A 107,742-nucleotide genomic window follows, 5' to 3' on the forward strand; every position below is an offset into this window, starting at 1 on the left:
TTAGTGACAAGCTCACATTCAGTTCCTAGAGGATGGACGTGATCTCGGGTGGCCTCGGCCTGTGGTGGTTTGAAGCAGCATCTCAGTTCCCAGACCAGAGATTGAAGCCGCGCCCTGTGGCATTGAGAGCATGGAATCCTAACCGCTAGACCACGAGGGCCAGTGGCTAGTGACAAGGCCCTGGGTCGTCTGCTTTGTAGAAATGGATTTCAGCAAAGAGATGGAAAGTAGTGAAACAAGTAAAGTGTTTATTAGGAGGAAAAAAAGTACATGTGGATAGACACACAGGGGTGGGCTCAGAGAAAGAGTAGCACCTTTGGGGTAGTTTAAATCACTTACGTGGGGCATTTCTTCTGGGTTTCCTCTGGCCCATCGTCTTGCTTTGCCTGGCTCTGAGTCCACATTTGATCTGACTCAGGGCCCCCCACTTTGGGCAGTTGTGTGTCTTTTAGCCAAAATAGATTACAGCCCTAGGGTTTCTGGAAAGAAGAACATATTATGGTCTGGCACCCCCTCCATTCTCTGACCGCTGAGGAACCTTTCTGTGCACGTGTAGTTTGGGAGGTCTCCTTGACCTCAAGAATGAGAAATATGTGTTCTCTTTATCTTTTATCCAAGCAGCACTCAGCTTCTCCTTGCTCCTGCCATTATCTTTATCTTGGAGTGTCTGTCCACAGGGGAAGGATTCCAGCTGCTCAGCCTGGGGCCCATCTATCGCCTGCCTCAGAAACCTCACTCAGGCTGGAGTCTGGCTCTTTGGCTTTTTACCAAAGATCCTGGTTAAGGGCTAAGCTGGTACCTTCAACTGGCAACACGCCAATTGGGATTCGGCAAAGCAGACCAAGTTCAATTCATAGGAAGAGCGTTTAAATTGTAATGGTAACTGAAAATTAGCTTTCACTGTTACCATGTCCTTGAGAAACCTATTTGTAAATCATGTGCCCCTTTGATATGTATGTAAATCTTTTTAAAAGCTAAGAAGTATGTTGTTTTTCTTAAAGGCCTGGCAGCCATCTCGGAAATAAACCATTAAGGAAGATATTGCCCTATCTTCCCGTCATGTGGGAATTTAGCTTCAATGCGTAGCTCAAAACTATAACTATCTCCTTGTCATAGAGTTAGAAGTTGTTTTTTTTTTCTTTCAAATAAAAATAATTAGTGTTCTCAGAGGGACAGCAGTGAGCAATGTCTTGAAGCAGGATCTTACTTCCCTGCCCAGGAATTGAACCTGAGCAGCCTGGATGGAAACCTGGAGTCCTAGCTGCTAGCCCACCAGGGGCTAGAGGCTGGAAGCAAAGTTGCCCTGGCTCTTGCCCCGTTGTAACAAGAATGTTTCAAGGAGGCAAAAACTGTAAAAACGGGTACAAGTTTATTATTAGAAGCACAGCACAGGACTTCCCTGGTGGCACAGCGGTTAAGAATCCGCCTGCCAATGCAGGGGACATGGGTTTGAGCCCTGGTCTGGGAAGATCCCACATGCCAGGGAGCAACTAAGCCTGTGCACCACACTACTGAGCCTGTGCTCTAGAGCCCTTGAGCCACAACTACTGAGCCCATGTGCCACAACTACTGAAGCTCACGCACCTATAGCCCACGCACCGTGACGAAGAGTAGCCCCCGCTCATCACAACTAGAGAAAGCCCGCATGAAGCAACGAAGACCCAACACAGCCAAAAATAAATAAATAAATAAATTTATTTTTAAAAAAAGCACAACACATGGGAGAGCTCACAGGAAACAGTTTATTTATTTAAGACAGAAGCAAGGCAGAAATACACACCTGAAGAGAAAGGGTGTGGGCACCCTCCCTAATGAGGAGGAGTGCAGTAAAGAGGTGGTTAAATCATTTATACAGGGCAGTTCTTCTGGGTCTTTGTTTTCCTCTGGCCAATTATCTTGCTTCTTTTCCCACATCTGACCTGCCCTAAGACCTTCCCCAAATATGTGTGTGCCTCCTTTTGCCAAGATGGATTCCAGCACAAAGGCTAGTAGGAGGTCTGACAACACCTATTATGTGATGACACCCCCTCCATTTTTGACCTTCCTGCACATGTACAGTTGGTGAGGTTTCCTTGACCTCAGAGTGGTTGTCTTATCTCTTTACTCTAGCAGAGCTCAGCTCCTGCCACTAACTTTGTCCTTGGAGTGTCTACGGAAAACAAAACTCCAATTTACTCCACTTGACAAATTCCAGCTGCTCAGCCCAGGGACCCATCTATCTCCTACCTCATCGGCACAGGTGGCTACCCCCAATTACCAGGTGAATTTAGTATGAACTGTGAAAAAAAATGTACAGTAAACAAAGTTGTCAAATCCTCTTATAAGAGGACAAATTACCATTAACCTTGAGAACATGTTTGTAATGGGTTGTATCCACTCAACTATATAAAAATTGGGATTTCTCTCTTTGCAGTCTCAGAAGATTGCCTATGATGCATTTCACAGTCTGGTTTAACACTTATTCAATAATAAAACTGTTTTCTTTCTTTTCTACATTTGCGGAGAGAACTATCTGGGTTGGCAGGCAATTTTATTCTTAATTTTCTCCAACACCATCTCTTCTTCCACCCTCTCATTTCTCTTCACTTTCCAGACATTATTACTAAACTCAGGGCCAGGGCTTACCACTCGAAAATCAATACCCTAGAGGCAAGTGTTTGTAGAAACAGAAAACGTTGCTTTTAATTAGAAAGCTGGCAATGTGGGGAGAAGGTGGACTCATCCCAAAACCACCTCCAAAGATTCTGCTTGGCCGTGAAAGTTTTCAAAGGGAAAAGGGGAAATAATCTCAGTTAATCATTGAGATAGGGGATCAAACTGTCACCATCTCCCACTGCATGCAGACTTGTCAACTCCTCCTGATCTTTCTTTAGATGTTATCTTGTTCAAACAGTTTGTTTGCAAGATTGCTAAAGGGGAAGCTAGGGAAGAGATCTGGTCATCTGTTAATTACTTATTCTTCATTTCTACTTCTTTGATCTATGGAAAGAACCAACAGTTTAGGCAAGGCATTTTGTGATCAAAAGATTTGAAAGGTGTGCTTGGGCCAGAGGTGAGTAGAGCATGCGGTGCCTGGTTTAAGGTTACTTACAATATAACTTTGCTAAAGTGACAAGACAAAAAGGGCCTCCTGCAAAGAGCTCTTTCCTGTAAACATCTCCTTCCTGCCAAAAGCTGCTTACAGTATCAGCCTTGTAAGACTTATAAGGCTTAGTTCCAGATGAAAGGTAAGGGCACAAAGCAGAAGTCCAATGTCCAAGTCTAAGTTCAGATATTAAATCCTGCATAAACCAGGCTACCAGGCTGAATGAAGCTTGATTTCATTTGTACTTTCAACTAACTGTGCTCTAACTCACCCTAATCAGATACCATTGAGAAGAATACATCTGAACTTGCATAGTCCTAACGATAAATAGGAAGCTTCATTTGTAATGTACGAGTGGTATTGAACTTGACTTCACATAAAATGTCTTGATTTGCTCTCCCCATAAAAAGTTAGCTTTGGGAAGTGTGGTAGTTAATTTTATGTGTCAACTTGGAGGGTGTTTTTGGATGAGATTAACATTTAAATTAGTGAACTTTGAGTAAGCAGATTGCCTTCCATAATGTGGGTGGGCCTCATCCAATCAGTGGAAGGCCCGGCCTCCCAGAGCAAGAGGAAAATCTCCAGCAGACTGCCTTCAGACTGGAACTGCACCATTGGCTCTTCTGGGTCTCTAGCCAGCCCGCCCACACTGCAGGTTTTGGACTTGCCAGCCTCCATAATTGTGTGAGCCTATTTCTTACAATAAACCTCCATCTATACAAATACATACACACACAAGCACATACACATACACATACACACACACTATTGGTTCTATTTCTCTGGAGAACTCAGACTAATACAGGAAGAATGATAGATTCTGAGCTTGTTTGACATAAAGAGCTTAGTTTCATCTAAACATGCTCTAACTCATAGTGAGATATTTCATTTCAAATGTTCCTGAACGTGAACCTTAGTTGAAGGTTTTTCTGCCTGTTTTCAACGAACTACTTAGTTTCAGACAGATTTTTATCTAAATCACCATAGGAACTTATCTTAGATATGAATGTATGATTCTGACATTGTTGTCACTTAAGCTGCTTACATTCATCCTAATTTGTTGTAAGTCACAAAAACAAGGAAATTAAGAGAACAACATGTAACTGTGAGCTTATTTTCTCTAAAGCTTGCTTAGATTCATGTAATTTGGCTGTAAATCATTTATATTTGCACTATCTCACCATTTCACACTTCAGAAGAGAGGAATATCTGGTTCTTTGCTTGTATACAAATATACTGCTTGGTTGCACAGTTTCATCTATATTTCCACTAACTTAACATTATAAGTTAAGTGCTTTTGAGGACTAAGTCTGCCTCTGAACTAGGTTTCACTAATACTGCTTAGATGCACATTACTCTAATGTAATTTGAGATTGTGTGTTTGTGTCATATCATATATGTATTTCTGAGCTAGTTTATATATATATATATATAATTTATATATCACTTATGAAGCTTATAAATTTCATTTATAATGGATGAGTGATTTTGAGCTTGATTCCACATGCACTAGCTAATTTATTTTTTTAATTTTAAAAAAAATATTTATTTATTCATTTATTTTAGTTGTGCCAGGTCTTAGTTGTGGCATGTGGGATCTTAGTTGCGGCATGCAGACTTCTTAGTTGCAGCATACGTGCAGGATCTAGTTCCCCAACCTGGGATCGAACCTAGGCCCCCTGCATTGTGAGCACAGAGCCTTACCCACCAGGGAAGTCCCTACACTGGCTAATTTAGACCAGCTACACTCTAACTCCTTAAGAAGTTACCGTTTCTCTTGAGAACAATGTCTGAGTCTCAGCTTGTTTTTATTAATATGCTGCTTAATTTTGACTAAATACACTCTAACTCACTTTAAGGAGAAGGGGACTCAGCAGGAGACCCAGCTGGGAAGATTGCGGGTTGGCTCTGGTTAGGGGGACATACGTAGCCTCTGAAGCAAAATATAGGGGAATCACTGGCAGCACAAGTTGGCACTTAGACTCTGGATCTGAAATGGAGACTCAGCCTCTGGAAGAGGGATTGGGACTTAGGCTCTGGAGCCAGCAGTGGGTTCTCATCCTCTGGAAAGAAAGCAGGGGCACGGCCTCTCATGTGAGAGGTAGGTACTGCCTATGGAGCCAAAATCCAGACTCAGCCTCTAGAGAGGGGAGTGTGGACCTAACCTTTGAGGAGAGCTCTGAAGACTTACCTTTTGGATCGAGAAGCAGAGACTTAGACTCCAGTGAGGGAAGCAGGATGTAGTCTCTGTGGCACCAGGTGACTGCTGCAGCCAAAACTGGGACCCATCAGCCTCTGTAAGGGGTCATGTGGACCTAGCCAATGGGGTGTGTGGTGGAAACTTAGCCTCTGGTTGGAGAAGTGGGGTCTTTAGCTTCTGGTGTGAGGAGTGGGGTCTTAGCCTCTGAAATGGGAGATTAGGACTTAGTTTCTGGAGCCGAAATATGGACTCAGCCTCTGGAGGGGGAAGTAGGGACATAGTCACTGGTGGTCTCAGTCAAATCAGCTTCGGTCTGTCATGAGGAAAAGAGGGGTCTTTGTGCCAGGCCTGAGGAGCTCCCCCTAGCGATTGAGGAAACTGGGAAATTTTGAGATGAATGTGTTTTCTGAGCTTGTTTGCATATGTAAAATTTACAAAGTACTTCTGAAGCTGTTTGAAATGAATGAATGATTTCGAGATTGATTTCACATAAACTCTTAAATACACTCTAAGTTACCCTAAGAAGGTCCTTTTGGGAACACTTGAGTCTGTATTTGTTTTAATATCAACTGTTACATATGAATATCTCTAACGAGGAATAAGAAGTTTCATTTGAAATGAAAGAGTGATTTTGAGCTTGATTTCACCTAAAATGCTTAGTATTAACTATATTTATTCTAATTCCTCACAAGTAAATTAAAGAATAATGACATATTCCCTAATACTGCTTAGATTTATCTAAATTGGTTCTAACTCATTCTTATTTGCTCTCTCTAACCATTAGAAGTTTCCTTAGAGGGGAATGTCTGATTCTTAGCTTGTTTACAAACATACTGTTTGTTTGCAGACATACTGCTTATTTGTACACATAGTTTAGTTTCATCTTTATTTTCACTAACTCAACATAATAAGGCACTGTTGATTTACCTTACATATAAGTGTGTGATTAACACTGTTTTCACTTAACCTACTTAATTTGCTCTAATTTGCACAAAGATAGTACTTTTGAGGTGACGGTGTGTTTCTGAGCTTATTTGCACATAAAAAATTTTATATAGGACTTTAAAGATCATACATTTTATTTTAAATGAGTGCTTTTAAGTTTGACTTCACACAAACTCAATTTGTTCTAATTTCCCATGCCAGGTAAGGTTTAGGAATGCTTCTTAGATGTATCTTAATTTGCTCTAACTTGCAATAAGATCTTTTAGTTTGAAATGTTTCTGAGCTAATTTGTTAATTTGCATTTCTGAGCTAATGTGCTTCTAGCTCACTATAAGAAATCAATATAGCTTAGTTTTCATTTTAACTAAACTGCTTGGTTACATTTGTATACGCTCTAATTCACAAGAAGTTACTTTTGAGATCAAAGATCTGAGCCTCTTTTAATTATACTGCTTAGATTCATGTAAAGTTGTTCTAATTCTTACCTTGGCAAGGAGCGCGTGATTTCGAATTTGTTTTCACATATAACAAACACTGGTAGAGTCTCCCGGCGCCAACGCCCACTAAGGCTCGCCTTGCCCCCTGCAGAGGCTCTTTCTGGTTCTGGCCCCAGTCTGTCCCGGGGTTGCCGCAAAGGCCAAGTCCCGGCTTGGCCGGCAGGGGGCGTCCGACCGTCCGCCAGGACCCAGGCGCAATTTCTCCGGTCCACTGGGGTGGGAGAGCGGCCGGAACCGCAGGGGGAGCCGAGGGGCCTTTGCGGGGAATGCGAGGCCTTTCAGCCCCTCCCCGGCTTCCCCCAGGGCCGCGAACTAGAGGCCTCCCTCACCTGGTCCCTTCCTGGCCCCTGTTCTAAGGATGGAGAGCGCCAGGTCTGACCTGGGAACCTCCCGGGGAGTCCGCGGAGCTCTCAGGGCCTTTTAGCGGACATCCTGCGCACAGCTGGTCCCAGAGGCCAAGTTCCCCGGTCCCGATTTAGACACTGAGTCTCCCTCCCAAAGTCCACCTGGATCCCCGGTGACCACTCCCTATGCTTAGTCCCCGCTCTCGCTCCAGCGGCTAGGGTCCCTCTGTTCCCTCAGGACTCCCGAATTGTTCACCCCAGAACCTGAATTCGGAACTTTTGACCCAAGGTCGAAGTCCTGACCTTCGGCTCCAGAGACTAAGATCTATGCCACCCTCCCCCTACCCCACCCCCAGAGGCTGAGTGCCAATGGCCACCGACCCAGTCCCCACTTTTTGCCTTGGTGGCCTCCCTGTCCCAACTTTTACAAGCCCGACCAAACAGCCAAGAGGGGACCAGCTGTCCGTGAGCCCTCTGCAAGGTGCCAAGGGGTGAGAGTGGGCCATGTTCCTGAACAAAGGGGAGATGAAACCCCAAACAAGGTTCAACCTTTCTGCAAGCTGGCTCTGCTCCCTCTCTCCTTCTGGACTTGGGGCACACGTGGCTAACAGAACTTTCACCCGGAAAGGGTTACCACAGAGCAAGTGTAAACCATAATCACAGTCAGCACCAAATTAGAAAAACTTAATAAAGCAGTCACCTCCAAAAACCAGAGACTAATGTTGTGTGAATGTATTAAAAACCACTGAATTGTACACTTTAAACGGGTGAATTTTTTGGTAAAGCTGTTATTTTTTGATAAAGCTGATATTAAAAAACAAACAAATAAAAAGTTAGAACCTTAGACCCCAGTTCCTCTCCCGGACTCCTGAAGAAGTTTCAGCATTGACTCTCTGGAGAGGCTGACAAAATGAGAAGCTCTGTACTGAGGGCAAGATGAGGTACACAGAAGACAGGAGAATTGAGTAAAAACCCACATACTGAAGAGTGGGACTCTCAGCCTCCTCTTCCTCAGCTTCCCAAACACTGGCGGCCAAGGTTGTTTTCCTCAGGCAGGAGATGGGAAGATTTCTCTCTGGCAAAGAAAAGGCACACAAACGCTGAGTGGGTGTTTCTTATCCCTGCCTCATCAGCCTAAACAGTGACTCTCAACCCCATGGCATTTTTGCCCCCAGGGGACACTTGGCAGTATCTGGAGACCCTGTTGGTCGTCTCACGTGAGGAGGGGGCTGGGGATTAATGGGTATCTAATGGATAGGGGCCAGGGACCTGCTTAACATCTTCAAGTCACAGGACAGCTCCCACAAAAAGAATTATCTGGTCCTAAACGTCAATAATGCTCGGGTTGAGAAACCCTGTCCTAAAGTGAGGCCCCCCCATCAGCAAGGCTTGCCCATGGGCAGAAAGCTTCCACATGGCTTTTCAGTACCTCAAGGTTAAATATAAACAGATAGCCAAGAACCCCCAGACAATAAAAACAAACATCAAAAGAGTGAGGACTCATGAGAGTTCACCCAAATCACTGAGGCGGGTAAGTATTATCCCTGACAGATACATGCATCTCAACAAGTGAAGCCCCCTGCACCCTTTCCGGTCCCTTCCCATGGTCCATGCTCACCAAGCAGCATTCCAACCACACGGCTGGTAGTTTCCCAGGGATCTTAAACCATGGGGAATATACAGCTCAGTAAAGGTCTTTTTCTCCACCCCACTCTGTGCATGATCAACTTGACAGTCTAGTTTATCAGATGAGAGGCATCGTGCCAGGAGGATTGAACTCTAGAAACAACATGGCAGGTGGCATTCAAAAACTTGGGGGAGGGGGGCAGGGCACAAGCAGCCAAGGAACTTCAAGCTGTTAAGTTGTCCCTGTTTGGGATTTCCTGCCCAGGGCTCTGCCACAACCACACCTGGTTATCCGCAAGCTGCTGATGACAGGCGACTGCACACCATGTCCTGGGTTTAGTGCTGCTCTGTGGGATGCAGGAGAAGCCACCCCGCTCCCAGAGCCACATGGCCCCGAGGGAGCACAGCAGAGGCCAGAGGTGGGCAGCAGTGGAGCGAATTTGACCTCTCTGCCGCCGTGGTAAAGAGCATTGCAGCAGGTGCATCAAGGAGCAGAGGAAAGGGCCCCCAGTCTGTGCTCTGCTAAAAGTGGGGCTGTGAGTGAGGGGACCCCTCTGAACTCTTCAGGGCTTCAGGGTGTTCCTGTTATAGCCACATGACTCCCTCTATCCCCAAAGCACCCTTGTAGGACTTGTAGCAGAATTACCTCCACCAAACAGATGAAGAAATGGAGTATCCTGTTTATGTCCTATATATATATAATGGGGGCTGAAGAGGGATTTGTCACCTGTCTGATTCAGGTGACATCTGTAAATGGCTTGCTTGTGAGGAGCATTCCAGTTATTAATTGTCCTTATCCCCTATGGGCAGAAGTAACAGGGCCTCGGAGTCCTGGCTCCCAGCTCTCTGCCTGACTGACTCCTGGGGTGGAGGGGAAAGAAGCAGGCGCATAAAGCCCATGGCTCCGTACACCGCCTGGCTGCAGTATTCTTCGTGGGCCGTGGGTCATGCCCAGCCAGGTCTCTTGATCTGCTCAGCTTCCATCTGGCCAGAATCATCCTCTCCCTGGGAGTAGTGCTCCCTGAGGTCCCAAATACCTGGGTGTGGGTCTCCCTTCCTGACAAAGAGCCCAGAATGGCAGACACGACACAGCAGATCTTTGCGAACATTTTCAGGGCTCTGCGCTACCCTCAGTGCTGATCTAGGAAAGTTGAGGAACAAAGAGCCTGCCCAAAGGAGCCTTAGAATCAGCCTGTTCTTAATACATGCCTCCAAGCTTGCAGGGTACATGGCTGCCGTCCAGATCTCTATGGTCCCGCTGCTGCCCTGCACCACAAACTTCCCTGCAGGGAGCTCTTTGGTGCAGCTTAGTAGGTGGAAGGTAAGCACCCGGCCACCGGCCAGCTCACCTTATCCAGGGAGGGCGTTCCCTCCTGTCACTGGATCCTCTCCAGTACTGGTTTACAACATCCTGAGGGACACTGGATGTTTGTAAGCAGATACCCATAGCTAATTATATAGAGATATGTTTTTTTAATTGGGGATCTAAATTAACAAGGTGATCCAAGTAGTTTCCCCATTAATGAGGGGTTTTGAGACAAAAGGACCATCAGATTTGGATGCCTGTGACTTTTGTTGAAATCGCACGTCATTTTGTTGTTGTTGCATTGGATTTTAGGGTTTTATTTTCTCAGATCGAGCCACACCCATGAAAGAGAATTACTACAGAGCTTACCACCCTTAACCTTAGCAATAGAAATATTCATCATCGTGATAAAATACAACTCCAATATTATTACTCTTCAGAGCAATGTTTATTTATGTTGAGTTGAATGTCCAATAAATGTAACTCAGGTATTAATTAGCTAGATCCTGTGTTGAGCAGAATGAAAAAAAAGAAAAAGAATATTTTATGAAAAGTTAAAAGATGTGTTTTTGCACCCCCTGATTTGGTCTCACTGTCCTCAAAGTAGATTGCTTTTCTTAAAACTTGCAAATATGTGAAATCAAGAGATTTCACCTTATAGTCATGGTGAAATCACCACAAAGAAAAGACAACTCTTGAGGCAAAACTCAAGGGCAAAAGAGAGAAGGAATCCTCCCAGAGGCTAGAAGGATCTCCTCAGACACCAGCCCCCATGTGACGATTGGGGATGCAGTTCCTTCCCGTGGATGGAGTGTTGACCTCTGCCTTGCCACGTCTCCCCAAGTAAGGAGCAGAGCTTGTCTTCTTACAGGGCTTCTTGGGATGGTATCAGGTACACCACCTCCTCATCCTCTGAAGAAACCTGCCACCTAGGCCAGTGGAGTTGTGTGCCCGAGTCCTCATGTACCCACCGTCCTGGAGAAGTGGCAAAGATGCAAGGAGAATATAAGCCAGAATCAGACATCTGGCAAAATGTTGACCATCTCAAGTGGACTCGGAATCTCCACAGGAAAGGAGTATAAAGAATGTGGACACCAGTGTAACTATAATACCCAAGCCAGACACCTGGAAAGATCTTCCACAGCCATGGCTGCCCCACCTGCCCTGCAACTACCAGAGGCCACCAGGCAGGATACCTATTCTCTCCTGCTGGTGGCTGGAGTCGGATATTGTTTTCAGACACTCCATATCCAACGGCTGGATTTCCTCAAGGATGGCAAAACTTTTAGAATTCAGTGACTCGACGTCACAGAGGTCATATAACTCACCTGCTTCTAACCCTCTGTTTGTCTGAGAGTCTTGTGCCCTTGCTCAAAACCCTTCAGGGTGCTGTATCCTTGAAATATGATTGCAAGTCTCCTCCACAGTCTGCCCAGCCTGCCCATCAGCCTCACCCTCCTCCTGGCCTCATCTCACACTTACCCAGCAACACCACCAAAGGACACGTGGCAGACTTCTTGCCCTGTCCTTGCTGTTACCTCAGCCCAAGATACCCTCCTCACGTTTAAAACTCAATTCAGCACGCCACTTCCTGGGGGGGTCCCCTGATCCCTCCCCACAAACAAGACGGGGTACCTCCTTTTTTCTAGCATTGTGGAGGGTCAAGGTCTGCCTCACACTTGCGGGAACACAGGGGAGGGAGAGAGATTCAAGTCGCCAAGTGTGGCCAGTACAAAGAGTTGTGGCAAGTGGGTTGGGGGTGACACCGAGCAGGGCCTGTGGGGCTCCTGGGCACAAAGCCCTTCTGTGTCCCCCACTTCTCTGATTACAGGAAAGAGGCTTCATTCAGCCTCCATGACCTTCCCTGAGTTCCAACGAGCAGATTCAAGCAGTTGTTAATTAGGGAAGGGAGGGGATGCGAGACCAGGGAGGAACAAACAGTCAAGAGAAACAACAGTGCAGCCTTGGGACAGGGTCCTGGTGCCCCATCAGGGGAGACACACAATATCTGTGAGCTCTTTCCCAGATACTGACACCCCCACCAGGTGAGAGACGTTAACGGTTAACAAAGGTGTGCTGCCCACATCCAGACCCCAGACGGGTTGGAACCAGAAGGTTGATGATGCTGACTCTCACTTACCTCATCCCCAGCCAATCAGAATAATGTCCATGAGCTGATCACGCCCTCTTTGAACCATTACTATAAAATTTCTCACTACCCTCTCCAAGTGGGGACACGCAGTTTTGAGGGCATTAGCCCGCTGTGGCCCCCTTGGCCTGGCAAAGCAATAAAGCTATTCTTTTCTACTTCACCCAAAATTCTGTCTCCGAGATTTAATTTAGCATCAGGGTACAGAGGCTGGATTCAGCTTCAGAGACTGGTTTGGATGGATGCAAATGACCAAAACTTGTGTGTGTGGCTGACCACCTGGGAAGGAGCACTCTGGGTGCTTCTGATGGTGAGCCTTCTGTGTCTGTGAAGCTTTCAGAAATAGGCAGCAGAATGAGCTCTCCCCAAAGCCAGTGTGTATGTGAGTGAAAAGAGCAGCTTAAAGAGGGAGTGAGCTCCCCATCCCTGGAGGTATTGGACTCATGCCCACAAGAACTCCACTGTCCTCTAGCAGGAGGGAGACAAGGAGAAATCGGTATGGTGGGACATGAAGCCCATGCAGCAGGGCAGCAGGAGGGGGACTGCAGGTGACCCCGAGACTCCCTGGTGTGGCTCCACCTGCTCTAACAAGGTTCTCCCCTGGTTGGGAAGAGTGCTACCCACAGCCTAAGAAACATCACTTCGAAGTGGAGAAGCCACTCTGACTGGGCTCGGCTGCAGCTTTTTGGAAGAGCTGTTCTTGGACTTCGGCTTGGGTTGAGTCCAGGTGCTTCCCTGCTGACAGGTGAGCAGAGTTTCTTGGCTGACCTGGCACTGGCCTTGGGATCTTCCTATAACAAGGAAGAGATAAGCCCTCTTTGCACAGCTGCCAAGGGCACAGAGGGGCATGGATAGAGAACATGGAGTGAGGGGAGGTGAACAAGGCCCAGTAGGGCCCGGAGCATGAAGCAGTCACCTCCCATGTGTGGGCAGTGGGATGTGCTCTCCATCTACTGGAGTTCTCTGGCCTGTGCAGGCTCCTTTACCTGCCTTCATCCATTTATCCCTCACAAGTCCCAGAAGGGGTCCTCTTATCCCCAGTTTCCAGATGAGGAAACAGAGGCTCAGGAAGGATAAATAACATGTGTAAGTGATCTTGGAGAGACAGCAATGAGCGGTGGCTTGAAGTGAGATCTTAGTCCCCTGCCCAGGAATTGGACCTGGGCAGCCTGGATGAAAACCAGGAATCCTAGCCACTAGTCCACCAGGGGCTAGAGGCTAGAAGCAAAATTCCCCTGGCCCTTGCCCCCAGTGAAAAATGCATTTCTCAAGGAGGCAAAAACTGTAAAAACAGGTATAAAGTTTATTATTAGAGACACAGCACAAGTGGGAGAGCACACAGAGAAACAGTTTGTTTAGTTAAGACAGAAGCAAGGCAGAGATGCACCTGTAGAGAAAGGATGTGGGCATCCTCCCTCATGAGGAGCTTAGTAAAGAAGGGGTTAAGTCATTTATACAGGGCAGTTCTTCTGGGTCTTTGTTTACCTTTGGCCAATTATCTGGTTTCTGTTTCCACACCTGCCCTGCCCTAGGACCCTCCCCAACATGCATGCACAACTTTTTTCCAAGATGGATTACAGCCTAGAGGCCTATGGGACGGCCTTGGTATCACCTATTCTGGGGTGGTGTCCCCTCCTTTTTAACCCCTGAGGAGCCTTCCTGCACATGTGCAGTGTCTCCCTTGCCCCAAGGATGGGAAATATGGGACCTCTTGATCCTTTACTCAAACAGGGTTTAGCCCCTCTCTGTTCCTGCCATGACTGTTATCTTAAAGTGTCCTCAGGAGACAAAGCCTGGCTCTCTGCCCTGTTTCCCATCCAAGTACTAACCAGGCCCGACCCTGCTTAGCTTCCAAGATCAGACGAGATCGAATGCATTCAGGATGGTATGGCCGTAGACTAAAAGTTATGTTTTATGCAGCAGACATACTGAGGACTTCAAGCCCGGAGGCAGCATCTCACGTAACCCTGAGAAAACTGCTCTGAGGAGGCGAGTGGGGTGCCAGACTATATAGGAGTATTGCAACAAAGGTCAGGTAGTCTGAACATCAAAAGATTATTGTTAATTAAAGAAAACCAGATATCTCAAGTTAAGGAATTTAGTGCTTTTCTATGTAGGGGAAGATGCAACGATCTGGGCTCACTGAAATCATTCCTTTGATATGCACCTCAGCTATCTGGGGCCAGTATCCTGTGTTTTCTCATCCTGAGTTCCCTCAGGCTCACTGCTGGGAGTGGCTGCAGTCCCCATGATGGCTGCTAGATGGCAGGTATTCTTTGTTTCTTTCCTGAGTTCCCTCAGGAACTCACGAGCTCAGCGTTGGAGGGCTACAATCACTGATGACTGTGACATCCTTTGTTTATTGATATGGCAGGCAATATTTTATTTCTCAAAGTGGTGCTGGGAAAACTGGACAGCTACATGTAAAAGAATGAAATTAGAACTTTCTCTAACACCACATGCAAAAATAAACTCAAAATGGATTAAAGATCTAAATATAAGACCAGAAACCATAAAACTCCTAGGGGAAAACATAGGCAGAACACTCTGACATAAATCATAGCAATATTTTTTTAGATCTGTCTCTTAAAGCAGAGGAAATAAAAAAAAAAAAAACTAAACTAATGGGACCTAATTAAACTTAAAACCTTTTGCACTGCAAAGGAAACCATCAACAAAATGAAAAGACAAACTACAGAATGGGAGAAAATATTTCCAAATGATATGACTGATAGGGGGTTAATATCCAAAATATATAAACTGCTCATACAACTCAACAACAACAACAAAACAAATAACTCGATTAAAAAATGGACAGAAGACCTGAACAGACATGTTTCCAGAGAGGACATGCAGATGGCCAACAGGCACATGAAAAGATGCTTAGCATCGCTAATCCTCAGGGAAATGCAAATCAAATCACCATGAGATATCACTTCACACCTGTCAAAATGGGTATCATCAAAAGAATACAAACAACAAATGTTGGCAAGGATGTGGGAAAAAGGGAACCCTCATACACTGTTGGTGAGAATGTAAATTGGTGCAGCCACTGTGGAAAACAGTATGGAGGTTTCTCAAAAAACTAAAAATAAAACTACCATATGACCCAGCAATTCCACTCCTGGGTATTTATCTTAAAGAAACAAAAACACTAATTCAAAAAGATACATGTACCCCAATGTCCATCACAGCATTATTTACAACTGCCAAGATATGAAAGTAACCTAAGTGTCCAACAACAGATGAATGGACAAAGAAGATGTGGTATATATATATACAACGGAATACTACTCAACCATAAAACAAATGAAATTTTGCCATTTGCAGCAACATGGATGGACTTGGAGGGATGCTAAGTGAAATAAGTCGAACAGAAATATATATAAGTCAGATATATGATATCACTTATATGTGGAATCTAAAAAACACAACAAATGTGAATATAACAGAAAAAGAAACAGACTCACAGATATAGAGAACAAATTAGTGGTTACCAGTGTGGAGAGGGAAGCGGCGAGGGGCAATATAAGGGTAAGGGATTAAGCAGTACAAACTATTGTATATAAAATGAGCTACAAGGAAATATTGTACAACACAGGGAATACAGCCAATATTTTACAATAACTGTAAGTGGAGCATAACCTTTAAAATTGTGAATCAGTGTATTGTGCACCTGTAACATATAATATTGTACATCAACTATATTTCAATTAAAAAAAGAAAAGAAAATGTCCGTGACTCCTACTGGGGACAAAATCACACATTTTTTGAGGGAAATGCTAAATTTCAGTTAAAGGCTAGAAAAAATGAAGACGTAATGTTTTCCCCCATTCCTGTTCACAGACCCACAAAATTCCATCCATGACGCTCAGAGTGCCAGGGAAGCCAGGTTAAGAACAGGGGACGCTGAGGGCTGTGATTACCTTTCAGAGGGTTCCTCTGAAAGTCTGGTCATGGTTTTCAGTGCAGCCAAATCTGCCTTTTTCGAAACCAGGCAGCAGTGGAAAGAGCTGGTGAGTGAGCAGGTATAGTGGGAGCAGGAACAGTTCATCAAAGTGGGCTCAGGACTCCTGCATCAGGATTCAGACCAGGACTCATGTGAATGCCCAGTGGTAGCCCGGGAATCTGCATTTTAAATAGAAGCCCTGATGATAACTTTCACAAACATCCTAGGATTTCCCTGGTGCCTGTCCCAACCAGTGACTCAAGACAGAAGGAAAGAACCCTGGGATGATCCTCACACCTCCCCTGGCAGGAGTGCAAGTGGCATCATTGCCGGGAGATGAGCCAGCAGCTTCTGGCCCCTCCAGGGCCCCTCGTGTGTAAGTGATGCCTGAAACATGAGGCCACACCGCCTCTTTGCCAGGAAACCTGAGCAGAGGAGTGTGCAGCTGGATTGAAGGGCTGGAAACTCACCGCCTCCTGCCCTGCCTCTCTCCCACACTTCACCCGCCTCCACATTCAATCTCAAACAAGCCAAGGAGCACTGGCTGCCAGGAAAGGAGGCCGGCCACCATGAGGGCCTCAAAACACCCTGGGCCGAAGGTGTGCGTGGATGAGCGAGACTTGTGAGCCAGCCTGGGGACCAAGCGAGCCCTGCTGACCATGAGCTGCCAGCTAAAGGGCCTTGGGGAGGAAGGTGAGTTTATCCTCATCTCTGCCCACTCCCAGGTTTCCTGGGCAGCAGGGGATGGGGAAACAGACAGCGCCTTCGAGGCGCAGGGACACAGGTTTGAGTGCAGGGCCTGCCACTTGCTGGCTGAGCAGCTTCAGTCTGGTTATCCAAGCTCTCCCTGCCTCATCTATGAACTGAAGGCAGCCATGGCCCCGTTGCACGGCTGTTGGAGGGATTAAAAACGACCTGCCCTGTGCCTGCGTTAACACTGAGCGGCAGAAGCCATCAGAGCCCGCGGGGCTCTTTCAGCCGCCCCTGTCTTGGTTAGAGTCACCTTTCCTTAGCAATCCCTTCCACAGATTTCTCTATCTGTCTGTCCGGGGTTGTGGAGATGTTCTGACCTCATGACTTTCCAGGGTGTCAAAGAAATGTCAGGACTGGGAACTCTGGAGCTTGTTGAGTTAAATAGCTGGAGCCTGGTTCCCTCTGAGGTGTTGTAAACCCTCTGAGGGTCCCCACAGTGAGATGGGGCAGTGCAGGGAAGGGGACTTTCCAGAGGGCAGTGGATCAGCCCTGTTGCATCTCTTACAGGAGGAGGTGGCGCGCGGGGGCGGGCGAGGAGCAGCCCTCCCGGCACAGGTGAGATGGGGTAAGGTGTCCTGGGGAGCCCCAAGGCCCAGCCACCCACCCAGCCTTCTCTTCCATTCTCCTGCTTCCCTCCCTCCCTCCCTTTCACCTTAAGGAGCCCTCCCAATGCAGGTAGTTTAACTGGGGAGGAGGCTGAATGCTGCTCAGAGAGGGCCTGCCCTCAGCCACAGGAGTCAAGGGAGAGGCCCAGAGTTAGTGACACTGAGCTGAGCCTCAGGGAGCAGTGAACATTCGCCAGCCTGGGAGGTCGGGCCGTCGTTCCAGGCAGCTGGTAGGAGGTGGAGCCAGAGCTCACACTCAGGCCACCTGACTCCAGAGGGCACACCCTTACCCTCCACAAAATACCAGCAGTGGTGGGTCACCTTCCCATCGGGAATGCAGACACAGCTCCCCTGTGAGCCAGTGAAGGCTTTACCTGGAGGGGGCGACCTGCTGCACAAGGAGCTGAAGAGCCAGCGGAAGTAACGGGGGAAGACCATCCACTGCCAGGAGGGCAGGAGCCACATGAACGGTCGGGCATCCTGCACTTCAGGTCAGGAGACATGTGGTCACGGTGCCCTTCTCTCCTCCTCGCATCCCAGGCAGGGCCCTGCTTATAGGTGAGGAAGCAGAATCTCAGGAGGTGATGGACTTCTTGGTGGGCGTGGGGGTGCTGGGAGAGATCCTCTTACCTCATTCTGAGAAGGACTTGTCCTGACCCCATGCTGGCACACGGTACGTGGAGGAGCTGGCCCCAGGATCCACCCCCTCTGCCCCCTCTGCCCGGCCCTTCCTCTTGCACCTACTGCTCCCCCACTGCCAGGGTTCTGAGCCCTTGGGGAAGCAGCCCCATGATGCGGGGTGTGGGGGGGCACCCAAGAGCAAGATGTGCAGAGGAGCCAGGGCTCTTGGGCAGGCGGGAGGAGCCATGGAGGCACCACTGGCATCTCAACACTCCTTCCTATCCCAGAGCTGCCCCATGGCCACTGTCCCTCCTCCCCACCCCCCCTGCCTCTGCATCCAGTCCTCACATCTCTCCAGAGTCTTGGGAGTGAGTGTGAGAAAGTGCACGGTGCTCAGTGGGGCTGGACGAGGACCTGTCCTCGAGGAGGGTCAGCTCCCTTGGTGACACTGTGTGTAGGATGCTGGGTCTGGTCCTCCACATTCCATTTCCCTGCTGTCTTCCAGGTGCTGTCCCATCTGCACCCATCCTGACTCCCCGTCCGCCACCCCTGAAGGGGTGGGCCTTGTGGGGGTCACCTGTGGGCGAATGGTCCTTGAGCAGGACTGAAATGGAAAGTCATTTTGCCTAAAACACAAACCTTTTTCTACTGAAATATGCCACGTTACACACCCCTCCTCCCCCCCCTTGCCATCTTCCCTTCTGCATAGAAAAGAGGAAGTGAGTCAAAATTTTAACTTCAGGGACCCAAATGGTCAAGGGATGCAGTGAAGTTCAATAATGGGAATCCGCTAAATGAACTGGAGTACAATTACATAAAGATTTCCATTTTAAATCTCCTGTGGAGTCACCTCTGAGGGGCCTAAATCCTATACCTTCAGCTTATGTTCTACAAGAAGGAAAAAAATGTCTGAGAATGCAAAGTTTGTTTCTCAAAATAATTACAATTTTTTATTCCATTAGTTGAAAAGGAGGATCAGAATTCTCCCTCCTCTTGTATCATTTGGTGAACATACTTAACTGTTAAGAGTTGGAGGGTGAGCCAGACACACTGGGTCTTCCAGCTTCTCTATTTTCCTTTCAGCCTATTTTTCGCTCTGAATTTTCTGACTTGAGTCAGGTGCATAAACGTGAGGAAGCCTGTTAAGTGTAAACGAGTGCATTCGGGACTTGGAAGTCTTCCTAATGTGACAGCTGCCTTCCTAGCTCCTAAATTATGCATTACGTGGAGTCTGTTGAAAACTGACTATGAAAGAAAAACTAAAAAAGCAGCTTGCTTTCTGTGTAAAAGAGGTTGGGGAAGATTGAAAGGGAAATTCTGGCTTGCTTTCCACATTCCACATGAATTCCATTCAGTTGGGAAATGAGATTACAACAGGAATTACAGCTTGGAAAAAATATGCGAACCACCAAGTTACATCTACAGTGCTTGGAAGAATGCCTGGTACAGTTCATTACCAAAGAGAAAACTGTTTCTTAGCTGACTGAGGATACACAGTTCAAAAGAGGTTACAAATGTATATTGCCTTTCTTACTCAGTCTTGTCAAGCAATATGGAACTGGTCTTTGATGACCATGAGACCCTTCTCCTTAATCCCTTGCCCACCCTCTCTGTTCCTCTGCTCTCTCTGAGAGCCTAGCTCAGTTCTAGAGCTCTTCCCTGGGATCACGGCTGTGATGGCACACACTTTTTCACACTTGCTCCCATGGCTTTGGAGGAAGGAGATTTGTTTCTGGCCAAAGCCTTTCAGACCATGGGAAAGAGCATCTGTAGCACAAACCCATCTTTCATGGCTAATACTGAACAGCTTCCTAACTTGGATGAGTTATTATCACACTTAAATAATTTGTTGTTACATTGTCTTACCAAAACCCTCTTCCCATAGGAGGTGAGAAGGAGAAGACGTTAGGGTAGGAGTGGGTGAAGAAAACCTACCCTGCCACACATGCAATCACCTGTCTTTGAGTCTGTAACTAGCACTCAGTACTTTTCAGTGTACTTACACCAGGTGTCTCATCAGACCCTGCAGTCATCGCAGCGATTGGAAACCAAGTCCCAAAGACATGGAGATTGTTAATGGTGGAGTCAGACCCTTGCTTGATGCCTCTTCTTGCCTTCACAACAAGTGAAGCAACCACAACAAACATGCTCATATAGTCTGCCCCACAGTGACTGGGAACCACTGTCCCCACCCTCAACAGCCTCTTCAATGCTGCTAGCATCATCCTTTGATGCAGATCACATCCGGTCGATGCTCCAGTATTACACTCTCTCCCTCCAGATTTCCCCCTGCCCCCCAAGGGTATGCACTGCTCTCTGGGCAACTTCCTCTCTCCATGCTCCCTGCCCCAGCACCAACCACACCCGAGACTCGACTCTGCCCTGGTCACCCATGCCCCAGACCTCTTGGCATTTCCACTGGAGCCCTTCAAGCCCCCATTTCCTTTGCCCAGAATCCCCCCACCTCACTACCACCACTACCCCTCTCTATCTCCACCCCTTTCTTCTCTTGCCAAACTCATGTTCATCCTTTAAGACTCAGAGGAAACATCAGTTCTTTGTGAAGCATTTCCAACCATCCCAACCATAATTCATCACTCTCCCTCTGTAGTTCCAAGATCTTTTTTTCTTTAGTCCACCTTTCATTCCTTCTTTTAAAAAAAAAAAAATGTTTATCTAAGTTATTGCAAGAGCTGGCTCCCTAAGTATCACCAACACAGCCTGTTGATAAGACAAAGCCGATTTATTGCTTACAGCAAGCTAAGTCTTGACAATATCTCAGAGAGGGGAAGGTAAGTCAGAATTTATTAAGAAATGAAAGTTTGATTTAGGATAGGACTTTCAAAGTGATGGCTTGATTAGGATTGGGTAAGAATCACAATATAGCAATCCACAATAAACAGCAAGGTCAGGATTTTGAAGCAAAGCATTGAAAAAAATCTTAGGGAGCAAATTAGAGTCTGTTATGCTTTCCATTGCAGAGCTGATGGGTCTTTGGGAAAATTCTGTAATGAGCAATCATTTGCTGGTCAGGAGATTCCTGGAAAAATAAAGTCATGCTAATGAAGACAGAGGCATAGCACAACATCATCTTCATATAGACACTAAGGTGTAATTGGGCTTCTCCATGTCCAGGCTGAATGTGGGGAAATGGCTTCAGTTCTCAGTTCGTCTTTGTGGTCATTCTTCATCCTGAGCTGAAGGACTGACCATCAATATCTGAGAGTATCAATTCAGATCTTCACTGCTGTTTGAGGTGTCATAATCGCATGTCAATTGTCTGCTGAAAAGTTGTTTCTGCTGGTGGTCCTTTCAACCTGTGTATCAACCTGTGTATCAGGTTTTCCAGTTCTTTTTGATGGATGACCCTTTGCTGGATCATTTGACGCACAGCAGCTGTGTAATAGAATTCAAAACTCTGGAGATCACACATCTGAACAAGGGAATGCAGACAAATACTAAGAGGATTATGACCAGAGTTTACATAGCCCACTTTTCAGCCAGGAGCCAGGAGTGCCCAGACTGAACAAGAAAACAGATCTCATGCCCAATCTGAGGTGTCGACAGAACTACATATGGGGTCATTAGACATATTACCCAGTTTTATGATATCTTCATTTACTACCTGGATCTTTTTAGTAATGTTAAAGATCTCTGAGAGGTCTGCAGGAATGTGAGTACAACATTCTTCCCCTGAAACAACTCATATTACCCTTGAGAGGTCAATATTATATCTAAAGCAGCTCTGTTCTGAACCTCTAAGGAAATATATTCTACGGCCTTAGTGGCATTGCCTGAGTCCGACTGCTTTTTTCTCTCAATCATAAGGTTCACCCTACTATCTGGGCCTCTTGTAAAGTATGAAATGAAGAGTCCTGAGGAGAGAAGAAAGAAATCCAGAATTCCCCTAGAGTAGTTAGGGTTTCAGTTCTGGAATCAGGTCCAGTTTTTCTCCTTTTTCAATGAAACTATCTGCTGATCTCTTTTTCCTAGAGGACAAACCAATGGGCCAAAATGGAGCCTGGGTAATGTCAGAGGCAATCTTGAGAGTCGGTATTAGTATACCAACGTAATAAGTTCCTGTCCAATTTGTGGGTAGTAGCTAGCAGGCTTCTGTTCCAGATTCAATACCAGTCATTGAGGGCCACCAGTGACCTGGTTTTGGCCAACTGATTTCTTACAAGGAACTGGGACCGAGGGAAGCTGGTTGGCTCCCAAGGCTCCTTTTTGCCAGTTCATGGGTGAATTGTAGCTGTGTATTAGAGTCATACCAAGGAGTGATTAAGGATGCAAACAGCAATATTAGAAACAAGGATTATAAGTAACACAGTTAAAAGTAGCCTTAAGTGAGTGAGAGGATAGAAGATAGGTAAAAGAATAGAAAACAGAGGAATACAGATCGTAAAGTAACAATCTGTGGTCTTGTTCTGTGGATCTTGGGCTCAGCTGTATACATCCAAAGGCTGTCTGCTTCAGGGTGGCTCCTAAGAACCCTCAGCCTGAGGTCACCAGTAGGGACAACCAGTTATTTGAGGATGGTTTATGTCTCTTTAGGTGAAGGACATGAATTCAAGAATCAACCTGCTTAAGCATTTCACTGCTGTGCTAGTTGTTAACAGTACCTGACAGAGTCCTTCCAGTCAGGGTTCTGAGACAGTACTTTGCTGAAGACAAAAACTCTGGCCTACAGCTGAGGTTTCAAGGAAGCTTTGGGGTAAAACAAATAGTATCTGTAGGTAACAGGGACTTAAATTGGCTGTGGTTAACTTATTACTGATAACTGTCAAAAGTGAAATATTTCGTAACGGTAATGAAATTGACAAGGAAGTTTAGTTGTTTCTGTAGCACACAAAACAAACACAATTAAGGCGATCTAAAAGTTTTGAACAGAATGTCTATAATAATTAAGCATGTCTTTATAGACAATGAACATTATATCAGATTTATAAAGATGGTTAAACAGATAAAGATATCTTGAGGGATAAAACAATTTTAAAAAGACATATACATAATATACCAAAACATACCAAGCATGTAAGAAAAATATATCAAGACTATATCAAGTAAAGAGATTCGGTAGATCTGGAGTAGGTCCTAAGTATGCGTATGTTAATAAAACTCCATAGGTAAGTTTGATGTTCATCTCCAGTTGAACAGCACTGGCCTTAAAAATGCTAGATTCAAATTTTAAAAGATTGTTATCAAATAAACATTTTAAATGATAACTGAATTATGACTGATAATTATAGTGCTGCCTAACATGAGAAAATCATCATCAGGACTCTGATAAATAGAAACCAATCCTGGCAGCAAAGGCATTGAAAAATCTCTAGGAGCAGCCCATAGAGCATACAATTGCTGAAATATTTAACATTTGACCTATAGCAGTTTAACCTAGAAAAGGCTAAGCATCTCTTCTGATTTGACACCACTTCCCATGAAACTCCAACAGTAACATATCAAATAACCCTAATTGCTTCTGGCACCTCTCTTTTTTAAGAGGTGGAAAAACAAATCTTTGTGACTTCCCAAGGCTCTCTAGGAAATCACAAAGAAAGTTTTAGATACAAAAGATATTCTGAAAGTTATTTTACTTCATTTTACACTTACGAGTCAATCTTAGAAACAAAAATGAAATCAAAATTTTTCAGATTTGATGGGAATTCCCTGGCGATCCAGTGGTTAGGACTTGGCGCTTTCACTGCAGTGGCCTGGGTTCAATCCCTGGTTGGGGAACTGAGATCCTGCCAGCCATGCAGCATGGCCAAAAAAAAAAAAGCATTCAGATTTGAACACAAGATAGGATCATGGATGCCTCAGAAACAATATTTGGCTACTCATTTGAAAGTGACAAAAAAACTTTAAAAAATATACTTAGAGGGTAACATGATCACCTACCAAGAACTTCATAAGTGAGGAAGCTTTGTTTTCCTAAATAACCAAAGCCATAATAAAGCCAACACAAAACACAAAAAATTATTGTGGGAAGACTCAGAATCTTTGCTATATAAGCAGATAAACGATGGGGGTGCTTTATATCGTAAATGAAGGCAACTAACAGTAAACTATAAAAATAAACAGAAACAAGCCCATCAAAACTGAGCAGATTTTGTTAGGATTTTAACAGGTTTCATAGCTTCTCAGACTCATTATTTATTCATCTATAATCCAAGGCCAGTAAAATTCCCTTTCCATGAACCTTCTGCTATTTTCTATATCCTTTCAGGTTTTGTCCTTCACCATGCTCCATTCACTCTGCAACAGCCTGTCATTTCATTTTAGGACAAACCTATTCCTTTTCCCTTAACAAAAACACATTTTTTACTTTGTATACAAAGTTGTGCCTTTCTGTCAAGACTAATCATAGTAGAGTCTCACTGAATTATAACCCTTAACTAAAGGAACTTCTATCTCACAGAATAAGCTGGGAAGATGGATAATTGTCAGCTGTCACACATCAGCATTTTAGACTAGCAGAACACATGAGTACACATAACACAACTTTCTGCAAACAAACACAACCCACACATAATTTTTCAAAGGGACAGAAATGTACATGTTCATTTACAGATGCAAGGGTATTACTTCTAGGTAGCATATTTTTAAAAAAGAAGCAAAAGGATACAAACAAAATCTTGCTTAGTAATCAATGTTTCAGAATTTAATCTTACTTAGAAATGATCTAGGCATCCAATGAATACCATTAACTCAATTTAGTATCAGTCCAAAGTTTCAAGATACCTATAAATCTTGGAAATTAATCTTGCAGCTGGAATACTATAAAACATAAATATTATGGAAATCAAATGTTCAGAATGATGAATCAATTTAATTAAGCACAAATGTATGTATTTCATAATCTTAAACATTAAGTAGAAGTATCACTAGCATATTTAATCAATGAACCTATAGAAGTTTAGGATACCTAAGTAGAATAAAAGTATAATCTTGTGTTGTATTTAATGCTGAAAAATCAGAGAAGGCATGTTTCTTTTTATTAAACCAGACATAATAAACTAGTTCATTTGCCAAATTTTTACCAAATTTCTATGATTTTTTGGAATATTTAAGTTATATAAACACATTGATATCTTATAAACCAATCAAATGAGCTCCTTTAATCTTTAGAGAAACTTCTCCTTGAGATGTCCCTTGGAGCATCTCATTGATCAATGATTTCATTTTTTAATAGATTTTATCTTTTAGAATAATTTTAGATTTACAGGAAAATTGCACAGAATATACAGAGTTCCCATATATAATCTTCTTTCCTCCTCTCACCCCAGCTTTCCCTGTTATTAACATCTTGCATTAGTGTGTTATATTTGTTACAATTGATGAACCAATATTGATGCATTATTATTAACTGAAGTCTACAGTTTACATTAGGGTTCACTCCTTGTGTTGTACATTCTATGGGGTTTTTTCCTTTTTTTAAAATTGAGGTATAAAAAAATCTATGGGTTTTAACAAATCCACCATTACAGTATCATACAGAATAATGTGCCTTAAAAGTGTCCCTCTCCTTTCCCCTGCCCTCCTGGCAACCACTGATCTTTTATCGTCGCCATAGTTTTGCCTTTTCCAGAAGGTCATATGGTTGCAATCATACAGTATGTAGCCTTTTCAAACTGTCTTCTTTCAGTTAGGAATATGAATTGAAGTTTCCTCCTTGTTTTTTTGTTTTTTTTTTGGCCGTGCTGCATGGCATGCAGGACAGATCCCCCACCAGGGATCAAACCCACGCCCCCTGGAGTGGAAGCGTGGAGTCTTAACCACTGGACCGCCAGGGAGGTCTCGGTTCTGCCATGTTTTTTCATGGCTTGATAGCTCATTTCATTTTAACACTGAGTAATATTCCACTGTCTGTATGTATCACAGCTTGTTTATGCAGTCACCCATTGAAGGACATCTTGGTTGCTTCCAATTTTTGGCAAATATAAATAAAGCTGATATAAATATTTTTAGGTTTTTTTTGTGTGGACCTAAGTTTTCAATTCATTTGGGTAAACACTTAGGAGTACAATTGCTGCATCTTAGGGTAAACCTATGTTGAGCATTTTAAGAAACTGCCAAACTGTCTTTCAAAGTGGCTGTACAATTTTGTATTCCTATTAGCAATAAATGATAGTTGTGGCCGTTCTACATCCTCACCAGCAATTGGTGCTGTTAGTCTACTGAATTTTAGTCATTCTGGTAGCTGTGTAGTAGTATCTTCTTGTTTTAATTCGCAGTTCCCTGATGACATGTGATAACATCTTTTCATATGCTTATCTCCTATCTGTATATTTTCTTTGGTTAAGTATCTGTTCAGATATTTTGTCCACTTTTTTTATTGAGTTTTTCTTACTGTTGAGTTTTAATAGTTCTTTGTATGTTTGTGTACAAGTTCTTTGTTGAATATGTGTTTTACAAATATTTTCTTCCAGCATATGGCTTGTATTTTCATTTTCTTCTTAACAGTGTCTTTTGCAGAGCAAAGCTTTTAAATTTTAATAAAGTCCAACTTATCAAATTTTTCTTTCACAGATCATGCTTTAGGTGTTTTATCTAAAAAGTTTTTTCAAAACCCAAGATCACTTAGATTTTCTCTTATGTTATCTACTAAGAGTTTTATAGTTTTGCATTTTACATTTAGATCTATGATTCATTTTGAGTTTATTTTTTTGAAAGGTATAAGGTCTGTGTCTAGATTTTTTTTTTCTTGACATATGATGTGATGTCCAGTTGTTCCAGTACCATTTGCTGAATTGCCTTTCCTCCTTTGTCAAAGATCAGTTGGCTATATTTGTGTGAGTCTACTCCTGGGCTCTCTATTCTGGTCCATTGATCTATTTGTCTATTCTTTCACTGATATCACACTGCCTTGTTACTGTAGCTTTATAGTAAGTCTTGAAGTTGGGTAATGTCAGTCCTTCAACCTTGTTCTTCTCTTATGTTGGCTCTCCTGGATCTTTTGCTATTCCATATAAACTTTAGAATAAATTTATCAAAATTCACAAAATGACTCATTGAGATTTTGATTGGGACTGTGTTGAATCTACTGATGAAATTGGGAAGAGTTGACATCTCAGTAATATTGAGGTTTCTTATCCATGAACATAAAATAGCTCTCCATTTATTCAGATATTTGATTTCTTTCATCAGAGTTTTGTAGTTTTCCTCATATAGACCTTACATAGTTTGTTAGATTTATACCTAAGTATTTCATTTTTTGGTACTAATGTAAATGATGTTTTGTTTTTAATTTCAATTCCGATTTTCTCATTGCTGGTATATAGGACTTTGGCATGTTAAATTTTTTTTTAAAGCAGCAATAAATATTTATCATTGCATACAGTTTCTGTGGGTCAGAAATCTGAGGATGGTTAGCGATATGGTTCTGAATCCTGATCTCTCAAGAGGGAGTGGGTGAGATGGTGGCTGGGGCTGCAGTCTCATCTGAAGGCTTGGCTAGGGCTGGAGGATCTGCTCCAGTCACATGGCTGTTGGCAAGATGATGCTGAGGCATCAATGGCAGGAGGCCTCAGTTCCTCCCCACATCGACATCCCCCTAGGGCTGCTTGAGCTTTCTCACAACATGGTGGCCGGCTTCCCTCAGAGCAAATGAGCCGGTTGCTTGGGGGTTCCTCCCATCTTCCTGGGCATCAAGGTCCCCCACCAGCATCCGGAAGGCACCCTAGTTGTGGGGAGATGCAAACTCCACATCTTCCCACACAGCCATCTTGACTCGCCCCCCCACCGCCACCCACCGCGGCACATTAGTTTTGCATTCTGCAGCCTTGCTATAATCGCTTTTTAGTTCTAGGAGGGTTTTTTGTGGATTCGTTGAGATTTTCTACATAGATAATAATATAATCTGTAAACAAAGACAGTTTTATTTCTTCCTTTCCAATCAGTATACCTTTTATTTCTTTTTCTTGTTTTATTGCATTAGCTGGGACTTCCAGTAAAATGTTGAATAGGTAAGAGGGAACATCCACATGTTGTTCCCAGTCTGAGGGGGAAAGCATATAGTTTCTCACCATTAACTGTGATATTAGCTGTAGGTTTTTTGTAAAAATTCTTTATCAGGTTGAGGAAGTTCCCATCTACTTTTAGTTTGCCGAGAGGTTTTATTATGAATGGGTGTTGTATTTTTTCAAATGCTTTATCTGAATCTATTGATATGATCATATTATATTTTGTCATTACCATGTTGATATGATGGATTATATTAATTGATTTTCTAATATTGAATCAGTCTTGCATACCTGGAATAAATCCCACTTGGTTGTGGTATGTTTTCTTCATATATATATTTTTGTTTTGTTTTGTTTTTTCTTTTGCCATGCCATGCAGCTTGTGAAATCTCAGTTCGTTGACCATGGATTGAACCCTGGCCATGGCAGTGAAAGCCTGGAATCCTAACGACTAGGCCACCAAGGAACTCTTAATTTGCTAATGTTTTATTGAGGATGTTCATATCTATGTTCATGAGGGATATTGATCTGTAATTTTCCTTCTGTGTAATGTTTTTGTCTAGTTTTGGTATTAGGGTAATGCGAGCTTCATAAAATGAGTTGGGAAGTATTCCCTAATAGAAATTTTATGGAAGAGATTGTAAAGAAATTATATTTCTTGTTTAAACATTTGGTGGAATTCACTAGTGAAACCATCTGGGCCTGGTTTTGGGTTTGTTTGGTTGGTTTTTGGCTTGGGTTTTTTTGTTTGTTTGTTTGTTTAAGATTAATTGTTGATTCAATTTCTTAAATAGATATAGGCCTATTCAAATTACCTATTTTTTTCTTGTCTAAGTTTTGGTAAATTGTGTCTTTCTAGGAATTTGTCTATTTCATCCAAGCTGTCAGATTTATAAGCATCAAGTTTTTCATAATATTCCTTTACTACCCTTTTAAAGTCCATGGATAATAGTGATGACTACTCTTTCATTTCTGATATTAGAAATTTGTGTTTTCTCACTTTTTTTCCTTGGTTTGCCAGACTAGAGGTTTATCAATATTACTGCTCTTTAAAAAAAAAAAAAGCTTTTGGTTTCATATTTTCTCCATTGCTTTCCTGTTTTAAATTTCATTGACGTCTTGTTCTAATTTTCATTATTTCTTTTCTTCTGCTTACTTTGGATTTAATTTGCTCTTCTATTCTAGTTTCACAAGGTGGAAGCTTAGATTATAGATTTTTAAGTGTCTTCTAATGTATGTATTCAGTACTACAATTTCTCTCTAAGCACTCCTTTTGCTGCATCCACAAATTTTGATAAGTTTTATTTTCATTTAAATTTAATTCAAAGTATTTTAAAATTTCTCTTGAGACTTCTTTGTCCCATGTGTTATTTAAAAATGTTGTTCCATCTTCAAATATTTTGGTATTTTCCAGTTATTTTTCTGTTACAGATTTCTAGTTTAATTCCATTGTGATCTTACCTCATACTTTGAATAATTTCTATTCTTTTAAATTTGTTAACATGTTTATGGGCCAGAATGTTGTCTATCTTGGTGAATGTTCCACGTGAGCTCAAGAAGAATGTATGTTCTGCTGTTGTTGGATGAAGTGTTTTATAAATGTCAATTAGATCCAGTTGATTGACGGTGCTGTTCAGTTCAATTATGTCCTTACTGATTTTCTGCCTACTGTATCTTTCAATTACTGATAGAGGTATGTTGAAGTCTTCAACTATAGTAGTGGATTTGTCCATTTCTCCTTGCAGTTTTATCAGATTTTTGCCTCACATATTTTAGTGCTCTGTTGTTAGGTGCATACATATGAAAGATTATTTTGTCTTCTTGGAGAAATGACCTCTTTATCATTATGTAATGCCCTACTTTATCCCAGGTAATTTTCCTTGCTTTGAAATCTGTTTGTCTGAAATTAGTACAGTTACCCTAGCTTTCTTTTGGTTAGTGTTAGCATGATATTGTTTTCTCCATCCCTTTACTTCTAGTCTATATGTGTCTTTATATTTAAAGTAGATTTCTTTTTTTTTTTTAATTTAAATAAATTTATTTTATTTATTTATCTTTGGCTGCGTTGGGTCTTCGTTGCTGTGTGCGGGCTTTCTCTGGTTGCGTCGAGCGGGGGCTACTCTTCGTTGCGGTGGGCGGGCTTCTCATTGCGGTGGCTTCTCTTGTTGCAGAGCATGGGTTCTAGGTGTGCAGGCTTCAGTAGTTGTGGCATGCGGGCTCAGTAGTTGTGGCTTGTGGGCTGTAGAGCACAGACTCAGTAGTTGTGGCGCACGGGCTTAGTTGCTCCACGGCATGTGGGATCTTCCAGGACCAGGGCTCAAACCCGTGTCCCCTGCACTGCCAGGCGGATTCTTAACCACTGCGACGCCAGGGAAGCCCCCAGAGCTTTCTGAAGTTGTAGCCATTTTCAGAGAGCGTAGACTGCACAGCTGCCTCGAGAGAACTTGACTGAATGGAGAAATCGCCGACGCGAGACAACCGAGCGTGCCTAAAGTAGATTTCTTGTAGACAACATATAGTTGTCTTTTTTTATCCACTTTGACAATCTCTGTCTTTAATTGCTTCATTTAGACCATTGACATTTAAAGTGATTATTGATATAGTTGGATTAATATTTACCATATTTGTTGCTGTTTTCTATTCACTGCCCTTGTTTTTTGTTCCTATTCTTGTCTTCCACTCTTGTTCTGTGTTTTGTGGTTTTGATTGAGCATATTATATGATTCCAATTTCTCTCCTTTTTTAGCATATTATACTAAATACTACATTTTCACTTTTTTTAGTGGTTGCCCCAGAGTTTACAGTATACATTAACAACTAAGCCAAGTCCACTTTCAAGTAACACTATACCTCTTCATGGGTAGTGCAGGTACTTTATAACAGAGTGTTCCCAATTCCTCCTTCCCATCCCTTTAACATTGCTGTCATTCATTTCACTTATCCATTAGCTATAGTCATCTAATATATTGTTGTTATTATTATTTTAAAACTCTTATCTGTTAGATTAAGAGTTAGAAACATAAAAGATTTTATATGCCATTTGTTTGTTCCTTCTTGAATGCTCTTTCTTTATGTATATCCAAGTTTCTGACCTACATCATTTTCCTTCTCTCTGAAGAACTTATCATCTCTTTCAAGGCAAGTCTAGTCAATTTTTGTTTGTCTCAGAAAGTCTTTATTTCTCCTTTATGTTTGAAGAATAATTTTGCTGGATACAAAGTTCTAGACTATGGGGTGTGTTTTTTTTCCTTTCAGCACTTTAAAATATTCCACTTCACTCTCTTCTTGCTTGTGTGGTTTCTGAAGAGAAATCATATAATTCTTATCCTTGTTTCTCTAGAGGTAAAATGAGCTTTTTTCTTCCCCCTTCTGTCTTCCTTCAAGATTTTTTCTCTGTCTTTGATTCTCTGTAATTTTAATACAATATACTAGGTGGAGATTTTTTGACATTTGTCCTTGTTGGTGTTCTCTGAGCTTCCTGGATCTGTGGTTTGGTGGCTGTCATTGATTTTAGACAATTTTCAGCCATTATTACTTCAAATATTTCTTCTATTCCTTTCTCTCTTTCTTCTCCTTCTGGTATCCCCATTACTCTATGTTACACATTTTGTAATTGTCTCACAGTTCTTTAGATATTTTGTTCTATCTTTTTATCCTTTTTTCTATTTGCTTTTCAGTTTGGGAAGTTTCTATTGACATATCTTCCACTCTACTGATTCTTTACTTGACTATGATCAGTCTACTAATGAGCCCATCAAAGGCATTCTTCTTTTCTGTTACAGTGTTTTTGGTTTCTATCATTTCCTTTCAATTCTTCTCTAGAGTTTCAATCTCTCTGCTTACACTACCCATCTGTTTTTGTATGTTGTCCACCTTTTCCATTAGCTCTGTTAGCATATTAATCATAGTTATTTTAAATTTTTGGTCTGATAATTCCAGAACCTCTGCCAGAGGACTCAATTTCCTTTAGTGTCCTTGTTCTTGTCTCTCCTGTTGTTTTGAGTTTCCCTAGGAACTCCTTTTTTTTTTTGAGTCTGAGCCTTGCAGTTCTTTCTGTTGTCATCCCCTGTTATTATACTGGAGTCCTGTTTATGTGGTGGTGAAGTATGGGGCAGGAGAAGTGCTATAATCCTATGACTAGATTTCAGTCTTTAGTGAGCCTGTTCCTCTAGGCTGTGACCTTCACAAGAGCTTCTCAGCCTTCTCCCCCCAGCCTTTGGTGACACAAGAAGTCTAGAGGTGGCTGGAGTGGGGGTATTTCCATTCCTCCAGGTCAATAAAGCTGGTAAACTCTGGTCAGTTAGGCTCACTCTGGTAAAATAGTTTCCCTGGAGCATAGGTGTAAAGGAAAAACTCTGGTTTTTTTCTTTCCCACATAGGGAAAAACCCAGTTCTTCCCTACTGTGAGTTTCTTCCCTATGTGTCTCCTTTACTACTCACACAGAACACTTCACTTCTGATATTTCTTGTCACCAAATGTATGGAAGTTTTCCCTTACAACAATGTGACACTAGCTGGGTGTCCCACAGTATAAGTCAATTCTGACGCTACCTACTCAGACCCCACAGGCTTATTTCCCCAAGACTGCAACCTACCCCCACTTCAGATACCAATCACAAGCCCAGGTCCTTCTGACCAACCAGCTATAGATCGAAGGTTCCAAAGACCCCCTCCTTGGGTTCAATTAATTTGCTAGAGTGGCTCACAGAACTCAGAGAAATATTTATTTACATTTACCAGTTTATTAAAGGATATAATAAAAGATACAGAGTAACAGCAGATGAAGAGATACATGAGGCAAGGTCTGGGAGTTGGAGTGTGTCACCCTCGCAGTATGTGGATATGTTTACCCATCAAGAAGCTCTCCCAACCCACTGTTATTGGGATTTTATGGAGACTTCCTCACATAGGCATCATCAATTCTTAACTTCATTTCTAGCCCCTCTCTCCCATCTTGAGGATGGGGGTGGGGCAGGGCTGACAATTCCAAGCTTCTAATCATGGGTTGGTCTTTCTGGTGACCAGCCCCCATCCAGCCATTCAGGAGTCCATCAGAATCACCTCATTAGAAGAATAGATGTTCCTAGTGCTCTTAGGATTTTACAAAGAGTTTAGGACCTCTGTGCCTGGAACTGGGGACAGAGACCAGTATATATTTCTATTATCTCACAACAGGCCTTTGTTAAAGAGAGCAGGACACTCTGGGTTACTTTTCATATTTTAAAATGAGTACTTTCCCCTCCCCCTGCTGGAAGCACCATGGATTTTCCTCCAGTCTTCACAGTGAGAACCTGCTAGTGCTCCCAGGAGGTAAAATTCATGAAAGTGTGCCCCCTCCTCCAAAGACTGGGCCCCATAGTTTTTAACTCTCAAACTAGTACACAATAAGCCTCCAGCATTTCATCAATTACAGTTTGTATTCCTACCAGTAATAGCCATGCTTTTTATCTTCTATATTCTGATCCTTTGGCACCTTGAGGCTTTGTTGACCCTGGAGGGACAGCCCTCCCAGTTTTAGCTAATTCTTAGAGATAGCAAACAACTCATCTGCAAGCTTTCCTTTCGTATGCAAACCAACCAACCCAGAGTTTATAACCTCAACCTTTATCAGGCTCATACTCTGGGCCTCTATCCACCCGCCCTATTCACCCCAGGGCCTGGTACCAGACAACTAGGGAATGCCCCTATGCTCCAGGGCCCACTGAAATTATCCAAATTAGCCAATCCTAACCCTGTTTACCCTGCCTCACCTTTTCCTTCCCTTAGAAACCATAATAAAGGCTCTTGCCCACATTTTTCCTCTCTGCCTTGCTACTGACTGAACCTTGTGCTTCCTCATGTGGCCCTATGTGACATGGTGTTGCTTGGGATCTGTAAGTATAAAAACCTCTTCCTCCATGACAGTCATTTCCATGTCTGAGTATTTTACCATACCTAATTAAAATAAGTCCTGAATACTCTCCCTTTAAGCACTACAAGCCCTGGCTCCCATGGAGGGCTTCTGCTCAAGGTAAGCTATGATTCTCTGCCTCTCCAGTTTGCAGACAGTAGCTTGCCCTACAAACTCAATTCTCTGATGGATCTAAGAAGAATTGTTTTTCAGTTTGTTCAACTTTTTTCTTGTTGGTAGGATGGAGCTCTTTACACATTGGAGTGAAACCCAGAAGTCCAATCATTCCATTTTTTACCTATTTTCTCTAACATCTTAGCCAAAGCAGAACAATTCTTTTTCCAGTATCCTTTATGATTACAGTTTCTTGAAGTATCTTTTTTTTTTTAAATTTTATTTATTTATTTATTTATTTATGGCTGTGTTGGGTCTTCGTTTCTGTGTGAGGGCTTTCTCTAGTTGTGGCAAGTGGGGACCACTCTTCATCGCGGTGCGCGGGCCTCTCACTATCGTGGCTTCTCCCGTTGCGGGGCACAGGCTCCAGACGCGCAGGCTCAGCAATTGTGGCTCACGGGCTTAGTCGCTCCGCGGCATGTGGGATCTTCCCAGACCAGGGCTCGAACCTGTGTCCCCTGCATTGGCAGGCAGATTCTCAACCACTGCGCCACCAGGGAAGCCCTTGAAGTATCTTTATCAAGGAACTCCGTCCATTGGGGTTTGAATACTGAATGAGACCTTTATAAAAGCACAAAACTGACCATGTCACCTCTGCTTAAAACTTTTCTGGCGTCCTTCCTACCCACTCACTACCTAACCCTGCCCTATACCCACTCGCTGCACACACACACACACACCCACACACACTCTATTTTCACTCTAGGTCTCAGCTTAGAAGTTTCTTTCTCCAGAATATCTTCCTCAGGTTTGGGTGAAGCCCACCACTGTGCTTCTTGGATTCTACCAGTATCCTAGTTTGAGATCCAAGAAGAGAACTCTGGATAGTTTATCTCTGAACCACAGAGCAAATTCTGTTTGCTAAATCCAGCATGCTCCCCTTACATCACACTTGTATAGATATTATCTCAGTTGGATTTACCTACCACACTTTGAGATAGATGCCTATAGATAAATCAGGTCCCCTGGAAGCAGAGCCTGAGATGGGGATTCTTGTGCATGTGATTTATTGAAGGCAGCTCTCAGGAGACAAGGAGTAAGGGAAGCAGGACAGATCAAGGGAAGGAGCTGAGCAAAGCTGTGTGTTCAGCTGGGGTCTAGCCTCTGCCTGATCCCATGGGGAGCTCTGGAGAGTGAATGAACCACAGACTTGCTCTGCCTGTAGGCCAGAGGACTGGACTTTTTGTACCCCATATCAGCTAGCAATTGGCTGTCAGCTGACTTGAGGAGAGGGGAGGAATGTAAACTCCCAGACATTTCCCAAGATGGTTTCCATCAACCATGGGCTCCCTTGGGAAAGGAGAAGCTGTGAACTGTAAGAGCCAACATGCATAGCAGCTAAGGGACAATGCCACAGCCAGATAATGGAGATCTGGGTAGACCACCAACAGCATACTCACAAGAAAACTGACTCAGAGAGAACAAGAAACCTGCCCAGTGTTACCGAGGTAATAACCAGCAGAACAAGGTTTCAGGCCCAAATATCCAGACTCTGAATCCCCAGCTTACTCTGCCCAAATCCACCAGTGACCAGTTTTGGTTGCTGTTTCACGGGGTGGCTTGCTTCTCAGAATGTAAAGCTCAAGGGTCAGGGAGCAGCGAGGAAAACTCTCTGTGGCTGCTACATTGCATGCACAACCTTGAGAGGCTGGAAAAGGAGTGGACAGAGGCAAGAATTTGAGAACCTGGGACTCCTTGTCCTGGACTCCATCACTGATGGGACTGCTGCTGGGGATGCTGGGTGACGAAACTCCACTCTGCCCTGCCCTGCCCAAAGTTGGGTCTCTCACAGCTCTGTTGGGAAAATCTCCCTAGTCATGGCAGAAAAGTCTGGATGGGGAGCCACTGTGAAAAGTGAGAACCTGTGCTCTGCAGCCAGATCAGGTTCCAGGTGATGCCCACATAGAGCACAAAAATGGCAAGGCAGGCTGGAGGCGGGAGGGAAGGAGGAGGGCCTTTGTTGAGTACCTCTCATGAGTCAGACCCTTTATTCCTGTTTTAAATTAACCTAACTATGTAGGGAAATAGTGGCTACTAGAGCCATTTTACAGGTGAGGAAACTGAGGTGCAGAAAAGTTAAGTAATTTATCTGTGATCACAGAGATAAGTAAATGATAGAACTGATATTTTCAGGCAGACTGGCCTAGCTCCAAACCTGTGTTCTTTATACAAGTAAAAAGATCTTATTTCTGGATAAGAATATCAGAGTAATGACGTCCGTTCTCAGAAGTCAGTCACTGTGTCATGTTCATTAACAAGCTGATGGAGTAGTAACATCCCCATGTTAGAGATGAGCTGAGACTCATAGAGGTTAAGTGACTGGCTCAAAGACACCCTGCTAGTAAGTGGTGGAGAGGTTGCTTATGAATACCAGAACCTCATTACAATTTTTCCTGCATTTAATGTGTAACTGCCCAGATGGGATAGTTGTGCTTATTACACTAGGTGTTGGGCAAGCTGTTGGGGAAAGTTCACACTGTAGAGTAGATTCTGCTCAGCCGGGCCATTTGCCAGTGCTATAAAGTCATGGTTTAAAATAACAGCAACAACGTGGGAGCAGCGCTGAGGCACAGGATGGGAACCGACTCCGCTGCTCTCACCAGCCCCCCCACCCCACCCCATCCCTTCCCTCATGCCAGGTGGGGCACATGAGGGGACAGCCCTTGGAGAATGGAGCCAGCAGGCCCTCCGCGTCTCAGTCTTCCAGCCTTACCAAACAGAGGCTCACGCTTGGCCTCGGCCCTGGGCGTCAGGAGAGGACTGAGCTCTGACCCAAGGGACTGCACCCCCAAGCAGAGGAAGGCATGTGTCTGGGTCTCTAGCTGAGGTTTAGGTGAGAGTGTGGGAGTGCCAGCCGGTCAGAGGAGGGAGACATTAGCTCTCAGCCGAGACCAGAGGCTCTGTCTGAAAGAGGTGGCTTTTGGAACCAATAAGCTCCAGGAAGCATCTTGAACATCTGATTTCTCACAGCTGGGGGCACTTTCCTGGGGTCGAGGCCCGTGAGGCCAGAACTGTTCATTCCCTGCCCCTGCAGGTGACAGGTCCGGGAGGAGACCCTCCAGGAAGCGGACTTACAAAGCCAAGAACGCGCCGGGCAGGCGCCAAGCCCCACCTGGCCGGAAGGAGCAGGCCGGGGGCAGCCCGGGGTCAGGGTCTCCCCGGAGGAAGCAGGCAGAGCGCAGGGGACGACACAGAGAGCAGCTGGGGGAACGGGAGCGAGGCTCGGCAGAGAAGACCTGCGGAGGGAGGAGGAAGAGGGACGGGAGAGCTTCCCTCAGGGAGCACCAAGCACCTCCAAAGAAGGAAAAGGAGGTGCCGAGGAAGGAGGAGATGTGGAAGCAGCTGAAGAAACACAGGTATGTTGTGACCAGGCTTCAGGCGCGTTTCAATCCGCGCTCTCCCTCTCCTTCCAGCCCTGCTTCCTCCCTTGATACGGGCCAGGTGTCGTCTTCCCCCCTCTTTCTCTCCCATAAACGGGCGGCCCCTGCTCTCTTTTCTTTGTCCCTGCCTTTGCCCCTGCCAAGCTCTTCGCGGCTGGGGGTGGAACCGGGATGAGGATCACAGCCATCTCAGGTTGAGTGGCCACTGCACACTCTCCGACTCAAACCCCTCCTGGAGCGCAAGTACAAGTGGAGCTCTGAGTGGGGAGGTGACATGGCAGCAGGGTGAGAAAAGATCCCAATTCTCCTCAATTTCAGCTGGTGACTCACCACAGCTCTTGATGAGGAGCTGAAAGAAATGAACAAAATTGGATTTAGGAGTCATTCCAGGCCTTAAGCACACCATTTCCTAAGCTGACCTGTGTCCTCTTCTGTGAAATGTGGCTTTGATCTAGAAGAACTTCAAAAGTTCTACCAGCTCTGAAATTCTAGGATTTGGGGGTTTGATTTACTTGCTGTGTTTCCTTTGTTCCATTAGCATCTGCATACAGGGGTTAGTAGATAGAGCCAGTTTATGGAATCAGCAAGTTGGGATTTTAGTTTCATTTTTTGCTACCAATTTTGATGGGACATCTCCCTCTCTTTGCCTCCCTCTTCCACTTTACTTTGCATCACTTCTCAGGATGTTTTAAGAATCCCCATTGATAATGGGCTGGGAGGCTTTGGAAACAGAGATACCAGGACTATGGCAAAGAGCTGATGCTCCTTCCCATGGTTTCTAATAAACCTTCCTTGTCCACACCCTCACTCAGGTGTTCCACTGTACATCTCCAACTTTACAGAGAGGAAATTAAGGCCCACAAAAGGGGCCACTGATTTCTTCTGTCACCCCTGCCAGCCATCCCTGGCTCAGTTAGGGCTTTTGTCTACTGTCTGGTTATCCCTAGACCTGAGCTAACAGGGTAAAGGGTGCATGGTGTCCTTAGCAACTTAGAGAGGACTTGAATGCATTATTGACAGGCCCCAGAGTGTCCGGAACTTTAGAAGGAGGTGGTCCCAATCCTGTCTGGATGGCAGATGCAAAGTAAGGGATGCAGACAAGGACTCATTTGTGCCATTTTCAGCTGAGTGCCATGGCAGGGCATAGAGAGATGAAAAATATCCAGTCCTGTTCCTCAGAAACTGACAGTCTAGCAGGGGAGGTAGGACATGGGCATCAGCTATCACAACACAAAGCAGAAGGCAATATGTATGCAAGAAAGGATTTGATGAAGAGCATGTTGCTGGGAGGCTGGGGTTCCTCCACGAAGAAGGTAAATATTTCAATAAGACTTTGAAGCCCAGGTGGAATTTGAACAAGCAATGACTGAATGTCCCACCCCCCTACCGCCACCCAAACTGAGGGAACAACTTATGCAAAGACTCAAAGGCAGATATCCTGGGGTGGTGGGGATGGTGAGATATGGCAAAAAATCCCCGTGCTCTAGGCTTTCCAGCATTTAAGAGCTAGGGTCCCCCCCCCTTCTCCACCTCACTCCTGTGACCTCTCCTTGCTCCTCAGGAGTTGATCAGAAGCTAAACTCACAGAGGCAAACTGGTCTCTAAAACCTGTGGTAACCCAAGCCCACATCCTGATATTTCCATTTATCAAACGTGCTAAAAAGGCTGCCCAGGCCCTTCTCCAGCCCCTCCCTCACCCCCTGTCAGCTGCTGCCATCTCAGCTGAGAGTCAAGCCTTTTTATGAGCGAAGGAGGCTGTGAGTAGCACAGACAAGAACTTGGATTTTGTGGCAGGCGAGCACACAGTCTTGTCTGGGAGATGGTGAGGGTCATCATACCCTCCAGCTGGAAGGTCTCTGCCGCTGTGCTGTTCCATACAATAGCCACTAGCCACATGCTAGGCATTTGAAATGTGGCTGGTGTGACTGAGTAACTGAATTTTTAATTCAATTTAATTTTAATCTGATGTTAATACCACTGAGTTAAAAATTTTACTTAACTTGGACAGACAGATGTAGTTTTGAAGTTGATTTAACTTTGAAGCCAAAGCATTTCTTCTGGGAAAAAAAAAAAAAAAAAGACAAACTAGTTTTGTCAGTGCAGATGTGAACATCAAAGGAAAATTATATTCTGTTACTTTATTCATTTACAAGGAAACTTTTAAGTATGTCTAAAACAATTGGGATATGTAAATCTACTTTTTCAACTAAATTTTATGAAATCCAAGTACAGATTAAATATGTTCAATGAAAATTTTGTGCCTGAATTGACATCCACGGTGAGTACAAGATGAACACTGGGTTTTGAAGACAGTACAAAAAGACTGTAAAATGTCTCATTAATAATTTTTACACCGATTACATTACTGTAATTATAAATTATAAATTTTTCATATACTGGGTTAAATGAAATGTATTATTAAAATTAATATGTCCATGTCCTTTTACCCTATTAATAGAGCGACTAGAAAATTTAAAATTACGATACATGGCTCACATTATATTTCCACTGGTCAGCCCTGCACGAGCGAGGGTGTGCAGCGCGGGGAGGACTCCGAGGCGTGGAGTTTGAGGAGGCAGCCCTCGAGGGCCCTGGGCTCCAGCAAGAGGAGTGGCCTCCTCTGCCAGGTGGGGGGAGTCGCGGAGGGCTCTGAGCGGCACAGGCCTGTGTGGGCGGGAGCTGGGAGCGTCTTGCGGTGGGCTCCTCACATCCCACAGTGCCCCCGAGGACCCCCGCCGCCTCCTCACTCCCCTCTGCTCCACCCCGCCTCTGCTCCAGGTCATCCTCCTCGGCCTCCAGCACCTCCGGTGGGGAGCCTCTGTCTGAGGAGGAACTGGCCCGGATTCTGGAGCAGGTGGAGGACAAGAAGAAGCTCATCGCCACCATGCGGACCAAGCCCTGGCCCATGGCTACGAAGCTGGCGGAGCTCAGGTGAGCAGTGGTGGTCGGCCAGGGCCCTCCCCGTCCAGAAGGCTCAGCTCCTCTAATGGGCGCGGGAGTCCCTTCCTCCTCTCCACTCCAAGGGGGCTCAACAAGAAGGGGGGTTCACCCTCCCACCCTGCTTTGGTCACCTCATCCCCAGCACGCAACTGGCCATCGGGCCCTGCCGTTGGCCAGCACCGAGCAGGGCCTGGCGGAAGACAAGGAGGATCGTGGCCCTCCGGCTACGCACCCCCCTCCACTGCCAGGCCACCTCTCTGTCCCGCGCCCCATCTGGTGGCTTCCGCACCTCCCTCACAACCAAAAAGACATGCCTTCCTTGGGGGCGGGGGGGGGACTTTCCATGACCCCCATCTCAACAAGTTCAGACCTCTTTTGTGTTCTCTAAGCACTAGAATCTCTCCCTGTGTCATACACTCACCCTTGCAGTGTGGAGAGCAGGCGGAGGGGCTGTCTTAGCTACACTTGTGTCCCAAATGCCTAACACAGGGCCAAGCTTGCAGTGAGGTTCCATGAATATTGCCTGGCCTGGTGCCCACGCCCCTGACTCCTATTTGCAACTCAGCTATTTCCCTGGTTTCCATATCATGGGCCAGCCCACCATGCATTTTATGGCTCTTGACTCTCTGCTGCAGTTTTGAGAGAAGAGCAGGACGTTTTTCCTAAAAAAGTCCCATTCAGTGTTACCATCTTCCCCCAAGTCCCACCTCGGTCTTTCTGCCACAAGATTGGAATGGCTCCCTTCCTCCTTCCCTCTGTATAAGAAGCCATTTTCCCTGGTTCCTCTCACACCTGATTTTCCTCATTGCTCAAGTCAAATGCCTCGCCCTTTATCACATAGAACAATTTGGCAGACATATATATTTTTTTTTATAAATTTATTTATTTATTTATATTTATTTATGGCTGTGTTGGGTCTTCGTTTCTGTGCGAGGGCTTTCTCCAGTTGCGGAGAGCGGGGGCCACTCTTCATCGCAGTGCGCGGGCCTCTCACCGTCGCGGCCTCTCCCGCTGCGGAGCACAGGCTCCAGACGCGCAGGCTCAGTAATTGTGGCTCACGGGCTTAGTCGCTCCACGGCATGTGGGATCTTCCCAGACCAGGGCTCGAAGCCGTGTCCCCTGCACTGGCAGGCAGACTCCCAACCACTGCGCCACCAGGGAAGCCCTTGGCAGACATATTTTGACGTTCAGCCTCACTGTGTCTCGGAGGCACAGCAAAGATGCTGGCTGTGCAAACCCTGACTAGGAAGGAGCCTGGTAAACAGAGCTTACTCCACTGTCTTGCAAATTATTAAGTTGTCTCCGACTCAGCTGCAGGAAGAAATGCCTCCCTTCGGTGCCTCCAGGCCAGTGCTGACCAACAGAACTTTCTGGGATGATGGAAATGTTCTAAATCTGCGCTAATAGAGTAGCCTCCAGTCACATGAAACTAGTGAGCGCTTGAAAAGTAGTCAGTGCAATTGAGAAACTGAATTTCTGTTTTATTTCATTTATTTAAATTTAAGTCATCACAGGTGAATGGTGGCGACAGTTTGGGCAGTAGGTACAGCTTCAGGCAGCAGGCTGTCTGCCTTCCCAGCTCCCTTTTTCTGAGTCTCTTCTCTCTGCTCCCCCAGAGCCGAGTTCTTCCTCCTTCCATCTGTCGGTCTAACAGAACCTCACCCCAACTCAGGTGTCACCGGAACACATCTTTTATTAACAGTGGAAAAAGAGCAACCTTGATGCTTATGGAAATGAGATCTCCAGCTGGCTGGAAGTCTCTGGGACCATGAAAATCCCTGAGGGCCATTCAGCTGCCCTGAGGAGAAGTCTGCATCTCCTCCAGACCTGGGGGCAGGGTTCCTGCTCTTGGTGGGGGTGGGAAGTGGCTAAGGCCCTAGAAGCTGAAAAGACTCTTGTCTCTCCCACTGGAGCAGGTCTCCCCTCCTTTTCCCTCTTGCAAGACTCCTTATCCCAGACTCAGGCTCTCCAGCCTCTGGGTCTCAGCTCCACTGGTGCCTCTGCCCTCCCACCTGGCTAGTTCCTACCCTCTGAGACTCAGGCCAGGTGTCCCCTCTGCAGGGAAGTCCCCATTGCCCCTCCCTGCATTCAGGCTGAGTTAGTTACTGCCTCTTTGACCCCTAAGGCCCTCACTTGACTGGATGCTCTTGTTTGCAGAGCTGTTTCTTATTCATCTTTTAATATTCTTTCTTTTTTTATATATTGCCAACATTTGCTGAGTGCTCCCTATGTGCCAGGCACTGTTCTGAGTGCTGGGTGTGTAACAATTCATTTAATCCTCATAATCACCCTTTGATGTAGGTACCATTATTATTGCCCCCATTTTACTGATGAGCAAACTGAGACACAGAGCAATCTAGTAATTTGTCCAAGGCTAAACAGTGAGTTTAGTGGTCTGGCCAGAATTTGAACTCAGGAATTCTGGCTCCAGAACTTGCACTCTTAAATTGTAACTGCTTCTCTAGGATTACTAGACATTCTAGAATACACCCCTTTGCCTCCTGTATGATTTCCTCTTCTGGCAGTAAAGTCTTCAGTTGCAGATCTGCAGATAGCATCCCCAGACTACATCTTTTTTTAGAAGCAATGGTGTGGGGACCCCAGTCTCTGACCCACTCAGGCAGCTGGCACAGTTGTTGTAGACAATCAAAGAAGGATGGCAAGGCATAAAGAGCAACAGCAGGGAATTGGGGCAAGCCTGTCTTCACACCTCTACCATACCTGATGGTTTGACTGGCTATTCAATCCCCCTCAGGCTGGTTTCCTTCCCTTAACCTCTCTGAGCCTCACAGCTGTCTTTTGTAAAGTAGGAATAATAATATCTACCTGCAGAGTTGTTCTGACAAATAAAAAATATTTAAGTACCCAGCATATAATATGCAATTAATAGATAGTAGTTATTGCTATTAAAGCTTGAACATCTTGTTCCAGACACTGTGCTGAACCCTGAGAGATGAGGATGGGGAACAAAGATGAATCAGAGAAGACATTATTAATGTACATCATTAATAATGACACGAGGCAGGCTGTGATGTTGGCAAAAGAGTTTCTAGTGCCCATGAGTCAGGGATGTTTGCTTTAATCATAGAATTAATCAGGTATGTCACTCAGCTTTGTCAGAAACCTAATGTGTTAGAAAATTACCCAAAGTGAGATCTGAAGAATTCCACTTCTAGGAAGATGGAGTAGATATACTTCTCCATAGTCTTCCCACTAAGTACAACTGAAACCCTGGATATTATGTGTAAAGCAAACATAAGAGACTCAGAAAGGTGGAGAGAAGAAAGGCAGACTGGCTAAGGACCTCGGGGTCAAATGAATGACAGAGTATTGAGTTCCAATTTTCCTTTTTGCCTGTATATCCAGACTGGATATTGGAGAAGCTGGCTGCCCCCAAACACTAACAGACACACACAAAACACCTCAAGAAAAGTCTGCTGTCTCTAGCCAGAGGACCAGAAAAGGGACAGCCTGGGAAGACAGAAGACTTGTAAACAATAACAACCCTACTCCGGCCAAACACCATAAACAAATGAGCAGCTGTAACCCCAGCCTGGCAGCAAAAGCCAAGTGGAGAAGCCTACATTTCCTCCCTTGCCAGGCTGTAACATGGTGCCCCTAACACCCCCATCAAATGTCAGAGAAGGCCAAGTGAGGAGCAGGGACTCTCATCCCCACTGGGCAGTAATGAGCCCTCCCTCTCCCTGTGGTGTCAGTGGAGACTACATGGGGAGTCTGAACTTTCACCACCACCTGACAGTAACAAGGTATCTCTTCAAGCCAGGAGGATATGAGTGGAAGGCTTGTGGGAGCCTGAACTCCCATCCCTGCTCAGCAGTAACAAGGAGCTCCAGCCCAGCCCCAGGTATCAAAGGAGGCCAAGTGAATAATCTGGACTTCCACCTAGAAGTAAGCAGGCAGCATCCCCCTTCACCTACTGGAGCAGTGTCAGAGGAGGCCTGCTAAAACACAATATTTAAATAAGATCCAGAGTCTCATAACATAATATCTCAAATTCCAGGCTTCAGTTGAAAACTCACTCATCATACCAAGAACGAGGAAAATCTCAAGCTTGAATGATAAAAGATAATCAACAGATGCTAACATCAAGAGGACATATATGTTAGAATTATCTGACAAAGATTTTAAAGAAACCATCATAAAAATGTTTCAGTGAGCAATTATGAACACATGAAACAAATGAAGAAATAGAAAGTCTCAGAAAATGAATAGAGGATATAAAGAAGAACAACTGGAAATTTTAGAAGTAGAAAATATAGTAACTAAAACTTTTTAAAGCTCAATGAATGGGCTCAACAGCAGAATGGAGAGAACTGAGTAGAGAATCAATGAAAGTGAAGGTAGAAGAAGACAAATCAATCTAAACAACAGAGAGAAAATAGTCTGGGGAAAATAGTGAACAGAGCCTCAGGGACATGTAGGATTATTATAAATGATCTAACATTAGTGTCTCCTCCAAATCCCTAGATGATGAAAGAAAAAAATGGAGTCTCAAAAGAAGAGAAAGAGGGTGGGACTGAAAAAGTCTTCAAAGATATAATGACTGAAAATTTCTCAAATTTGGCAAAACTTACAGATTCAAAAAGCTAAACAAAACCCCAACAGGATAAATCCAAAGCAATCCATGCCAATACACATCATGGTCAAACTTCTGAATACTTATAAGAGTCAGAGAGAAACAATGCATTACTATAAAGGAAAAACAATTAGAATGACAGCAAATTTCTCATCAGAAACCATGGAGGACAGAGGAGGTGACATAAAGATTCTTCAAGTGCTAAATGAAAAGAATTGTCAGTCCAGAATTCTATATCCAGCAGAAACATCCTTCAGGAATAAAGGAGAAATCAAGACATTCTGAGATGAAGGAAAACTAAAAGAATATGTCACCAGCAGACCTACCATAAAGTATAACTAAAGGAAGTTCTCTAAACATAAAGGAAATGGTAAAAGAAGGAATCTTGGAACATCAGGAAGGAAGAACATGGTGAGAGCAAAAATCTTGGAAAATACCATGGATTTACCTTCTCCTCTTGATTTTTAAAATTATGTTTGACAGTTGAAGCAAAAATTAAAACACCACCTAATGTGGTTCTCAATAATGCAGATGAAATAGTTAAGACAATTATAAATGGGGAGGATAAAGGGACATAAAGAGAAATAAGATTCTACACTTCATTGTAAATAGTAAAATGCACCAGTGGATTTTGATAATACATAGAGATAGCTAGCTAGCTAGCTAGCTAGGTAGACAGATAGATAACAGATAGATGGATGGCAGATAGAGATAGACATATAGTAATACCTAGAGCAACTACTGAAAAGGCTATACAAATCGATATACTCGAAAACACTGTAGGTAAAACAACATGGAATCCTAAAAAATATTCAAGAAGACAGGGAAAAAGGAAAGCAGAAATGAAAAACATAACAAACAGAAAACAAGAAATAAAATGATGTGTTTAAACTGTAACATATAAATAATTACATTACATGTTAGTGGTCTAAATACATCAATTAAAAGACAGAGATTGGCAGACTGGATTTAAAAGATGACCCAGGGCTTCCCTGGTGGCGCAGTGTTAAGAATCCTCCTGCCAATGCAGGGGACAAGGGTTCGGGCCCTGATCTGGGAAGATCCCACATGCCACAGAGCAACTAAGCCCATGTGCCACAACTACTGAGCCTGTGCTCTAGAGCCTGTGAGCCATAACTGCTGAGCCCACGTGCCACAACTACTGAGCCTGTGCTCTAGAGCCTGCGAGCCATAACTACTGAGCCCGCGTGCCACAACTACCGAAGCTCGCATGCCTAGAGCCCCTGCTCCACAACAAGAGAAGCCGCTGCAATGAGAAGCCCACGCACCACAACAAAGAGTAGCCCCCACTCGCCGCAACTAGAGAAAGCCCACGCACAGCAACGAAGACCCAACACAGCCAAAAACAAAAATAAATAAAATAAATAAATTTATTTAAATAAATTAATTAATTTAAAAAAATAAAAGATGACCCAACTACATGCAGTCTATAAGAAACTCACTTTATATATATCATATGTTGAGAGTAAAGGGTGGAAGAAAATATACCATGCAAACGTTAACCAAAAGATAGCAGGAGAAGCTATGTAAATATCAGACAAAGTCAATTTCAGAGTAAAGAAAATTACCAAGGACATAGAGAGACACTACATAATGATAAAAGGGTCAATCCACCAAGCAAACAGGACAATCCTAAATGTATATGCACCAAAGAGATCAGTGGTTTGGATTCTACAGAGTATTAATTTTCCAGTGCTACGTAATAAATTACCCCAAAACTTAGTAGTTTAAAACAATAATAAACACTTATTATCTTCTGTTGGTCAGAAATTCCAAAGCAGCTTAGCTGGGCAGTTCTGATTTGGAGTCTCTCATAAGGTTGAGTCAAGGTGTTGGTCAGGGCTTCAGGCTTCAGATGACTGGGGCTGGTGAATCCACTTCCAAGGTTGCTCACACAAATGGATGACAAGTTGGTTCTGTTTGTTAGTAAGGGCCTCAGTTTCTCTCCATACAGGCCTCTCCACAGGCTGCTTGAGTGTCCTCATAACATGGCAGCTGGCTTCCCCCAGAAGAGGGGGATTTCAAGGGAGAAGTCACAATACCTTTTATGTCCTAGTCTCAGAAGTCATAAACTGTCACTTCTACCACTTTCTATTCATTGGAAGCACATCGCTAAGTCTGCCCTGCATTCAAGTGGAGGAGAATTCAATTCTTTTTTTTTGGTTGCACCACTTGGCTTGTGGGATCTTAGTTCCCCGACCAGGTATTGAACCCAGGCCCTCAGCAGTGAACACGCAGAGTCCTAACCACTGAACAGCCAGGGAATTCCCCAGTTCTACATTTTAAAGGGAGGAATGTCAAATAAGTTGCTGACATAGTTTAAAACCACCACATATGGGAAGCCAGGCATGCTTGGTTAAACTCAACTGCCCTTAAATTGATTCAGTGACACCTCTAGAACAGATGCCATCACCTGGCTCTTCTGAATTTCCACTTAGAGTGAGCTCAGCCTCTGTTTGATCTTTGTCTCCACAACTGAAAAATAAAAACTGCTTCGGGACAGAGGGAGACACCAAACCAACACAGCCCAGATCACCTTCAACCTCTGACCACCTCCAACCTCTAGCCACCTCGCTTTGGCCACCTGTATTCCCTACCTTTGTCTGGTTGTCTTCTGGATTTCAGGCTGGCTGATACATTCTCCCAACGTTCTGCATGGGACAGCAAAGCTCTGTGAGGATGCCATCAAATGCAGGCTGCCCTGTGTCTATTTATACCTCTGCATCTCAAAATTCAGTGTAATTTTGAATCTGATCTCCTTCACCAGGGGGTAGTTTTTGGAGGTATGTAGTCTCTCTGAGAGATGCTTTGGATCAAATTCAGAGTATTCTCATTGTGGAAGGCTGCATTGCTGAGCCCCTTGTCCAGACCCCTGGGGAGCAGAAGTCTCCTCACAGCAGCCCCCTGGGCTAGGAAAGAATCCTATCAGCTGCCCACTCCAGGAGCTGCTGTTTCCCCAGAAGGAGAAGGGTGACTGCCTGATAAATGAAATTGCTGTGCTTACATGGCATGCATCCACATGTTTAAGTCTCATAACATTGTCCCCATTTCTAGATGAGAACTGACACCCTGAGAGGCACAGAATCCTGCCTGGCTCTCTCTGGCACTAAAGCCACACAATACTCCCCTTCTCTCCCAGCAGTAATTGCTGGCCACCCTGACTGTGTCTTCGTAACTGTTATTTGGGCCCCTTTATCAACAAGGAGGGTCTTTCTAGGGCAATGTGAGGGGCTGCTGAAGTGCTGTCTGTGGATGGCTGCCCAGGAAAGCCTTGCCTCAATGGCTTCCTCCTCTCCCGAGTGTTGGAGGGACCTGAGGGGTTGCTAATCACCTGCCAAAAGTGACCTTGAGATCCAGGCCCCTAGAAGTTTCCACAAAGCAAAGGATCTCTCTTCTTTTGCCTTTTTACTTCATTTACCACACACCATCTGGTTTGAGGAAGAGGAGAGATGAGCTTGAAGGAAGTTCCCCATTTGGAAGGAGGGGACAAGGAGGGGACAGAAGCACCCTACAGAAGTAAGATTTGCAGAACTGTTCGGGGAAAAAAAAGAAGAAGTAAGATTTGCAGGGAATTAATTCCCTGGCGGTCCAGTGGTTAGGCCTCCACACTTTCACTGCCGAGGGTGCGGATTCAATCCCTGGTTGGGGAACTAAGATCCCGCAAGCCATGTGGCACAGCCAAAAAAAAAAGTAAGATGTGCAAAACTGTTGGAGGGGAGGGGAAGAAGTAAGATTAGCAACAGTTGGGACGTGCAGTGCAAGAGCCAGTATTTCCATAAACCAACTACTATCTCTAGTAAGAAGAACACTGATCACGTATGACATGTTTAAAGGGGTTTGCTGTAAAAATGTTAGTTGTGATTATTTATATACTTTCAGTGGATCCAAAAAAGCTTGCTGTGTCCATCATAACTGTTAGATCAGTTGTTCTCTTTGCAGTGAATGGTCCTCAGAATTTGCACCCAGCGTTGGGCAGGGCCCTCTGTTCTCCTAAGGGCTCTCTGGGCATCTGGACACAGTCTGGACATTGAGAAGAGAAGCATTTGGTGCCAGGCTCAATGGCTCAGGCATAAGAGCTGGCCCTTACTTTTTTTTTTTTTTTTTAATTTATTTTTGGCTGTGTTGGGTCTTCGTTTCTGTGCAAGGGCTTTCTCCAGTTGCGGCGAGCGGGGGCCACTCTTTATCGCGGTGTGTGGGCCTCTCACTGTCGTGGCCTCTCCTGTTGCGGAGCACAGGCTCCAGACGCGCAGGCTCAGTAGTTGTGGCTCACGGGCCTAGCCGCCCCGCGGCATGTGGGATCTTCCCGGACCGGGGCACGAACCCGTGTCCCCTGCATTGGCAGACAGATTCCTAACCACTGCGCCACCAGGGAAGCCCTACTTTTGAGAATTTTTATCAGAAGTCTTCAAATCTTAAAAGTTGTCACATTTAAATTCACAAACCTCAAATGCTTAGCAGTCTCTACCCACTCATAAGATATAGGAAGAGGACAAAAATATGAATTTCATGAAAGCATTCTTTGGTGTTTTGGAGTCGTTGGTAGTCACAGATAACTCACTGCCAGAATGAGTGCTGCCTAGGGGGAAAACAGGGGCTGACCCCACAAAGGAGTCTTAATCCCATACAATCCAGCTTTTGACCCTGGACTCAGAAGCTAGGCAGTTGGCCTTATTAACATTAGGACATCATTGAGACATCCTAATAAAACCAACCTTGGGGTTAACCCCAGGTTAGAATGTAACTTTGACAGTTGTCAACTACCTGCGTTTGCACTTTGGAGGTGGTGTAGGTTGTTTTGCCAGCAGGGGGCGCTGTAACAACAGCAGCCAGACACACAGGACCCAATGTCTTCTTCCACCCACCCTGAGAAGGACTTCATTCTTCATCTACTTGTGTGGGTTTATCCAGTGGTTCCTGATAAACTGTTTCTGTGGGGGGATGGATGGGGGAACCCTGATTTGGAGCACTTGCTGAATCCCATAGTCTAAATACTCCCACCATGGCCGATTTCAAGCTACCAATAGTTTAATAATTTGTTGGCCAAGTTCCAGAATATTTAACAATCGGTTCTCAGAAGCCAGCCCTCACCAGCTCCAGCACACCACCCAGAATATTTAACAGACAAACCCATCCATGTGTTTCTCGTGCAGTCTTCCTTGGATGTTCACTCACTCATCCAGCGTTCACGCACTCCACAAATACCTACTGACTGCTGTACTGGTTTTTTTATTGCTGCTCTAACAAATTACTACAAGCTTAATAGTTTAAGACAATACTCATTTATTAGCTCACAATTCTGTTGGTCAGAAGTCCAGCATGGTGTGGCTGGATTCTCTGCTCAGGGTTTCACCAGGTTAAAATCAAGGTATCAGCAGGGCTGTGGTTCCCTCCCACCTGGGACTTGAGGTCCTCTTCTAGGTTCCCTGACTTTTGATAGAAATTCATTTTCTTCTCTTGCTTTCCAATGTGGCATCCTCCAGAGGGGCCCCAGCAACAGAGGGTGGAGAATTCTCTTCTAATTTCTCTGATTTCCGCTTTTGCTGCATCTCTCTCTGACTCTTCTGCCTTCCTCTTCTTTTTCTAAGGGCTCACATGATTACACTGGGCCCTTCCAGATATCCAAGGTAATCTCCCTGGTTTCAAGTCGGTAATCTTAATTACATCTGCAGAATCCTTTGTGCCATTCACCAAGGGGCAAAGGTCATGGGAGCCAAAATTCTGCCTACTGGTGCCTACCATGTTCCAATCACTATTCTTGGCATTTGGGAAACTTCAGTGGACAAAACAGACAAAATGCCCTGCCTTCGTGGAACTTACATTCTAACTAGGGATATAAAACACTTAAGGCTTTCAGCCACATATACACCCTCATAGTTCAGATTTCTTCTGCTTGGGTGTTAATTGAATTTCTGCCTTTTTCCCCCCGCTAACCAGGGAGGCCCAAGAATTTGTGGAGAAGTATGAAGGAGCCTTGGGAAAGGGGAAAGGCAAGCGACTCTACGCCTATAGGATGCTGATGGCTAAGGTGTGTGCTGCAGAGGCCGCAAACCTGTGGGAGGACTTGCTCAACTCCTGAATCTGGGTGACCATCACAGTGCCTGCCCAGCTGCACCATTTGTGTCCACCTCCCCCAGAATCCTGAGCGTGAGGTCCAGTCAACCATTCCAATTTATCCAGGAATGGAAACCAACCGTATCCTGTCCATTTCTCTCTACTTATCTGTGAGGGCTTCAGTATACTTGAGACTTGTTTCCTCTCCAGTGAAGAACTAAACTCACAGAATTAATGATGTTGAATCCACTGGGATCTTATTTTCCAAACCCCCAAATCAAGACTTTGATTTGGTGGAGACCCAGAGGGCCATGGTGTAATCAGGGTCATACAGAAGGATAACAGTAGTGTTGACGGGGCATTGGGGGCAGCTCTGGTTTATTGAGTTATGCCATAACCTGAGCTTCTGATTCAGGCTAGGGTAATGATCTCTAATTGGATATTTAATGTGGAACTTATGGAAGTATCCTTCCTTTACCTACTGATCTGAAAAACTATCATTTTCATTCACTTAATTCTTATATAAGGACTTTTGTTTTGTTTGTATATAATGCATTTTGTTTTGTTTTGTTTGCATTCTTTTTTTCCACATGCATTTTTAAAATCACTCTGCCAAGTTCCAGTATAGCCCATTGAGATTTTGATTGGAAATTTTTTAAAATCCTTGATTTAATTTGGGAAGACTTATCTGTACAATATTTAGTCTTTACATCTAAGAATACCATACACTTCTCGAACCTTATTTTTATATCCTTCAGCAAAGTTTGTCATTTTCTTCATATAGATCTTTTCCATGTCATATGTTATTTCTACAAATTTTATGTTTTGGTTGCTTTTGTGAATGGAATCATTTTTCCATTTATTTAATAACTAGAGATTCCTGTCTGGTTCCCCTATTGTACTCCCTTATTAGTTCTAATCATTTTCATCTGATTGTGTATGTAAAGGTGTTCTTCTTGGGTTCTTCTAAATCATTCCTGTTCTAAAGTGTGGGTTAGCAATCCTAGAATAGTTTCAATTGATGTTGATGATAATAGGTCTCTTTGCTTTTCCATTACTTTAATGAAAATGGCTCTACTGTTTCACACTAAGTTGATGGGAGTTGTTGCCTTGAAATAGATTTTCTTTCTCACAATAAGAAATTATCCTTCTATTTCTAGTTTAATGACTTCCATTTTATTGGAAATAGATGTTAGATTTTATTAAATACCTTTCCTTTCTGTTCATAAACTTACTTTTATCAGGCACATCTGATTTTTCAAGTATTTTATTTACAATTTTTACATAAATTTTCATAAGATTGATTTGAATTTATGTGTGTACATACATGCACACACACTATCTTGGCATATTTTAATATTAGGGGTGCACTTGTTTTATAATATTAAACGAATAGCATCACCTCCTTTTTATGCTGTAAATCAGTTTGTAGAGCATGATTTTCATTTTTTTGGAAATTTGAAAGATGACACCCTTAAAACTGTACAGATCAGGAAGCATTTTATAGAATATCTTGATAATTTTTTAATGTTTTTCCAATTGGTGTAGTCAAGTTTTAACTTTTTCTTGGGGCCATTTTGATATTTTATATTCTTCCCCAAACTTGATCATTTCATTAAGATTTTCATATGTATTAACAGAAAGCTTCATATAGGTAGTCCCATAATTACATTTTACATATCATATGTTGAGTTTTAATCTTTTTTATTCCTAATTTTATTTTTTCTTCATTTTCAGTTATAGTTGCCTGACAACTATCTATGGGTTATTTATTAATTTTATCTAAAAACCATTTACCACTTAACAACTGCACACTCAGAACTTTTTTCCCAACTAAGGAATGTGTTCTTCAAATATACCTGATAAATGGTCTATTCAATCGTGTTTCTATTCTAACAGTTCTAGCTTCTTTGTTAGCAGAAGGATGGCTGCCAACTCTCCATTCTTTGTATTTACTTTCCTTCATGGTTTTTAATTCTTTGCTTTCTCTCTCTTTGCATTCTCAAAACTTTCTCAGGTTTATTCTCAATATCATTGGATCAATTTTCTTCCGTCTCAAAGTATAATGTTCATTTTCATTTTATTACTGAACTTTTAGCAACCTTGTAATCAATCCTTCCATACTTCACCTGTAACTTTTTTTTTTTCCTCCCCCAGCCACGCCATGCAGCTTGCAGGATCTTAGTTCCCCGACCAAATGCAGAGTCCTAACCACTGGACCGCCAGGGATTTCCCCTTCCATATTCTTTTTTAACTCTCTAAGTGCTAACCTGTACTCTAGAAGCCATATTTTTTGTATCCTACTAAGAATATTGAGCCATCTCTCAAAATTTAATTATGTATCCTGGAGGAAATGCTTTCCAAAAATTTCAAAGAATGACATCACTTCTTCCTTGTTTTGCCGTACTATTTCTCAGGCATCACTGGTTGTTTTTATTTATTCAGATCCAGATTTCATCCATGGACAGGATGTGCCTGTGTCTTGTTCAACCACTGTTTGAAATCTTTTTTCCTATATACAGCTGACTAGCAAGATGACACGCACAGCTAGTAACCCAGTCTGAGGACGGCAGCTACCATCTCACACAGCTCTGAGGAAGGGAGTTGGGGTCTTCTCCCGCACACGCCCAAGCTCAGTTTTCTGATTCTCTAAACCAATGAAGGAAAGAGCTTCAATGCAGAGCTTCTCCCAGGCCCCTCTCTGCCTCTGCCCCCTGCCCCCAGGCATCACCTTTTCAGGCCAAGATGCCCACAGCCTTGAGGGGCTGTCAGGTGGTTGCCAAGTGACCAACTGGCAGGCTATGTCTCCAGGGGCCTCACTTGACAACATTCATTACTCCATTGGTCCTCAGCCTTGCAAGGCTATATTTTATACTGATTTTATCAGCACCCTGACAGGGGATCTGTCTCTCGGGGGAGGACTCACATTAATAAAGCTTATGAGACTGATATATAAAACCAGATACCAGATTACTAATCTACAAGGAGGAATAACTGGTGCAAGAACTGAAAAATTTGAAGTCCACATTAACAGTGCCTTTTATTTTTGGTAGTACAGTTAGTTATATGGGAAACTAAGCCATAATCCCAATTCCAATCTATTAATTTGCAATGAAAAAAATTACTGCCATAGAAATCAAAATATTCACAGCCCAGGTGATAGGCAAATGCTTTCCTTATAGACAGACCTAGATAAGAAGCCAAATAAGTCAAGGATGGTTTTTGAGCACAGAATCAGAACTAGGGAAGGGAGAGGAAGCAATGGGGTTGGGGTGTCCATGCCCACCATCTGCCATTCCCCACATCCCTTCCTGTCTTCGGGAGATCTTTGCCGTTATTATCAACCTGTCTTTTGCTTATGAACCCCTCTTCTCCTTGGCATCTGTGACCATTTCCCTCTTCTGACAGGTGGTTTCCTTCCTTATACAGTAATTATCCAATCATGATATAGTCAAGGGCTTCAGGTTTGGAAGCTCGTCTGATTCCTTCAGATAAAATTTCCCTTTTATCCTTTAGCGAATTTACAAAGGAAAATCTCATTTCCTTCATGAATAAGTTCTTTTGAGACCGTTGTAATAATAGAAACTGATCTTAGGATTTTCTCCTTACTTCCTCTTTGCCTGCTGTTTTCTATGAGGTGTTTTTTTTTTTTCCATTCCAAATGGATTTATTTCCAGGGGGTGGGGATGTTGGAGAGAAGCCCCTTGAAGAGTTGACAAATTTTCACGCAGCCAGAAGACAGACAGCTATTCAAGTTTCTGATTGGTACAAAGTGTCGGAGCTGGAATAGACCATGGAAAGGGGCATAATGCCTTCCTAACTACTTTTAGGAAAAAAAAAAAAAAAGACAGGCTGCTGTTTCACTAGGAGAAGAATGGGAAACCATGGGCTGAGATCTCTTTACCACTTCCACCAGCCTTGTAGTTTAGCAACAGTTCCTATCAGATTAAGGCACTTGGCTGTCTGCCAAATGTAGGTATGAGAGTTGTGAGATTTCTTTTTTCCATTGAATTTTTGGTTTAAGATGAAGGAAGTTGTATCAGAGTTTGCTAAGCCAATTTGATTCCCCAAATCAGAAATTATACACAGACTTTCTAAGTTCATATGTAAAGTGTCCAAACCTGAAATTTTATCAGCACTATAGACAAATGCAAAGTATTATGTTGCCCTTGCTTCTCTCTGACTCACACCTGACTTTGGAAAGTGAAGATGTGCGCATCCACCTCTGACAGCCTAGGCTCAACAGCTCCAACATGGCAGCCTCACCCACGTGTCAACATGTCAACATCCACATGCACCTCCATCCTCCCCTCCAGGCCCCAAGGCAACGTGTTAATGAACTGAGGGTGTTGCCTGTTTAATTTCAGAAATGGGTCAAGTTTAAAAGAGACTTTGATAATTTCAAGACTCAATGTATTCCCTGGGAAATGAAGATCAAGGACATTGAAAGTGAGTATTTTGGTGTCACTGTTTTTAGTTCGTTTGCTGAAGGGCGTTCTTGACTAACTGATTAGGTTATGTTATAGGTTCTGTTGTACTAGAAAAAAGATGAAAGCAGAAACTAACACACCATTGTAAAGCAATTATACTCCAATAAAGATGTTAAAAAAAAAAAAAGAAAAGAAAAAGGTGAACTTTGGACTAGTCAGACCAAAATTTAAAATGTGCTTCTTCACTTCCTGAATGTAGGAACTTAGGCACATCGGTTAAGCCCTTTTATTTATCTAGAAAAAAAAAAAAGGGATGTATATTCCACAGACTGACATGAAAATTGAATCTATCACACACATAAAGTCCTCCTTTATGATAATGTCCTTCTGCAACACTTACATCCACCATCTTTCTCTCCTCAGGTCACTTTGGTTCTTCAGTGGCATCATATTTCATCTTTCTCCGATGGATGTATGGAGTTAACCTCGTCCTTTTTGGCTTAATATTTGGTCTAGTCATAATCCCAGAGGTAAGAAAAGAACTGCTTACAACTTCAGATAGTGTTGAGGCTTATCATGACAGCCATCTTCATTTATATAAATCAAATACTCTGTTTTACAAAGAATCCGTCATTCATTTTAAATTCTGTACTCACATCATTTGCCCAGATAGCCGAGTACAAAGAATGGAACCAAAATATTTCCATTTCTGAATTAACAGGTGGACCCTACATTCTTCTACCTTTCCTTTTACTTTAAAATTAGTGGAGAATTAATATCTCAGTGAGTTTTTTTCTCTTTCACCTTGAAAAAAAAAGAGATAGAATGCATTATATAATTTATTACCCCAAAGAAACCCTGCATTTGAATAGCACTCCTCACTGTTCTCCCAGATACAATCTTATTATGGGTGTAGGCAGATCCTTACCTATAGCTTAGTAATTGAGAGACAAAAAAGGAACAAGTGACCTGTACAAATTTACGCAGTAAATTTGTAGTGAATGAGATTCCAGGTTTGCGGAGTGTTGGCCTGGGGCCTTTTCCAGGGCTGCCTGTGGTCCATTAGCGCTTAGCACAGTAATTGCTACAGTCCTGCCTGAACCATTTGGTGCTTGTGCTGGGTACACAAGTGAATTTACCTTTACAGCTTACAGGGTAATGGTATTTATGCATTTAGTATTTTTTCCTTTCAGGTTTATTAATTGGCTCTATGATAGGTTACTGATTCCTACTTTATTACAAATGATTCCATGAGAATATTAGAGTCAACTCTATCTGTAGTCACATCTTTGGGAAACTTTCCTGAACATCTATTTTTCACAAAATTAAAAGACTTCCATGGAATGTGAATTAAATCAGATTAGTTAGAAGAAGTTGAGGGCTTATTATAATAGTACTTGGTAGCAAAGGAGTGTTATATTATTGATAAAACCATTGAATTCTTTTCTACATTACCCAAAGAGTGTACTTACAATTTTGTTTATGTCATTAACTAACCTTTATACTCTTTTATGTGCACACCTGGAAATCAAGGATTATGAGTCAGTCCACTTTGTCCTATATATATATTCTTAAGCCATTGTCACTCTCCAATACAGAGATAAGGATTTTATTTTATTTTATTAAATGATTCCATATTAACATTTTTTTAAATTTTTATTTATTTTTGGCTGTGTTGGGTCTTCATTGCTGGGCGCGGGCTTTCTCTAGTTGCAGCGAGCAGGGGCTACTCTTCGTTGCGGTGCGCGGGCTTCTCATTGTGGTGGCTTCTCTTGTTGTGGAGCACAGGCTCTAGGCACGAGGGCTTCAGTAGTTGCAGCACGCAGGCCCTAGAGTGCATGGGCTTCAGTAGTTGCAGGCTGTGGGCTCAGTAGTTGTGGTGCACAGGGTCTAGGGTGCGCAATCTTCAGTAGTTGTGGCTTGCGGGCTCTAGAGTGCAGGCTCAGTAGTTGTGGCGCGTGGGCTTAGTTGCTCCACTGCATGTAGGATCTTCCCGGATCAGGGATTGAACCTGTGTCCCCTGCACCAGCAGGCGGATTCTTAACCACTGCACCACCAGGGAAGTCCCCAGAGATAAGGATTTTAAACCTTCTGGCAAATGTGTACAAATGCTCTTGAAACAAATCTGGTTCTCCCCAGTATTGTCAGAAGTTAAATAGAAGTTTTACTTCTCCCCTCCATAACCAAGGAGGAGAGAGTTTTCCCCAGTAGTCACTGGGGAAATTTACTCTCACAGACTCTTTACTTTCTTCCTGGGAGTTTTTGATTCCAAATGGATTTATTTCCATGAGAAGAGATTACATTTAAATGCTGTAAGCATATAAGACATCACTAGAATTTTGCTATACAGTGGTCCAGAAAGGCAGTGTTTTGGGGAAGGTGAATAATTTTAAAAACACTGAGGGTTTTTTTTTCTCAAAGAAAACATTACATTTTATATAATTTATATATATTGATATAATTTGTAAATATTTCCTATCAAGGGGACATTTGTTTGAAACAATGAAAATTTAGTGATTGGTGCATTCCAATGAAGCAGCCAAGACCTGAACTGTCCAGGAAAGGACACCTTGATTTGATTGGCAGGTGTTTGGGAAGCTGTCTTGGAGTAGGATGGGAGAAAGAAGAGAAAGAGAGAGACAGGGAAAGAGTAGAACAGACAAGACTTGATGATAGGTTGGATAACAGCAGTTGAGAATGTGGGGTATCCCAAGATGCCCTCTTAATTAGGATAGTGGGAAATTGGCTTCGTGGGAATCTGACACATCCAAATTCACTGCAGGTAGAGTAGAGGAGATGACCTGTTGTTCAAGGACGCAGCTAACTTCAGGGCCCAAAGGTTTTAAGCCTAAACCTAATGATCAGATATTCCTATGGCTCATGGCTGTTTTAAGGCTAACCACGGTGACTCAGAGGGTCTAGGAATAAGAATGTTAGAAGTGCTCAAATGTTAGACAACTCTAACAGAATTTTTCCTCATACTCATCTTCTTTTGCCACAAATCCTTGATACATTTCAATGGAATCAAACTGCTCTGAATGCTTGAGTGAATCTTGTTCAGCTTTAATGACAACTGCCTGCAGATCCCAGAATGCCTTCATGGTCCCAGGAGAGCCCTCAGTTATGCTGCAGGAGCTCACTATCAAGGCCTTGCTACATGATGAGCTCATGTATTTCTTGTCTTAACACGGGCTGCATATGAAAATCACTTGGGGAGTTTTTTTTAAATACGAAGTCCAATCAATTGAATCTGAATCTCTGAGAATGTGGCTCTGGCATCCCTATATTAAAAGCTCCTATGGTAGGCAGGCATCTGAGATTGCCCCCAGTGATCCTCCTCTCCTGGTAGCATGCCCTTGTATAATCAATCCCCTCCACCTGATTAAGCCTAGACCTTGTGGCTTGCTTTTAACAAATAGAATATAACCAAAGTGACAGGCTGTCACTTACATGATTAGGTTATAAACGACTGTGACTTCCATCTGGCATTTTCTCTTGGTTCCCTTCTTGGCTCACATGCTTTGATGAAGCAACCTGCCAGACTGGAGAGGCCCGCTGGCACGGAACTGATTGTGGCTTTGGACAAGAGCCAGCAAGGAACTGAGGCCCTCAGTCCAACAGCCCATGAGGAACTAAATCTTGCCAACAACCAAGGGAGTGCATCTGGAATCAGATCCTGCCCCACCAGGCCTTCAGATGAGACCAAAGCCCTGGCAGACACCTTGACTAAAGCCTGTGAAAGACCCTGAAGCAAAGGACCCAGCTAAGCCCAACCCAGATTCCTGACCTGCAGAAACGAGGAGATAGTTTTAGGATAATTTGATATACAAAAATAGATGACAAATACAGCTCCCCAGGTTATCCTAATATGCAGCCAGGGTGTACACTGCTAGTGTACATTAATTAATTTAATTAAATAATTCTTTAAAATATCTTGTAAGTTCTGCTCTAGGGTTCACATAGGCAGCACTCAGTAAGCCTCATATTGGTACTTCCTCTAAAAATAACTATTAAAACTTTCAGATATATGGAAAGGTATAAAGAATGAGCCCATTTGCCTGCCACTAAGTTTAAAAATAAAAAATTACACACACACTAGAGTCCTCCATCTACTTCTGCCCAATTATGTTACCCACGTAACTCTCACAAGTGATCACTCTCCTGAACTTTCCATTTCAACTTAACATTTTAAAATGTATTGGCTTAAAGTTAAATAACATAGTTTCTTGTTTTTTAAAATCACTCATGTATCTGAAGTTATATTCCCTTTTGCATGATAGTGTAATTTTTTCCTCATTTACATTGAAGGTTTGTCTCTTTTAGTTACTTTATTAAAGAAACAACTTTGGCTTTGTTTATTCTCTGACATGTCGCATCCCGCAGCTAGGGATCCCGCATGCTGCAACTATAAGATCCCACACGTGGCAATGAAGATCCCGCATGCCACAGCTAACACCCAGAGCAGCCAAATAAATAAATATTTTAAAAAATATATATGACTGAATAAACAGGAGGGCACATTCGTGGAAGGGAAAACTTACTATCATAAAAAAGATCAATCCTTCCTAAATCAATATGTAAATTTAATACAATCCTTATTTTTTAAATAATTAAGGATGTGAATCAAGTCATATATATAAAAGGGTATTAATAACAGAATTATGTACACATGAAGAACTAGTAATACTCTAATTAGTCCAACAGTAGGGGATGTTGTAAGTAAGTTTATGGTACATACATGTGATTAGATATTTTAAAGTCATTTTATTTTGAAAAATACCATACACCATAGGGAATTGGTCATAAAATAATATTAAGCTAGATAATCAAGCTAAAACATATATAAAACTCAGAAACTTTGAAAGGAAATACATGAATATCTAACAGTCATTATCTTTAGGATGTGAAGGTGACAGGTAATTTTTTAAACACTCTTCTATACTTTTACACATTTTCTACAATGAGTATGTAATACTTTTAAAATCAGGAAAGTGATTAATGTTATTTAAAGGAAAAAAATATGGATGTTCCTGCTCTGAGAAGAGATTTAACCCACTATGTGCACATCTCCGTGTGTTTGTATCTTCTCCACGTGTAATTGTGTCGTTCTGTCCCAACACAAGGTGCTGATGGGCATGCCCTATGGAAGTATACCCAGAAAGACGGTGCCTCGGGCTGAGGAAGAAAAAGCGATGGATTTTTCCGTCCTTTGGGATTTTGAGGTACCATTGCCAACATGCCAATGCACTTCCATTTTGTGATTGTGGATAAGTGTGAAGTGTTTAATTATTGGAAAGCCAGTGCTTTAACCAAATGGGATCCTAGCACTGTGCAAAATGAGCTAGCCAACCATGTCTTCCTAGGCCCCCTTCGTGGGTCCTTTTATCACACACTCTGATAAACGTGACCTCCCCATGAGGCCACAGCTCCCCGCATTCTGCCAGATCTATGTAAGGCGATATTACAGGATGGTTTTATCTCAGCATAACCACAGTAAGACCCCAGGGCTATTGCCAGTCCAGCCTTTCCCCAAGCTTCACATGACATCTTCAACTGAATATCCTACCTGCTTCTCAAATCCAACAACTATCCACCCAAACCTACATCACTTTTTCCCATCTCCTTTCTTGGAACCACCGTTCACCCAGTCATTCAAGTCTGAAACCTGAAAGTCATCCCACATTTCCTCTCCTCACCACCACCCCTCACATCCAATCAATCACTAAATCTGAGCCTATCTACTAAACGTTTCTTAAACCAGTCTCCTTTTCTCCATCCCTCGCACCTCTCCTCGAACCTCACTGTACCAGGACCACCGTCAGAATCTTCTACCTCTCCTCCCTGCCTTGGCTTGTCTCCTCAAATCTCCATTCCCTCTGCTGCCAGGTGACCTTTCTAAAATGTAAACCTGACCCTGTCACTCCCCACCTCCGATATTCCTTTATTCCCACTCCCAGATGGAATAAAGCCCAGTGTTCTGAACTGGGTTTACAAAAGAATTGTTCATGACCTGGCTGCCTTCTACCTCTCCAGTCCCAGTCCCATGTCTGTCTAAGACCTCACACTTTATGCCCCAACATTATCAACTTTCAGGGAAGTCCAGTGCCTCCCTGCCTTTGCTCATGATCCTCTGCCTGGAACATCCCTCCCTCTTTTTGGAATCATACCCCCGTGCCTCTGGGGGCCTTGGTCTGCAGCTCCAAGGAGATCCAGAGGCAGGAGGCCTGGCTGTGGTGGTTCAAGCAACACATCTTGCTGCTGCCATCCTTCACTCTCGTAGTCAGATTCAAGACCCCTCAGAAATGTGTGAAAATGAGCTGGAGTATTTTTCTAAGTCATTTGGAACAGGAGTGTTCCAAATAACTACTATACCACTAAGAATTACATACTACTACCACTACATGCTACTACTAAGAATTTCCTTTATTCTTTATTTCACCCAAGGACCCCTGTTGAAATGTCCTATCCACTCAAAACCAACAATTTATTCAGCAATAATCCCATGTTGTACTTGTTATTGTTGCCAAGGGTAAATTTTTATTTTTCAAGTAAAAATTAAAATTTTGGAAAACTTATATCCATCACCATGACAGTGGCAGTTTCTCAGTAGTTAAATACTTTTCTGATGAGATCAATGGAGATATTAACAGTGTGATTTTTTTATATTGTATAAGAAATGTGTCAACATTTGGCATACGTTCGTAACTCAGTGAACCATTACTTTCCAGATGACCAATACATGATGTTACAAAATCATGTGCGAGTAAAAGATCCCACATCCTGATAGTAAAAGATAGAGCAATAGAGTTTTAAAAACTATATTTTGAGATAATTTTAGACTTACAGAACAGTTGCATAAATAGTACAGAGAGTTCCCATATACCCTTCACCCATTCACCTTATGATAACATCTCATATACCCATAGAACAATTATCAAAACTAAGAAATTAATCTTGATACAATATTATTAACTAAAATATAGTATTTATTTGGATTTCACCAGTCTTTCCACTAATGCTCTTTTTCTATCCCAGGACCCAACTCACAATCTCACATTGATTTAATTGTCACATCTCCTTACTCTCCTCCAATCTGTGACTGTTCTCTGTCTTTCAGTGACCTTGACACTTTTGAATAGTGCTGGTCAGTTGTTTGCCCCTGAATTTGGGTTTGTCTGATGTTCTCTCGTGATTGTATTAAGGTTATGAATTGTTGGGGAGGTAACGTGCCTTTCTCAGAGTGTCAAATCAGGGTTACATTATGTTGACCACTTGGTTAAAGTGATATCTGCCAGAATTCTCTGCTGTAAAGTTAGTATTTTTCCCATTTTAATTACTTAGTATTTGGGGGAGAGCAATGGATCTTAAGGTATGAAAAAGTTCATTATGTGATTCATATTCCACATTGCAACTAACCTTTAAGAAATAACTACTTAGTTATTGGGTTGAGGTATGATATCAAAGAAGAAATAGCCACAAGTATATGAAAAAAAACTATTAAAATTTGGCTCCCCTGTCCAACTACATATCTTTGTGAGGTCAGAATAATCCCCTGTTTTATATTCAGCAAAGACATAAAAGAAGTGCTAAAATTATAAGTTAATTTTACACCTAAATTATTATACCTAAAAAGTGCGCTAATTACACCTAAAGCCAATTATACCAAAAAACAAAACCAAAATGAAACTCGAAGCTCAGGTTGGATTGTGAGCCTTATCACATAGTTTTCTTTAGAAGTTTTGAAATACTGAGAAAGTTCACGGACTCCCTTCTAGTTCCAGAGTGTTAAATTAAGACCCTGGGCACGGGGTGGGGAGTGGAGAATTTGGAGCCGTGTGTGCATGTGCACACAGACGCACACACAGACACAGACACAGACACACATACCTTATCCCTAATTTGTCCCGAATGTTAACAACACTCTCCTCCCCGTGCTGTGTCTCCGTGCACTCTGTATAATGGAGAAATAGACAGGAGAAAGAAGAGGGCAGATGTGGAGACGGGCATAGACTCTGGAGCAACTGGGGGAGTGAAGGGAAGAACAGGAACATCGAGAACCCTTCCTTCCTCCCCTCCGGCTCCCATCACACTCCTGAGAAAGATACCCCAGGTCGATGGAATCGTCCGATGACTGTCACGTTGAGCTTACAAACCCAGAGCATTTGGCTTTGCTGCCCCACAGGGCTACATCAAGTATTCCGCTCTCTTCTACGGCTACTACAACAACCAAAGGACCATTGGGTGGCTGAGGTACAGGTTACCCATGGCTTACTTCATGGTGGGGGTCAGCGTGTTCGGCTACAGCCTGATGATCATCATTAGATCGTAAGTATGACCGTCTCATTTACAGGCTTTTAATTTTCTTCCCACAAACACCCCACTCCTGTGGCCACACTGTGCCTACTTACCTTCTTGTTGGGGATTTAGAGAGAAAACAAGGAAACAAATAAAGCAAATGCAGATTGTCATATGGGGTATAAAAGACACAGACAGGGTAATGTGGGAAGTTCTGGGAAATGGGATAGACAGTCCTTTACAGGAGGCTGGGCACAGCACTTTAGACAAAGCAAGAGCATGTGCAAAGGCCCTGAGGCAGCAAATATCCTACTGAGTCCCCAAAACTGTCAAAAAAAACAGTGTGGCTTGAAAGGGAACATGGTACCCATTAAGGAAAGGCTGAAGAAGTTTGCAAGGTCTGTTTTTGTTTTCCCCAGAGCTCAGCTTCCTCAGAAAAACCCTCTGCTTCTCTGTCTAGCTGGCATGTGAGAACTGAGCTGGTGCCTACAAAGATACAATGAGGCTAAATCAGTGTACATGGCAGTGAGTAACCTTGGTGTCCTCTCCAGCCCCAACTCTACTTGTCTCTGTGGTCAGAAATGGCTTTTTAATATGTCTGTGCCTCTTAATTCATGTTCTCTGAAGAAAAACTTTGGCCCAGCCCACAAACTGCCTTCTTCTAAGTCAGAGGACCCCAGTCAGCACAGGCTGTGCAGGGTGGGGACACAGTCTGTGCACAGACCTGACCACCAGGCCCACTCACCCTTCAGCAGAGCCACAAGAGAAGAACAGGGCCGCTGTGTGTGCACAAGAAACAGAGCGCCCTTGAAGCCCGGCTAGAACCCCCGGAAAGCGATGGGCGGGCCCAGCTGGGTTTTCTATCTCATCATCTCAGGGGAAAATGCTGCTGTTTACAAGAGCCTGCCTGGCACAAGACAGTGACCACTAGGTATATGTGGCTGCCCAGCTCTATCAAACAAAAGGAAAAAAAAAACAAGGAGACAGGAGAGACAGGCTTGGTTTTATTCTTAGCCTTCACATTGCTATGTTTTTCCCTGCCAAATTTAAGGATATGGAATGTTTCTCTGTTGAACCAAAAAATTAACTAAGGCAACCAGGCCCCTGGAACAGCAAATCCCAAAAGCCAACAGGTCAGATAGAGTCAGAGAGGGGCAACCCCACCCCCGTTGTATCTGATGGAGCCCCTGCCTGGGGTTCCATGGTTCCCACGGGACTGATCTCCAGGAAGCACAAAGAGAGTGATACCAACCAGGGTTCTTGGCTTCCTTAATCAATAGAAGTTGACTAGAGGCCAGATGAGAAATTCAGGCAAGGCTTTACTGGGGCCGCTGCTACAGCAGCTGGGGAGCAAGAACAAACAGCACGTTCCCTTGCTTGCTCACTGACGGGGGGAAAGCTTGTTTCTTATATGGGGTGAAGGTAGGGGCATGTCCAGGGGTCAGGCCAGAGGTGTGGCTTAGGTGTTTTGCCCATCCCTTAGGTGGTGTGTGCAGGCATGCTCAGTACCCTGCTTTTGCTCCCAATACCCTGCTTTTGCTCCTGGCTCTTCAGAAATGGCAGTTGGGATTTTTTTTTTTTTTTGTCTTTTTGTATCTTTTGCGTACAGAATTTGCCCCAACTGTGCATGCACACAGTTATTTTTAGTCCCATATAGTTTCTTTGTATTTTGTAGCTCAAGGAGAGGTGTGTCCAGCACTGCAGCAAAGGGTCCCAGGTCCCAGGCCTGTCTCAAGAGGATGAGGACAGGTAGGATGAAATAGGGGGCTATCAAGGCAGGTCCAAGGTACTTTCCTCCGAGCTTGCTTAAGAAAAAGATGTGTGTATTATCTGGTTGTAGTACTAACTGCCTCAGGGCTTATTGAATTTTACATCAGAAATATATGATTTTTATCCAAAAAAAACAGATGAATTAGAAGGGGATATTCTCTGTGAGAATGAAGAGTTCTAAAACATTTGCAGGTGAGTCAAGCCACAAGAAATCAGACGTCAGGGTAGAAAACATGGTTAGTGTTTTCTGTACCCTGCAGACTCATTGTTACACAGTTGACACCATGTGTGCACGCAGGGGACTCTGAATTTGGGGGGAAGGTGCTCTGGCTATCGGTAGCCAGATTCAAATCCATCTTGGCTCTTTCCCTTCACTGGATGTCTGCCACCTGTTTCCCTTGGGCTGACACAGTAGACACAGGGGCAGACATAACAACAGCAGTGTGCACCCTACAGGATGGCCGGCAACACCCAGGGCAGCACGAACGACGGGGAGAGCGATAACTTCACATTCAGCTTCAAGATGTTCACCAGCTGGGACTACCTGATCGGGAATTCAGAGACAGCCGACAACAAATACGCCTCCATCACCATCAGCTTCAAGGTAGTCCCTTCAGGGCCATTCCCACTTCCCGGGGGAACTTTGGGTCCCTCCTGTCATTGGGAGACTTCTCCCAGCTGGGGCATGGGAAATAAGATCCCCGATTAATTTGTGGTAAGAGCTTTACCAGAAGTGGGAGCCTAGCTCTCAAGCCTTCAAGAAAGAATGCTCATGGCTGGTACCCACCATCTGTTTCTTAACATGGCAGAGAATCATGGAGTTGGTCCCTGGTTCTGCCTCTTTCCTCGTAGAACTGCTTTCTGCTGGAGGAAGTGAAAGGACACACTTGGGGCAGCCGTTCTCAACGTTTACACATATTTGTATGATCTAAGGAGCATTAAATATCTTCTGGGCCCCACCCCCAGAGATTCTGATGTAATTGGTCTGGGGTGGGGTCCTGGCATTGGTTTCTTGAAAACTCCCCCAAGAACACCCACAAAGAGTTGAGAACCCTGGTTTGGGGGTGTGGGAATAAAGGAATCAATTAAGTGTACAACTCCACACTTAATTATCTTATTAATTTGTTCACAAGAGAGATATGAGGTGGCCTACAGAATATAGAACGAAAGCAAGCCTGAGGGTGAGCAGATGAATGAAGGCAGAAGCACTGCACATCTCACTTTTCCCTCCATGACTGTAAAAACCATTCAAAGTTCTTTTTTATTTATTTAGTTAGTTAGTTAGTTATTTTTAACATCTTTATTGGAGTATAATTGCTTTATAGTGGTGTGTTAGTTTCTGCTCTATAACAAGGTGAATCAGCTATATATATACATATATCCCCATATCTCCTTCCTCTTGCGTCTCCCTCCCACCCTCCTTATCCCACCCCTCTAGGTGGTCACAAAGCACCGAGCTGATCTCCCTGTGCTATGCGGCTGCTTCCCACTAGCTATCTATTTTACATTTGGTAGTGTATATATGTCCATGCCACTCTCTCACTTCGTCTCAGCGTACCCTTCCCACTCTCCGTGTCCTCAAGTCCATTCTCTACGTCTGCGTCTTTATTCCTGTCCTGCCCCTAGGTTCATTAGAACCTTTTTTTTTTTTTTTTAGATTCCATGTATATGTGTTAACATACGGTATTTGTTTTTCTCCTTGTGACTTACTTCACTCTGTATGACAGACTCTAGGTCCATCCACCTCACTACAAATAGAGCTCTTTTTTTTTTACTTGAAGTATATTTGATTTACAATGTTGTGTTAGTTTCTGTTGTATAGCAAAGTGATTCAGTTATACATATATATTCATTTTCATATCCTTTTCCTCTATAGGTTACTACAAGATATTGAATATAGTTCCCTGTCCCAGTAGGACCTTGTTGTTTGTCTATTTTGTATATAGTAGTTTGTATCTGCTAATCCCAAACTCCTAATTTATCCCCCCCTTTCTCCTTTAGTAACCATAAGTTTGTTTCCTATGTCTATGAGTCTGTTTTGTTTTGTAAATAAGTTCATTTGTAGCATATTTTAGATACCACATATAAGTGATATCATATGGTACTTGTCTTTCTCTTTCTGACTTACCTCACTTAGTATGATGAGCTCTAGGTCCATCCATTATTTCATTCTTTTTTATGGCTGGGTAATATTCCATTGTGTGTGTGTGTATGTGTGTATGTGTGTGTGTGTGTGTGTGTGTATACACCACATCTTCTTTATCCATTCATCTGTCAATGGACCCTTAGGTTGCTTCCATGTCTTGGTGCTTATAAATAGTGTTGCAATGAACATTGGGGGTGCATATATCTTTTCAAATTAGAATTTTTGTCTTTTCCAGATATATGCCCAGGAGTGGGATTGCTGGATCATGTGGTAACTCTATTTTTAGTTTACTATTCTCCACAGTGGCTGCAGTTCCCACCAACAGCATAGGAGGGTTCCGTTTTCTCCACACCCTCTCCAGCATTTATTATTTGTAGACCTTTTAATGATGGCCATTCTGACAGGTGTGAGGTGACACCTCATTGTAGTTTTGATTTGCATTTCTCTGATAATTAGCATGTTGAGCATCTTTTCATGTGCCTGGTGGCCATCTGTATGTCTTCTTAAAAACCATTCAAAGTTCTTGATAGTCCAGTGCTTCTCCTGTCTGATCAGTCAGACTTTCTTACCCCAGGACCTTGTAGAGGTCAGATCTACACCACAACGGTGCTTGGTTGTCTTGCCTTCTTCTCTCTCTTCTCTCCTGGACCTTCTGGGAGGAGAAGTGGGCTGCTGCCCACTGATACCAATCGTTGCCTACAGAAGGCAGGTACACCCACCAGGGACAGGGCTTGGGCTCAGCAACTCACTACATGGGTTTCATGAGCCCCAGAGTCAGCTTGGCAGTGGGTAGAGCAGGGAGCGGGCTCAGTTCTCCTTCTCCTTCTCCTTCTCCTTCTCCTTCTTCTCCTTCTCAGCAATGGGAAGCCTGTGGTGGAGCATCCAAGGGCAGGGTAGGGGTCAACAAAGGCTTTGACCCTTCCTTCAGGACTACTAGAGAGAGACAAAGAAGGTCAATGCCTGTGAAGCACTTTGAACATATGGGAAGGAGAAGGCTTCTCCTCTGAGTCTGTTAAAAACCACTTATATAACAGGGCACATGTTGTGAGAACTGTGTGCATTAATGTATACTAACTGCCTGATGAGTTAGTTGAAACTGAACCCGAACACAATAACTGTTAATTGATTGAAAAATCTCCTTCCTTCTCCCAAGGCAATAGAAGTAAAAACAAAAATAAACAAATGGGACCTAATCAAACTTACAAGCTTTTGCAAAGCAATGAAAACCATAAACAAAACAAAAAGACAACCTACAGAATGGGAGAAAATATTTGCAAATAATGCAACCGACAAGGGCTAAATTTCCAAAATATACAAACAGCGCATACAACTCAACAGCAAAAAAACAAACAACCCAATCCAAAAATGGGCAGAAGACCTAAATAGACATTTCTCCAAAGAAGAAATACAGATGGCCAATAGGCACATGAAAAGATGCTCAACATCACTAATTATTAGAGAAATGCAAATCAAAACAACAATGAAGTACCACCTCACATGAGTCAGAATGGCCATCATTAAAAAGTCTACAAATAACAAATGCGGGAGAGGGTGTGGAGAAAAGGGAACCTTCCTACACTGTTACTGGGAGTGTAAGTTGGTGCAGCCACTATGAAAACAGTATGGAGGTTCCTCAGAAAACTAAAAATAGAATTACCATATGATCCAGCAATCCCACTCCTGGGCATATATCCAGACAAAACTAGAATTCAAAAAAGATACATGCACCCCTATGTTCATAGCAGCACTATTCACAGTAGCCAAGACATGGAAACAACCTAAATGTCCATCGATAGATGAATGGATAAAGAAGATGTGGTACAGTGGAATACTACTCATCCATTAAAAAGAACAAAATAATGCCATTTGCAGCAACATGAATGCAACTAGAGATTATCATACTAAGTGAAATAAATCAGAAAGAGAAAGACAAACACCATATGATATCACTTATATGTGGAATCTAAAAAATGACACAAATGAACCTATCTAGGAAACAGAAAGAGACTCATGGACATAGAGAACAGACTTGTGGTTGCCAAGCGGGAGGGAGGTGGGGGAGGAATGGAGTGGGAGGTCGGGGTTAGCAGATGGACGCTTTTATATATAGAATGGATAAACAACAAGGTCTTACCATATAGCGCAGAGAACTATATTCAATATCCTATGATAAACCATAATGCAAAAGAATATTTTTAAAAAGAATGTATATGTATATATATATATATATATATATATATATATATATATGTATAACTGAATCACTTTGCTGTACAGTAGTAATTAACACAACATTATAAATGAACTATACTTCAATTTAAAAAATAAATCTCCCAGGTACTTTGGTGTCCGGGAGACCTCATTTTCCATCCTGGCTCTGCCATATACTAATTGTGTCTTTCTATGAAAAACTTACTAATGCAGGATACAAGGTTAATAGTAAAAAAATCTATTGTATTTTTATACACTAGCAGCAAATAATTAGAAAATAATTTATTTCCATTTTCAATAAAATGACATAAAGTACAAAAAATTCCAAGGAATAGATTTAACCAAAAAAAAAAAAAAAAAAAATGTGTGAGACTGCCTACACCAAAAAGTACAAAACATTGCTGAAAGGAATTAAGAAACTGTAAATAAATGGAAAAATATACCATGCCCATGGATTAGAACAGGGGTCAGCAAACTATGGCCCAGGGTCCAAATCCAGCCTGCTGCCTATTTTTGTAAATAAGATTTTATTGAGACAAAGTCATGCTCATTTATTTGTATATTATCTATAGTTGCTTTCATGCTACAGTGACATAGTTGAGTAGCTATGAGAGAGACCACACGGCTTGCAAAACCAAAAATATTTGCTATCTGGTTTTTTAATAGAAAAAAACTTGGCCAGAACTTTTTTATTAAAAAAGCCAGCCGCGGGCTTCCCTGGTGGCGCAGTGGTTGAGAATCTGCCTGCCAATGCAGGGCACACGGGTTCGAGCCCTGGTCTGGGAAGATCCCACATGCCGCGGAGCGACTGGGCCCGTGAGCCACAGTTGCTGAGCCTGTGCGTCTGGAGCCTGTGCTCCGCAACGGGAGAGGCCGCGATGGTGAGAGGCCCGCGCACTGCGATGAAGGGTGGCCCCCGCTTGCCGCAACTGGAGAAAGCCCTCGCACAGAAACGAAGACCCAACACAGCCATAAATTAATTAATTAATTAAAAAAAAAAAAAAAAGCCAGCCCCTGGCTTAGAAGACTTGATATTGGCCGAGTCGGGTGGCATATGGGATCTTAGTTCCCCGACCAGGGATCAAACCTGCAGTGCCTGCAGTGAAAGTGCAGGGAAGTCCCAGAAGACTCAGTATTTTTCAGATTCAATTCTAAACTCCTTGATCTATAGATTTAAAACAGTCCCCATTGGATACTGAGATCTCTCTGGGCATTAGTAGCTGTAACTGGATTTTTGTTGGGATTAAGGGATGGTGAGTGTTCAGCACCACATCTAACACACAGTAGGTATCCAGTAAATCTAAGCTTTGTCACTACATGTACCAAAGTAGAAGTAACAAGAAAAAATGTAATTTTTTAAGATTCCTTTTTTTCTTCCAGTTTTATTGAGATATAATTGACATACAGCACTGTATAAGTTTAAGGTGCACAGCATAATGCTTTGACTTACATACATCATGAAATTATTACCACAATAAGTTTCATGAACATCCATCATCTCGTATAGATACAAAATTAAAGAAATAGAAAAAAATATATTTTTCCTTGTGATGAGAACGCGGGACTTACGCTAACAACTTTCATATATAACATACAGCAGTGTTAATTATATTTAACATGTACCTTACATCCCTAGTACTTATTTATCTTATAACTAGAAGTTTGTATCTTTTGACTGCCTTCCTCCAGTTCCCCCTCCATCCACCCCATCCCCCACCTCTGGTAACCACAAATCTGATCTCTTTTTCTATAAGTTTGTTTGTTTGTCTGTTTGTTGAGTATAATTGACTTTCAACACTGTTAGTTCCTGTTATACGGCAGAGTGATATTTCTCTACAATTAAAAATGACCACCATCGTAAGTCTAGTTATAATATGTCACCATACAAAGATATTACTTAGTCATTAATTATATTTTCCACTTTGTACATTTTGTACTCGTGACATTTATTTTTCACCTGGAAGTTTGTACCTCTTAATCTCCCTCACCTATTCAAAATGTATTTTCTTAAAGAAAAGCATTATCCATATACCACCCCCTCTGAATTCTTTCATTTCTGGAAATATAGAAAGTAGTAATCTCAAGGAACCCAACAACAATGGTTTCTTGTTATTATTCACATCTCATTTTCACACATCAAGGAATCAATAGTGGATGAACAAGAGAGTAACAAAGAAGAAAATGTCCATCTGACAAGATTTCTCCGTGTCCTGGCCAACTTTCTCATCATCTGCTGTTTGTGTGGAAGTGGGTACCTCATTTACTTTGTGGTGAAACGATCCCAAGAATTCTCCAAAATGCAGAACGTCAGCTGGTATGAAAGAAATGAGGTGAGGAGGGCATCTCTGCTGAAGTGAATATTTCAGGAAAATACTGACATTACCCTGGTTCCCACGCCATTAAGCTGAATTATTGAATTCTGGACTATAGGACTAATTTTAAAAAGTGAAATTACATCGCTTATAAATCAATTGTCTAGTAATGCATGCGTGTGATTCTGGGCTTCCTTTTCTATTCCATTGGTGTATTTGTCTATTCTTGCACTAATAACACACTGATAAACTATGGCTTTATTGTATGTCTTGATATCTGATAGAGTGAGTTCTCTCATCAAGATCCACAATAACACACATTAAGTTTTTATTGCGCTTGCATTGAATCCATAAATCTCTCTTGGGAATTTGACATCTGTGGTAGTTGGCAAATTCTTCCCATCCTTGTATCCACATTTTTTTGCAATGTGATTTTCTAGCTCCTCCCATGAAGAGGTGGAATCTGTTTCCCATCCCTTGCCTTAGTCAGTGAAACAGTAGCAACGACGATACAAGCAGACTTGAAAAGTGCTTGTATTTTGGAACTTGTTCTCTTGGGAACCTGAGACCTCCACCATGTGAATGATGCCCAGCTAGGCTCCTAAATGATGAGCGGCACATGGCCCAATTATCTCATCACCTTAGGTGACAGCAAATCCACCACCAGATGTGTGAATGAAGCTGACCCCAAAGGCCACACCCTGCACCACATCCCTCTACTGTTGTTTCTGTTCTGTGATCTGAGTTTCTGGTCTTCCATGCTCCTGAGAGGAGGTGATTCTTACCTAGCTCACAACTTTTACAGAACACAAAGCACTGTCCCATATGTTAATTCATTTACTTCTCAAAGATAGTTTGCTATTTTTATCAATGCTAATAGCAGCAATCGTGATGACAACCAGTCACAGAGCAATTAGGATCTGTGGAACACACACTGACTGCTCAGGGCTTATTAGTGCCTTCACCAGGGTCATACAGCAAGTTGTGGAGACCCCGGGGCATTTCCAGAGGCAGAGGAGGGGGCAAAAAGGAGATGGAGATGCATGGCCCTGGGGGTGCAGAGATGGTGGAGAAGCAAGTGATATTGATGACAAAACTAACCCAGCTCTCCCAATTTCTCAGGTAGAAATTGTGATGTCCCTGCTTGGGATGTTTTGTCCCCCTCTGTTTGAAACCATTGCTGCCCTGGAGAATTACCACCCACGCATTGGACTGAAGTGGCAGCTGGGGCGCATCTTTGCACTCTTCCTGGGAAACCTCTACACATTTCTTTTGGCCCTGATGGATGACGTCCACCTGAAGGTAAAGACCACAAACATTCCCCCAATTCCTAGTGCCCACCAAATTTCTTTTTTAAATATAATAATTTCCTTGTGCATAACTTATATTAATTTAAAAATTTTTGGAAAGGTCAGAAAAGTAAAATGAAGAAAAATATCACCAGATTCCTATGACCCAATTGTTAACATTTTGCTTCAGTTCTTTACTGTCTTTTTCTTAGGCTTTTTCACATCATCTGCATCTCATTTGGTACCCTTAATATTTTATCTGCAGGCTTTCCCGTATTGTTTCTTAGCTGCCATAAATGTTTACCGGCCCAGTATGCGTCCACTGAGATGATAAGTCATGGTTGAGTTAACCTTTCATCACTGCTCACCAGATGGTTATGGCGTACCCACCAAGCCAGGCCCTGGGGGTACAGCAGAGAGCAAGACACGCTCCTGTTCCAGGGGAGACAGACTCATTCATCGAAGCATGCTGGGGCAGGTGCTTCAGTGGGAGCAAGCCCAGGGCAGCGTAGCAGTGCACAGGAGGGGCTGCAAACCCCACCGTGGGGGATCTTAGCGGACCTTGGAGAAAGCAGAGGGAACAGCTCACGCACACAGGGAACTATGAGTTAGCTGAACGATAGAGTGCAGGGGAAGAAGTGGAAAATGAAATTGGGGGACGGGCCAGATTATGATGCTCCTCTTCCCCACACCTCCCTCCTCATGAACTTTTTCCAGGAAAAAGGAAAACAGGAACAGCAAGCTAACTGCAAGTTAGCTAACAGGAACTTAACAGGAAGCTACTGGAAGTTTCTCAGCATGGAAGTGACTGGATCTGACCCTTACCTACTCTCCACCTTCATTTCTTGCTTCCCTCCTACCCTAGTAAACTCCTTCACCCTCCTGAGCTTCACATTTCCTCCACAGGGCAAAATTCTCTCTTGCCTCTCTCTCCACCCTTCTCCCCATGTTTGACTAGTTGACTAATCCTCCTGCGGTTTGGCTCAGATGTCACTGCCTCCAGGAAGGCCCTGTTGTCTGATGTGGATTTCCTCAGTCCCCAAAGAAAATTTCCCACAGCTCTTATCACTCTGGTCTGTAATTGTCTGTTCGTCTCTGTCACTTACTAGACAGTGAACTTTCTGAGGAAAGCTCCATTCACTCCTGTGTCGCTCCTGTTCACTCTTGTGTCACCATTGCCTTATATGCCCAGAATAGACCCTGAATAAATTAATCTCTGCCTTATATGCCCAGAATAGACCCTGAATAAATTAATCTCTGCCTTATATGCCCAGAATAGACCCTGAATAAATTAATCTCTGCCTTATATGCCCAGAATAGACCCTGAATAAATTAATCTCTGCCTTATATGCCCAGAATAGACCCTGAATAAATTAATCTCAAAAGAAGAATGAATAACTGAATGGATGGATGGATGGACAAATGGATGAATGGACAGATGAATAATAACAGAGAAGAAAACTTCCCGGAAAAGACCCAAGGACTTTAGCCAGTTGCCCCCCTCTCCTCTATAGATTGAAAGGCTGGGGAGGGCATTTCTGGAGAGACCTGTTGAGGGGTAGGGCAGGGGCTAGATGGTAGGGTTGTGGCATATGCTGGCTCTATTTGTTGTTCCTGTGGAAACATTGGACCTTCCCTGGCTCCTTCCAACCCCACATCTCCATCTTCCATTCTAGCTTTCTAACGAAGAGACAATAAAGAACATCACCCACTGGACTCTGTTTCACTACTACAACTCCTCGGGTTGGAACGAGAGCGTCCCCCGGCCACCCCTGCGCCCTGCAGATGTGCCCCGGGGTTCTTGCTGGGAGACAGCTGTGGGCATTGTGAGTAGTTACGCTCTCCTGAAAAGGTGACCCCTGTTCTCAGTTCTTCGTTATCCCTTCTTGATGTTTCCATTTTTAAGCCACCAAAATGTCAAGCTAGCATTTCTTAGGAAAGTTCCACATTTTCACGTTACCTTTTTTTCAGTGTCCCACATATTTCTCTCTGTGCTTCATCTAGTAGTCTAATACCACTTGGATTTATTTAGAGTTTTACTGCAGATTTCACTGAAAGCCTGAGGTTCTCCACCTGGAAATCATGAATACAACTCCTAAAAGTTGTATACAAGATTTTGTGTGTATATGCATCTGTGCATTTTTCTGTAAAGAGAATTAAAGGTTTTCATTAGAATGTCAAAAATTAACAACTACCATTTCCCCTTATCCACTTTCGCTACTGTTCCTGTAGCTTACACAGTGTGGACTTCAAAGGCTAGTGTTCTTTGCCTTCCTAGGCAGAAACTTGAAGTATTCACAGGTAACACAGGAATCAGCTGCCTTCTCTTCCTCAACTCCATCTTTTTGCATGGGGTTTCTATTCATCTGCCACCCCTGAAGAATCCATGCCCATAGAGCATTGGACAACAGTGTTTTTAACTGAGGTTGATGAAGTCCCATAGAGGAGAGGATTATATCACACACTTCATCAAACACTGCCTACAAGTCCACCAGCAGATATTTTCCTGAGGCAGGGTTTCCTTTCCACGGGGTCCTGGGGGCTTTTTCTCCCTGCTTCCTTCACAGAAGTCTCAGACTCATGACTTCTCATCTCCTCTAGTCTAAATTCCCCCATTCTCTTCAAATCGTCCTCATCTTTAATGTGTAGAGCAACTCACATTTCTAAACCCATCACAGTGTGTAACAGAGAAAGCCTTCAAGTCAGTAAAACCTACCCTCTTTAGAAGACAAAAGAGAGTTCATTACCTACATGATTCCTTTGGAATATTCTGCTATAGAATTTCTCTTTTCCTTCCTCACATCCTTGGAAGGCATCTCTCTTGCCCTCCTCCCTGAATGCCTATCACTGATTAAAACTTGTTTCCTTCTGAGTTTGTTGGTAATGATGGGTTTGAGGCGTTATGTCCTGCTCACCTATGTCCACCACCACCTTCACCCCAGGCCCCAGAGCATCACCTTGCATAGACGTGGAGACCTGATACAAGTCAGTTTGTGTTTTACTTAAGAGTAATAGTCTGAATTCTTGTTAAGGAAAAACCCTGAAAACTCATCAGCCGTTCATCCAGCAAGCATTTATTAATCATCTTGGAAGATACAAAAATGAATAGAGCAGACCCTATGTCCCCTGGGAACTCCAAGTCTATTAGATGTCTTAAAGATTGTGACGAAGTCAGGTAGATCTTTCCAACTTTTCAAAAAAAATTAATAAATTATATGTACTCTACACATCAAAGATAACTTTGTTCCTTTGCTTTTGGCTCTTCTTCTGTGTGCCTCTGTGGAAAACCTACATTATTTTCTCTACATACCCACCCCCAAAAAAAATCCAATTAGCAGGGGGTGAAGAAAACCAGCTGCTGTCCCCAGGGACAATGGTCAGATTCAGTCTTAGCTGGGGCAGCTGGCACTTCAGAGCAGGTGGGGGAAGCAAGGAGTGAGCCTTCAGATCCCACATCTATGCAATAGTGCTGATAACTACCAAATACTGGGCATTGCCAACTGCCAGGCAATTTGCATACATAATCACTAACTTTCCCAGTAACCCTGCAAGGTTAATGTTATCAACTTCAAAAGGTTCAGAGACTATCCCAAAGCAATAAATTAGTAACTTGTAGAGCTGGAACCTATAGTAAGCATTTTTCAAAGCATGGGGTCTTTTATCTGCACCACCATTCTGCCACCATTAATCAGAGGGTCACAGAGAAGAATACGAGTGGGTGGGGGAGCATTGGCATGGCTGCAGTCAGTTGGGAGAAGCAGGCATGGTCAAACCCTGACCATCCCCTTTCTCTATGTTCCTCCTTGCAGGAATTCATGAGGCTGACAGTGTCGGACATGCTGGTAACGTGTATCACCATCCTGCTGGGGGACTTCCTGCGGGCTTGTTTTGTCCGGTTCATGAACTACTGCTGGTGCTGGGACCTAGAGGCTGGATTTGTAGGTCACCACTTCATGGGCGTTGTGCAGAAAGGCGTTCCAATCATCCTCTCTGATATAGTCAGATGCATTCTGTGCATTTCTTTAGACGCTTAATGACAGTCTCTACTCTGTGAAGTAATATTTAATTTTTTCTAAGCAGGACACAAAATCCAATAGATAAAAAGTTTTTTTAATATTTTCAAATGTTAAATTTTAAATTCCCAAGATTTAACCCTCCTATATTTGGATTCTGCATGTTTCTTCCTTTAATCCACGCTCACCTGACTTTCCTTCTCTCTCTCCTCACTTTGTTTTCCTCCTTCTCTCATTCTTGTCACTTTTTATCTCCATTTCCGTAAGACAAATTGGGAAGCAGGTTTAAGCTGGCCTCACAAAGACCCCGACTCCCTAATACTCACACACTTTATGTTCTTTCAAACAGTTGACAAATTTCCAAAACTCTGAAAATCAGAGTCAGGTTGAAAATCTGCATCTGGCTGAGGTGGTTCCTTTCCATGAAGAAGAAGAAGATGAGAGCGGGGCTTCCCTGCTGGCGCAGTGGTTAAGAATCCACCTACCAATGCAGGGGATACGGGTTCGATCCCTGGTCCGGGAAGATCCCACATGCCACGGAGCAACTAAGCCTGTGCACCACAACTACTGAGCCTGCGCTCTAGAGCCCGCGAGCCACAACTACTGAAGCTTGTGCGCCTAGAGCCCGTGCTCCGTAACAAGAGAAGCCACCACAATGAGAAGCCCGCGCACCGCAACGAAGAGTAGCCCCTGCTTGCCACAACTAGAGAGAAAGCCCACGTGCAGCAACAAAGACCCAGCGCAGCCAAAGATTAATTAATTAATTAATTTTTAAAAATGATGAGAAGGAGAAAGATTGGAGGAGAGATTTATTTTGTTTTTAAAGCTTTCTTTACATTTGACTCATTTAATTATTTGCATTTTGTTATTTATTTCATTTACTCCTTGCTTATAATTTCAAGTTACATTTCTGATTAGAACATTGATAAAACGTTCTCTTGGGGCCTCCCAAGGACACACTGTCAGCCTGCAGGCCATAAAAGGTAAAAATTCTCTCTCTGTTTTTTTTTTTTTTTAGTTTGGCTATGCTGCACAACTTGCGGGATCTTTATTTCCCGACCAGGGATTGAACCCAGACCCCTGCGGTGGAAGTGTGGAGTCCTAACCACTGCACTGCCATGGAATTCCCAAAAAATTCTCATTATTTTAATTGGAGAAGACATTGAAGAAAGTTTCAAGTTTGAGAACTTCAAAACTCTTTTTTTAAAAGTTGAAAACATGTTAAAGAAATAGAACTCTGAATCTAAGTTTCCTCTCTGGTCACCAGAGCAGGCTCTTTGGGGTGGAGTGGCTTGGTCAGTTGACTGGTAGTGGGGTCTGGTGGACACGACCTAACAGACTTTCTCTCCTCTCTCTCTCTCTCCCTCCAGCCCTCATATGCTGAGTTTGATATTAGTGGAAATGTGCTTGGTTTGATCTTCAACCAAGGAATGATCTGGTGAGTTATCCATTTCCTCTGGTGATCACCTCATCTGGGGAGTCAAAAAAGCTGGAATCCCAGACTTTGCCTCAACCAGCTAGAGAGAGGCTGGACAAATCATCTGGCCTCTCTGAGCTCCCTTCTTTCACTTGAGCAGGACTAGAGGAGAACCAGGACAGTGTCTGGCCTACCCACTTGCTACCATGTACGTAGAGAGGGGAGAGAAGAGCTAGGGAGAGAGAAGGAGAAAAGGAAGAGGGAGGAAAGAGGGAGGAGAGAGGGAAGAAGGAAAAAAGGAAAAAGTAGGGTGCAAAGAAAGAAGAGAAGGAAAGGGAGGGAGGGAGAAGGAAGGGAAGGAAAGGAAAGAGAGAAGGAGGGAGGGAGATAAATGAACTGAGGAACTTCCCTCTGAGAAGGAGTTAGAGGAGGCTGCCTGACTTCAGCCAAACGCTTTCAAAGGCTCATAGCAAGCCAATATCCAATTCTTTTAATTTAAGGACTTCAAATACTTTTCTGAGCAGCAATGCTGTTTAATGGAGACCATGGAGAAACAGACAAGAGACCATGTAATTTGCTCCATGCCTGGCGGTGGGGCAGTGGTAAAATCCTGGCCAGAACCCAAGCCAGGAATGCTCAGGGAGTCCCTGTCCTGAGGAATGGATGGCTATGGCTTGGTGATAAATGTCCTGGTTAAATGGGAGGCCCCTTCCCTTGGGACCTACAGAGAAAGCAACAAGGCCTCCTGCCCCTAGCCCATCAGTCCCGTTTCCTTCTGCCGTCCTTCCCCGGCCTCTCCTACTGTTGAGCCAACCAGGTGTGCGGTCTCTGCCCTTCCAGGATGGGCTCCTTCTACGCCCCAGGACTGGTGGGCATCAACGTGCTGCGCCTGCTGACCTCCATGTACTTCCAGTGCTGGGCGGTGATGAGCAGCAACGTCCCCCACGAACGCGTGTTCAAAGCCTCCCGATCCAACAACTTCTACATGGGCCTCTTGCTGCTGGTGCTCTTCCTCAGCCTCCTGCCGGTGGCCTACACCGTCATGTCCCTTCCACCCTCCTTTGACTGCGGGCCATTCAGGTGCACAGTCTCAGTTGCAGGGGAGCACCTCCTCTCCCAGGGCAGTCTGCTCAGAGATCTCAGGCTCAGAATTCCGGTTCTGGTGTCACTTCAGCCTGCAAAAGGCCATGGAGCTTTGGGAAAATCATTAATGCTGTTCAACAGAGTTTTCTGCAGGATGGAGATGTTCTATGTCTGTGCTATCCAATATGGTAGCCACCAGCCACATGTGGCTGTTGAGTACTTGAAATGAGGACCAAGAAATTGAATTTCTAATTTTATTTCATTTAAATTAATTTTAATTTAAATAACCACCAGTGGCTAATGGCTACCACATCGGACATCACAGCTCTAACCTTTTAACATATGGATAATCTACTGCCCTGGATTACCTTGCCGTGGGATGAGTAACGGGGCATTCTGAAAATGAAATGACCATACATTTACAAGTCCCATTCAAATGTGAAGCCGCTACTGAGACTCTTGACAGGGTCCTCATGCTCTACAGGGCACTGTAGGCTCAAGGTATAAGCCAGACTAGTTTCAGAGACTGGACATTGTATATAAAGAGCTAAATAATTATGTAAGGAGGTAGATGGAGACAGAATGTGCATCTACTGCTCAATTTCCAAATGTGACACCCTCTGAAAACAAAGCCCTTTCTTTTCTGCATAAAAAGGGATTCTGTGGTTCAAGAGTTTGGGACATGCTACCCCTTTCATCTACCACCTCCTCACTTAGAAATGCACAATGCACACTCCTTTATTCAAGGCTCTGAAGAAACGTGCAGTGAGAGACCGTGTGCAAGCCGGTGCTTCCATCCCTACTGACCACAGACCCTTGCTCCATGGAACACCATCTAGGGCAGGGAGGAGGGTGAGGCTAGTAAGGTGCCCACCCTGCACTTGCACAACCCCGAGGGCAGTACCTCCTTAAACTGTGCACCCCAGGGCCTCACCCACCTCACTCCAGTCCCAACCCTGCCTACTAATGTGGATCAACATGCTTTGGGAAATGCTGAACTGACACTTCTCAGTTTATAACGGACTGACCTTGATAAAGCCCTGTGCTTGGTGCCCCACAGCAAGGGCTGTGGGAGCTCAGAGGAGTCGTTAGCAGGAGAGCTCACAGCAGAGTGTGATGGGGCTGAACGGGGGTCCAGACAGAAGGAAAGGGGGGCTGGATCCAGAGTGGAGGACCATGCCGAGCGGCAGGAGGCCTGGGCACCAGGCTGAGGGACAACCACGTGGCAGAAGTGGCAGAAGCTTCTTTAGCCTTCTTCCTGAGCAAGGCTTGGAGGGCTGGGCTCTGGGTGCAAATGCCGGTGCCCCTTTGCCCAAACCACCCACTTGTTCCAGGCAGGAGGCCAGTGAGTAGGCCCGTGCCATGTCTGGCCCTCGCCACCTGCCCCGCTCTTGCTTCATCTGCTCCCTGAGGCCCTGACAGCTGACACCCAGATAGCAGAGGAAGGGACCCACGAGTGGAGCCCAGGAGGACACATGACTGCCACCTCCTTCCTGTCACTCTTCTGATCAAAACCCACCAACAGCTAGCACATTCATCCCTCAAGCATTTTCACAGCTGTCCTCTCACTTGCTTCCGAGCTTTACTCAATGGTCACCTTTTCAGTGAGGCCTTCCCTGGAGACCCTAACTGAAATCACACACACACACCACACACACACACACACACACACACACACACACGTCATTACTTCTGTTTATCACATCTCTTTACCAACATCTAGCATGCCATTCTTTCTGCTTTTTTATCTTGTTTGTTGTCTGTCTCCCCCACCAGACCATAAGCTCCATGCAGGTGTGATTTTTTTTTTTTCTTTCTTTCTCCCTGCTTTACACCCAGTGTCTAGGAGAAAATTTATGGTCAGTGCTTGAACCAGACCCTTCACCTGGCAGAAATTCACTTTTAAGGTTTGGACCAGATCCAGGCAGGCAAGATAAATGAGTGAGATGGGCAGCATTGCAGAGCATATAGTTAAAAGTAAGGGTTGGTAAACTACATCCCATGGACCAAATCCAGACCACCTGTTTTTGTAAATAAAGTTTTATTAGGACACAACCTCACTCATTTGCTTACATATAATCTATGGCTGCTTTCTAACTACAACAGCAGAATTTGAGTAGTTCCAACAGAGGCCATCTGGCTCACAAAGCCTAAAATCTTTTTTGGAGAAAAATTGCCACCACTCCTGATTTAGAGCATAGACTCTAGAGCTGGCTCTGTCGTTTGCCAGCTGGGTCATCTTGAGCAAGTTACACAGCAGATTCATTGCCTCTGAGATGGAAAATTTCACAAGCTTTGTTAATTTGTTCAGCTATGCCACCTTCTCCTCTGTATATAGTTTGACCATTATCAGTTGTAGCACGTCACAGCAGATTCCACTTTATTTCAGTTGTTGCTGTGAGGATTTAGTGTGCTGTTATCTGTAGAGTAGTTGAAGGCGTGTGCTAATCCATAGTAGGGCATATATACGAATTTGTTAAGATTGAGCCCTGCCCGAATTCGGGGTAGCTGGTACTCATAACAATGCTATGAGGTGGGAAGCATTATCTACACCAGGGGTCAGCTAACTTTTCTTTTTTAGAACCTGATAGTACATATTTTAGGCTTCGGGGATCAAGAGACAAAATCAAGACTATTATGTAGGTACTTACATAACAGGAGAGAAACAAATGCCCACAAAGTTTTTACTGGCAAAATTCAAAATATGATAATAATAGAGTATAATTTTTTGTAATACAGGACTACCAATGAGAAGAATGGAATTCTTTTGAGGGGGGAAGAGGTGATATTTCACATAATAGAGGTTCAGAGATACTATTCTCTATCATCAAAAATCAGTTGTCCTGCCCAGATAGCCATCTTTGCTGCCAGATCCATTTTTGTACGAGACATGGCAACACATCTACCACCATAGGAAAAAAATTTGCCATAAAGCTTTATTACTGCCAAGCCATCAGACTGCTGTGCAGTAGGGCAAGTCAGGATATTCAGTTTCTATTTTTGATAAAAATTCACAGATATGAAAATGATTAAGTCATGAGAGCAAATGAAGTTTACCATTGACACTCTTGACTCAATTGTACATGATAGATTCAAATATTTTCTACAAATTACTTACTGATGAATAAGAAAATGAATAACCATAGTGTGCACACACTGAAAATTTCACAAGCTTTGTTAATTTGTTCAGCTCTGACTTCTGCTCTACATATAGTTTGACCATTATCAGTTGTAGCACATCATAGCAGATTCCACTTCATTTCAGTTGTACTGAATTCCATTCCATTCAGTTGTTCTAAATTAGTGTTTTCTCAATTTCTTTGAGAAAATTTCACCCATATATGTCCTGCACAGAATATTCATAGGAGTTAATTCTTCAGTCACTTCAGACTTGGCATTAACTCCTCAAATAAACTAAGCAGTATCAGTAACATCTATTGACTCATTAAGAGCCAAGGAAAACCACCTGAGATCACTTGCCTTGTGTTTGAATGTCCTCAACTCTTCAAGCAACTGCTCTTGCTGGAAAATCTAAAAGTCTTAAGTATATTTTCTCTGAATACATTCCTTCAGCTCCTACAATTTAATTACTTCATCACTGGTAAATGAGGACCATGATTTTGGAAACTAGAGGAAAGGGTATCCTTGTTATATAGAGACAGAAAGCTTAGATAAACTATGTCCTTCAGTTGTATGGAAAGCTGAATTTGTAAATGATAAACTTGTATATTTAGCTGAGGATATTTTTTTTCTTTTTCTTTTTCTTTTTCTTTTTTTTTTTTTTTTTTTTGGTTGCACTGCGTGGCATGTGAGATCTTAATTCCCTGACCAGGGATCGAACCCACGCCCCCTACAGTGGAAGCACAGAGTCTTAACCACTAGACCGCCACAGCTGAGGATATTTCTTTTTATTTTTTTTGAAGATCAATCTTAGTAAAAACTTTTTTCTCTGTTTTTTTTAATTGAAGTATAGTTGATTTACAATATTGTGCTAATTTCTGCTGTACAGCAAAGTGATTTAGTTATACACATATATACATTTTTTTATATTCTTTTCCATTATGGTTTTTTTCCAGGAGATTGGATATTGTTCCCTGTGCTATACAGTAGGACCTTGTTGTTTATCCATCCCATATATAATAGTTTGCATCTACTAATCCCAAACTCCCAGTCCATCCCTCCCCCTCCCTCCCTCCCCCTTGGCAACCACAAGTCTGTTCTCTATATCTGTGAGTCTGTTTCTGTTTTGTAGATAAATTCATTTGCGCCATATTTTAGATTCCACATATAAGTGATATCATATGATATTTGTCTTTCGCTTTCTGACTTACTTCACTTAATATGATAATCTCTGGTTGTATCCATGTTGCTGCAAATGTCATTGTTTTGTTCTTTTTAATGGATGAGGAATATTCCATTGTATATATGTACCACATCTTCTTTATCCATTCATCTGTCGATGGACCTTTAGGTTGTTTCCATGTCTTGGCTATTGTGAATAGTGCTTCTATGAACATAGGGGTGCATGTATCTTTTTGAATTATAGTTTTGTCCAGGTATATGCCCAGGAGTGGGATTGCTGGATCATATGGTAGTTCTATTTTTAGTTTTCTGAGGAAGCTCCATACTGTTTTCATTGTGGCTGCACCAACTTACATTCCCACCAACAGTGTAAGAGAGTTCCCTTTTCTCCACACTCTCTCCAGCATTTGTTATTTGTAGACTTTTTAATGATGGCCATTCTGACCAGTGTTAGGTGGTACCTCATTGTAGTTTTGATTTGCATTTCTCTAATAATTGGTGATATTGAGCATCTTTTCATGTGCCTACTGGCCATTTTTATGTCTTCTTTGGAGAAATGTCTGTTAAGGTTTTCTGCCCATTTTTCAATTGGGTTGTTTGTTTTTTTGTTGTAGAGTTATATGATCTGTTTGTATATTTTGGAGATTATAGCTGAGGATATTTCTAAGTAAAATGTTGAAGGTGCAGCCTAGATTCTTCTTGCTGTTTATACTAAAAATGTGAGAAGAAAGAGATAAATTGAGGAAAGAACTGATAAGCAAAAAGGAACCAGGACTTGATGATTTGGGAAATTCTCAGACTGTCCAGTTTGCAGAAGACTCTAAAAACAGATCCACTGTTAGGAAAGCATGCTCTAAGGAGAAAGCCAAGGAGGAGGCTGGACAACCTTTTGCTAGTGCTTCTGAAGGATCTGAATATTCATTCACACAGATGATTCTTTAAGCATGTAGCTCGGATCCTCTCAACCATCTCAGCAGAGGCCAGAAATAGAAATGGAATTATCTGGGAAAGATCTGTGTAGGACGCTCTTGTGTAATGGACTGAATTCCCACAACATACTTGGAAGACCCACCAGGTATTTGAGATTGTTGTATGAGCAGTATCACAGCTTGGACTGAAAGGGGCAGAGAAGAGACAAAATGAAGGAAAGCTGTTGGACTCCAAATATTCTATAGTCAGTAAACAGGCGATCAAATCTACTCAGCTGAAACCTGTGCTACTCTTCAAGAAAAAGGAAGGGTGACTCCGAGGCCAGAGTCTTGGGCCTGGAGGGCAGAGCTGCAAGCAGGCACAGAGGGTTGAGCCAAGAGAAAATTATTCTCAGACCTTTGAAATCTAATGGAATTTGGCTGATTGGACTTCAAAATTGCTGGGAACTGGTGATTCCTTTCTTCCTTCCATTTTCTTCCTTTTGGAATTGGAATATCTATAACTGTTATCCTATGGCTGACCCACCATTGTATTTTGGGAGTAAATAACTTGCTTTCTAGTTTCACAGCTCCACAGATAGAGAGAAATTTTGCCCCAAAATGGATCATACCCAAAGTCTCACCTACACCTGATTTAGATGAGATTTGGGACTTTGTAGGGATGGTGGTGAATATATTTTGCAGGTGGAATGAGTATGAATGTTTGGAGGCCAGAGAGCAGACTGGTGGGCTGAATAATGGCTCCCAAAGATATCCAGGTCCTAATCCCTGGAACATGTGGATGTTACCTTATATATCAAAATGGTCTTTGCTTATCTGATTAAGGATGTTGAGATGGGGAGATTGTCTGAATTACCCAGATGGGCCCTAAATCACGTGTCCTTATTAGAGGGAGGCAAAGAGATATTTGACTGTAGAAGAGCAGTAAGTGATGTGACCTTGAAAGCAGAAAGAGATTTGAAGATTCTATGCTGCTAGCTTTGAAGATAGAGGAAGGGGCCATGAGCCAAGGAATGCGGGGAATGAAGCTCTAAGAGTTGAGAAAAAGAAACAGATTCTTCCCTAGAGCCTCCCTCTGAAAGGAGAGCAGCCCTGCTGACACCTTGGTTTCAGTCCAGTGAAACCATTTCAGACTTTTTGACCTCCAGAACTGTAAGAAAATAATTTGTATTGTTTTAAGCCTCCAGTGTGGTAATTGGGTACACAGTAGTCACTGAAAACTAATGCATCATCTAATACGTCATAATTCAATGACAAAATAATCCACATTCTATTGTGACTTAAGCATCACATTTGAAGTCCACTTTTCTTGTTTTTACAAAATGGGTATGCAGTAGTAATTAAAAAAATAATAGGGATTTCCTGGCGGTCCAGTGGTTAGGACTCTGCGCTTTCACTGGCGAGGGTGCGGGTTCAATTCCTGGTCGAGGAACTAAGATCCCGCAAGCTGCAGGGCACAGCCAAATAATACTACTAATAATAAATTAAATGTTATAATATGGTGATATGCATGGCACTTGAAATGCTGTCATGTTATAACTACATCATTGCAATTTGTAGTGCGCTGTGCAACAGTACTAAGCATCGAGATGGCCACAGATGTTTGCTAACACTCATCTCTGCTATTATAGCACAAAAACAACCAGAGACTATACATAAACAAATGAGCATGGCTGTGTTCCAATAAAACATTTACAGACACTGAAGTTTGAATTTCATACTTCAATTTTTATGTGTCACAAAATATTATTCTTCTTTTGATATTTTTCCAATTATTTAAAAATGTAAAAGCCATTCTTAGCCCACAGGCCTTATAAAAACAGGTAGCAAGCCAAATTTGGTCCATGGGCCATTGTTTGCTAACCCCTGATTGACACATAAGAGAAAAATGAAGCTTCTAGATGCAACGTTTTGGGGGGCACTTATAATTTGACAGCCCCATACTCAATGTTTTATATGAATTCATGTCTATGTCCTCTAAACAATCTGAGACAAATGCTGTTATTATATTTATAATACCATATTGTATATACTATTTTATTATTGTACTATATTATACGGATGAGGAAACCAGGGCAGAGAAATTTTCAGTATCTTGCCCAAAGATATCAAACCTCTACAGCACTAACCAACAGAATTTTCTATATGAGGGAAAAAAATCCACATCTGCTCCTCAAATATAGTAGCTATTAGTCACATGACTCCTTGAAATGTGTGACTAAGAAACTGAATTTTTAATTTAATTTAATTTAATTTTAATAACCACATTGAAAAGTACAGCTCTAGTGGGAAGAGTGAGAGTATGAATACAGGCAGAAAGTGAGTAAGTAAATTGTCCATGGTGTCCCACAGCTAATAAATGGAAGAGAGAGGATTTAAATCGGGAATTTCAAACCATAAATTACAGTTCTTGGCACCAAAGCTACCAACCAAAAGCCAGGAGCAGACAGTAGTCTCTGGGCAGGTATTTGTGGAAGGCAGTCTGCATAATGGTTCTTAGGTATTCGAAGAAAATCAAAATTACTGTTGTGAACTGTCCAAGAGCCTGCCCTAGGCAATACTGGAACTCTCATCTGAAGACTAATTGTAGGTATTTTTGAGTCACCATGAGGCTGTCCATCACATCAGTATCTGGAGAGCTGCCTCCAGGCCCAGGGACCCAGAGGAAGCTCCATGTTGGTCTCGTAGCTACATCACAGGCCATTTTCTCCCATGAGAGTATAGGAGAAAACCCATTTTCATCTTGCCGAGGAAGGTGCCAGGCACAGGAGACCAAGGTAGTTTGAGAGGTTGTGAGCCGCCGATGACTTGAAGCTGGGGAGCCAGGGTGCTGAGGCAGCTCTAAGCCCTCGCCTACAGGGCAGCCCCACATGGGGGCTTTTTCCACTGCAGTCCCTGTGGAGAAGAGCCCTGTTCTTCCAGAAGAGTAGTTGTGAGTGGTGGCCTGGACCCTGCAGGGTATGTACACAGTTGTTTATGCCATATGAGCTTCACAGCACGCTATAATGTATTCTCTCCTCTTTCCAGTGGGAAAAACAGAATGTATGACGTCATCCAAGAGACAGTCGAAAACGATTTCCCAACCTTCCTGGGCAAGATTTTTGCTTTTCTCGCCAATCCAGGCCTGATCATTCCAGCCATCCTGCTGATGTTGTAAGTTAGCCAGGGGCCATGGCTCTGCCTCGTGGAAACCTCCCCGAGACTTCCTTGGCAGGTCCTTCTTTCTTGCCCTCTCAATCTGGATTTCCCAGAAGCAGATCCTCAGACAAAGACTTAAACGCAATCTAAATTGCAACTGGAGGGGGCAGTGTGTGTAGGGAAGTAAGACAGAGAAGGGACAGGAAGGTGCATTCTAACTACTGGGGTGACTTTAATCCTGCTGGGAGTTCTGGGAAAGTGTGCCTCTGAGTTATCCTGCTCAAGGGTGAGGGATCCGGGGCATCTGTAGACCAGTTCCCATCCATCACTGGTTGAGTGCTGCTGGGAGATGTGGAAGGGAAGAGGCGTTGGTTAATTGCCTGGCAGTTTGGGCCAGCTGCCTTCATGGACAGAATGGTTTCTGAGTGTGGGGCGGGGCTTCAGGCACTGGCAGCTGTAAGTCTTTCAGTGAGCACACTGAAGATAGAGCCCAAAGCATAAGGTGAGTACTGACATTGTCTGCAGCACCCTCCAAAACATCCACTGGAAATATCAAAGACCCCTTCCCCAAGAAAGCTGAGGCCTGATGCAGCCTGTCCCTGGCTGGGCCCGCAGGACTTCTCTACAGAGCACCCCCCATGCACTAGAGTGTTCGGTGCGTTTGTCACCATCCCTCTCACAGACTGAAGATGTGCGTGGGCTTGGCGATCTCTGTATCCCCAACACCAGCCCCATGCCTGGGGCGTAGGAGGCAAACAATGAACGCTCAAGGAAGGAACAGGGCAGGAAATTGTGAAATACTCCTAACGTACAGAAACATACAGACAAGCATGTACAGGATCACAAGATTAAACAGATGTTAACATTTAGCAATATTTGCTTCAGATCAGTCTCTCTTTTTAAAAGAAATAAATGTTACACTTCAAGCCCCACCCAGTCTTTCTCTCTCCCTCCCTGTCCAAAGGTGACCACTATTTGGATTAGTTTTCCTCATTTCCAATCTGGACCATTTAATCACGTGTATGTACTATTGTCTTCTGAGTTCAAAAATTTTTCATGACTCGTTCAGACTACACAGCTTTCCTCACTCACATTATGTTTGGGGGACTTTTTCATGTGGATCCATGAGCACACATTTTCATGGCTCCACTGTATTCCATTGTGTCACAAAAATAATCAATAAACAATCTATAATAGGAATAGAAAAGAGTTTTTATCTGAGCCAAACTGAGGACTATAGCCCAGAAGACAGCTTCTTAGATAACTCTGGGAAGTTGCTCCAGAGAAGCATGGTTTTCAGCACAATTTTATATCTTGACAGAACAAAGAACATTAAACAAATCAGGGATACATTCCTTCAAGGTTTCAAAAAAAAAAAACAGATCAGCACATACACAGTGAGTCAGTACGGCCTTGGCATCTGGGAAGGGAATCTTATCATCAAAGGAAGACCAGCATTGGAATCCTAGGAAAGGAGACATTTAATCTTTATTTTTCACATGGACATTCTTTACTTCTGGTCAATGTGCCTTTTTCTTTCATAATTAAAACAGATATAGGAGGTCCCTGATGGCCTAGTGGTTAGGAATCTGGACTTTTACTGCCATGGCTCGGGTTCAATCCCTGGTCAGAGAACTGAGATCCCGCAAGTTGCAAGGTCACCAAAAAAAAAAAAAAAAAAAAAGCATATGTACAATGTATGCTTGATAGGTCACAAGCAGGCTACTTTAGTTAGCATAAAATTCAAGTTAGCTCATGTATAAACCAGAATGACTTCCCCATACCTCAATATGTGAAAATTTCTTTTATCAGTTGTGTGATCAAACCACAATTTGACCATTTCTCTGCATAGAGATAGGTTGTTTTCACTTTTTTGCTATTGCAAATGTGCTCCTTATATGTCTCCTTGTGCGCATATTACAGTTTTCTCTAAGATAGACTTCTAGACGTGGTATTGCTGGGTCATAGGTATGTTTTTCTTCAATCTTTGAAGACAGTGCTGAATTGTCTCCCAAATAGGTGTATTTCCTTACATCCTTGACTTCAGACATCCTCTGCTTCTAGTCCTGGCATGAAGGAGGGCTGACATGGTAGTGACAACCACCTGAGGAAATTCTGGAACCCAGACACCAAACCTGACCTTACGGGGGTGGCACAGGGAAATACTAAGCTTGGAAACAGCCTCAGGAGGAACACAGCCACCCAGGAGCATTTTATCTTCTCTGATCTCTGGCTCCTCCCTAACAAATGGGCTGTGAATTAGGAGAGAGGGCGAGGCCTCGTGGGCGCCTTCCCAACAGATGGTGGTCCCTTGCCTGTCCTCCTTCTGGCCTCTTGTCGCCCACGGTCCTCTGAGTCTTTGCTTCAGGAAGCTCACGGGACAGCCTCTGACCCACACTCTGCCAAAGGCAGCGTGGTTCCTCCCTTCTGCCTGTAAGAGAGCTCGAGGATTCAGCTGAAGTGGCTCAGGGCAGACCCACCCTGAGGGCAAGGATCAGAAGACCCCAGCTGGAGCAGCCGGGGCTTGAAATGCAGGAAGAAAAGTGACAGATAAGGACAGGCCGTCGGAGCACCCAGTCCAGGAGGCATCCGGGGCTTTTGTGGCCCCTCCTTCTCAGGTGGTACATCCAGGACAAGCCCCAAATCCTAGATCCTGTGAAAGGGAAGCCCAGGCTATAGCCTCAAAGGACACCCAGCCACCCAGTCAGCCAGTGGGGGCTGGGCTCTGAAAACCACAAGCCCAGGACAGACATTCCCATCAGTGCACCCTGGGCAGAGGGCCTTTGGGGTCTATGCAGTTGCGTTTCTAGGCAAGCTTGGAGCAGGTCGCTTAGCACCTCTCTCTCCTCTCTCAGCACTTGAAGACTTTGGCGTCAAATGTGGTCTCCGACTAGTGCAAATAGATAGGGTGGCCTTGGGCAAGTGACTTAACCTCTCTGCATTCCAGGATGCTGACCTGTAAAGACGGGAGTCATCCTTTCTTCTTCACAGGGTTTCATCAGAGCCAGTGAGACGTGGAGTGGGATGCACATGGCTCAGAGCCTGGCACAGGGCAGGTATCCAGGAAACACAAGCAGCTGCTTCTGCCGACAAGAAACCCTGCCTCTCCCCTGCCTCTTCAGGTTTCCCAGAAGAGGACTGATTCCTTTAGCTAAGCTTTATTAAACACTCTGAGAACTAGAAATGTGTTCAATAAAATAAAGAGAGAACAGGGATGTCCAAGACCTTGTCAATGTTAAGTGGAGAACTTAGGATGGTAAGACCTCCCTCCACCCTGCCCAGAGGCAAAGCCTGGTCACCTATTCCAGAAAGCCTGCTGTGATTCCTCAGGAAGGGTGTCCAGCTCTTGCCATTTTCCAAGATCACAGTACCCCCAGAGCATGCTTTTCTCTTGCAGCCTGGCCATTTACTACCTGAACTCAGTTTCCAAAAGCCTTTCCCGAGCTAATGCCCAGCTGAGAAAGAAAATCCAAGCGGTGAGTCTGTCGGGAGTTTTCATTCAAAAAGATGTTATGTTTTTGGTTTTTGCTAATTTGCTCTTTGAGCCCAGTTATATTCTTTAAATGGCTTTCTTCTAAACCAAACCCCAAATTATCTGCATGGTAGGAAGCAGCCTTGAGAGACTCAATGACATGCGTTTATATTCTGAGGGTATTTGGGAATACATAACAGTAATGACTTAAATTTTGAGCGGTTGCTAAAGAACAGGAGAAACTCAATAGATTAAACCAATGTTCATACACAATAAAACCAGTACCCACAGTAATTCCTACCTATTAAAACTAAAACTAGAAATACTAAAGAAAACAACATTGTCAGAACAACATACTGTTTGTGCCCCATGACCTAAGGAGTCTCTTAAGTCCCCTCCACACTGGGGCAGCCTCTCTCAACATCCGCTGACACGCTGACTGCCTTTTCTGCTCTCCCAGCCCCCAACCCCACCTTCTTCACGTGGTAAAGGCTCTACACCAATCCTTCCTAAGCCCTGTCTTCCTTGCTTCCTCACCCCCTCTTCTGGAACTAATCTCATCAGCCTCACTGCCAGTTCCCCACCCACACTTCCTTCTGTTGCTCTCACTGTCCTCCTGCCCAGGTATAGAAAACCACTGAAATACAGGATTGGCAGAGGTTCTGTCCTCCCCTGGCCAGACGTTCCTTCAAATGCCATGCAAACCTGAGTCCCAGGTGCCCTCTCCAACCAGCGGTGAGGACAAGAACCGGCTACTTAAGGTGGCTGCCCTCTAGATCTCACCATCCTGGGCTCCGAAACTCAAACACTCATTTCCCTGGCCAGGATCAACCTTTCATTTTTTTCCTGCAGCTACGTGAAGTTGAAAAGAGCCACAAATCTTTCAAAGGCAGAGCCACAGCCAGAGATTCAGAGGACACAGCTAAAGGCAACTCCAAAAATGCCACCCAGCTCACCAAAGAAGGTAAATTCTATTTCATGATGATTACTTTTACAAGGTCACGTGGGAAAGTGTAGAGAGCAAATGCTGTGAAATCAGATACATCTGGGATTGAAATCAGATTTCTGGCAATTATTAGCTATATGAAGTTGGGCAAAATAAAACAAGAGTGAATCACAGGCAACCTCGCGGGTGGTACAAATGAGGTGGGATTATGCGTGTGAAGTGCTACACAGACTTCCTGGCACAGAGAACCAATGAACGTGAGCTGGTAGGAGGAGGAGGAATGTCTGTAAAATGGGGAAATACCAGGGTTGTTTCCCTCATTTCTATCCCGAGTCTCTCACCACATTTTCTGTGGTGATGGTTCTTCGTCATTTCGTCTTCGTTTCTGAAATGACTTTGTCTTCTTCACTCTCACTCCTGAGTCTGTCATTTCCCGTGTCATATCCTCTTAATATCTGGCTATTTAACCCAACGAAGGAGCACGATTTGTGTCCCATCCAGATCCCTTTAAGATGCTCTGAGGTTGGCTGACAGGAATCACTGCTGCCAGGGTTGGAGGAGGTATTTGTTTTGTGTGCTGTTTTAAGCATTTTCTTTAGGAGGAGAAATAGGGAGACTTGCATCTAGCAGCTGCTACTCCCACCAGAACCAGTTTGTATTCTCTTAGAAAAAAGAGCAGCACTGGAATAGCTAGAATAACAGGGTGAGAAAAAGCCACACATATTCCAAAAAAGGTGCCACGGAGCTTCAAAGGGAAATAATCACAGACCATCTCTACCTTGGGAGCGAGGAAAGGTCAAATTGAAAGAGACCATCTCTGAGCTGATCTCATTTTCCAAGGATTGTCCCTGTGTCAAAATTAAAATATCAATATGCGGTAATTTTGATCTTCGATGTGGAAATTGAATGAGATGCACAAGAAATGGCTGAGCGTTTAGGAGTTAGAATTTTTAGTGCAGAAATTACTTATCATTTATTTGATGCCTTTGTAACATATAGGCAAGACTCTAGGAGAAGAATTTAAGCACATAGCAATATTTCCCTGAAGATGAAAATCCTCAGTTCTTGAGCTCCAGTAGTGCAGAGAGTGACTGTAGAAGCAGATCAGGAGCAAAAATGGGCACCTGTGTGTATCCCTAGCAAACACTTGTTGATATTGGAATAGCAACAAGTATTGAAATAAGCCATAAACAAGTGGATGTTACAAAAAGAGGACAAGAGGTCTGTGTCAATGTAGAACCTATTCCTGGTGAGTCTCCAAAATATATGGAAGACATTTCAAAGCTACAGACATTCTTGTCAGCAAGATCAGCTGCAGTCCATCGATAGCTTGGAAGCCTCATTCAGAGATGGAATGCAGAAGAACGAATGGCTGGCACTTACTGTGGAGCTGAAGAAAGTGTTTTTTGTGGGGTTTTTTGTTTGTTTTTTTATTATTTATTTATTTTTTTTTTAATTTTATTTTTTAAAAACTCCCCATTTATTTTTATTTATTTATTTTTGGCTGTGTTGGGTCTTCGTTTCTATGCGAGGGCTTTCTCTAGTTGTGGCAAGTGGGGGCCACTCTTCATCGCTGTGCGTGGGCCTCTCACTATCGCGGCCTCTCTTGTTGCAGAGCACAGGCTCCAGACGCGCAGGCTCAGTAGTTGTGGCTCACGGGCCTAGTTGCTCCGCGGCATGTGGGATCCTCCCAGACCAGGGCTCGAACCCGTGTCCCGTGCATTAGCAGGCAGACTCCCAACCACTGCACCACCAGGGAAGCCCTATTTATTTATTTATTTTGGCTGCGCTGGGTCTTCATTGTGGCATGCAGGATCTTTAGTTGCAGCATGCAGACTCTTAGTTGTGGCATGTGAACTCTTAGTTGCAGCATGCATGCAGGATCTAGTTCCCAGACCAGGGATTGAACACTGGCCCTCTGCATTTGGAGTGTGGAGTCTTACCCACAGGGCCACCAAGGAAGTCCCTGAAGAAAGTGTTTGAATTCCCCTAATTTTTCCACACAGGGCAGGAAATGGAGTAAATGTGATACTATGTTGTCATATCACCAACAAAAACAAGACAAAAAAATGGAATGGACGTATTTGGACACCGATGGAAGGAAAAAATAGGTTTATAAAACATTTTACATGAGAAAGCAAGAAACTTACATTGGTTTGACAGTGTCCATTCATGTCCCCATGATCGTGGGAGGCCTCGGCCTGCAGCAGCTTTAAGCAAGGTTTTGGTTCCTGGCCAGAGATTAAGGTCGAGTTGCAGCAGTGAAAGCGCAGAATCCTAGCCACTAGACAAATGGTCAGTGATAAGGCCCTGGCCCTTCAGCTTTGCAGAAAAGAATTCCCACAAAGAAGGAAAGTAGTGAAACAAGTAAAGTGTTTATTAGTAGGAAAAAGAGTACAGTACTTGTGGATAGACACACGGGCAGGCTCAGAGAGAGTCACGCCCTTGTGGTAATTTAAATCACTTATATGGGGCATTTCTTCTGGGTTTTCTTTGGCCTATCATTTTGATTTGCCTGGTTCTGAGTCTGTATTTGGTATATCTCTGGGTCCTCCCCTGTGTGTGCATGAGCATCTTTCAGCCAAGATGGATTCCGGCAAAGAGGCCTATGGGTGGCCTTGACATCACTCCCCTTTTGACCTCCAAGGAGCTTTCTAGTCAGGAAGGTCTCCTCGACTTCAAGAATGAGAAATATGTGGTCTTTTATCTCTTATCTGGGCAGGGCCCAGCCTCCTCTCTTGATCATCCTGCTATTGATATTTTGGAGTTTCTGTCCTTGGGGAATGAACTCTAGCTGCTTACCCCTGGGGGGGCCCCATCTATCTCCTACCTCAACTACAGTCCCAATGTTCCTGTCCACCTTACCCACTCCCTTCCCCTCTTTTCTCTACTGGCTGCTGATCTAAAGTTTGCCCCTCTCCAAATTTGAATTTTTTATTACAGATCTAAAGCTCTTTCTTTCCATTTTATGCTGATTAAGTCAATATTACAGTATATGAAAGGGTTATCTGAACATATCAGTGGGACTAGGGTGTGGGGGAGAGCTGAGGAAGATGGTTATTCTTTCCCTGGAAAACTCCAGTAGCCTCTGTTGCTGCCCTCATTTAGCTTCTCTTTCTTGACGTAAGCACTAGAATGACACTGATGTAACAAACAGGCCAAAAACAGCTAATGGCTCAAACACAATAAAACTTTATTTCTCACTCCATAAAGTCCAAATTGGGTGTTTCCACTTGATGGCCACTTGCTTCCCAAGTGGTAATGTTAGCGCAAGTTCGTGTGCCTGATGCCAAAATATTGGCTCTCTGTGCACTGATGCCAAAAGGAAATACAAAGACAGAGTTTTGGAGGAATGAGAAAGAGTACCTTTATTCTTTGCCAGGCAAAGAGGGAACACAGGGGGCTAGGGCCTCAAGAACTGTGCTCCCCTCCCTGGGGAATAGAGAGAGGTTTATATCCCAGGGCTTGTGGCCTGGGGTAGGTGATAAGGCTCAAAGTAATGAAGGTCTTGCATGTTTTTCTTTTCTTCTGCAAATATACAGCCAATGCTGGCCTCAGGTGGCTCAGCAACCAGATCTGGTGTCCCTGAATTTATTGTGACCTTCTTTTTGAAATGCAGAATGCTACAAGGGAGTATAGGGGGAGAAGAATGCCAGGTGCAGAGAACAATTCCTATGGAGTCAGAGAGTAATTAGCTTTGTTTAACTTTGTGATGGACAAGTCTAGCTACAAGTGTTTGTTAGTAGTAACTGCCAAAGAATAACCAGGATTGCTTAACTCTTTCAGGCCTGTTTATGCTGTCTCCCCAGCCTGTTCATTGTTTCCTTATTTTCCTCGTTTATCAGAAAAGAAAAGTCTCATTTCTATTTAAGAAAAGTCTCATTTCTATTTTTGCTGCAACAAATTCCCCACTGCTAGTTCATTCCCTCCATATCAATGGAGGAAGGGAAATGGGCATCGTTCTTACCTGGCTGAGGACAAAACTTCAGTTTTGCTCCATTTGACAAGCATCAGCTGTCCAGCCCAGGGGCCCATCTATCTCCTACTTAAATCCCCCCTGAGATACATGAACCCCAAGAAATCTTTATTGATAGGATGAGAGATGACGGTCTGTCTTCTGTAGCTTCTTCAGACTGGCAAGGGGCTCATATCATAGACCTTACCTAGTTGGGGTCATGGAGCTCTCGCCTTGTCTCATTAAGGGGCCCCAGGGTGACTTCTGTTGTTATTTTGGCAGGATCTGTTCCGAGGAGTGGCTGGAATCTCTGTATCATGATTATCTTGATGTGAACCTGTTGTATTCTGGAAGAGACAAAACTTAACAAGCAGTTTTAAAAAAGGCAGAGGCCAAGGATCAGGAAAAGAATGACTGTAACCAGGGGCCAAAGCAGGAATAAGAACCAAGTTACATTTGATAACAATTTTAATTGTGGTCCAGATAGAGTCAGTGTTTGGGTTATCCTGTCCAAAGGAATGGAGCCATTTGGCATGGTCATATATAGTTTTGATGTCTTTTCTATCAGCCCAGTGTGATTGATGTAGGTGTAACAGACTCAGAAGTAGTTGGAGGAGTGACCACCTGAATATTAATAGACAGAATAGATCTTAATTCTTTTTAGGAGAATGAGGCTGAATCCTAATCTAGACTTGGCACTTTGAGGAGACTTGTAGCCAGGTAGCCAGTTGTCTAATTTTAGCCAAGTAGGTTTTAACCTTTTATGTGGTATTAACATATAATAAACATATAAACCAAAGCAGTTGCCACTGTTAGTAATTTTAGTGTTTTTCTAGGTATGAGAAAATTCAAGAACTTGGGTTTATGAAAATCCTTACCTGAAAATATCTAACTATCTGAAGGCCTGTTCTGTCAGTTTTTCCCAGAGCACAGAATGCCTCATTTCTGATCTCCCCCCTGAACAGAGTTCAGGGGGTGTTGAAGCAGGGGGTGTTGAAGGTCAGCAGCTGTAGCAGCTCATGATTTAATCCTTGTAGAGGTAGACCGCAAGTGTCAGTTTCCAGTCAGCAGGGCCCCTTCATGGTCATAAGTTCGACAACAGTTTGGGGGGGCATTTTATGACCATTTCATCCCATGGTGCTAGGAATGCTCATTCCTAAGTCTGGTAAAGATTTTGTTGATAGGCTACTCAATGTGCTATTACTGAATTAGGCTTTACTAGTATCAAAAAGTCTCTGGACCACCTGGCTTACTAGTCTCTTATGGTCCAGGAAAATATTCGCTCTTGTTGTTTCTTTCCATATATAGAGTTACACTATTACAATCATTGATCTCATATGGAACTATATATCATCATTTTATCAGAGGCTCAGTCACACATTTGGTAATGCAGGAAACAACAATCTTGTAAAATAGACAAAATACAAATAACATAGCTAGCAGTATTAGTAAAGTCATAAGTACGAATTAAGCCAAGAACTTCCATGAGGTGTGGCCCAGTATATCACAGGTCATCTGACTTAGTCTGTTCTGTACCAATCCTTATCTTTCAGGGAAATTGTATATTGGCATTGTCAATATACAATTAGGTGTATATACACCTAATATTGTATACACCTATCTTGTATATACACAATATACAATAAGGCACCCAGCCCAATTTTCTAGTGTTACTAGACTGATTATCCTCAGTATAGTCTGACTGTTTCTTTAAATTTAAATGACCATAGGCTGGTGTTAATCTCCTGGTAGTAGATCATGGAGCATCTGATCTTCATCTAAAGATTGATTTTTGAAGTTAGGCTTCAGAAACACACTTAGAATGTCCTTCTGACAGTTTAATTAACTTTTGTAACAATATAACATAACAGCAGGGAACTATCTGAGAAATGAGTCTTAGTAAACACAGACCTTAATTAACAAAACTAGAATCTAATATTTAGGGAAACATAATTTTTTCTAAAATTATCCCAATTTCTATTAAACATAGCCAAGACTAATTTGTTTTTAAAATTAGTGTGGTCCATTGACCACATAGGTTTCTTTACATTGACTCTGGCATAATTCCTCAGAAGGAGTCTCAGACTAAATTCTCAAAGTCCTCTCAAGGCCAAGAAAGCCATGCCAAAGGCCCGCCATCCTAGCTGGATTTTTCTCTTCTAGAGGTTTTAAAAATACTTTGAGATTTCTGTATCTGTCAGGAGACTGTCTTCTTTATTTACCTGATAAGGCTGTTCATTACCCAACGGTCTCCAATTTTTTTCTGCGGGACCAGGCAGAGAGAAAAGAAAATTGTTTTAATTTTACCCACAGGTATAAATTACCAAATTGTTGTAAACCATAAGTAGCTTGAGGAGAAGAGCTTCTTTATATCTGAAAAACAAAGATTAAAAGCCAGTAATATGTCAGACAAAAAGTCATAAAAATTATCATCATATTTAGCAGTTCAGTTGATCCCATGTAATTAATTTTTGTTCTGTTTGAGTCCAGTTTTTCCATTAGTTCTGTTGTCCTTACCTGATGATTGAGGATGATAGTGACCGTGATAATTCTTAAGAAGTTTGTGAAGTTTTTGTTAAGCCTTGTGTGATTTGTCCACTGAAGTGGGTGCCTTGATCACTGGAGATTGTAGGAAGTATACCCCAAGTGGAAAACACATTTTAACCTTTTTTTTTTTTTTTCATTTTGAGGGCATTAACCCTGTAGCCAGGAGAAGGCTTTAACCCATTAAATAAAAATGAGGTTTGTCAGGGAGCCGGGAAAAGCCAAGCAGCTGTCTTGGATTTTCCATAGCCCTGACTGTTTAATTTACAGCTATTGTTGACCCATTTTGAATTCTCTGACTTAGGAGTAGACTGTTGCCATGCTACAAGGACATCAGGATAGCAAAAGTCTGACAACAAGGGGTTAATTTTTGTAGTAGCAGAATGAACTTTATCTACCTGGGTCATAATCTTCATAGGTCATTGTGAAATAATACTTATTTACTTTATCAAAGTAACAAAATATTTTAAAAACAAATATAAATCACTTAAAGGCAAAGAAATGTACACAGTCTGTTATCAAAAGCAGCATTCCAAGAAAACTTTGTTCTCTTAACAGAGAACCAAATTCCAGTCTGGTACCAGCTTACTGTTAATCACAAAATTTATTTGCCTAATTAATCTTTAATTTAATCTTAGAAAGTCCTTTCTATAAATCTTGAAGAGGTAGCACTTTTGCAAATACATTCGAGTGAAAGCGAAAGTGTCTATAATGACAAAAGATTTAAGAAGGCATGTTTAAAATCTGATTACAATGCAATTGACAAAGTAACTTGGTTACTGCTGTGATGTACAACACTTTAAGATGATAACTAGAATTATGACTGATAACATTTTACCCGGACATATCAGAAATTTAGGAATCCCATATAATTTCTAGAGTATCTATATTAGTAACATTTACCATGCAATATAACCTAAGAAGATTTGTTGCTCATTTGACAATATTTCGCATGTAATTTAACATACCAAATCAACCTAATTAGTTTAATATCTCTCCTTGGGATGTTTTAGTATCTTATTTTATTTGGCAGTGGCCTAGTTATTCAATAAACTTCCATCATTTAACTTAATTTAGCACTACTCTAAATTTTCAAGTCGTCAAATATCTGGAGAGATTATTCTTAAGTAGACTTTCCTAAACATAATTATTCCTAAAAAGTTTACCCAAAGCTCTTATCTCATTTGTTTTTTCTTTTTAATTTAGTAGATAGAGATTTATTAGACAGAGATCTAACTTGTTCTTTTTAAGAACTAGGGAAAATGTCATGGTATGGATTATACTACTATTTATTCAACCATTCCTCTGTTAGACAGTCATGCTGTCTCTGGGTAAGAGTGATGCTAGCAAGGCAGTCTTCTTTAGCAAAGCAAACATTTGGACAAGGCATGGGGATAAATTGAAAGACTTTGGGGAGGCGTGGATTTCAGAGTTTGGAAGACTTTCAGGAGTAGAAGTGGGTTGAAGTCAGCTGTAGAAGCATGGTTTCTTGGGTCAGACTGCTTGGCTGACTCTCATAGAAATTTATTCACAGAGGGAAGTTATCTTTTTTTTTAAATGTCTTCAACATTTTATTCCAATAAGTATAGCTTGTATTAAAAACTGCTTTGAAAGATGTTACAATTTAAAGAAACTGGGTAAAGGGTTCACAGGATCCCTTTGTATTATTTCTTTTTTTTTTTAATTGGGGTATAGTTGCTTTACAATGCTGTGTTAGTTTCTGCTCTACAGTCTTATTTGTATTTTCTTTTTTTAAAAGTTTCTTCACATCGAGTTACTTTCCTTGTTGACAAATTTGCAACAGATATAATAAGATCTTATTTAGCTTATATTAAACCTAGGCACAATAAAAGTACACTTAATGTTGATGACTCTAAAGACATGTCTATATTAATTAGATCAACAAACTTAAACATTAACACCAGTATTAATTTAATATTGAATATTTCCCAGTTCACGTGAACCTGAAATTCATTTAGCTTAATTTCTCTTGTATTTAGAATTGTTTGATTTGTAAGCACTTACTTTTCTTTTAAGCCAATTAAATAGAGCTCATTTACAAATTAACCTCAGCAATATAATCCAAAGACAAGAACACATACTGAGACATACACAGGTATCCAGACAGACAGAGATCTCATAGCTTCTGCTTGAGATTTAAAATGTCTCTTTGCCCCACCCCCCTTTTTTTCTTGGCTTGAAGTTCTACTAATTAACCCAAGGCTGAAGTCTCAGGCAAAGTGGGCCGTGTTTGTATCTCAAGGACATGATAAGTGTTAACTTCAAGCTTTCTCCTAGGCATATTTTTATTCTCTCAGGGTCAGAATTCTGAAAAAAAGTACTTCAGCAAGCTAGCTTTTTCTAATTGCACATGTAAAAAAGAATTAGTTTGGCAATTTCAAAAAAAGTTTTATTTTAACCAATTTTCTCCAGAGTCTAAAGAATATTATGGCCATACTGTCAAAAGAAAATCATCTTTCCTTTCTGTAGTCATAGTTTCATAGCTAAAATATAGACCAAATCGTGCTTGAATTGGCCCTAATAACAGGGGGAGACTGGCTGATAAAATGTTGTCCTAGCAGGGATTGTTTCTCTGGGGAGGTGGGGTCTTAGTTTGATCAGAAGAATCTGGAACAGTAAGGGAACTTGCAGGAGTGGGGAAAGCTTGGTTCCCCCCTGAGAGTTGGGAGGAGTTAAGAGGGGATCATTTATAATGTTAGGAGAGATTTTTTGATTCCTCAGGCTTTTGATTACGGAGTCACATAGAGCAGGATTATGATAAAAGGGGCATAAAGTCCTGAACATAAGGGAACCTCAGTCCATTTTCCCATCCTGTGGCATTAAAGATCTAATTGTAAGAGATCCATTTTCAGGCCATTTTTTTTTGTCACTGGATGATAGCTATAGGTCGACCAGTCATTTAAAAATTTTCCCAAGGGGTTCCCAGGTGAGGGTGGAACCTTAGAGGAAGCGCTTCCCATTTTAGTTCAAGCAGTTAGTACCAGATGTCTGCACGCTCAAACCAAACCTCGTTAGTGGAAAGTCACACTCAAAGTAAAACAAGCGGCAAAGAGATGCACAGATATCAAAAAGCCAAACATCAGTAATGCCCAAACGTGACTTCCAAGTCCCGCTAAGCCTGTGATGTTTGTCCAAAACGGCACCTTACAAACAGAATTCCCCTTTACAGGGAGAATTCCCCAAATTGGAACTGAAGTTCCCCAAACAGACAAAGTCAAAAGACCTCAGTTGTGCACCCCAGAGGACTTACCAAAATGCTGGCGGGTGTGTCATGACGTACCAAACACCCTCTTTCTGATATTCCAAGAGTTAATGTCTTCTCAGAGTAGAAGTCCGAGCTGGCACAGGGAAGGGAAAAAGAAGGTGTCCTCAAGGCAAAAAAAAGCTTCAGCAGCTTCTAGGTCAACCTCTCCCCCATTCTCCACCGCAGCCTCAGAGTTCTGCAGCCGAGAAGGCGGGTCAGGGGGCACGGCCCTGCGGCAGGGAGTCCCTGGTGATCTGGCCTCAGAGAAATCCCCCAACGCTCGTCTCTCCTGAAGGAGGCTGGTGTGGAGAGAGATTCCCAAGCCTCCGATCAAGCCAAGGGGCCCTGCAGGGCCACCTGCCCATGAGAAGATCCTGGACGAGCCCCTAAAACTTGATTCCAAAATATTGACTCTCTGTGCACTGATGCCAAAAAAGAAATATGGAAACGAGAAAGAGTAGCTTTATTCTTTGCCAGGCAAAGAGGAAACACAGGGGGCTAGGGCCTCAAGAACTGTGCCCCACTCCCTGGGGAATAGAGAGAGAGGTTTGTATCCCAGGGCTTGTGGCCTGGGAAGGTGATAAGGCTCAAAGTAATGAAGGTCTTACATGTTTTTCTTTTCTTCTGCAAATATACAGCCAAAGCTGGCCTCAGGCGGCTCAGCAACCAGATCTGATGTCCCTGAAGTTATTGTGACCTTCTTTTTGAAACGCAGAATGCTACAAGGGAGTGTAGGGGGAGAAGAATGCCAGGTGCAGAGAACAATTCCTATGGAGTCAGAGAGTAATTAGCTTTGTTTAACTTTGTGATGGACAAGTCTAGCTACAAGTGTTTGTTAGTAGTAACTGCCAAAGAATAACCAGGATTGCTTAACTCTTTCAGGCCTGTTTATGCTGTTTCCCCAGCCTGTTCATTGTTTCCTTATTTTCCTCGTTTATCAGAAAAGAAAAGTCTCATTTCTATTTAAGTCTCATTTCTATTTTTGCTGCAACACGCCCAACGCACAGTGAGGCCAAACAAACTGAAACGTCAGAGTTTGGAGCAGAGAAAGGTTTATTGCAGTGTCATGCAAGGAGACAGGTGGCTCATGCCCTAAAAGTCCCAAGCTCCCCAGAGGGTTTCGACAAAGCATTTTTAAAAGCCAGGTGAGGGAAGGGGGTCATAGGGTGTGTGATCAGCTCATGCACAATTCTCTGATTGGCTGATGGTGAGGGAACAGGGTGGTGTCACTGGGGTTAACATTATCAGTCCTTAGGCTCCAGGAGGCCTGGGGCTATGTTCTCATGGTCATCAAGTAGTTAACCTCTTCCATTTGGTGGGGTGTTTTCACATCTGTAAAACAACTCAGGAAATGTGCATCAAATACTGTTATCTAGGTACTTCAGAGAAGAGCTAAAGCAGAGGATATGGGGGAAAGCCTGTCCCAGGAAGGCCCCATAGGGTCCTGCTCGGTTACAGTGATGCGGGGAACCCTGGCTCTGTCCGTCCTGTGATTCTACGTGCATCAAGCTGGGACGGGGAGGAGCCTGGAGGTCACACATGGACATGGTGCCCATCAAAGCCTGGACTTCAGCCACAGGCCATACCATCCACGATGGAAACTTAGTCTATTTCTATGTCCCTGGAACTGGATTTGGTGAAGAACAAGCCAGTAATTGCCCCCAACAAAGAGCTGAAGGAGAGAAACAAGTAAGCGAAAGAGCTGGAAACGGATCTGATTAGCAGGAGCACCATTCTGGGGCTGATCCAAACAGTTTCCACAACCCTATCATCATATTTGACCCTGGTAGCCACCTGTGAGGCTGTTATTATGCTCCAGTTTTATTCTCAAGAAAACCAGGCTCACAGAGTCTAGCCTAAGGCCAGCCTTCAAAATCTAGTTCTCCAGACAGCTCCTCTTACATGGCTGTTTATGCCAAGACTAGGCCAAGGTGCACCTAGATGCCTGAGGGTGATCCGACCATTCTCACCTCACTAAATAGGACTGAAAGCTAATGACAGCACAGGGCAGCTCCAGAAAGCTCCAGTTCCACACCAGGAAACTGTAGGGAAATCTCCCACATCCTCATTCTTGTCTTGTTCATTTTGCAGGGACCGCACATCACCCTGCTAGCCCAAGCCAGACCCTGGACCAGAAGGCGCAGGGCTCTAGGGCCTCCAGTTCTGCTGGCAGGACTGTGTCACCTGCCTCCCAGCACCCCCTGGCGTCAGACCAGACTCTGGCCAAGCGCAGCCTCAGGCTCGTCCTTGGAGGTCAGCCTCTGGAAGGAGTGCTCAGAAACCTCCCCACTGACAGCTGGGACTAATGGAGTATGGTCCTGGGGCTGATCCTTGGGCCCCCACCGGCTCACCTCACCCCCAAAATCGTTCTCTCTTCCTCTCTCTTCTCACACACATGCACATTCTCCCTCTTCTCAGTGAACACGGAAACCTTGATTACTCAGTCTCAAGCCCTTGTTAGCTACCAAAACAGGAGGACAATGGCTTTATCCACCTTTTAGAAGAGTTGAGCCTTCCCCTCACTAACTGCCCTTCCCTGTATCTTGGCTCAGGCAGCTCTAGGCCTTGCACTCACAGCGGTTTCCCTCGGCTCCAGACTTGGGAAGAGGGGGCAGGACCATGACCACCATCATAGACTTTTTGCAAGGAGCCCATGTTGGGACAGGTTTCTGCCAGCCCCATCAACTGGGAGGAGGTTGCAGAGGGACCCACATTCCTGATCACCACCTCTATCCAAAGGAGGTGAGTCAGTGTAAACAAAAGGTTGAAGAAGCCGATGAAAATAAAAGTAAATGAACTGAAGTCCTGCCTTGGTGAGTGGGAAGATGGTGATTCCCCAGAAACTAGCCGGAGGGGAGCTGATGCCATCAAGCACCAAAAATGCACTGGAGCCTCCGGGGCAGCAAGGCAAGGAGAGAGAGCAGTGTGGTTCTTCTTATCTAATTGAAGTAAACAAAATATTTCTTAGGGCATAAAAATCTTACTCATGCACAAAATTCTAAAAGCAATTTGATTGTTTATTGTAAAGGGACACGGAAGATGGTTTTGGGGGGAGTTTCGCAAAGGGTGCAGTGCAGAGCCTTGTCTCCGGCAATGCTGTGTGTCACATACTGGTTCTGTGCCGAAGTCTCGTGGGGGCATCAGCCCTGGAGGCCAGACCGCTGAAGAGGCCTTGCCAGCAAGGGCAAGTATCAGCAGGGTGCCAGTAACAACCCAGGACTTCCAGTGGTTACCCTCAGGCTTCCAAGGTTAACCAATATCCCTACACACCCACCACAAACACAGACAAATTATCCTGTTCTGATGACGCACAATTTTATGTGAAGGAATGTATTTGTTATCCGTTGTTGCATAACAAATTATCCCCCAAACTTAACAGCTTAAAGCAATAAACATTTATTATCTTGCACAGTTTCTGTGGGTCAAGAACTTGGGATTGGCTTCACTGGGCAGTTCTGGTTCTGCATATTGCAGTCAAGATCTGAGGCAGGGCTATAGTCATCAGAAGATTTGACAGGGCTAGAAGATATGTTTGCAAATGGCTCACTCACAGCTGCTGTCAGGAGCCTTCGGTTCTTTGCTGGCTATCCACAGACTTGATTACTCCCCACGTGGACCTCTTCATAGGGCTGCTTGGGTGTCCTCACAACACAGCAGCTGATTTCCCCCCAGAGCCAGTGATCCGAGACAAAGCAAGGAGGAAGCCACAACGCCTCTTATAACCTGTTCTAAGAAGTTACACTATCAATTCCACCAGTTTCTATTCATTAGAATGGAGTCACTAAGTCTAGCTTACACTCAAAGAGAAGGAAATTTGGCTTCATCTCTCGAATAATTTTTGGACATATTTTAACAGGAGATTTCCTAATTCGAATAGTTACCAGATCTCTATCAAGAAAACGCTAAAGCTTTCTTGAAAGACATCCATCAGAGGATTTGTTAATGGCGGCTCCTGCGACTGTCAAGCACAACAGGAAACTAGGTAAGCTAGGGAGTTGGGTAGAGAAAGAAGGCAAGGGTAAGAGAGGAGGGATGTTCATGTGGTGTGGCTTTACAGCTGGGACATGTCGTTAGAAAACTGTCTAAAGTGTGCTTTCATCTCTGCGTTCTCAGGTTTGATCTTCCAGCTAATTCCATCTGAAAGCTTCGCTACTCAGCCTATCCAGGGGTCATCAAGCATGAAGACCGCTCTTCCCTCCTTCCCTCTTTCCTTCCCTTCCTTCCTTCTTTCCTCTCTTTCTTTCTTTCCTCAGCTCACCTAAGAATGATTTGAACTAGAAAGTCTATTTAATAATTCATCCGTAGGAATATAACTGGTATCTTACTGATATTACCTTAGTTTGTCTGTGAATTTGTCTTACTGGAGGGAAATGAAAGAGACACTGAATTTTTCTGTCAGACACTATTTCTACAGTGATCCTTTCATTTCTAATAATATACATGCTCAATGTCCATAAAGAGCTCCATTATACACAGAACCACATAAGTAGGAACACACTTTTGCTGAAGATCAAGGGGGACACCTGATCACCCTGTGACTCACACACTCACAGAAACTGGGAGTGATGCACCAGCCAGTAGGGACCTGGGCAGGGTACAAACAGCATCCAGTACACTGGTGATCCTCAATTCAGATATGCTTTGTAGAGCCCTACCCAAAGCTGGGGCACCAAAGTTCCACATGCTGTATAAGAGACAATAAGGAATAAACCTGCCAGGCAAAAGGGACATTTGACTCTTTACCTCAGCAGAAAGTGGTGGACAAAAAGTCTCCTTTGAGAATTTATATCCACAAGGCAACCCTCACACAGAGAATCAAAATCCCCATACCAGCTGCGTGTTCAAAAAAAAAAAAACACTCAAATGGAAAATTTAATTTAAAGTGATCTTAGATTATTTACCATCACATCAAAAAGAATAAAATACTTAGGAATAAACCTACCTAAAGAGGCAAAAAACCTGTACTCCAAAAACTATAAGACGCTGATGAAAGAAATTAAAGACTATGCAAACAAATGAAAAGATATACAGTGTTCTTGGATTGGAAGAATCAATATTGTTAAAAAAGACCATACTACCCAAGGCAGTCTACACATTCAATGCAGTCCCTATCAAATTACCAGTGGCATT

At 43.2% G+C, this 107,742-nt stretch overlaps 1 protein-coding gene across 1 annotated transcript; it reads left to right on the forward strand.

Moving 5' to 3' along the window:
* The first annotated feature begins 17,896 nt into the window (after window positions 1-17,896).
* On the forward strand, window positions 17,897-106,578 carry TMC2 (transmembrane channel like 2). Its single transcript, XM_082428579.1, has 19 exons — window positions 17,897-17,950; window positions 37,141-37,462; window positions 40,265-40,417; window positions 50,979-51,069; window positions 55,463-55,544; window positions 55,949-56,055; window positions 60,649-60,747; window positions 63,708-63,850; window positions 66,047-66,194; window positions 72,089-72,277; window positions 73,382-73,561; window positions 75,225-75,374; window positions 77,358-77,486; window positions 78,932-78,999; window positions 79,819-80,058; window positions 88,320-88,445; window positions 91,828-91,906; window positions 92,755-92,866; window positions 104,704-106,578. Exons 1-19 carry the CDS (start codon window positions 17,923-17,925, stop codon window positions 104,916-104,918), a joined length of 2,661 nt encoding a protein of 886 aa, XP_082284705.1. The 5' UTR covers window positions 17,897-17,922; the 3' UTR covers window positions 104,919-106,578.
* Window positions 106,579-107,742: the final 1,164 nt, after the last annotated feature.

Source organism: Balaenoptera physalus (genome assembly GCF_965194825.1).
Source record: "Balaenoptera physalus genome assembly, chromosome: 16".
NCBI classification, from domain to species: Eukaryota; Metazoa; Chordata; class Mammalia; order Artiodactyla; family Balaenopteridae; genus Balaenoptera; species Balaenoptera physalus.

Coding starts and splice junctions, on each gene's coding strand:
- TMC2 (XM_082428579.1), top strand. CDS start 17,923: ATGAACGGTCGGGCATCCTGCACTTCAG. Junction 37,463..40,264: donor AAGCAGCTGAAGAAACACAG/GTATGTTGTGAC, acceptor CCTCTGCTCCAG/GTCATCCTCCTCGGCCTCCA. Junction 56,056..60,648: donor GTCTAGTCATAATCCCAGAG/GTAAGAAAAGAA, acceptor TCCCAACACAAG/GTGCTGATGGGCATGCCCTA.